The sequence below is a fragment of the Populus trichocarpa genome, chromosome 1 (genome assembly GCF_000002775.5).
Source record: "Populus trichocarpa isolate Nisqually-1 chromosome 1, P.trichocarpa_v4.1, whole genome shotgun sequence".
NCBI lineage: Eukaryota > Viridiplantae > Streptophyta > Magnoliopsida > Malpighiales > Salicaceae > Populus > Populus trichocarpa.
In genome coordinates, this window is record NC_037285.2 from 25,593,876 (window position 1) to 25,719,637 (window position 125,762).

The 125,762-nt window shown below is 32.9% G+C and overlaps 11 protein-coding genes across 15 annotated transcripts; 5 read left to right on the forward strand and 6 right to left on the reverse strand.

Moving 5' to 3' along the window:
* The first annotated feature begins 2,763 nt into the window (after positions 1 to 2,763).
* On the forward strand, positions 2,764 to 4,509 carry LOC7465119 (uncharacterized). The gene is made up of 2 exons (XM_002299844.4): positions 2,764 to 2,986; positions 3,369 to 4,509. Exon 2 carries the CDS (start codon positions 3,436 to 3,438, stop codon positions 4,375 to 4,377), a length of 942 nt encoding a protein of 313 aa, XP_002299880.1. The 5' UTR covers positions 2,764 to 2,986; positions 3,369 to 3,435; the 3' UTR covers positions 4,378 to 4,509.
* Positions 4,510 to 16,843: 12,334 nt separating this feature from the next.
* On the forward strand, positions 16,844 to 17,979 carry LOC18094531 (uncharacterized). Its single transcript, XM_052455932.1, has 3 exons — positions 16,844 to 17,073; positions 17,209 to 17,299; positions 17,380 to 17,979. Exons 1-3 carry the CDS (start codon positions 16,844 to 16,846, stop codon positions 17,977 to 17,979), a joined length of 921 nt encoding a protein of 306 aa, XP_052311892.1.
* A 7,847-nt stretch (positions 17,980 to 25,826) lies between these two features.
* LOC7485712 (dof zinc finger protein DOF2.2) lies at positions 25,827 to 27,609 on the forward strand. 3 transcript variants are annotated; one of them, XM_052450911.1, is made up of 2 exons: positions 25,827 to 26,155; positions 26,316 to 27,609. In XM_052450911.1, exons 1-2 carry the CDS (start codon positions 26,105 to 26,107, stop codon positions 27,264 to 27,266), a joined length of 1,002 nt encoding a protein of 333 aa, XP_052306871.1. In that variant the 5' UTR covers positions 25,827 to 26,104; the 3' UTR covers positions 27,267 to 27,609. The 3 variants fall into 3 exon arrangements, with proteins under 3 accessions (XP_052306871.1, XP_024460176.2, XP_024460173.2); XM_024604408.2 differs by having other exon boundaries at positions 25,831 to 26,155; positions 26,346 to 27,609; XM_024604405.2 differs by having other exon boundaries at positions 25,832 to 26,155; positions 26,343 to 27,609.
* Positions 27,610 to 36,550: 8,941 nt separating this feature from the next.
* LOC7485711 (U-box domain-containing protein 13) lies at positions 36,551 to 41,004 on the reverse strand. Its single transcript, XM_002298327.4, has 4 exons — positions 40,327 to 41,004; positions 39,414 to 39,530; positions 38,588 to 39,037; positions 36,551 to 38,065 (listed from the first exon to the last, which is right to left on the reverse strand). The coding sequence occupies exons 1-4, from the start codon at positions 40,606 to 40,608 to the stop codon at positions 36,923 to 36,925; spliced, it is 1,992 nt and encodes a 663-aa protein (XP_002298363.2). The 5' UTR covers positions 40,609 to 41,004; the 3' UTR covers positions 36,551 to 36,922.
* Positions 41,005 to 49,304: 8,300 nt separating this feature from the next.
* On the reverse strand, positions 49,305 to 50,004 carry LOC7465118 (16.9 kDa class I heat shock protein 2). Its single transcript, XM_002298326.4, has one exon. The coding sequence runs from the start codon at positions 49,929 to 49,931 to the stop codon at positions 49,452 to 49,454; it is 480 nt and encodes a 159-aa protein (XP_002298362.1). The 5' UTR covers positions 49,932 to 50,004; the 3' UTR covers positions 49,305 to 49,451.
* A 9,781-nt stretch (positions 50,005 to 59,785) lies between these two features.
* LOC7485710 (putative E3 ubiquitin-protein ligase XBAT31) lies at positions 59,786 to 63,109 on the forward strand. Its single transcript, XM_002299842.3, has 8 exons — positions 59,786 to 60,198; positions 60,377 to 60,436; positions 60,547 to 60,618; positions 60,734 to 60,855; positions 60,972 to 61,112; positions 61,197 to 61,304; positions 61,523 to 61,781; positions 62,420 to 63,109. The coding sequence occupies exons 1-8, from the start codon at positions 60,022 to 60,024 to the stop codon at positions 62,807 to 62,809; spliced, it is 1,329 nt and encodes a 442-aa protein (XP_002299878.1). The 5' UTR covers positions 59,786 to 60,021; the 3' UTR covers positions 62,810 to 63,109.
* A 2,997-nt stretch (positions 63,110 to 66,106) lies between these two features.
* Positions 66,107 to 68,565, reverse strand: LOC7485709 (uncharacterized protein At3g17950). 2 transcript variants are annotated; one of them, XM_002298325.4, is made up of 3 exons: positions 68,166 to 68,565; positions 67,763 to 67,912; positions 66,107 to 66,860 (listed from the first exon to the last, which is right to left on the reverse strand). In XM_002298325.4, the coding sequence occupies exons 1-3, from the start codon at positions 68,175 to 68,177 to the stop codon at positions 66,381 to 66,383; spliced, it is 642 nt and encodes a 213-aa protein (XP_002298361.4). In that variant the 5' UTR covers positions 68,178 to 68,565; the 3' UTR covers positions 66,107 to 66,380. The 2 variants fall into 2 exon arrangements, with proteins under 2 accessions (XP_002298361.4, XP_024464345.2); XM_024608577.2 differs by lacking the exon at positions 68,166 to 68,565 and adding an exon at positions 67,998 to 68,129.
* A 6,953-nt stretch (positions 68,566 to 75,518) lies between these two features.
* On the reverse strand, positions 75,519 to 76,709 carry LOC7465117 (cyclin-dependent protein kinase inhibitor SMR3). The gene has a single exon (XM_024581464.2). It carries the CDS (start codon positions 76,209 to 76,211, stop codon positions 75,708 to 75,710), a length of 504 nt encoding a protein of 167 aa, XP_024437232.2. The 5' UTR covers positions 76,212 to 76,709; the 3' UTR covers positions 75,519 to 75,707.
* Positions 76,710 to 88,676: 11,967 nt separating this feature from the next.
* Positions 88,677 to 93,851, forward strand: LOC7485708 (U-box domain-containing protein 33). The gene is made up of 7 exons (XM_002299841.4): positions 88,677 to 89,227; positions 89,532 to 89,650; positions 89,970 to 90,079; positions 90,506 to 90,860; positions 91,540 to 92,091; positions 92,405 to 93,115; positions 93,405 to 93,851. The coding sequence occupies exons 1-7, from the start codon at positions 89,047 to 89,049 to the stop codon at positions 93,585 to 93,587; spliced, it is 2,211 nt and encodes a 736-aa protein (XP_002299877.4). The 5' UTR covers positions 88,677 to 89,046; the 3' UTR covers positions 93,588 to 93,851.
* A 157-nt stretch (positions 93,852 to 94,008) lies between these two features.
* On the reverse strand, positions 94,009 to 95,862 carry LOC7485707 (uncharacterized). Of its 2 annotated transcripts, XM_006369459.3 has the most exons (5): positions 95,698 to 95,862; positions 95,410 to 95,569; positions 95,130 to 95,252; positions 94,874 to 95,035; positions 94,009 to 94,750 (listed from the first exon to the last, which is right to left on the reverse strand). In XM_006369459.3, exons 2-5 carry the CDS (start codon positions 95,550 to 95,552, stop codon positions 94,213 to 94,215), a joined length of 966 nt encoding a protein of 321 aa, XP_006369521.3. In that variant the 5' UTR covers positions 95,553 to 95,569; positions 95,698 to 95,862; the 3' UTR covers positions 94,009 to 94,212. The 2 variants fall into 2 exon arrangements, with proteins under 2 accessions (XP_006369521.3, XP_024436753.2); XM_024580985.2 differs by lacking the exon at positions 95,698 to 95,862 and having other exon boundaries at positions 95,410 to 95,691.
* A 13,763-nt stretch (positions 95,863 to 109,625) lies between these two features.
* On the reverse strand, positions 109,626 to 113,076 carry LOC7465116 (probable protein phosphatase 2C 23). Its single transcript, XM_002298322.4, has 4 exons — positions 111,204 to 113,076; positions 110,966 to 111,079; positions 110,124 to 110,388; positions 109,626 to 110,024 (listed from the first exon to the last, which is right to left on the reverse strand). The coding sequence occupies exons 1-4, from the start codon at positions 112,899 to 112,901 to the stop codon at positions 109,909 to 109,911; spliced, it is 2,193 nt and encodes a 730-aa protein (XP_002298358.4). The 5' UTR covers positions 112,902 to 113,076; the 3' UTR covers positions 109,626 to 109,908.
* Between the last annotated feature and the right edge of the window lie 12,686 nt (positions 113,077 to 125,762).

Genomic DNA, 125,762 nt, shown 5'->3' on the forward strand with positions numbered 1-125,762 from the left:
TAGAAAACACTACCAAGAGTAAATAGAAAAAATAAAATAGAAAAATTATTATAGAAAAAAGCTAGAAAAAAATAAAAATTATAAACTAAAAAAAAACAATTTTTTCCCCAAAAACCTTCCCCATCACTTCCTGAGCGTTGATGAAAGTAAATTGCTATTCTGAGTTGAGTTTCCAAATTACACCATCCGCATTCTGCTCATTGGAGTAAATTAAGCCATAGATGTGTTCTTGAATTTCTACAAATTCATGAGACCTAGATCCATGCCAGGAGTTGATTAATTACAGTAAATGGTTTTAGATTTTATATATATATATATATATATATATATATATATATATATATATATATATATTCGTTAAATCTAATAATCATATGTTAAATCTAAATTGAATGGATGTCATCTATTATGAAAATAGGAATAACTCGAATTAATCTCTATTATTTTTTTTTATCATTTAATTCAAATAATTAACTTAAAAGTGAATTATTTTTTCACATTACTTTGAATTTGACCTTTCCTATCCTCATTTCATCTTCATTTAATATTGTCATTTCTTCTTCATCGTAACTATAATTAGATGAAGTTTAGTTTTTCCTTGACTTTCAATTCAAATAAGCATCCTTCTATGTTGAGTTTTCATGTTCTTCAAGTACTCATGCTTGCAACATAATTTCTCGAGCTCTCATTTTAGCAACGATAAGATTTTTTTTTCCTTTCAGTTTACTAATTTCTCCATTCCGGTAAAGCCTTCCAAGTGTCTTTCAGCTTCTCTAAAAGTTTTTCCATCTATGATCACGAAGTTTGAGTTCTTATTCGTTTCTCTTCCATCTTGCTATCTGAACCAAGAATTCTCGTTCTTCAATTCGTAGACACCATGATGAACGGAAATACTCATTCGTTTCTTATGCTTTAGAGTTTAATTAGTTATATGTTTTATTAACTACTAATATCAATATTAAAAAATTGATAAATACAAATAAAAATATCAATGGAATTTTTTTATCAGCGTATTGCGGTAACATTTACCAACTGAATTTTTCATTGTTAAATCCGTTGGTAAACACTGATAGAAATATTCCCATGATACACACCGAGAGAATCGCAGTGTGAAAAGAATGAATAAAAAAAGTCAAACAGTTTGATAATGTGTAAGTTTTACAGACGATGTTATCAATGAAATTAACCTAACAGTAAAATTCATCCATGAATATGCCGACGGAAAACTTTCATCGTTATGTATCAACGACATTATAAAGGGTATTATAGTGAGATTTAAGAAGATAAATTGTATAGTGATGTGACATTTCTACTAATAAAATTATTGACGGAGTTACCATCTGAATAATTTCTTAGGTTAATCCATTGATAATATTTAATTTATGATATAGCAATCAATCCTTTTTTATTTCTATTTCTTTCTTGTGTATTTTTTCCTGTAATAAAAAGCCATCCTTTCCTTTTCAATCTCAACACAATTTAATATTTTATAATAAATTTAACCATCATAATATTTAATTTATTAGTATTTGTTTTCTTATTTAAATTTTATTGAGGATTTTCTGATTAAATGAGTAAATTTACTGTTTTTTTTTGTTTTGTTTTTAGAAAAACATAATCTATCATCGTCCGTGTTCCAAGGTGTTGATATCAATTAATGGTTTTGTTGTTTTTAACGGAATTATTGACGGAATGAGAATTTCAACGTGCTGGCCATTAATGCACTCACTGACAGTTGACTGTATACTCTGTTACCGACTTGTATACAAGACATAACATATATAATCCTTAATAAGTTAAAGGGCTGAGATTGAATTTGCAATAACACAGACAAAAAGACACGTACTTCATTTATTATATTTTTAAGTTTTAAGTTTGACAATACTTATCTAATAGAGATTAAAGTTCACGGACTCGATTGTGATACTGTAGAGGTGTTCCTCCCATTTGTTTATTGGACGGATGTGCAATAAACTTTGTCTAAAAGCTGGATTAAGCTTTGATTATTACCTTAATTAAGTGACACCCAGCTAAGAAGTACATGGTCGCCGAGTGTTTTCTTTGGCAGCATCTTCCAATCCAGTCAGGGTACGTGTATCTCCTTGGTTGGCTGACTGAGAGCACTTTTGTTTTAACAATTTTGAAAAAAAAAATTTATTTTTTATTTCAAATTATTTTTTTATATTTTCAATCATGTTAATATCAAAAATAAATTAAAAAAACAAAACAAAAAATTATTATTTCTATATATTTTTTATGTTTTCATTGTGTTAATATCAAAAATAAATTAAAAAAATAAAATAAAAAATTATTATTTCTATATATTTTTAAAATAAAAAATACTTTACCAAACAGCACTTGAGTAAATTATTCTTTAGTTTTTTATTTTTTAAGTTATTACAACCCAGTCCTTATTCTTTAAATATCTATAACATAATCCCTGGACTCTCCTTGTTTTTTTTTTTTTTTTTTTAATTCTATCACTTAATCCCTTCCCATGACTCTTGTTGATCGTTATGTTGTAAAAATATTTGGAATTGTTCTCTAAACCCCCACCTTCTTGATTTTTACACAAGAGCTTAAATTTTATAACAATTTAAATGGGATTTAGAGAAAAAGCTGACAAATGTTTTGATAAATATATACTAGTTTATGAGTTGTATATTAAAGGTTTTATATGCAACAAGAATACAAGAAGGACTAAGTTACAAATAGTTTCAGATTATAGGAACTAAAGAATTATATATACTCCGATATTTTTATTCACTTTCCTCGTTCCATCTCCCTTACCTGACTGCTGTCTATGTTTGATGGCTGCACTTTATCTTATGCCTGAATAAATGGGACAAGCTTTCGCAACCCTGGTGGTTTGCCTCTCCAAATAAATCCCACACACATTTTACAACATTTGCCCATACCATCAATCCTACTAATGTTTTCTCGTATCCTTAGTTTTGGGTTTGTTATTAGTTATTGTGCTTGCAAGGTAAGTCTTTCTCTGCCCTGAATTTCCACTATTGACTCACAGGATTCCTTTGTAGAATGTATTTTAGAGAAGATACCTGTAGTTCTTGTTTTAGTCCATGAGTAGAACTCTCAGGCCTTGGCTTCTGATTTGAGAACGTCACAGTTCATCAAAGGAGATTTTATTTCACTAATTTGGTAGTTTCCGGGAATTTTCTTTTACTTTCAAGTACTTTTTTTGGGGTGTTTTCCAACAAATGTAGTTGTGGATTTTTCCTTTGTTTTATTGGCTCCATCTTGGTTTTGGTTATTTGTGAATTCCTTAATCACAAAGTAGCTCTGCTGATAGAATAGGAAAGGATTTACATTTATTTGATGTTCTGATATTTTACATTGAATATCAGCTGAGAAAAACTTGAGCAAAATTCAACAAAGATCAGCTGTTCTGGATATGTGAATTTGCAGACCAAGATGGTATCTTTCAGTGGGTTAGGTCTTGGTTTAAGCCTGGTCTTCGGTTGCTTTCTTTTAGCCCTTGTTGCAGAGCTATTCTACTTGCTATGGTGGAAGAAAAGAGTCACCAACAGAAAAGTTGAAGAAGAGGATGATTATAGCAGCAGCTATGCTAAGGAGTTCTTTCATCTTATTTGCTGGAAGAAAGCCTCCTCTTTAAGAAGCAACATTACTCAAGATGGTGTGAGAGAGCCAGAAGGCCCTCGCCAAGAACCAGACCTGGAACTAGGCACAAACAAAGATTTGCTTATAAAAACACTTGGTGAAGAAAGTGTGGAATCTGAGATCATGAGGCTGCACAATCTCTGTGGTCCACCACGATTTCTCTTCACCATAAAAGAGGAAACGAAGGAGGATTTGGAGTCGGATGATGGGAAGACTAGAGGTGGTAGGAGCAGAGAAGGATCGAGGACAAGAAGCTTGAGTGATATTATGGTGACTATTGACACCCCATCATTCCATACTCCTTTGGCTTCTCCACGTTTTAAATCCCCTCCCTTCAATGTTTTTGATTCTTATCATCACCATGGATTCAATCCACTCTTTGAATCATCAGTGGAAGCAGAGCTTAGCCGGTTGAGATCTTCCCCGCCTCCAAAATTCAAGTTCTTGAGGGACGCAGAGGAAAAACTGTTTAGAAGGTTAATAGAAGAGGCTGAAAGAAGGGCATCTAAGAATTGTGTTCCTGTTCAAGATTTATCAGAGATTAAAGGACCCGATTCAACCATGATAACAGAAGAGAGAGAAGGGTCTTTTTTAGGCTTTAATGTTGACAAGAACAAAGAAAGTGAACTTCTATATCATCTACCACAGAATCATTCAAGCTCTTCTCAGGTACTCCCACTGGCTTCTTCCCCTACAACATTCAGACCCCTAGACAAGATGCCCATTATGCATTAATTTAATTTCTTTAAATTGACATGAAATGAGGCTTAGTTATTGTTTTTTTAGTACTTGCCAGTTTTCTTTTCAAAGTGCATATCTGTGTACAAATATTTTTTGTGTTCATATTTCATTTGGATTGTCCACAAATTGTCACTGCCAATCTGCAACATATTTGTTAGGCATGGAACCTTGAGTATTCCAAGGCAAACTGACAACTTCTGCTAACTTCTGTTAAGAGTTCGGTTAAGTCAAGTGGCGGTCTTGTGGGGTAATCTGTTTTCTGTCATTGTTTGTCTCCAGTCATCCAAGCTTACTGATTAAAGTAGTAATCATTAATACGGCGGATTAGGCCACTAATTCTCATTATCAAAGGGGCACTGTAATTCTTTCTTCAAGACGGTGCTCTAATCACCACTCTGGCTTCTTTTCACGCCCACTTTCAATCTTTGCACATGGCTTACGAATTAGCTTAGTTGGTAAAATTGGTTTAAGTTCCGGCAAGTGCTGTTTAGGCCGGAAATTAGAGTTAAAAGAAGGACTTTTTCCTCCACTGAGCTACCAATTGAAAAGAAAAATGGATTACTGATTTTCATAATGACTTGAACGTGTGACATAAAGATTAATGTGCACCGAAGATCAATGTGAATATGCTCAAGTTCTTAGGCGTCTTTTGCGTAAGAAATTCAAACAAAATGCTACATTTTCTACATTTTGTCAAGTATGAAAGAAAGTAAAATGCGCACTCTTACGCGTCAAAACACACAATGGTGTCCAGCTAATTGCTGTTAATTAGACATTGTGTTGGAATTTCGGGTTTTGAAGGCAAGAGGGGTTGAAAGTTGGGTAAAAAACCTTACTGTTTATCAACCTTTTCTTCTTTCCGGCCTCTTTTTTTTTTTTTTTTTTCTTGGGAATGTCCTTTGTAACTTCTTTTATGCTTTTCTTCGCTGGAGAAAAGCATTCGGAATTTTTATCCTCCCTTCCTAGTTTTTTCCTCTCCCTTTCCAGGCTCCCTCTGTCAAGTTCTTGGTTTCAAGAAAGTGAAAAAGAGACATGATAATAAATGCTGGGTAATCAAGCACAAAACTTAACGAAGGAAACATTAGGATGCTTTAGTACATAAGAAAGATGATGATGATGATGATGATGATGATGATGGTAGTCGGCGTAGTGCCAACAAAATCATGCGTGTCTTGCAGGTAATTACCAATCTTTTTAAGGGCATAGAAAACAAGACAGGCTCTTAAAAGAAGCCATTAAAATTTTCCTTTAGACAAGTCTTCAACGAAAAGTGACAAAGTAGAGAGGAAGTTAAGGAAGGGCTACGAGCTTTTACCTCAACAACAAGAAATGTCATTGTTATCACGCGATTCGACCAAAAGTTGCCTCCAGAAAGAGGCATCAAATGACAAATCCTTTCTCCATCCTTAGCAAGAAGATTTTAAATTTTGAATTCGTAGAGACCCCATCGCTTCAATTAGAGGATAGATAGAGAGCTCCAACGTACAGAATTTAAATTGGAAAAATGGCATGTCGAGCTTTACTTGTGCAAATGAAGATAGAGATTGCAACGTGACCAAACCCACTAGTGGTCCTTTGAGGACCCGTTCTATGAAGAACATCGAATAACTAATGGTTCCCGGCTTCTTTTCTTTATTATTTCTGTCTCTATTTGAGTATTTTCTCTCTTTGCAAGTTCCCACTTGCCGGTCTTATCTTATTTGTTTGAGAAAATAGTCTTATTATATAGATGTGTTGTAACTTTTTGTCATCTCTTCAACACGCCATTGATTATTTTTGGCCTTATCAGATATTCTGAAGGCTGTTGCTTAAAATTACACACGCATATGCACATTGGTACACTCAAAAGGGCAAAAGATAGTCAAGTAATTCTCATTGTCGCTTTTCAAAATAAATGAAAAAATTAGTTGTTTCGAAAAGAAGAGGGGAAAATGAAACGTAGAGCGGGGGGAACAAACAAAGGTGAAGTTTGTTTGTAAATTGCTAGGCCGAAACCTACCATTACAAGGGCGGGCCTGCTAAGGGGAGGAAAGCGTTAAAAAAAATATTTTTTATTTTTTTAAAATTATTTTTTTATATATTTTCAAATTATTTTTATGTGTTAATACAAAAAATGATTTTAAAAAATAAAAAAATAATATTTTGATGCATTTATAAATAAAAAATATTTTTAAAAACAATCACTACTACATTCCCAAACATTCTCCGAAACCAACAAGAAAACCTAGGTTCAAAAACATAATATCGTCCGTGTGGGATCCTAAATTCAGCATTTTAACCCTTTGTTAGTAATTTTGCTTATTTCAGCTTATGTTTTTTACTAGTTGCAATCAATTTGAGTCCAACATGCAACTTCCATCTCACATGTTGGGCTTTTTATATATATATATATATATATATATATATATATATATATATATTATATTATGTGGGCTCAACTTGAACCCAAACAAGCCACCTCAGCTCAGTTTAAGGATTAATTAAGGCCAGTTTAAGACTGGTTCAAATCGGATTCAATTAACCGTGGTACAAAAAAAAAAGGTGTTCAATTGATCAAGTCAGTTATACAAGGTCTGAACTGATGGACTGAGCAAAACACGCAGGTGACAATACGAGTTTGCCCAAAAGGCCAAAAACCTTGGCTGGCTTACAGCACAACATAAATCAATATTTAATTAAACAAAAAACTAAATCTCTTCACGAAACGAAATTAAATTAGTGTGCTCAAGACTTGGAATACTGTAATAGTGTAATTACATCATTATCCTTGAATACAAAAAACTTTGAACTAGACATTGGAGCCAAGATGATCTTTTTACCATGACATAAATTTTTGTACAAATTATATGAGGTTAGATTAGTAATTTTATATTTTTATAGTCCAATTACTAATTTAATCCTATAATAAAATAATATAATGCCCACTATATCTTTATATTTTTAATTTTTTAGAATAATATAATTACTTTTATCCTTGACAAAACCAATATAACACTTATCCAAGGATTTTTTTTTTCATTTTACACTGATTTTATTATAAATTTCAAGGATATTCAAAGATATTATTGTAAATTATATTTGTTAAATATAATTAAATAAGGCTACTGGCACATGCTACACACATCTCAGCATGTCAACGACCCCCTTGCCATTTGGGCAGCTAGAGCAATTCCGTCTGGCTACCAAACGCTACTTTTTAAGGTGGTGCATGCCCTTAACATGTATCGAGTTTGACATCGATAAACGTTTTTTTTCTCTCTCTCTCCTCACCTCGAATTTCACATCAACCCTATGGAAAAATCAAATTAGCCCTTGCAATTTATTTTCCCTTCATATTTGATCATTATTCTTTTGATTGCTATTTTTTTTTTAATTTTGAATAAGCCATTAAATTACAAAAACATTTCATTTTCATCTCCTTTTTATTTTTTATCTTTTAGATTTGATCCTTATTCTTTTAATCAAACTAACCTGAGTTAGTTTCAGGTTCATAACTAGAGTCACTGGTTTCAAATGTTAACGATGATGAACTTTTTTTGGTTTTTTTTTTTTCTGAAATTGAATTATTTTAATTTTATCATTTAATATTTAATTTATTGAAAATTGATCTTCATACTTTTTTTATCATTTCCTTTCTATTTGTTTGTCTCAATCATTTGTTTCACAATTTCATCTTCAATGGGTTTTTTAATCAAATTTGTTTCTAATTCTTTTTATTGCTATCTCTTTTCCTTTGACAAGTGTTTTGAATTTATATTTTTTTCATAATCTCATTCTTAAAAATAAATTGGTTGGAAATTAAGCTTTTTGAGTGATCTCAATTTAAGGATTTCATGATTTCCATGGTTACAGGATCTGCAATTTAACCTGGGTTGAGTCATATTTCTTTCAATTGCTTTTGTAAATTTTTTTTTCATTTCCATCTTTTAACATTAAGTTGTTCGATAATTAAATTTCATAATTTTATTCAATTTGTTTTTCAAATGCGGTCACCCTAGTATTGCGACTAGGTCAAAGATTTTGTATCTTGAACCAAGCGGGTTAAAATCAAGTTTTTTAGATCTCTTTTTAATTATTTTTTTCATCCTTTAACATTTTATTTATTAAAAATTAAGCTTCACTTTTTTCATATTTTTTTTGTGGAGTTATCATTTTCTCATTTGATTTATTAGAGAAATTGGTTTTAAAACCTTTTTTTCTATATTTTTTTTTCTATGAGATTATCTCAATCTTATATCCATGATCTTGAAGTTTGAGAGTTAACCCGAATTAACTAAGTTTTTTGTTGTTTTTCTTAATTTTTTCAGTTTCACCCTTCAACATTGAGTTGTTTCATAATCTGGGCTGGCTTAGAACGATTTCTTTTATCTTTTTTTTAATTATAATTTTTTATTATTTATTTTTTATTGTTATATTGTTTTAATCATAATATTTAAATTACCAATTAAATTAATAACTTGGTCTCAAATTATTTTTCTTAGTATTTTTTTTTAAGTTGAAAAAAATCTTACAAAGCTGGCGACAGATGGTGGGCCACAAATCTAGTAGATGCTAAAAGAAGAGGCCGAAGGTGAAAACATAGAAACCGACATACGAGGCTTGGCTGGACTTTCTATGTCTGCATAAAATAAATGGGTAATTTTTAATTTGCCGCCCGAAGTTTAAGAGTTGTGTAAATTTTATTTCAAAAGTTCGGTTCGTATCAATCAACTCCCATAACTTTCATTATAATTTCATTTTTCCCTCATTAATTTCAAACAATAATAATAATACTAATGAAAATATTGTAAATTCTAATTTTCTCTCTGAGATTTATGAGATATCTCAGATAAAATAAATAAAATGAAATTAACAAAAAAGGAAATAAAAATGAGTCTTTTATATGATAAAATTGGTATGAATAGTTTCCCACAAAATCTGGAAATCATATCAACCTCAATTCTTATTTATTAACAAAATTATCACATTTTTCATTGTTAGTATTATAATTAAATGAAAATCATGATTCAAACAATTACTCTCTTAATTTTTTTCCTTTGTTGGGTGGACGCCCAACTGAAAGTAGGGGTGATCATTTTCGGTTCGGTTCAGTTTTTATCTAAAAAAAATAAGCAAACTGAATTTTTTTTTTAAAAAAACCGAAACCAAATCAAAATTAGTTCAAACCGACCGGTTTCGGTTCGATTTTTTAGGATAAAAACCGGTTCAAACCGGTTTGTCTCATTTTTTCGGTTTGGCTCGGCTTTTTCTTATTTGGCTTTGTTTTTCGGTTTGACTCGGTTTTTTCGGTTTGGCTCGGTTTTTTTAGGTTTTTTCGGTTCGGGTTCGATTCGATTTTTTCAAAATTTTAATCGGTTTAATCGGTTTTTTATCACGGTTTGATTTTTTTGATTATTTTTTTACTCACCTTTAGCTGAGAGTGAAATGAAGACCTTGCTAGGTATGCTACTAAGTTGGTGCTGGGTGTGCACCCCAGCACTCCTGTGCGACTTGTGCTATTATGCTTGAGTTCAATTTTAGTTTTCCCTTATTAATTTCAAACAACAATAATAGTAATGGAAATGATGTAAATTTTTATTTTCTCTTTTAAATTTATGAGATAACTCACACAAAATGAATGAATTGAAATTACCAAAAACAACAATAAAAATCAATAAAATGATTTTTTTGTATGATAAAACTTGATAGGGGTAGTTTCTCACAAAATGAGTAAATCATATCAACTTGAATTCTTATTCATTAACAAAATTATCACATTTTGCTTTGTTAGTATTATAATTAAACAAAAACAAGATTTATTATTTATTAATTTTTCCCACTATTTTACGGATGCCCAGCATGCTAGCTGTGTTGTTCAGCACCCATGGTGCTGGGAGTGAAAAGTCTAACATCCTTTATTTTTAACATTTTTAGCATATATATTTCTAGAGTTTATCTCTCTAAAATATCATTTTACTTTCTCTTTCTATAAAATTATTAACGTAAGTATTAGAGGGTGCTCACATCCATCAAATAAGATCTTTTTTAAAGACTAACTACTGGTCACCTTAATTTACCGGACACCACCTGCTACTAGTTACTAACTATCCGAGCTTTCCATATCAAGCCATCAAACACTTTTACTAAAAAGAATAAATAAGATTGCTTAAATCAAGTGGTTAATCAATTATCTAACAAGTTAGACTTATTTCTAAACATCTTAAATTTTAATACTCATCAATTTCATATCACTTGGGTAAATACTATCTATCATTTGAAGAAAACTCAGAGGTGATAAGTCAAAGGTTGCCTAGCTAATTACATCCCATCAGAAACCAAAATGAAATGTATGTGCCACGGGATTTCTTCATGTTTGAGACTTAGATGAAGCATTGATTAGTAGTATAAAAGATTGAGGAACTTAAAAAAAAAAAAAGCTTTAGTGTTAATTTGTTACACAGGAATATAAAACCATTTTAAATTTTTTTTATAAAAGTTTTAGTACATTTTAAATTAAATTAGTTTTTTTTACATAATATTAAAGTGTTAAAGATCAAACAATGAGTTTAAATTTCATCAATCTCATTTTTTTATTTTATAGTTTTAAGTTTAAAAAACATTTAATTAATAATTTTTAATAAAAAATAATATAAAATTATTCATAAATCTTTATTTAATAACTTAAGTTTTCAGTGATAATAATTTTTTGATTATGTTGGATTATGTAATATTGTGAAGTCACCAATTCTTCTCCTCGTATTTGTGGCAAATAGTCAATTTTGTTTCAAAATGCGATCAATCGACAACAAATCAATAAAATGGTTGTCAATTCATCCTGATCAATAATTTCCGTTAAATAGGCTATCAATATTGTGAAGGAGAAATTCGCATGTTTTCAAAATATAATTAAGTATTTGATTTAACTAGTTTGAAAAATTCCTCCCACATTGGTGTTGTTCACCGATCAGTTGTTGTTGCCAAGGAATTCACATGCCAAAGTTTACAGTTCGAGCGGAAAAATCTTACGGAAGATTTGAATTTTAAATTTGTATGACTAGAAATATTGTAGCTTAATCTTTTATGATGCAGAACATAGCCTCTACGGCTATACCATAAAAGTCCAACAAACAGGCCTATGAAAAGAAAGATTAAGAGCCTGTTTTCAAATTCAAAAACGATGTGGACAGATCAGCTCCTGGCCACCTTGTCCGCCCTATCCAAGTGCAGTTCCGGCCAGAATCAATAACCGAAACATCATGGCTGAAACCACCACCGGCGACAGCCAGCCCCGTAATCCCACCTCATCCACTATCAATTCCAAAACCCAGCACAAAAAGACAGCTTCTCCAGCCCTCTTATCTGCCACGTTCCAAAACTTTGCTCACACCGCAAACTGCAAATTATAATATACAAACGTTTCTTACTGATAACACACTAGTCTTTAGGACCGTTGGTTTTTCCTTTTTGTGAACTTTAGACCCCATTAGCTTTTCGGGAAGGGTAGAAAACACTATTCTAACCTTCCTGTGCCTGAAGCAACTTTTGAAAACTAGGGAAAAAAAGAAGGAAACAGTAAAAATTATGATGCTATATCTCTCCATTATTCTTTCATGGCTTGTCCCTAACTATACACAAAAGAATAAATTTGTTAAAAACTTTTGATTAAATATTATATTTATATTCTTAATACAATAATATATATACGTATTCTATAAAATATTATATTAATTTCTAAACAAAAGATAAAAATTATTATTCATACTTAATTAATAACTGAAAGTATAAGATTTTGTGTGATTAATCCAAGTAAAGGAGCGAATATATATATATCCAAGTAAAGTACAAGATTTTTAACTAAAACTCAGTCGATAATTTGGTCATTCCCAAATCATATGGTTTCTTGAGACACCTATAGGCTGTATATAAAGGCTGCAGTAGCTGGCTTTTTAATTTATGTCAGATTGCATGTGCAATAATGAACTAAAGCTTCCTGTTTACATTATCTGTTTTGTGATTCTTCCAAGAATTAACGCGCAGGCGCCACTTCTATTACAGCCCATGCCAAACATGGCACGATCTCTTTCGCGAAGCGGGAACCATATGTTTATGATGCAGGCGACCCGTTCTTAATAAGTTTCGTACTTCAGAGCAAGTTCCATGATTCCATACAAGACTAACAAACAGTTAACTGGGACCATTGATTTTTTTTCTTTGGCTGATGATAATAACAGTTCTTTACTAGGATGCATCAACTGCTGTAAATTTCGCCAATTAGCCTGTCAATGAGACGGAGAGGGAGCTGGGGGAAGAAGACAAGCGAATGTGTTAAGGCTGCAAATATTTTACTTTCCTTTAAGGCAAGAAATTTCTAGATATTATTAGGGATAGCATTTCACATGAAAGAAAGCAAAAAAGCCGTACCCTGTTAAACGTTTTGATAAGGAATTAGATTCCCGCACCACTTAGCTGCGTTCTTTATGAGGTTTCACCTCTAATCAAAAGCAATCTTCCAGATTTGAGATAAAATCAACTGCTGGTTTCACGATGCATGCAAATTAATTAATTTATAAAGTCAAAACTAGAAAGTTTTATGAGCTTAATTCCATGCACGTGAAATGTTGCAGTTTATCGCAATTTTTAAAGAGAGCTACAAGTTTTAGTTGGAATATCAAATCCAACACACCCTTTAAAGCTTAATTATAGAAATAAAAACAATAAAAAAATTAAGAATGAGAAAAGGAACAATATATAGTGATAAATATTTTTACATGATTTAGCTATAAGACTCCTGATCAATAAAGACCAGAGTGACTCTACCAACTTCTTCTTTATTTACAAAATAAACAATTCTATTAGAATGATTGAAAAAAAAAAAGGTGAAATCGAGACAAACACGTGGTGAGAAAATTGAAATTTACCATGAATGTATTGGCGGTGGAGTCGTTCTTTATAACCGCGTCCATGGACATGGTCCAGATTTCCAGGGCCGTATGTAGATTCCGTAGGACATGGGTTAGGAAAGTGGCTCTTGTATTAGGACCTACCTTCTGCTGACATGCTGTCTTTAATTCCCGACCATGAGCATCATGATAATGATTCTTGATTCGTTGTCGCTATACATATGCATGTATCACCACCATCTACTTCTTTTCTATCCGCCCATCAAGAGTCTCTGCGTGCTTTTGACATACTATGTGATAGCTTTTTTCTACTCTCAGATCTCACCCCCATTTTTCCTAAACTTATAATAATGTAAATTTCAAAATTAATCTCTGAAATGTTACTGATCATTTGTTTTCATGGATAGACCTCCAACCCTGCTATGCTATGCCAGTGCAAGTGTGTGACAGAGAGAAATGAAACTCTGTGATCTGATTTTCTTGGCTTTCACTGACCAGTCCCAAAATTTAAGCAAAAAATAAGTCAAACCAAATACGATGAATGTGTACGGGGATCGTAGTGTAGATTACAGATCATAGTCTAGACTATTGTTAGTGAAATCATTAATTATAGCACCTATTTTTTATTATTTTTTCATGATTTCATATATGTGCTACGAGATAGTTAGATTCAAACTAATATCACTGACGATATCATCATCAAACAAAAGATTTTATTATCACGAGTTCATTCATATCAGTGAGGCTTGAAAATCTTTTTGTCTAAAAAACTAAAAACCAAACTTTTGTGTTTATTTGAGTGTGACAGTGATTTTGATATTGGGATATTATTTTTGAGATTGAAAGTGTTGTTTTGGTTATCTTTTGAGGAGATTTGGTACTAAAAAATGGTGGAGCTTTGCCAATGAACAATGATACAGGGGATTCCAATCCAAAATATGCTCAATATATAATTCATATATTAAAATAAAATAAAATAAATTACAAATTAAGGATGCTGATAAAAATGGTAAATAGTTTTGAGATTTTTGGTATATTTTAACCAGATTATTGAAGATTATTGAGAGGTAATTGAATAATGAAGTAAACACAATTTATCATCAAGACCTGAACATTCAATGACCAGATCATGGCTTGTCAATGAACTATCTCAACCCAAAAACTTAAGCTATTAGGTAAGGTTTCAGGATATGATTAATATTATTATCTAACACACCCCCTCAAGTGAAAGCCCTTTGAGCTTGAAACTTGCACAGACTCACACTACATTATGCTTAATTTTTATTAAATAAATAGGGATGGTGAGATTCGAACTCGTGACCACTTGGTCATCAAGGCTCTGATACCATGTCAAGGAACCATCTCAACCCAAAAGCTTAATTTGTTAGGTAAGGTCTCAATATATGATTTATATTATTCTTTAACATGGTTGCACTGAAAATCCTTGGAAGGACATGCAGTGTCAGAATTTGACGAAAAGAAGAGATGGAAGAATTTGAACCAGTCCACCACTGGTTAAAAGCTTTCCCTTTTTCACTCTTACATTATTGTTACTCTATACATGTTTCTTAAGTTACTTTAATATGGAATACACTCCCTTGAACTTCAATTTTAACAATGCTGATAGTATAATTTCTTTGTAAAGTTGAAATGAGGACCCTGACAGCATCAAACTTCTGATGATGTAGCAGTATCCATAGTAATGTATCTCCCTCATGACAAACAAAAGGATCGAAAAAATTCAATACCCCAAATCTGAAGATGGATGCCTTCAATCCTAAGCCAGACAAATCTTTCTTTGGCAATCAATTCAGGTTCCCATGGCCTCATACTTCCAAGCCATTCACTAAACCAATCACCACTACACCCAATAGCCTCCAACACGCTTTCTCTATAGTCAAAGGTCACAAGCATCCACCCAATAATTAATTTAACATTGGTACACACAGCGGCGGAACCAAAGGGAGGCCAGCAGGGGCTCGGGCCCCTGCAAAACTTTTTTTTTTAAATATAATAAATAATAGGCTTTTGAATATTAAATTATTATTTTATTAGTTATGTTTGACTTTAATAGGCTAAATATCCGTGTATCTCTATGCAAGTGGAAAACAAAAGCTTTTCAATTTTTAATTCCTTTCCTTTACTGTCTCCCTCTCATTCTTCTCTACAAAGTGCAAACCTAGCCGAAAAAATTAACAATACAAAGCATAAAAGTTAAAGCAAAGCTGCTGCCAATTAATTCATCGAAACAACAAGGTAATTAGTAATTTAATTTTTTTTAATGTTTGTTAAGAATTTAATGAATACATATATATAATTCTGCATTTTTTTTTTCAGATCTACTAGTTTTACTATTTTTTATTTCTTGTTATAGTGAATGTTGTTTTTTCTAATTAATTGGATATATTTTATGGGTTTGTTTGTTTCGATTATGTTTGGATTTTTTTATGTTTTGTTTTTAGCAGAGCCACCAAAATTATCAATTTTTTCTCACGTGTACCTTACAATCATCAGGTCCAAAATACAATTAGACACGGTCTTTCTAGCCAAATTGAGTTCTTTGAAGAGCGTATACCCAACTTTCATTCAGTGTAAGTTTTCGTTTTTAGGAACCAGTAATCCTATTTTTTATGTTAGATATGCTTTTATATATCAATTTTTTTTTTTTAATATGTTAATTTTGCTTTCATATGTCAGTGTGGTTTACATGTAAAAATTTATTTTTGGTTCTGAATATTGCTTCAACATATCGTTATTTGTATTTATTTTTTAAATAGAAAACAATAAAAATTTATGATGTTTTGATTTTAGGTTGAACCATGAACAAAATAAGAAGAATTGATTCCTTTTTTGAGAAAAAGAGGAAACATATTGATAACTCACAGCCTAGTGAATCAACTCCAATGTGTAATGTTGAAGTTATGGTTGAACAACCCCAATGTGCTTCAGTTTATGAAGAACCTGCATTGATTAATGAGCAACCTCCTACTAGAATCGACATTGCTCATCTGATTAGAGATCCAAGCAATCGTCCTCAAATTTAGGAATACCCGGTTAATCAACAAGATGAAATTAGAAGGGCATACATTAATTTGGGGCCATATCAACCTTTGATGTCTGAATATCCGCTGACTGGTAAAAAACATCCTTGTCGATTTCAGTCTCATTGGTTCAAAAGTTATCCATGACTTGAATATTCAAAGAAAAATACCGCATTTTGTTTCCCTTGCTATCTATTTTCAAGTAAGTCATCTGGAAAGCCAGGATCAGACACATTTACTGTTAAAGGATTCAATTGTTGGAAGAAAGTTAATGATGGGGAACGATGTGCTTTTTTAACTCATATGGGAAAAGGTCCAAATTCAGCTCATAGATTTGCTACCAGGTGCTTGGAAAATTTGAAAAATCAGTCATGTCATATTGAGAAGGTAGTTAAGAGGCAAACTACTCAAGAAATTCTAAATAATCGATTGCGTATTAAAGCTTCAATAGATATTGTTCGTTGGCTCACATTTCAAGCATGTGCTTTTGGAGGACATGATGAACATCCAGAATAAAAAAATCGAGGTAATTTTCTTGAAATGTTGGAACTTTTAACATCATATAATGAACAAGTAGGTGCTCTTGTTTTGGATAATGCTCCACAAAATGCTAAATACACCTCGCATCAAATTCAAAATGAAATTTTGCATGTCTTTGCTAGAAATGTTCAGTCTTCAATTCGTCATGAGATTGGTGATGCAAGATTTTGCTTAATTGTTGATGAAGCTCGAGATGAATCTAGAAGAGAGCAAATGGCCCTTGTTATTAGGTTTGTTGATAGAAGTGGATTTATACGAGAACGATTTTTGGATATAGTTCATGTCAAAGACACAACTGCTTCAACTCTTAAGAAAGAGATTTTCTTTGTTTTATCTCATCACAATCTTGATGTTCAAAATATTAGGGGCCAAGGGTATGACGGTGCTAGTAATATGCGTGGAGAGTGGAATGGATTGCAAGCTTTATTCATTAATGATTGCCCTTATGCATATTATGTACATTGCTTAGCTTATCAATTACAATTGGCTCTTATTGCTGCAGCTAGAGAAATATCTGATGTTCATATTTTTTTCAGAACTTGATTTTTATTATTAACATTGTTAGTGCTTCTTGCAAGCGTAATGATGAATTACGGGCTTTTCAAGCAGCTACAATTGAACATTTAGTTGATATTAGTGAGATTGAAACGGGTAAAGGAGTTAATCAAGTAGGTGATTTGCAACGACCTGGAGATAGCAAATGGAGTTCGCACTTCAAATCCATTTGCAGTTTGATAAAAATGTATGGGGCAACTTGCTTGGTTCTTGAAAACATCGCTTTAGATGGATCTACTTATTCTCAACGTGGTGATGCGGCTTTTTCATTTAAGTTGCTAATGTCATTTGATTTTGCATTCATTTTGCATATAATGAAGAATGTTATGGGAATTACTGATGTGCTTTGCCAAGCTTTGCAACAGAAATCTCAAGACATTTTAAATGCTATGCATTTGGTGACTACCACAAAGACTTTAATTCATAAGTTAAGAGATGATGGCTGGGAAACTCTTTTAGAAGAAGTGACATCATTTTGTAAGCATCAAGACATTGAAGTTCCTGATATGGATGCTTGTTTTTCTAGTGTGGGACGATCTCGCAGTAAAACAAAATCAATAACAGTTGAGCATCACTATTGAGTTGATATATTTACAGCTATCCTTGATCAACAGTTGCAAGAGCTAAATAATAGATTCAATGAGCAGACGATTGAGCTTCTTAAGTTGAGCGCAGCTTTAGATCCTAAAAATAACTATAAATTATTCAGTGTTGAAGATATATGCTTACTTGTTGACAAGTTTTATCCTGAAGACTTTTCTGACCAAGAAAAAACTCATTTGAGATTTCAGTTGCAGCATTATGAGCTTGATGTGCCCAATCATCCAAAGTTAAAGAATATGTCATCGATTACTGATTTATGTCAAAGATTGGATGAAACAGAAAAATCAACAATTTATCCACTCATTGACAGGTTGATTCGGCTTATTTTGACTCTTCCTGTTTCGACAGCAACAACTGAACGAGCTTTTTCAGCGATGAAGATTGTTAAAACAAGACTTCGCAATCGGATGGAGGATGATTTTCTTGCAAATTATTTGATTGTCTATATAGAAAAAGAAATTGCTGAAAGATTCACAATTGATATGATAATCGATGATTTCTACTCCATGAAAGAACGACGAGCACAATTAAATTAAATATGTAAAAATCATTCTTTATTATTTTTTACTTTATTTCAAAGTTTTATCAAACATAAATAATGCATCGCTTTAAATAATGTTTCTTATATATTTTGTATATTTATATTTGATAGGTACAAAGATCAACAAAATTAAAGTGATGAATACATATAAAAATGACATTAACTTCATAGCTTTGACTCAATTTGGTATTGCTTTAAACTTCTTATCTTATACAAAGATCGTCATATGTTTGTAGTTACTTCTTTGAATAAAACTAAATCATGCAGTTTTTTTTTTTTATTTTTACAATTTATGTATAGTAAATTAAAAAAATATATCTTTTTATATTATTTTGGTCCCCCTATTAAATAATCTTATCTCCGCCCCTGGGTACACATATTGTATCCCTCAACAATGTGATAAAAAAAAACTCGGAATAAGTTCAGAATTGTAAGCGTAGACCACAGCACTTTTTATCCATCCAGCTTGCATTAATTATCCTCTAAAGGTTCAAATTGAGGGAATGAATGATTACGGTTCATATTCTTGTTAGTGGCCACCTTCTTCGTCATCTCCCTTTCAAACAATTTCTATTTAGGCTTCAATTCCCAGTACCCTTCTCATCGAATTAGCCTTTACCACATAAGAAAAGGTCCTTCCATCCACCTGACTATAAAGAAAAGAAACTCCCTTCGCCAATTATGCATGGACCTTATATATACTTTCCAATCCAGATATCACCAATATCTTTATACAAACTTTATAGGTTATTCAATCCAAACAAATAGATAAAACCAAATCTTCGTCCCGCCGTCGAGAGTCTTTACGAGATGAAGAGATCGGAAACTTGACCAAGCTCCCCAAAAATTATGCGAATACCATGGTGGAAAGTTCTCAAAATAAAAGGTACGTACAGAGGGTTCAGGATGGTTGGTGGCTTGAGGAGAAGGTTTATATATATATATATATATATATATATATATATATGGTTGGGTGAGGGTTTTTGATGAGGAAAGGATTTGTGATATTAGGGCGATGTCTTTTGGTGGGGAAAAGGAATCCTGGCAGGGAGAGAAGTCATGCCCTAACACCACCTTATATTCTCACTAGCTTTTGTTGAGGGTGTCTCTTTGAAATGCAGTTTTAACCATTAAGAATAGGGGTGAGCAAAAAAACCGGAAAACCGAGAAAACCGAAAAAAAAATAACCGAAAAAACCGAACCGTAAAAAAAAACCGATTAAACCGATTAGAAAATCATAAAATATTTCTGGTTCGGTTCGGTTTCGGTTTTTAAAATCTAAAACCGATTGAACCGAACCGAACCGGCCCAGTTCAACTAAGCTGGCTCTTGAAAAAAAAAGAGAGTATAAATAGCATATTTTCTAACCCTAACCTAAACTTAAATCACTATTCTCACTTTCTCAGCCGTCGCCTCTCCCTTCTCTCTGCCTCTCATCTCTCAAAAGTTTTGTGCATTGTCTTCTTCTCCATGCTCTCTGCTTCTCATCTCTCATCTCTCAAATCTCTCTCCTTCTCCTCCATGTTCTCTGTCTCTCATCTCTCATCTCAGACGGCGCGGGAATATGTAAAGAAAGGTTTAAGAATTCCAGTCTTGAGGCTATCCTATTACAAAATTTTGTAAGTAGTGTTTGAAATCACTTCTTGAGGCTATCCTAAGCTTTCATCTAGTTCCAACGATTCCTACTTCTAACCACTCTTATTTCACACTTTTCAGGAAATTCCAAAACCCAGGAAGAAAGGACACTAAATCAAGATCTATTCTAATTGAAGGGGTGTAACGGCACCCTAAGCTCATTGAGCTTGAAGAACAGGAAAGTGCGGACTAGCTAACCTAACTGCAAAGAAAGCAGTCACAGCCAGGGATATCTTTTTTGTTTTGTTTTGTTTTGTGTATTCTTTTGCTGGGTTTAACTTCTGGGCAAGGATCTATCAAAACAAAAATTGAAGTTGATTTTCTGGAAAATGGAAGCAAGTACAAAACAGAAGTGTTGAAAAATGTTGTCGATAAAAAGCCCAGAAAAAACTCAACCGGAGTAATTTCGGTTTGAACCGGTTTGGAAGGGAAAAAACCCGAACCGAACCGAACCGAAATTAATCGGTTTGAACCGGTTTTCGGTTCGGTTCGGTTCCAAAACTAAAAAAAAAAATCGGTTTGGTTGTTTATTTTGGTCCAAAACCGGACCGAACCGAAAATGCTCAGCCCTAATTAAGAACATGCTACTAATTAAGACTTCCTAATTTAATTTAGTTGAAATATATAGAGTATGTGTGGTTAACAGTGTAATAACACACATAAGGCTTCATACAAATAAAGTGTTAAAAAAATTAAAATTAAAATTAAATCAAATGCTTGCACACAATTGTTAAATAATCTTAGTAGAAAAAGATACGTAAAGAATAATTGTTGTCGCTCAGCCTCCCTTCTTGACCTCATTAATTAGGCTTCTTTATAGAGTTGGTCAACACATGAAATTGCATCTTTAAACAATGAAATGACTCGATATTACCACCTTGCCTAATTAATTAACTAATATACTAAAACGTGTGGGGGATTTACTGTTCCCCCACACACAAATCACTGTGGATTACAACAGTAATCCACAGTGATTCTTCTCCCTCTTTTTTTTTCGTTTTTTTTTTCAACTTTCTTTTTTTTTTCTTTTTTTTTATTTCTTTTTTTCAAAATTTTTTTTTCAATTTTCTTATTTTTTCTTTTTTGTCATTTATTTTTTTTTCAAAATTATTTTTGTTGGTTTTCCCTTTTAAATATTGACCTGGTTAAAATTTTTGCTTAGTAATTTTTTTCTTTAAAATACTGTGAATTGCTGTGATGTTTTCCCACTTAGTTTTTCTATTTTATTTCTTTATTTTTTAAAATTATATTTATCGATTTTTTTTAAATATTGAGCTGATTGAGAATTTGGTTTTGTAATTTTTTTTCTTTAAAACATTGTTAATTGCTACAGTGTTTCTCCGCATGGTTTTTTTTCTCCAAAATTATCTTCTTTTTATTTTATTTTTTAATATTGAGCTGGTTAAAAATTATAGTTATAATATGTGAGGAAAGCACTGTAATTTTTTTAAAAAATTATTGTTCATTCCCACATGGTTTTTTTTTTTAATTTTTTTCAAATTATCCTTTTCAATTTTATTTTTTTAATATTAAGTTGTTTGTGACTTACAATTACAAGTCATTACAAATAAGGCTAAATCATGTGGGGAAGCACTGTAGCTTTTATCACAAAACACTGTGAATTGCTACAGTGTTTCCAACATGATTTTTTTTCCTTTTTTTGGTGTTTGTTTTTTTTTCTAAAATTGTCTCTGTTGATTTTTTTTTAATATTGAGCTGATTAAGAATTTAGCTTTATAATTTTTCTCTTTAAAACACTGTGAATTGTTGCAGTGTTTTTCCAAAATTATCTTTGTCGATTTTTTTTTAATATTGAGTTGGTTAAGAATTATAATTACAATAAAACTAAATCATATAAGGAAAGCGTTATAGTTTTTCTCACAAAACACTGTGGATTGCTACAACATTTTTTCTCATGGGTTTTTTTCCTTCCAAAATTATCTTTGTTGGTTTTTTTTTTAATATTAAGTTGGTAGAGAATTTAGCTTTGTAATTTTTTTTTCTTTTTATTAACTGAAAAGCTAAATCATGTGGCGAAAGCACTGTATCTTTCCTCACAAAACACTGTAAATTACTACAAATCATTTTATTCAGTCTCTAAGTTTTGGATCACCAACACAACTTTTTTTTTTCGTCATGAAATATTTGCTCCATCATACCTTTAATTTCTATTACTTATCTAGCGCTGATTCATAATTATAACACTATCAAATACATTTGTTTTATAAGCCCGCGGCAGCGCGCGGGCATGTTATCTCGTATCTTTTAAAATGTAACTATCTTTAAGGATTTAAAAAATAACATCATTAACCTAGATTTTTTTTTAGCTATGATGATGTTCATCATTTATAAATGAATATATAATTTTGATGTAGTTAGGCTCATAGAAATTAAAAGTTTTGAGTATTTGGATGAGAACCTGACACAATTAAATATGAATTTAATCTAAATGGACAATGTAGGTGACATAATAGATACTTTTATGAATTAGTGGAATATGTCTTGATCTAAGAAAAGTTGCTGGACTGTGTTAGTAACTTAAAACAACGATAATAAGATATTCAACTATTAGATTGGACTTAAATATTTTAAGGTGATTCTACAAGTAGTTTTTCTATGAGAAGTATTATGTTGTTTATTGGATTGTTGAATCTTCCGGGATTAGACCCAAAAGTTATTGTTTGGGTTAATTTTATTATTTTCCTATATTTTTTGGATTTATTATTTTTATCTCATATTTTGTTTTAATTTTCTTAATATTTTCAGATTGTAGGTTCTTTACTGGTAGATGTAAGTTTTCTTGGTCTATTTAGAGGCGTTATAAATCTCTTGATGAGACAACCAATATATACTTAATTTTCAAATAATAAAATTATAAATTTAAGGTTTATATTTGTAATTTTTTTTGTGTATTAAAATTTTCTTGTTTTTTGTGTTATTGTTGCCCTACTTGCTTCCACCTGCATCAAATTTATTTTTTAAAAATTTTATGTAATCATATCTAATCTAGGATGATTCAAAATCTAACATAAATCTCTAATAAATAAATAAAAGTACAATTTTAAATATTATAATGAAAAAAAACTCAAATATAACAATCTGATCTACCTAAAACACATATTTTCGATCGCTTCTATAACCATGTGTAAATATAACAACATGTAAATAAAAAATAAAAATTCAATTATTGAAAAGGGAAATATTAAAAAAAACAAAAAGAAGTGCTTTTGACACAACCTTAAAGTTTGTGTACATTAGTTAACCTAAATAACCCTATTTCTTTCACAGTGTCAAAGAACCATCTCAACTCAATAGCTTAAACTGTTAGGTAAGGTCCCAAGATATGATTTATATTATTATCTAACACACCCCCTCAAGTGAAAGTCATTTGGGTTTGAAACTTGCACATATCCACACTACCTTGTGCTTAATTTTTATCAAATAAATGGGGATGGTAAGATATGAACTCGTAAGTCGTAACTGCTTGGTCATCAAGGTTCTGATACCATGTCAAATAACAAATGCAACCCAAAAGCTTAAACTGTTAAGTGATGTTTCAAAATATAATTTATATTAAGATGTGTTAATATAAAAATAAAAAAAATATTTTAATGTATTTTTAAATGAAAAGATATTTTAAAAAATATTATGCATCACAGTACCAACCAACCCCTGCCCCCACAAAAAAATTTGGAAAAGCTATGCCAACCATATGCTTTCTTAAGAAAAAAATAATAAATAATAACAATTAAATCCTTCATTTTTTCCCTTTCTATTTCAGTTTTTTTCAAACCCATAAATGCATCAAAAGTTACAAACTATGTGTATTGATTCTCTTAAAATTCATAAATCAAACTAAACTAAACTGAATTTTAAACTTTATTATCTTTTGCTTAGATTTTCTCACTTGCAATTATATCTTGACCAAGCAGTGAATAATTCCTTTTCTCTTAAAGCCCCCTTCTCTCTTCTTTTTTTCTCTTCCCGCTTCTTCCAAGATTATAAATTTTATCTCCTTCTCTCTATTCTCTTCCCGCTTCTCCAAAAATTCAAAATCGAAAAACTTTTGAATTCCTTTCTTTGCAGGCTTGACTTCTCAAGGTAATTTCCTCTTTCACATGGATCAGAAAGAAAACCCTAAGAACTTTGCCTCACTTGCCCAAACGCCACACTAATGGCGCAAACAATCAGTCTACGCAAAGGCAACACCCGTCTCGTCTCCTCACTATATATAAAAGCCACACTTTTGACATGTTCATGGATGGAATCATAAGGATCTTACATCAATGGCAGATCAAAAGGCTAGGGCATTTGAATACAAGTTTAACTGATCACTGGCTTTTCTTGATGACAAGCATCGTCTCTTTGCGGATCATGTCAAGAAAACTCGTTCTATAGGCATGGATGAAAAAGGATGGCCTCGATTCCGTTCCCGTGACAGCGCGTAGATAGTTTTTCTTCTTCCCAGCAACTTCTTACACATTTCTGTATAACATGTAGTGAATCTGTTAGGCTTTCTTTCATGTATAATTTAGTACATCACTGCCTCCCCTCACAATCTTTGTTTGGATACCTGGATAGTGCTAGCTAGTCAAAGTAATGTATAATTCATTTCAGACTGAGAGATGTAATGGAAAGCATGTTGAAATGTTTTGCATGTTAATCTGCCTCTATAGAATCTGAATCAATCCCTTATTTTAGTGCTAGGGTATCAGTCAATTTCAAAAGATCTTGTCTTTCAAGATATGAGAATAGTCAATGGATGTTCCGTTGCTAGTCACAAAACTCAGCATCGAATTTTTCATTTTCATTGCTAATAGATCAATAATGAGTAGTCGGTCAGCAATGAATATAAATTAAAAAATAAAATTTTTATTGTTCATAAATCAACAATTACAAATTTGCTAATTTATTATATTTTAATTTTATCTGCAACATCGAATTCTATTTTAGTAGTCATGTCCACTTAGGATACGTTCAGAGTAAAGACTATGATCAGCATGCATGTTTGTCTTCTTGATTAAGGAATCTGATACTGTCAGTACAAGTTGTCCAAATTAGACTAATAATTACTATTTGCTTTGTATATTGTCGATTCTCAACATGGGAAAAGCAAGCGTTAATATGCCTATATATCTCGGCCGACGATCCATGTGCCATTGCTGATGATCAAGAAATGAGCCCTAAAGAACACAAGACTAGTGCTTCATGCTTAAGCAATACACTGATATATATACTTTTGTTAATTAAAGCTGAAGCTCAAAGCCTCAAACAATTACAAAAAAAACCAACAAGTAATTAACATAGTAATATTCTAGGCTTAATTTTATGAACAATATTTAAGATTGCGAGAGAAACATTGAGAATCACTTACCTTAAAATTAATTAGCTGATAAGAACACTAATAATGCGCTAATATATAGTAGTTTAATTTCATCACTTGGGCCAACGCACCAGGCATGATCATAGTAAATGTGCAGCTGCAGAATTAGAAATTTAATTACGTGGTGGGGCACCGATCCCACCACAATGGACAGACACTGATAATCTGCTTTGTTATGCTCAGCTTTCCCTCTCCCTATTCCATGCATGAGTCACAGCCCTCTTTTTGAGCACTACAATCACAAAGCCAGTCCACAGCATCACAAATTTAAAGAAAGCTTACAGTCGAAGAAACTTTTTCCACTAGCTCAAACCCTAAAATCATAAAAAAGAAAAGCAAAAAAGGACGGGAACGAGAGAATAAAGCTGGAAAAAAAAATAATTAAGGAAAAGCCTCAACTATCTTTCCTTCAAACCTTCCCTTTAATTCTCTTTGCTTTTCCTTTCTTTGCTCTGGTACTCTGTTAGTGTGATTCTCCACCTTATTTTCCTTCCTAAATACCCATCAACCTTTATAAAAGAAAAAAAAGAAGAAGATCAAAACCATGGTGTTCTCTTCAGTTCCATTCTATTTAGATCCTCCCAACTGGCAGCAGGTAATGTTTTCTTCAATTTCCATCCACATAGCTTCTTGAAAACTCCCCACTCCCATCCCAAAAGAAAAAAGAACCATATCAAAAAGAAAATTGTTCATATTCCTTTGTGATCTTTTATTGAATATACTAGATTTAATTTCTTTCCCTTTAATAATATTAGCAACCCCTGAATTTTTCAATCTTGCAGCAGCAACCAAGTCAACAACGTCCTGGAGCAAGCAATGAAAGCCCCCAGCTTCCACCTCTTCCTCCACCAACTCATGTTGGTGGTAGTGGCACCGCTGGCACAATCAGACCTGGTTCGATGGCTGATCGAGCTCGGTTGGCCAAGATACCTCAGCCTGAGGTAGCTCTAAAGTGCCCAAGGTGTGAATCTACCAACACCAAGTTTTGTTACTTCAATAACTATAACCTCTCTCAGCCCCGCCACTTTTGCAAAACCTGTCGGCGATACTGGACTAGAGGGGGTGCCCTTAGAAGTGTTCCTGTGGGTGGTGGATGCCGTAGAAACAAGAAAAGAAAAGTCCAAAGTAGCTCAAAGTCTCCAGTTTCGAGTGAAAGGCAAGTGGGTTCAACTTCCAGTTCCACAAGTGCACTTCCATCACAGGTTATTGGTCATTTGCCTCAACAACAATCTCAATTACCATACATGACCTCACTGCATAACCTGGCTCAATTCGGCGAGGGAAACATTGGGTTAAACTTTGGTGGAATTCAGGGACAGTTGGGATCAACAAGTGGTGCTAGTGGACAGACTGACATGGGCTTTCAGATAGGAAGCAACTCAGGAATGAATAGCAGTGCTATTTTATCAGCTGGAGGAGTGCATCAATTTCCTTTCTTTGAGTTTTCACCCGCAGGTTTATATCCACTTCAAAGTGAGGGTGCTGAAACTCCGATTAGTGTTCATGGGGACAACCAGCTTCAATCTATGACTTCGAGCTCTAGGGTTTCTCAGTTGGCTCCAGTGAAGACAGAAGGAAACCAAGGGTTAAATTTATCGAAGCCATATTTGGGTGCCCCACAAAATAATCAGTACTATTGGGGTGGAAATACCTGGGCAGATTTATCAGGTCTCAATTCTTCTTCCACTAGCCATCTCTTAAGATAGATATTGACCTCTTGATTGAAAGGAAACGATTATCAGCACCATGAAGCATATTTCTAAACCATCAGTCAGTAATTTACACAAAGTTGCATGCATCTTCGACTGAAGTACTGCCTTGACTTGCAAGTTCCTTCCCAATGGAGAACCTATCTGATGATCAGTATTATGGTGGTCAGATTGAGAACCAATAATTGGTAGAACAATTTGTTATAAATTGTATTTTCTATTTACCTTTGTTTGGGGATCTGTATTGTATGGCTTGTTTACAAGTTAAGCGTGTGAGGTCTTGGGGTTTAATTTGTGATAAGACATGCTGAGTTATTATAACAATAACTTGTTTTCCTTTTATTGTTCTTCATGCATTAATTCAGCATCATCGAAATGAAAATTGTATGATTTATGCAAAACTTCCTAATTAGGGTTAATCTTAAGATTAAGAAGAACTAAAACAAACTTGTACAATTTGACGTGGTTCTAAATCCTAAGAACAAATAAGCCTTCACATTATGGGCGAGATGGCTAAAGACCTCACTAGAAAGTGATGTTGTTGGAGCCGAACACCTACAAAACAAATTAATCTCTTCGAAAGGTTTCAGCAAACCTCCAATACTTAATTAATTAAGTCCAAACGGGAGTGATATATGTAAGTTAAAGGATTTTGTGAGTGCGTGTATATTATAGAGAAAATGATGAGAGGTTGAAGAAGGAGATGAGTGCAAGACCTAAAAGAATTAATGGAACCCCTTGTCTGTGGGTTCATAGCTCACCATCTTGTGTGAGAACATGCAAAAATATTTGCTCGCTTGAATCTTATTATTTGAGGTGATAGCCTCTAATGATTAGTGAATTACAGTTAACGTCATAGACATTGCCCATATGTGACATGAGCGCCCGCCCTAGCTCTAACATCATCTCGTGAGCCCCTAAATAACAAGAAGATAGATCGATGTGCATTTAGTGCTCGGAACAAACTATGTTTAGTATGTGGAGTAACACGAGTGATGTCTGGCGAGCACACACCCTCGTAGATACATGTGTTATCTGACTGAGTTGGATGGGTTTGATAGGTGTTCCGAGCCAATTAATTGTTACACATGGCAATGATGTGGGTTCAAGGACTGAATCCCCTCCTCGGATACATTGTAACTCGGCTATATCACAACTGGTCATGATGTGCCTTGAGCGTTCTACCTTTACATAAATATTATTCAAGCTTGAATCTCTTTTCTATTTCTTGTGTTTAACTGATCTTCTTGATCATGATAAAACTCTTAAAACTAGCTATTGTATATATGATCATCTGGTCACTTCGTTTATGAGTGTGGCAGATCTCCAAATATAGGCGAAGGTAGAATTACTACTAGCTATAGTTTATTAAAGAATTGATCACCTCAATCCATATACTTAAACTGTTAAAAAAGGCTTCATAAATGATTTTATATAATCTTTAATATACATAGTCCCATCACTATACTATGTTTAGTTTCTAATTTATTAAGGAGAATGAAGCCTGTTAGATTCAAACTTGTCACCTAGCAGTAATTAAGATTATGATATATATCATATTGAAGAACATTTCATTTCAAGAATTTAGTCCATTGGATGAAGCTCTAAAAAGATTTTATATTAACTCTAACACAGACTATCATACAAGTATGCTAAAAACGTTGAAGTTGCAGGAACTTTTGGAACCATCTAAGTACGTCTGTTTTGCTCAGCGCAGGTCTCTCTCTCTATATATATATATATGTGATATGTCTCGCGTTTATGAAAGCTTCAAATCGTCCATTCGTTCCAAAGGCTTGATGCACCATATGTCGTCCTTAATAAAATGAGCTACTCGATGTTCTCTGCTCCAGAATTTATGCTGCTTTGTGACAGACACTTCCCATTTTGAATTCTTTCTATATCCGTGGCTATGTTTTAAGACTTGATTTCCAAGAAAGCTCCTTGCTGTCTCACATTTTTAGGCGATGTATCTACGGGTTCGTACGTACTACTTTTCAGCCTTCACTTCCCTAAAAAACTGTTTTTACATTAATTGTATCTGCGAGGTTTGTACTTCTTTTCAGTCTTCACTTCCCTGAAACATTGTTTTTTACTAGATTAATACTCCATGCCATCTAAGATACGGTGTGCATGGAGAGAGAGAGGATTATCATCGCATAACCGTTTTAATGATTTCATAATTATGTTGAAAGGACGTGATACTTGTTTTCTTTTACTTGGTGGTGACTCCTTTCCTTGTGCTTTTTTGCTGTGGTGAAGTGATCAATAACAACAAACAGGCTAAGAAAACGCCAAGAACCCCCCACTCAAAACCATGCAATTCCATTTCCAACTGTGGGAGGAGTGTCCTTGAGTTCCATCAACAACGAAAGTTGAAACCTACACGGTCAAAAGAATTAAAGAAGTCATAACACCTTTGAACCTTTGGCCTCTCTCTCTCTCTCTCTCTCTCCAAACCAAACCAATCGTTACATAAAAACAAAGTTATCATCATAACTACGCATATCTTCCACACTGATGCTTACATAGTATATAGAAGTGTATTGTATTATAATCCAACTGGGGTTTCTGTGGTCTCGTATAAAAAGAGCAGAATCGATAGGATTTTTTCTAGCTTTTGCAAGGACCAAGACTATTGCCTTGCTAAACGAATAAAGCAAAACCAATAGTCTTGCTAAAACGAATAAAGCAAAGCAATCAAAACCAGCTGCATAGACACAAGCCAAAAAGCGCACAACCCCCCCCCCCCCCCCCCTCTCTCTCTATCTCTCTCTCTTAATTATAAGTCAATTGGACATGAGACGTAAGAAAGTGAAAACAGTAAAATTTTGATACCAAAACTATGAGGATATATATGGTTCTGGAGTTCAAAAGATATATAAAGCAAGTAAGAGAAAAAGAGGAGTGGTTGCCGTCGATGTGATGGTAAGGTGTGGAGTGTTAAAGTACAAGGAGAGCAATCACAGGCCGGCACGGAAATCCACGATTTTAATGTTCGTGTAGACGTCGTTATGACCACATAGATTTACGTCTATTAAATTTAATATTTAAGTTTCGATTATATTAACAAAAAAAAACAAAAAAAACCTTAAAAATTCATGATGGCTGGTAGGTATATTATCAATCGATAGTATTACTTTGAATTTTCATATTTAAAAGATGTGAAACAGTTTTTAAAATATTTTTTCTTATTTATATTCTTAAGAAATTTTATTATTTTATTTTCTAAATTTTATATATATATATTTGATTGATGTTGTCTCTTATTAATCAAGTTTTAGCACTATCTTTGGAGTTAATTGGCTCAAAGGTATCTTCTGCACTGTTGATTTTGTCTTCGTAATGGTATCCTCTATCTTTAAAATTTCTTAATCTAATTCTGATACGCTTTTTTCTAGAAAGGTGTTTATTTCCTTTTTTATGATTATTGTTTTCAAATGTAAAAGAACATACTCCAAAGAATATTCTAAAGTACTTCACAATCAAATAACATCGTCGTCAGAACCACCAATCACATATGAAATAAATAAATAAATAATATAAGGGTAATACATAAAGTTGAGAATGGATCAATCACCTGTCATAGGGTTAAGTCTTAAAATAAAATTCAAACTTAACTATTATAGCTGCGGAGCCATTAAAATTCAAGGATCCAATAAAGATCTTTGAGCTCAATCCACTTAACAACCCTTATAAAATAGGTTCTAAATGAGAGGGATTGTAATAACAACCAATCTAGAATAAACTATTTAATTAGCTCGTGTTACGCTACGAGTTAAATTGTTTTTTAGCATAAAAATATTAAAAATAATAAATATTTTATTTAAATATAATATTAAGGTAATTGGCTTGAATAAATTTAATAAACTCGGTTAATTTAATAATATCATTAGAAAATAATGATATCGACAACAAGTAACGCAAAAAAAAAAATTAATACAAAAGATAAACGTTTGTCAATATTATGTAAATCTATCTTCACAATATTCTCAAAATATCTCAACAATTTCATTTATTAACAATGTAAAAATTAAATAAGAATAGGATTATTGCATAGAAAAAAATATGATTATAAAAAAATAAGACAAAAAAATTCAATTACCGTTAACTCTTTAAACCGTGACTCGATTTATAAGACTGAAAAATATACTATAAATGAAAAAATTATGAGGGGTAAAATTATAAAAAACAACACAAAAAAAATCCAAAATAAAAAAATACAATAACAATAATTAGTGTTAAAATTGCAATAAAACAAATCAAAAAGCAACAATAAATTTTAAATTTGAGAGTTAAATTGACAAGAATAAAAACATTAACAAAATGATAAAAATCAAAAGAACAAAAAATAAACAATACACTATAACTTTGGATTGAAAGGTGAAATTAAAACAATGAAACTTTCAAAAAAGATTCACGAAAAAAAATAAAAAAATCATAAGAATAAGTATCAAATCTTAAACATCAAAACATGATAAAAAAATGAAAATACAGAATTATTCAACGTGTTTTTTTACACTAAAAAAAACTATTAGATGTAAATTGAAAAACTTATGCACTCATCTAATTAAACAAATTAATAACCATTGTGTAAAGCAATGAAAAAAAATTAAAAAAAAAAACTGAAATTGAGAAAACCAAGCGAAAAATAAAGATCAAAATATCTATCATCGCAATGCGTATAATTTATCTTATTATGTTTAATGAATTCTTCTATCAAAATAAATTTGTATTAGAAAAACACATAAAATTTATAATAGAAACCGACACACACAGAAAATTTGTTGAATAATAATTAAAAAACAAATGCAAGGATGTACATATGAAACATTTATAAGAAAATCAATAGTTATAAAAAAAATATTAATCTGTATAAAATTAAAAAAAAAATCACAGGTGAATCATACTTACCTCTTTAAAATTAAACACACCCAATATTATTTAAAAATAACCACAATATAATTAAAACATAAACCCAAAATTTATTTGAAAACATATACAAAAATAATGCATTATTTTTTTAAAATATAAAAATTAAAAAAAAAAAGGAATTAGGCTAGGCGTTGATGGGCCCAGTAAGCCAAGCCCAGAGCCTGGCCCAATAAAGCAACGGCCCGCGCGCTAGCCTACAAGGCCAAATTCAAGCACGAGCCTTTATTTTTTTTTATTTTAATGAAGCAGACGACGTGCCCCAAATATATCCAAAAACAAATATGATGCATCGTTTGCGCAACCTAGAATCTGGTCATTGTGGTGGCTGGAAAAACGGGATCATTTGTTTTTTCACCCAAAAACTTATTTCAACCAATTTTTGACCCAAAACACCTAGTTAACACCATAAAGACTTTCTTAAGCCAATCCATGACAACCAAAAACCCAATAAACTGTGTTAAAACCCAAAATTCATCCGAAACAAAAATTATTCTTGAGCTCAGATATGTTTTTTTAGATAAAAAAAAAACACATAAACATAACCCCCCTCATCATATAGAACCTTTGGACATAAAAAACAATTGTTTTGGTGGCCGGAATCTTCCCCTACGACCACTTTCTCTCTCTAAATTGAAATCCGACGACTTCCTCTCTCTTCTTTCAACAAAAAAGGACTAAAAAAAAGGAAAATGAAATTATGTACCAAAATGTGTTGTCTTAAAATTCAAGGGACTAGTCACCTAATATCTAAAAAAATATGAGGGATTAAAATTAATTTTTAACAAAACTTTCAACCCACCCCATGTTATCCTAGATTTTCACTTTAGTCCCTTAGCTTTCAATTCAACCCTCCCTTCTAAAAAAAATGCAATCGGGAGCTAATTTGGGCTCAAAAGGGACAAATCATGCAAAATAAAAGTTCGAGGATCAAAGTAAAAATTACAAAAAAAATCACAATTATTCAAAAAACTGACTTATCAATAGTGGAGATGGGGAAATCAGCATTTCATTGTGGATTCGCAAGTGAAATGATGATCTCTTTTATTATAGAGTATAATAAGCAATAGAAAAATAACGCATAAAATTAAAAATAAGTTATTAAGTATGTCGCATGTATACGGCGTCGCGGTGATCATCCTTCCAAATCAGGATAGTCGAGAATGATATGGGTGGAAAAGACAAAGAATTATTGTCCTTTATTAGTAGAAAAAAGGAATGAAAGTCGCTACTTGCTATTTTGATCACTAAAAACCCTAACTAATCTCAGCGTCTGGGAAAAGGGGACTGATTGCGTAAAGAAAAGTATTAGCTCCTCTAATACGTCTTACATGAGGTAAGTTGCATTGTTTACTTCTTTGATATAAACTAAGAAAAACTTGTGTTTTCTAACCGCTGGTCTATCTAAGATTTAAGAAAAATCCTCATTGGTAAAGAGATTCTTATCTTATCATATTAAAAACATAATTATTCTAATGCCAACAAAAAACTAAATTGTCCTTTTATTTAATATCAAAAATATATTTTACGTGTAAGTTCATAACCAAATCGTTTTTTGCATGATAGTTACATTGTTAAGGCTGACTGAATTGTCCATTTTCGAGGCTTCGTCAGAGCAATTCTGACATCATCGTCGCCTTAGACCACCTAAAGTTGGTAGAGGAGGCGCACACCTTTTATTTGGACTCAACCTTACTCAATTTGGAGGTATGTACAATATTCATGCGTTTTAATTTTCCAACTCGATCAACCAAAATTATCAAAAACAAAGATGTAATCTGACGAACAATGTGTCATTCACCATCTCTTCATTAAGCTTGAATGATACGTCGTTTAGGGTTTTTAATTTAGGATTTGGCAAAATTCAATTCAGTCTATGTTCTTCCAATTGTTTTTAATTGTACCCGTAATTTCCTTTATACTTGTAATTTTATGCAATCTCACCCTTGTCAAACTCAATTGTAAACCTCAAAGTTGACTGCTATTTTCATTTTAGTCCTTAGTACTGAATTTGTGCATTTTAACCCTCAATTGACCAATAAACTTTCAATTTCTTCAATTTGGCCCTTGATTTGGTCCATTTCAACCCCTACATTTATGCGCCTTCTTCAGTTTAAGCCTTCCTTTGGATTTTTTCAATCAAGTCCCTAATTATTCATCAAACTTTAATATTTATGCAATTAAACCCCTGATTTGACCAAATTAACTCTTGAAAATTGCAATTCAACCCCTAGATTTTAATTTCTTCCCATTAAAGCCTAAATTGACTTTAAAAATCAATTTATTTTGCAATTAAGCTCTCAATAAATTTAATTAAACCTTGAAAAATTTCAATCGAGTCCTTAAACATCTAATTTTGAATTGTCCTCCTTAAAATGAGTTTTCATTTGTCAACGAGGTCTTCATCGGTTAAAAATACACTATCAAATTTTCAATCTTGTATATTTTGATCTTCCTCAGCAGTTTTCGACAATTTCTTGGGCGTTTTAGTATATTCTTCTCACTGATATTTTTTTTATTTTCTTCCATCAATTTTTTAATTTTTTTTTGTTTTTTTTTTCTCTTTTTTTTTTCTTTTCAAGGGGGTAAAAAATGGATAACAACAAAGTACAAGATTTAAGTTTCTTAATGTGACCTTACTCAATTATTAAATTCAATAATGATAAAGGGACCGACGACATGGATGGAGCAATAACACAAAAGTTAGATTAAGAAATTTAAAAGAGTATGAATGTCATTAAGACAATATCATTAGGATAGCTGAGTACCCTCGAACACATTAGCATTCCATAAATCACGTAATAGTGTCCAAACATGCATGTATCGCGCTTAGAATCGAAAATCTCATTGGAATTAAAATTTATAAAATAAAAAATCCAGATTAAACTCAAAATTTAAGGAAAAGTTAAGAGAAATCGGATCCTATTTAAATTCAGATCTTCGGACTATAAATAAAGAAGAATATTAAACTTAGAATTAACGTTTCTTAATCAATTTTGTTTCATTTGTTTATTTTTATCCCCACCTAACATAAATTAGCATGTATCGTGCTGCCATTACTACGACGTCGTACACAATTAATCCCTATATGGTAAAAGAAGTGTTAACAAATTAATTAAGAGATTTTTAGAAGTAGTAGAACGATAAATGAGTTACAGAAAATAAAATGAGAGATCAGAAATCATTCTCTTGATGACAAATATATATGTGCAATTTCCAAAACTTTGACACTGGATCATGATTTTTCTTAATTACATGAAATTTTCTTTACATGTCATTAGGTGTCTGTTCTTCAGTTTAGTCATAAAGAATGTAGATATGGATTGGCTCATTTCATGAGTGTAACAGCCCGGCCCAACCTATCATATATTGTCCGTTTTAAATCTTATCACTCTCACAATTTTATTTCTAGTGACGCGAACTCATTTTTAAGCCTAATACTCTAAAACACGTATGATAAGTTGACTACTAGCACTCTTAATAAGACCAACTACCACTTTCTTTTTGGCTACGTGATATATTACATAAAGTCTCTCTCAATTTTAATATTATTGGAAATTCTATCTTAAAAGGAAAAGGAGAGAAAGCGGGCATGATTTTCCATGTCTTTTAATGCTTATAGAACTCTGAAGCCTTCGACTAACACCTTAATTTCTATGGACTCACAAGAGCGACTCAGCGATAAAAGGGTTGGATAAGACGTTCTCACCCTTTTTTGGGGGGCCACCAACCAAGCCCACGGGTCTCATTTATTTTGCAGTCGTGCTAAAATGGCTATGACCATATCCAAGATTTATGTAACCTGCATTGAAAGAGTATGGGCTTAAGTTACTTGTCCGAAGAAAGACATGCAAGCAAGCAAATTTTTTTTTTTTTTACCTTGAATCGCTAGGTTGATGTATTTTTTTAATATAATTATCATAGATTTATTCAATATTAATTATAAAGTAGGTTAAGAAAACAACTACAAGTCTATATAATTATTATAATACTTTTTTATTCCATCTTATGGAATTTTATATAACTGCCCTTGAAACAGGACAGATGCCCATATTGTAAGGTTTGTTGGAAAGATATTACCATATATATACATGGTGCTGCAATAAATGCCTTTCTCGCTCTCTCTGTCCCCATACCAGTGCTTCGTAGCAGAGCCAAATTGTTTCGCTAGAAAAACAAATGCATATTCCCAGTGAAGCTCCACAAGTATTGAGAACCAGTTTCTTCTTCCAAGGGCCTGGATCACAACAAATTGTTGGCCATGTTCCTTGGGTTAGCACATCTTGTTCACGCTTGAGGAGCAGCTAAACGAAATTAGAAATATAGTTCCGTTGCAGCAAAGGAGCAACTAATAAAAGCATTTACATAGACTGATATCATTTCATTCTTTCCTCTCTGTAAGTTGAACCGTGGTATCTTATTCTTATACATGACTTGATGCGAGTAAAGAAGACATCTCTTCAATAAAAACCGAGGATGATTGCATGTTGCAATGGTACAATTTCACGTACAAGTAGGATTCATTTTGGAGTTTTCTCTTCATTCTCCTATTTCTGTTGGATCTTGAGTAGTCCCCTGACAGAGCAGCAGTCCTCACCCCACACAAACAAATGAATGACTTAAGAGGAAGGCATCTTCCACCTTCCTCTTCCAAAGCAAGGATGCCTCTTGGAATCTTGAAAAGGAACAAAAACCAAACAAACAGACAGTACACCAAAATGTCAGCTATCACCAAAATTAGCCATGGAGGATGGCTGAGGCTGCTGGATATGAGCCTCAGTTTGTGCCTGAGAGTGATTTTGTTGCTCAACAAATCTGCTTATACGCTCAAGCAACTGTTGAGCCTTCCTCTTTCCCCGGTCTGTGCCATTTTGTGCCAAATCCACCAGCGGTCCCATAACTCCATGTTCTTGTGCCTCTACCATATGTTTCTGGTCTCCAGAACAAAGATGCACCAACACTGCTGCTGCATTCTCTCTGTTCCTGGGTGACCCATTCCTGATAACTTCCACCAAAACTGGCACTGCCTCTGCAGCTCCAATGGTTGCCTTCCCTTCAGGGTGGCTAGCCAGTATTGCTAGTATAGCCAGTGCCTCATCCACCATTCCACCTCCGGTTTCTGTTAATAGACACATCAATGTGGGCACAACTCCGGCCCTCACTGCCTTTCCCTTGTTCCCCTGGTAGATGCACAAGTTGAAAAGTGCAGTCGCTGCATCCTTCTTCCCCCTTTGTGTACCTTCACTTAGAAGTGTCACCAGAGGTGGGATAGCCCCCAGAAAACCAATTGTAACCTTATTTTCATCCACAACTGAAAGGCTGAAAAGGGTGGCTGCAGCATTTTCTCGAGCTTCCATGCTGCCCTTCTTGAGCACATGCACAATACCAGGAACTGCCCCAGCTGATACAATGCTTCCTTTGTTATCTTCGCATATGGAGAGGTTAAGAAGTGCTGTAATTGCATGCTCTTGGATGCGAGGGTCAGGTGTAGAGAGGAGGCCAACAAGGAGAGGGATTGCACCAGCTTGAGCAATAGCCACACGATTATCAGCGTTGTGCTTGGCAAGAAGACGGATCTCCCCAGCAGCAGACCGCTGGTCTTCTAGGCAGCCAGATGTAAGCTTGTGGAGGAGAATTTCAATCTTTGTACGCTCAGCAAGTGAGCAAGTAGATACAGTTTTACTTGTCCCAGAACTGCTGGGCCTTTTTGGTGGCTCAATGCCATTGGCTTCACACCACTGCGCTATGAGGCTTCGTAGAACGTAGTTGGGTGTCGGAGCAGTACTAGTGAGTTTCTGTTGCGTCTTTGGACAAGTGTCATGTCCTGCTCCCAGCCATTTCTCAATGCAGGAACGTTCATAGGTCTATAATCGATAGAGAAGATGTGTTAAAAAGGACAGCCATAGAAAAATGTATAAGCAAGTCCCTCAGTTTATACAGGGCGAGGACCAAGCAAGAAATCTAGTAAAAGATCAATCAGCTATCAACCCCCCAGAAGTTTGTTGCCCTCCTACCCGAGAAGCAGCAAACCATCAGATTTGTTTTTGCAAGTTTCCCGTCTTTTTGAAGCAACTTAAAAGTGATTATTGGAGGACAAGAATCCTCCTCTGATAACTCTACACCTTCAAATCTCAAATAAAGGTCTCATCAAAGGGAAGATCTTAATTACTTGATGCCCTGTGACCTAACTGTTTCAATGCACATAACAAGTTTTATCTAAGCATATGGCACTTTCTGTAGACATTCTATAATTGTGATTGAAAAATGGAAGATGGAGGCAAGGGCTGAAACTTCACATCATCAAATCACAGACAAAAACACATGAAAAACAGAGGTTCAACCATTGTTTAGGACATCATAGGATAGAAGATTCGGGATCCATATACCTGCCCTGTTGAAACAATTACAGGATCCTTCATCAATTCCAGGGATATTGGACAGCGGAAATCATCTGGTATAACTGGCATCTGGTGACTTCCATCAACAAGTCCACTGCCACTTGGGGGAAGATTCTTTTCTCTTTCAGGTGCATCCAGGTTTGGGTTTTCTGTTTGCACAAAATCTTTAATTTTCTTCAAAAGCATCGACATCTTCTCAATGCTCTCCCCAGGATCTCCTCCAGTAGCAGCAACCATCTCATGCAAAGCTAGAGACTCTTGTGTAAGGTCAACTATTCCCATCAATTGTAATTTTTCAGATATTCTTCTTATGACAGCAAGATCTGATGCTGAATCATTGGTCTTGTTGTAAAGGGACAAGAGATCTTCATACAGCTCAACATCGGTAGCATCGACCCTTCCTTTGGCTCTTCTAAATTGAGCAAGGACAAGCTCAACCTGAAATCAGAGTTTACTTTTAAAAAAGAAAAAGAACAAAAAAAGATGTATAATATAACAAATACAATAACACGGACAAATTGATGCAAGGAGCTGAAAGGACCACTCATATTCTAGTTAAAAAGAAGCAGGTGTAGTTTTAAAATGTGACAGGATCATCTTAGGATCTTCGAACCATAAATTTTTTGAAAATGTCAAGAAGAAAAACAGTGAAGTCTCACTAAGCTCCTTTGACGGTTATGATTCCCAAGAAATCACCTCAACATTATGCAATGCATATGACATAAAATCTCAAATATCACAGGGCAGAATATTAACTTGTTGGTTCTGGGCTATCTACATCCCCAAATATATACATAAACAAATAATTTTCAACCTGTTCCTTAACTTCATCAGATATGTCCAGGCCTTCATAGGAAATTCCACTTAGAGCTTGCTCCAATTTAGCTGTCACCTCATGGTATTTATTCATAATTTGTTCCCTCTCTAGGACCTGAAAGCAAAATAAACCCGGTGATTTTGGAAGAAAAAAGAACAAAGAAAACTAGGTAGCTTGCAGGAACCATGACAGACCAAACCATAACCTAAATAGCATTTTGAAAATATTACCGAATTTTGCCTCTACTCTTTTGCAATAAGAATAACGGAGGACTTGTCTAATAACACCAGGGCATGGTAATATTTAACAATAAATATTGCAACATTACAAACAATATAGAATATACATTATATACATAGGATTGAGGAAGTTGACATTGATATAAAGATAAACAAAATGTTCCAATGCTTAAAGCCATTCCATCAATGAATCGGCATCAGCTGAAAATCTTTAGACAAGTCTCTGCGCAGTATTTGTATACAATGCAGTGGTTAAAGGAAAAAGAAACAAACAAAAGCATAAATATTCCAATTCTGAAATGCCACAGCATTTTCTTTCACGGTAGGCAATTTTATGGCTCCCCTTCTCTATTATTTTATTTTTCCTGTATGACATATTGCCTATGAACCCATACCGAAGTACCAGCAGTGACTGATTAGCGAAATGCTGTGGCATGACATAAAATTGCAATCCAAAGACCTCGACAAGAAAGGTTTTGACAACAACTAGCTCAAAAAAAGTCAATCCAGAACATTCACTGGGTTGTATTCAGTACTATGCATGATCAAAATCCAAAAGCCCACGAACCAGCTCCATACAAAGAAATCAATGTCCCGTCAACAGAGTCTCTACAATCAGATAAGGAACTAAAATAGAAAATGAGAAAAAAATTATAGAAAAAAACACAAACCAAGTAAATCTTGCTTCCTTCGCAACCAAATATAAGCAAATCTTTAGCGGAATCCAAAGCTTGTTTGAGCAAAACAAGAGCTTTGAGAGTTTGTTGAGGGATGATGGAGTCTTTGCTGTCTCTAATCTCTTCCAACATTGGTATCAACAACTTCAACCTCCTGGCTAGATTGCAATACTGTTTCTTGACCGTACATCTGTAATCTGAGATCGAAGCAATCTTGTTCACTGTCTCAATCAAAATATCTACTACCTCACCTCCTCCATTCTCTTCTTCCTCCATTGCTATAACCCAAAGAATACAAAACCAATCAGTCAGATCTATCACTGCACTAGCAGATACTCGTTTGCTGAACCGGATTAGTGAAATCCTAGCAGGCCAATTGCCATAGTCGTCTCTTTGTCTCTGTCTACACGGGAGACTTTTAGAGAGAGCGAGCCAGCCCTTTTTCTTGTGGCGCGGCTAGATTGAGCTAACCGGGTAAACGTAGCGGTTGATTGATTCGGTTAAAAAAAAAACCGTTCACAGAGACAGCGAGTGCTGTTTCACACGATGGGTGAGATCAGAAACAGTTCCGCAGTAATTTAATGCGATTGACAAAAAAGAATCAAGGTGGAGCGGGCTGGCTGGAGGTGGGGAAACTCCAGCGCAAGGTCACTACAATCTTAAGCGATCCATATCTGTGTTGTAAAGATAATGTACATAAAGTTTTTCTAATTTGATTTTTAAACTTTTTTATTTTTGATGATTTAGTTATAATTTAACTTTTGATTTTTTATAAAAAAATAAAATAAAAAAATATAAACTTAAATGAAAAAGTAGGTGGTATGCCATAAGTTTCGCAAAAGATGTAATTTGTTTTTTAAACTTTAAAAATTATGCAAATTATATAATTTCAATTTCTTAATATTTTTTCAATTTAATTTTGATATAAAAGTTCTTTTTTATTATTTTTTTAGTCCCTGATTGAAAGAGCAGAGAGAGAGGTTGTCGGATTCCAGTGGTAGAGAGAGAGAAATGTTGTTGACGTCGATTTAGGCAACCAACGATATTTGTGTCAAATAGTTTCATTTGATTAGGGAAGTTCATATTAGGTGTTTTTTTTACCTTTAAAGTTCGTGAAAAAACATATATGAGTTCGGGTTGATTTTGGTTTTTGGGATGGTTTTTTTGGGTTTTTTGAGGCCATAGATAAGTTTATCACGGTTTCTATGATGTTTTAGGTCAAAATAGGTTGAAAACTGATTTTTAGGTAAAAAAAAAACTTATGTCCTGATTTTCTAGCCACTGTGCAAATCATACGACTCGTCGTCTGATTTTTGTTTTCAAAATAATTTGGGGCAGATGACATGTCATCCACCATAGTTGCAAAAAAAAAAGGGTCAAACGCACTTAGGCTAGGCTCACTGCCAAGCCCAATCGTGGTTGGGTCTGGCATTGGCCATACCCAATGCACCAAGATCTTGACACACTGTCAAGCCCAATTATAGCTGGGTTTGGCTAGCGTCAGACCCAACGCACCTTCATTAGGGTGTGTTTGTGTTCTGAAAAATTTATACCCATAAGTTTTTCTTAATCCGGTGTTTTTTGGTAAAGATATACTGATAAAATATTGGTTTATCATTAGTCACCTAATCTTTGCAATATAATAATAAGCGAAGACTTTAATTAATTTCCTAGTTCGGGTAGAGAAATGAGTTTTGCTCGTATAAAAAAGGGGAATAAGCTAGAAAAAATGCGAGAAAATATGCATATGGACCAGAAGAAATTCTTTCAGACATAAAATATGAAGAATCTATACTTAGAAAAATTATAAGAGATCACAGATACCATGCCTATCATCTATACAAATTCCTAAGTGATTATGTGGAACTCGGAAAGGATGAAACTAAGAAATTTCTAAGTGATTATAGGTTTTTTGAAAAGTGAGTATCTGTAGCTTTCCCAACATTGTTATAAGGTTTAAGAGCCCTCCACTAAAGAGTGGTTATCATGATCTTTTTTTTTTAATTTTTTGACGAGGCATGAGAGCCCCTCACTGAAGAGTAGTGATTAGATGATGTTGCTATCTGTACTAGAGAGACCAAGTCCATCCATTGAAGAGTGATACATATAACATTAAGGAGATTAAGTCCATACCTTGGAGATTGGTGTATTTAGCATTAGGGAGATCACATACATCCCTCAGAGATTGGTGCATATAGCATTGGGGAGACTACGTCTATCCCTTGGAGATTGGTACATATAATATTGGGGAGATCACATCCATCCCTGAGAGATTGATGCATATAGCACTGGGGAGACTGCGTATATTTCTTGGAGATTGGTGCATACAACAATGGGGAGACTGTTTCTATCCCTTAAAGCTTTATGAATATAGCATTGGAGAGATCATATTCATCCCTTAGATATTTGTGCATATAGTACTTGAGAGACTACACCTATTCCTTAGAGATTAGTGTATATAACACTAGGAAGATCACATTCATTCTTTGAAGATTGATGCATATAACACTAGGGAGATCACATTTATCCCTTTGAGATTAATGCATATAGCACTGGGAAGGCTACATCTATCCCTTAGAGATCGGTGTATATAGCACTGAAGAGATCACTTTCATCCCCTGGAGATTGGTGCGTATAGCACTGGGAAGATTACAGCTATCCCCTAAAGATCGGTGCATAAAGCACTAAGGAGATCACTTTCATCCCCTGAAGATTGGTGTATATAGCATTGAGGAGATTACATCTATCCCTTTCTAAGAGAATTGCACCTTCTTAGGATAAGTGTTGAGAGGCCTTCAGTCATCACCTGGAGAAAATAAAAGGTCATTTTGAATAAGTCATTCATATTCAAGAAACTTACATTTTTATCAAGGATTATACATCCTGAAATGATATAAGTGATAGGTATGGAGGAGGTTCTTAGAAGGAAACATGTCTTGGAGGTGACATTAAGACATATGCTTAGAATACTCTGATTACTTCACTTGGAAGGTCAATCACGCTGGTTGTCCTTGTAAAAACAAGGAGGTCCATCTCGTAGTAAACTGGTTTTTTCAATCTGTATGTGATTTTTCATGAATTGCTTCATTCTGGACAAGCTTTTATTTGGTAAGTTATAAAGTTTTCTCTAGAGAGCATGTTCACTTACTCTTCTTATTAAGGCTTGTATGGTCATTGGCTCAATCAATTCTTTTACCTTGAACATCTTCTCGTTGAATCTCTTTAAATATGCCCGTGTAAACCCTTCCTCTTGTTGGGCAACACAAAAAAGGTCTGTGGAGTTTTTTTTTAGCATGTATGCTGATGCTAAAACATGCCACTAGCTTAACGCATAGGTCACTGAATCCTTCAATAGAGTTTAGTTCCAAGTTGTTATACCAAGCACATGTAGATCCTCTAAAGGTTGTAAGGAGTATCTTTTATATTGAGTCACGATCTTGGATGATCAATTCCAAGCTACTGCGCATATTTTGTACATGTTCTTTTGGGGCAGCCAAGCCATCACAGTTGTCCAAACTCGTTTTCATAGAAATATAGTCTTTAGGGAGTCAAATGCTCAATATGCGTTTGGACAAGGGAGAAACTCTTCATTGATGGGGGTTATAAACATTCCCCTAGGTATGCTTATGCATAAATTGTCTCTTAGTTTTTCGTCTGTTGGGCTCTTAGGAGCCCAGAGAGCTTGGCATAAAATGATAGTTATAGTAACCATTATCCATCCTATAGTAGCTAGGGGGAGTACATTCGGAGTATTTATTATGTACATGGGTGTGGCAATGATCCCTTGAGAGACTTCTATAATTATCATTCTTATAGGCTCCTTGTGCAACCGATGGTCGTGGCGCTAAAGCATTGTGTGTTATTGAGGGTGTTAAAACTTGTTGGGGTGGCAAGGTCTGATTTTTCCATCGAGTTGCCAACACGGTCTAGGTGAGGAGTTACACCTGACTAGTGAGTTGTTGAAGCTCTTGCTGGGTAGGAGTGTTCATAGCAACGAGTTGATTTGTCCCACGTCCTAACCCATGTGGGCATTGGCTGTGTGCCATGAAATGCCCTGAAAATATTAAAAACAAGTTTTAGGAAGAAACCGATGACTTTTTTATCATCCTTCTTATAGATGACACCATTAATGAAATCCTAAAAATCCAAGTAACCTAGGAATAAGGCTTCCGGGTTGAATAATCAATTAATCAATTAGCCCTAGCAATCTCATCCATTCTCTCTAGCTAAGGTGGTTGATAGCTTGTATTTGATGCTTGGTAACCAAGGTGGCTTGTGGCTAATATCTGCAAAAGATCCCCTTTGATGGAGGTGGGGATTTTTCGATGCTTAAATAAGTATCTTTTTAAAGAGAAAAAATACAATAATATTCTAGAAAGAGATGCTCTAAAAATATATATGTAATAGAGAATGAAGATTGTGAACTTCTGTTCTGAAGTTCTCATTATATATTTATAGCTCATGAGTCTTGTCCTTTTGTGGAGAGGAGGGATTGAAATGTAATTTTATTTTTGTGATATTTTAAGTTGTATTGTGAGTTGTATTCCACTTATTTTATCCAACTAAAAGATGGTGACATGGCTAGCCATAAAAGACTTTAATACATCTAATGGTCTTGGTAGGGTATTGACTTGTTTAATTAAGCCTATTTATTGAGAAATAATTCCTCTATGATTTTATTTAAAAATCTATAGAATTGATGGTGTTTGATCCAATCAACTCTTAGATCTGGCCAACGCCAGACCCAACACGCCTGGGTTAGACACACTGCCAATCCCATATATGGTTGGGTCTAGCTAATGTTAGACACAGCACGCTTAGGCTAGGCACAGTATTGAGCCCATTTGTGATAGGGTCTGGCTAGCACCAGACCTATCATGTCCAGGGCTTGGCACACTACCAAGCTCAATCGTGGTTGGGTCTGGCATTGGTCATATCCAATGTGTCTGGGTCTTGGTATACTATCAAACTTAATTGGGACTGGGTCTAACTAGCGTCAGACACAACGTGTCTGGGGCTTAGCACACTTCCAAACCCAATTATGGGTGGGTCTGACGCTATTTGGCTAGCGCCAGACCCAACATATTTTTACTAGAACGTGTTTGTATTTTAAAAAATTTATACCCATAAGTTTTTTTTAATTTAATATTTTTTTAATAAAAATATATTGATAAAATTTTAATTCATCAGTGTTAATAAACATGAACTTGAATGAGCATGGTTCATGTCTGACTCCGTCCGACTTTGGAATCTCCTTGTCTATATGCATATGATGATGACGATAGATAAATATTTTTTTCATGAGTCTTCCTTCTGTATTAAATTGGCGATAAAAGACAAGGAAAATAAGTTTTACTCAATTTCGAAACAACCAGCAGTCGTGAAGGGCAACTAAATAAAATGATTATTGTACTGGAAGACTGGACTTGAAAATCAAAGTGTATATGGCTGCTAATCTGAGCAAGAGAAATCATCAAACATCGGTCTTTTTCCATTCAAACAACCATTCTCGCTTTCGTAAGATCATGGCATGGTTTGGTATTCGGGAAAGAGTAATGCTGCCGAGAAGGTCGATCGACTTGATAAACCAATTGATTGCTGTTAATTATGAAGCTTTGTCTTTGTAGGAGCTTCATATACATCCAATTCGAGATAGCATTTGTTTTGGGTAAAATCTTTTATTGATAAACATTTTTCATTTTTTTTCTGTATTCATTTTGTATAAAATACTTTTAACAAAAAACTGGTCGAGGTTCTGTTAATGTCAAACTTTTAAAACTTTTAAAACTTATTTTAAACTTATAAGATTATATAAAATATATTAATGAGAATAACTGACTCAAAATTTTAAATTAATAAATAATATAGCTACTTAGAAGTTAGAACCACTCTCAACCATTCATCTCTCAATCCATGAAAGTGATTATATCTCACAATTGGCCTTTCATAATATAATGTTAGAGTTTTAATAACTAAAAAAACACAAGTCTAGTTCATAATACCTTTATAGTTTTAATTAAATTAAAAACTTTATAATAAGATATTGGAGAGTCAATGCAATTGTTAAACTTTTTTTAAGTTTAAAGAATTTTCATTTTAACAAATGTGTTAGTAAATGAATATAAAATCATTTTTAAAATCTTATTTAGTAGTATATTGACAAACCTCATAATATATAGAAGCTATTTAGATCAGTACGGGTCAATCAAAATTTCTTAAGTATGCAAAAAGATGTTTAGACGATAATAATATTTTTAAAGAAGTAAGAAAAATTCAATACTCAAGTCACTAACTTGACTAGATTCGATAAGACTGGGTAGTTTAATAATTTGATTTAAACTATAGGCAACGATATCAGACAAACCGTAAAAAAATATCTAGCAACAATCAACCAAAACAACTAAGCCACCAATATTATACCCAGAAGGAAAAGAAAAGAAAAGAAAAAGATCGTTGGAAACCTATCGTCACTCCATTGTGAACATCGCCTACCATAAAAGAGCTTGTTGAGATGGTTCAAACCTGATTGCAATATTCTAGATAGCGACATAAAAAGAAGTCACATTGGTCGCTAGAGTAACGTTCCAGAAAAGCAAATCGAACAAAATAAAATGAAATGAGCATCCACCTATATTCAATAAATCAATTCTATTTAATTCAAGAATAAAATGTATTGTAAAAAAATAAATTTAACAAAGAATAACAAATAAAAAGACATGAGGTAACCTAATAAATAAAAAATGATAAAACCAAGGTCATAGAAAGCATGAAAAAAAAATCAGAGCTCAATCTTCAATTAAATTAATATTGAATGATGAAATCGAAAAAACATCAATTTAGAAAAATGATAAAAAAAAAAAAAAACCAAAGCAATCTTAGGCAAACCTCATGAAGCCAAGTTCATTTCCAAAGCTTGTAGCTCATGAAATCTTAGACACGGGTTTAACCAAGAATATCAAATTCAAACCAATTTAATGTCAAAGAATTAAATCGGGTAAAAAAGTTACTAGTTTTGAAAGTTTTCCAAAGCAAAAAAAAAAAAAACAAACAAAAACAACAACAACAACAGTCAAAAGAATAAGGATGAAATCTATTAGGAAAAAAAATTACGGAGGGTGGAATAAAAAAAATACAACTCCAAAAATTATCTTAGATTACAAAAAAAAAATAGCAATTAAAAGAATGAGGATCAAATTTGACAAAGCAAAAAAAAATTGAACGATGATGAAATAAAAAAATTTCATTCAATGAATTATTTAAAAAAAATCATAACCAAAAGAACATGGATTAAATAAAAAAGAAATAAAAGTTTAGGGGCTAACTTGAAAAATCAAGTTGTGGGGCATAAAGACCGAGGTTGAGAGCGAGAAGAAAAGAAAAAGAAATGGTTGTCGGTGACAAACTAGAGTTTTTATCGGTGCATGCACCACATATCCATGAAGAAAATACTAAGATGAAGCTGAGGCAACCCTGAAATGACCTTTTTGGCTGTTGAAATCATATTGGTGAATATTATGGGCAAACATATACTAAAAAGGTATATTGACATTTAACTAGAAAATGTCAAGAATTTTTTTTTTGTTCTTAAAATTTTTTAGAATTTATTTTTTTAATTTCATTCTTCAACATTGGATTTATTGGATTTTATAATTTGATTTGATTTGATTTATATGAAGTTATCATGATCTCATAACCCGAGTCGTGAGTTTTATGAATTAACCGTGTTATTTAGATTATTTGTTTGGTTATTTTTTTAATTATTTTTATTTCAACTTCATCCTTCAACTTTTGGTTGATTGAAAATTGAGCTTCATAATTCTTTTTTTATTTACTTTTTATGGGGTTATCATGGTCTCATGACTTGGGTCGTGAGTTTTAAGGGTTGGCCAAGTTGTCTCGGGTTTTTTTTAATTGATTTTTTTTCCAGTTTCATCATTCGACATTAAGTTTGTTGAGAATTGAATTTTATATTTTTTTTTATAGAGTTATCCTGGTCTTCTAACCTAAGTTTAGTAGGTTAACTTGGATTAACTCGGGTAATTTTTTTTTGTCATTTTTCTTATTTTATTTTTTCTTAATTTAATCCTTTAACATTGGGTTGATTGAGAATTGAGTTTCATATTTTATTTTTTTTATTTTCTTTCTATGAGGTTATCATGGTTTTATAACTCAGGTCGCGGGCTAGGCTAGTTGGCTCGAGTTTTTTTGTTTCTTTTTTAGTTATTTTCTTTTTAATTTTATCCATCAATATTAGGTTGTTGGAGGAATTAATCTTTATAATTTATTTTGGTTTGCGTTCTATGAAGTTATCTCAATCTCATGACCTAGGTTACAAGTTTGATTGGTTGACTCGGGTGGGTTTTTGTGTTATTTTTTAATGGATTTTTTTTTTAATTTCATCCATCAATATTAAGTTAATTAAGAATTGAGCTTCATAACTTGTTTCAATTTACTTTCATGGGGTTATTCCGATCTCAAGACCCAAGTTTAACAGATTAACCCGGGTTGATTCAATTCATTTTTTTAGTTAAATTTTGTTTTCAATTTCATCATTCGATATTGGATTAGTTGAGAATTGAGTTTAATATTTTTTTTTTATCTATTTTCTATAGAGTTATCAAGGTCTCATAACCTGGGTAACAAATTTGACAAGTTAACCTGAGTTGATTCAAGTCGATCTCATATATCGTTGTTTCAATTTTTTAAAAAAGATGTCTTGATTTATTTTTTTTATAGTCAAATTATATTTTTGTCGATCAACTAATTTATCTTTGAATGTGTCAAGTTAACCAATTACATCAAATCAAATCATCTTATAATTAAAAAAAAAATCTAAAAAAACATATTAACAACATTAAATATATTTTTATATAAAAAATCTCACCCAGTAGCACGAGTAATGATCTAATTGTTATTTTAAACTATCTTGCAAAGAAATTAAATAATAGTTAAGAATGATGGATCAATTAGAATTTTGGACCAAAAACTTATTAATCTTTTATTAATAACACGTTTTTCTTCCTTTTTACATCATAACAAACACAATCATATTCTCACACTTTTTTTATCCATTTTTATTGCTTCTCACACTCGGGTTTAGACATATTATAAAATATGATTTAGCCTGAAATCTCAATGGCCTTGACCTCGGCCTTCTTTTCCTCTGCCTTGGGAATAGTCACAGTAAGCACTCCATTCTCCATGCTGGCTTTCACTTGATCCATCTTTGCGTTCCCAGGCAACCTGAACCTGCGTAAAAACTTGCCGCTGCTCCTCTCAATTCGATGCCACTTATCATTTTTTCCCTCCTGTTCTTTGCTCCTCTCTCCACTGATTTGCAGGATTCTACCCTCTTCCACCTCCACTTTGACCTCCTCTTTCTTTAGCCCCGGAAGGTCAGCTTTGAAAACGTGAGCTTCTGGAGTCTCTTTCCAATCGATTCTTGCATTGACAAAAGCTGATGTTTCGCCAGTTGAGGCAGGAACATTGGCCAGTGTAGAAGAGAAGAGGTCCTCGAAAGGATCCCAAATGTCGAGAGAAAATGGATCGAACACGTTGGTCTTTCGGCTGCCGAAGAAGCTAGGAATGAGGGATGCCATGGTTGGAAGTAACTAGATAGAAACAAACAAATTTTATAGAAAATCAGAGGACTGCTGAGAATTTTTACTTCGATTAGTTCACGACGAAATGAAACAAGCTATATATAGGGGTGGGAAGAGGCTTCTAGCTTTAAAAAATCAAGAAAAAGAAAGAGCATTCTAGCACTTTGTTGCTCCATCCCTTGAATCATCACATTAGCTCTAAATATTATTTTATTATCCATATCAATAATAATCGATGGAACCTTCCTTTTCTTCTCCACTCTTCTACTTCCTTCGGAGGAACGATCCTTTTCCGAAGAAGCTACTGGAACTACATTGGCATACAAGTAGGTCAAGATTGTATATGTATATATATAAAAAGAAAATAAATTTCTCGCAGCCAAAACAAAGCTTTTATCGAGTATATAAATTTTCTTTCTTTCGAATTTATGTTGCTACGATGCTGTCACTTGCATATAAGTGAAGTGATATCACATATAGAATTTTCTTGTATGCTTTTGTTTTTTTTATCTAGCCTTATGATATAATTATGCATATGACCTTTGATTGTATAATACTTTATTTTTTCTTCCAGAATCACTCTTCAAGAAAAGAGATTATTAGGAATTTAGAATTATTCTGTTCGCTTAGTAAAATAGAATTACTGGAGAAGAATCATTTTGTGTTCGTTGCTTCCCTGAGGAATCTAAATATATTATTATTATTATTATTATTATTATTATTATTATTATTATTTTTAGTTTAACGTAGGTGTCCGGGCCAGCTTGCGCGCACCTCGACTAATCCCACAGGCCCTGAAGTTAATGACTATATAAGCCTCCAATGGTCATCATATGAGCAACCACAAGGTTCGAACCTGAAACCACAAAGTTAACGACTAAATATATTATTATTGTTAATATTGTTGGTTGTCACATAGAATAAACTAGCTTTTTTGCTCGTTCTGAATTACGATTTGGTGATTTTTTCAGCCTAAAAAAATGTTAAGATGTTAGAATATAAAAAAATTTATATATTATAACCAAAATATTTTTAAAATACTTAAATGATAATATGTTGAATGGCATATTTTTAAAAAAAATTAAAAAGACAGAATATTCTATCGACATAATCCAATAATTGTTAACGTATGAAACATGTGATTTGGGATGTGAGATCATAATAAAATCATGAACTTACATCAAAATAAATTAAAAAAACTCAATTATAATAAATTAAATAATAAAAGCTAAAAGTGAAAAAAAATTAAATTTAAAAAAAAATGATCAAATTAGTAAACATATATAAGTGGCTAGCACAACACTACATATGGGCTAGGCCAAATTTTCTCAAACGTACAAGAAGAACAAAGTTAAGCTACGTTAGGGTTAGGATTTCTAAGAAAGTAAAATAAATTCAAGATTCAGGTTGAATTGACTAGGTTTAATAAGTTCAACTAGTTTAATAACATAAAAAAAAAGACAATTCTAATTTAATAACATTAAAAATTAAGTAAACCCGAGTCAATCTTCTAAACCTGAGTTAATCTTTCAAAATTATAACCCGTGAAATCTCAAACTCAGACTCAATCAAGAAGTTCAATTCTCAACAAAAATAAAGCCTAAAAAAATATTGATAACCTGTGTTAACCTATTAAGTCTATGACCTGAGTCATTTGACAAGAATCACCAAATTTAAAAAATCTCGAAATCTGATTTTTCAACTAATTAAATGTTGAAAGATAAAATTAAGAAAAAATCAATTATACAAAAGGATAAAAAAAACTATTGTAAGCAAAAAAAATGACTCGAGTCCATCCAAGTTAACCCGTCAAACTCACAGGTAAGGTTATGAAATTAGGTAACCTGATAGAAAGGAAAGCAAAATGAATCATGAAACCCAATTATTAAAAAACCACTGATAGCTTACAAAACCCGTGACTTGGGTTATTTAACCGGAAACACCAAATATAGAAAAACCACGAAACTCAATTCTCAACAAACCAAATATTGAAGAACTAATTTTTTAAAAACAAATTCAACCACACAAAAGGAACTAAAAGAAGAAAGAGTAATTAAAACAAAAAAAAAAGTGTGACCCACCCTAGTTAACCTACAAAACCCACGGGTTAAGTTATGAGACTGAGATAACCTGATAGAAGAAAAAACAAAGAAAACCATGAAGCCTATTTTATATAAAAAAAATCAATGTCGAGTAATGAGATCAGAAAAGAAAATAAGTCCAAAAAAACCAATGCCGACTCATGTTGGCTTATAAAACCCATAACCCAGGCTATTTGATCAGAAGCACCAAACTTGAAAAAACATGAGGCTCAATTTTTAATAAATCAAATTCAAATAATGAAATTAAAAAAAATTAATTATACAAAAGGATTCAAAGAAAAAATAACAATTAAAACAATGAGGATCAAATTTAAAAAAAAAAATCAAATTAAAGGATGAATAATTTTGAATTGAAGGGTTAAGTTGAAAAGAAAAATTAATTTCACAAAATAATTAAAAGAAGAAACCACAAAAAATGAGGACTAAACTAAAAAAAAAATATAAATTTTTTTTATCAAAGGATTAAATTGAAAACAAATGAAAGTTTACAAAGGGGGCAAGAAACAAAATTAAGAAATAAAAATAATCAAGACCAAAATCGAAAAAACAAAAGAAAATTAAATTGAAAGATGAAATTGAAAAAAATTGAAAAACTATAAAATGACCAAGGACAAGAATTACAAATAAAAAATTATAAAGACCGACACCCAAATATGCATAATTAAAGGAACTATCCTGAAATTTTAAATGGCTATGAATTTTAAAGGAGAAGAGGGAAAGGAAAAAAAAAACATTGACAACAAAAATCCACCGAGAAACAACCATCATGTGTCGCCTCTTGAAGAAGAGGGCACTACAAGGAATTCAATGACACTACAAAACGAAGTTTTATTGCTCATGCTTCTTTAAAGTAGCGGAATGGTTGACATGTGCAACATTTTTTATTTTTTTTATTTTATTTATTAAATTATCATATTATTCCTTGAACCAAATAATTACTTAAAAAAAACATTTATGAAACTACAAAAAAGTTCTTGAGAACATGCTTGTGAGAATTTTGATTCTAAAAACAATTGAGTTATCATATCGTGCTTAAAAAAATAAAAATTGAAAATGCTTCTATATCATAGTTAAGTGTTTTTTTTTAAGAGTATTCAAGTGATTTTATTATATAGAAAAATTGAGAAAATCTTAACAATTATAAAATAACAAAAAAACAATGAAAAGAGAACAAATGAGTAAATCACGCCTTTGGTATAGTATTTTTGACACACCATCTGGATTTTTTTTTTTAGTTCTTGTTAATGCGTAAGGAGGTATGGTAGTGAAAATTTTCAAAGAAAAAAATGTACGAAAGGGATTAAAAAAAATTATAATTAAAAACTTGTGTGATATGAATTTGTGGTGTATCATCTAACAATTACAATATCTTCATCATAATATTAGGTTATATTCGCTGTGCTTCTGTAAAATATTTTCCTCATTTTCTATGTTTAGTTTATTTTAATATACTTGGTCAATCTCTAATTTTTAAGCTGAAAAATAAACTTTAAACAATGAAAAACAACTTATAACTATCAATAAATAAAAAATATTTACAAGACTAATTTCGTTGACAAAACACGAGCTCTACCATCAGATAATTCATGTCATTTACTTTCCAACACATATTTTTTATATAGATGGATAAACATGTTTTATATATATTTTTGTTTGTCTAAAATTTATGTTCAAAGCAAGGAATCAAATGTACGGTGATAATCCAGTATTCTCGAGCTCAGTCAAGTGCTAAGTCTAAATATATATTGGTTAGGCAAACTACGAGGCACGGTATACTCAGACTCAGCCAAACATTGAACCCTAATATATATGGGTCTAACAAACTATCATACCTAGCATTCTCGAGCTCAGTCAAGCGTTGAACCCTAATATATATAAGTCTGATGAACTATTAAGCCTAGTATCCTCGGGCTCAACCAAGTGTTGAGTTCAAATATGTATGTACCTGGTGAGATCTTAAACTCATCACCCTCAGATTCAGTCAAGCATTGATCCCAAATATATATGACTCTGATAATCTTATTAAGCTCCATATTGAACCACAAGATTATGATGAATGAAAGATATTTTTTCTTTATTAAATAATACATAGATATCTTCCCTTTTTAAACTCTTAAGAGATGTTTTAATACTAGAAAAAAAATAAAAGAAAGGAGTTTAGAGTGTCCTCTTCGATTATAGGATAAGAATCATGAGTTATAAAAACCTGTTGGATTCTTAAAAAAAGAGAGGATGATCTCTTCAAGATGAGGGATTTTTAGCATACATATTCACATAGCTTATCTCTAAAAATATATCTTTGTATTTTCTCTAAAAAAATATATGTACTTAAGTATCAAAAAGTTCTCAAATCTATGAAATGAGATCTTATATAGGTATCAACTACCAGCTACTTTGGCTAATCAAACATCAAATATCAGTTATCATCCATTTTGGTTAAAGAGAATAAATCAGATTGCTAGAATAAAAAATTTAACCGATTATCTAATATATAAGTTTTGCTCCCAAGATATATGGATTTCTTGGAACTTCATCGTATACATACTAAATACCAAACAATTACTTTTTTTCAGGTGCTTTTCATTAACATAATCAAACATAAAAAAATAAAGTAATTTTTGAGAAAATATTTCTCATGTATAACATTTTTTTCAATACAAGTTAATTTACATGAAACAAAGCTTTAAACATCATTTTCCAAATTCAAAAAAAGTTAATTCCTCAAATTAAATTAAGGAATCATTTTAGAGAGAGGTAATGAGGGTTTTGGAAAGTAAAAGATTTATAGAGAAAATGAATTTCTCAAATAAAAAATAATAATGTTTGGAGTTTACTTTCTTATCGTAATTTTCATTCCTAATTCGTGAATTATACGACCTATAAATGAGCATCCTATAAAGTTAAGATAGTTATGTGTCATTTCATCATTAAAAATAATATTTTTTTAGATTTTTATATTAATGTATCAAACTTATCAAGAAAAATTTAAACATATATTAATTTAAAGCATTAAACATTTAAAAAAAACAGAAGCTGGTTTTGATTTTATGCAATCTTTAAGTTCTTACATATCTTTCCTCAAGTATTACTATTTCGCTTCAATTTAAATTTATATTTTATCGGGAAACTTCACATAAAATTTCTAATATTAGCATCATATATCTCTTTTCTTCTTCTTGTTTTTTTGTTTTTTTTTAAAAAATCATTTCCATACCCTCACCTTTTCTAATTTGATGACGAGATCAATTTTCAAAATATTGCTAACAAGTGGCAGATCGACTGCAGAGTCAACAGAGCCCAGAATGGGAGGGGTTTTGACTTTGGGCCTGCCAAACAATCATGGGCAACTCGTTAACCTTGGGACACTAATTTTTCTTGGCCCGTTGCATCTTGGAAAACTTTATTAGGCCTACTTAATTACCCATTTCAAAACTATTCCATGCTCTTTCCTTTTTCGTTCAAGAAATCTTTTTTTCCCAACAGCATAATAGTAAAAATTAGGTAGCTCTTCATGATTAAAGAAGAAAAGAAATAAGTAGCTCTTAGTTTGCTTATCTAATTCATATTAACAGAAAAGGACACGTAAATAATAATAATAATAATAATAATAAAGAACACATTATGTCGCTTTAATCCTCGCCCGCAGAAGGCAAAACCTTCAAGTAAAGATTGATCACTCAAAGAACACATTATGGGAATGGACCCATGCATATCAGCATATATGCCAATCTTGTCGATTTCTTCATTAAAGTAAGCATGATGGTAAACAAGAAGCAATCCGCAGTTAACTAGACAAATCAGGCAATTGGTCACTTTAAATGTAATAATTAAATCTATCGCCACTCATCAGATTCCAGGAATCATTAATCTATGGGTCCATTTAGCATGGCGTACAAGCCATGAGTTCTACAAATTTACTTATTGAATTCTTGAAATTGGATTAGTCTCATCACAACTTTATGTTCCTGTGAAAGCTAAAGCATAAATATATATATATTTTTATTAATATAGATGTAGAGATCAATTTGCGTTATCTCGATTAATTTCACTAATTCTAAAATTAATAATCATGTAAATTTCTAATGATCATAAAAAAACTCAAATTTATAACTATTAAAAAACAAACTTAAAATCTAAGTAGTTTAACTCAATTAAAGTTGTCTACCAGTAAATTGTTGCTGTGTCGCGTTATTAGCCAGAGAAGCTGCAGTATGTCGACTCTTGAGGGGATCCATGTTAGAATCTCCAAAGCTGATGAAGAACAGCGTGCAAGTTACACCCACCCTTGCTTTCCATTGTTCCATGTTTATCTTCTCCTCGTATATAATATAAGTTTAGCATATCTCTTTCGTTAGTATCTTGATTTATGTCAGTACCTTTCTTTCATAAGCAAATATCGATGCTTGAATACTAAGTATACTTACTTTATTAATGGTTTTTTACTTGATTAATTCTTTTAATGAAGTGAAGTTCGAGTCTTAATTACTGTAGTTTTATATAATTTAAATCTGTTATATAACTTAAAATTGGTTAATTGGATTTGTAGTTTTTTTTTTATATATATAAAAATTCATATTCCAACAAACTACGAATTCTTACCTTAAACACTTTATATTTAATTAATTAATTTACATCTTCCAGAATATATACATCATGTGTTTTTAATCCTAAGTGATTCTAACTTGTGTAAATCCAAAAGTATTAATTAAGTAATCATTTAGGTGGTGGCCCAGTGGTAAAAGCTTGGGATTAAGAGGTTTGCTCCCTCTGTGATCTCAGGTTCGAGCCCTATGGTTGCTTATATGATGGCCACTGGAGACTTACATGGTCGTTAACTTCCGGGCCCGTGGGATTAGTCGAGGTGCGCGCAAGCTGGTCCGGACACCCACGTTAAACTAAAAAAAAATATATTAATTAAGTGGCCAACTAAACTTAATCCTAAATTAACGACAAGACAAATACTTAACTTGAGCGACTAATATAAACTTTGTATTCCAAAATAGTTGAAAATTAACAATTAACACTATGATCTTTTATTCTTGTGTCCCATGCACAAGTAGAACGAGATGAAGCTTTATAATAAGCATGGTATCATCTTCTTCGCTTTTCAGTGCAGGGCAAAATCACAGTGATGGTTATTTCTTTTTATGGTCAATTATTTGTGTTTCTTTACCTTAAAAATAAAGCTACCAAGTGCTCTTGAAACACGTGTTAAGTATTATTTGATTATATTTATTGTTGAAAATAATATAAATTATATTTTGAGTTCTCATTTAATAGCTTAAATTTTTTGGGTTGAATTGGTTTTTTAATATGGTATCAGAGCCTTATGACCAAACAGTTACGAGTTCAAATCTTATTATCCTTATTTATTTGATAAAAATTAAACACAAAATAGTAAGAGTTTATACAAGTTTTTCAAATAATAGCTTAAATTTTTGGATTGAATTGGTTGTTTGACATTCATTACACTTTATTTATTATTGATTTTTAAAAAAAATAATAAAAATCAAATATTAAAATAAAAACCAGCATATGGTATTAATTAAATAATTTTTATTTGAGAAAGTAATGTTCTTAAGTACTGCTTACAATAAATTATAAACAAAAAAGAAAAACATAGATTGATTAGAAGCATTGAACAACTATTAACAAGTGTTCTAAAAGCAGTCGTTAGTCGAATCCTTTTTGTTTATTGATCAAAGGCAAAACCTAGTTTTATGGTATTTTTTTCTAGGATTGGAAGTCATTTGAATGCTTTTCGGAAAACCCATTTGCTATGCCATTTCCAAAACTCAACGCTTGGAAACTCCATTTGTCTTGCATTTCATTTCTACGACCAATGACTCATTCCATCTCTTCTTCTGTTTTAATAAAAGATCGCGTGCAAATTTTAAATTATACCCATCTCAGTTTAATATGCTTTTCTCGTAGTATAAGTTAGGCGAGAGGATTTCCTAACGTTTGAGAATCCATTATCACATTCACATTCTAATATATAGACGTGTTTTGCACTAGTTTATTCAAACACAATTTCTGAGAAGCTATCTACAGTGCATTATACATGGAAGACCTTAAGATACAGATGATTTGCTGGTTAGTAAGCGAAGTTTCCTTGACCACGAGGAGCGGTGCAATGCTTCTTCAGAGATTATATAAAAATGGCAGAGCAGCACTGTTCCAAATTCTACTTTGCTTCGGTATGGGAACCACAGCTTTAAGCACTTCTTCATTTTAAAGGAGGTTCCAAATGTTTGTTGAATGGAGTCAAGGTCTCAGTGAAGTAAACTGCGATCTTGCCTAGGATCTGATTTGCTCTCGTACAAATCAATTATGGGAGCTGCTTTCAAGATTCATATGAACTGCTGCTTTCCATGAGCACTTTCTTTACGGGTTACAGCAATAAAATTCAAAATTTGACACCCCCTTTTGTTGACAATTTCCCCTCAAATAACTAGCCTTTGCTTTCGGTGAAAAGGGGAGGAATAAAATTCATTCAAATGGGTATAAACTTATGCCTAGTAGCTAGTTATCTAATCAAAGAGGATACCAACACTTTAGGATCTTATATATATGCAGGTTTATTTTCATTAAAATGTGTAAACAATCGACACTTTAGGATCTTATATGCAGGTTTATTTTCATTAAAATGTGTATACAATCACGTATAAACAATATGCATTGTAATTTGAAAAGAAATCCTTACATTTTGACTGCCTTTGGAAAGTATTTGGCAAGAAAAATGACACCATTAAAGATAACTCCACTAATCAGATTTTGAGTTTGTTTCTTAATAATTACGAGTTTGAATTCTTTCAAGAACATTAAAAACTTACATGATTGTTAATTTCATGGCCCATAAAATTAGTCAAGATACATGTAAGTTAGCTCGAATACCCACGTTAATAAAAAAATATATCTTATATACATATCTAGCTAAAAGATTACTTTAACAGGACACCAAATTTGTTTTTTTAGCAACCTCATACCACACAATATAGGTCCATGTAAGATTATTATTGATTCAAATCATATTAAATTAAATAAATAAAATATCTATTTGGATAGAAATTAAATTCAATCTGTTCATAACCCGGATTTGAACAAGTTATCTAAAATAAATCTATTTTAATCTAGGATCAATTTGTTGCGCAAAACCAAGTTTTATAATATATTAATCAATATGTGATGTGAATGAAAATTGCTTCACATAAAAAAGAATTACTATCATCCTTTCTAAGATAATGTCTTTGACATGTCTTGCCATGCCAATCGATAAAGGAGGGGCTTCATTGTCAATTTGTCACACTTAGAAATCACCATTACCATAAAACTGTTCCACTGTCAGTGTCTTTGGTAAAGAATAACATAAGACGAAGCTTATCTATTACCATAAAACTAATCACAATTTTACTACAGTTACTTTTACTCCCTGCTGCCCAAAAACTCCAAAACTGGCTGGTAACAATCCAACGGACAATAGGAAACCACCGCGGAATTTTGAATGGCTGAGATGAGTCCAAGACTAAGATTTTAAGACGAGATGACGACTCTTTCAAAGGGGATAGAGAAGGCCCAGTTTAGTTTAGCCAAAAATGCACTGTTTTACGGAATCTACCTCTAAATCTGCCCGTACAAATATCTGACTGCTGCCCTAACTCCCACTCTCATACCGACACGGTCAGCTCCCGGGCAGCTCCAAACTCCAATACTATTTCTTCTCTCTCTATAAAAAAAAATAATACGATTTGTACAACAACACTTCTCTCTCTCTCTCTCTCTAGACTTATTAAAGATACGAACCTTTGTTTCCCAATGACTATCCAGCAAAGCTGAGTTAGGGAAGAGAGAGAGAGAGAGAGCCACCTCTCGTCGGAGAAGGTGGTGGTGCAGCGCCTCTCCGGTGAGCGGAGGGTGAAGTGCGCGCCGTTTTACACATAGAAAGTGAGCCAGTCTTTGCAATATTTTTATTTTATCTATATATCATGGGCCAGGGACTGAGTTGTGCAGCGAGTCAAGATCATAGGTTCTTCTCTGCTGTGCATTTCGGTGACTTGGACACTGTAAATGCTATGCTTGAGAGAGACCCATCTCTGCTTTATCAAACTACTTATGATCGCCAGTATCCGCTTCATATTGCTGCTGCCAATGGCCAGATCGAGGTCCCTTTTCTTGCTTTTCTTCTTAAGCGTTGATTTTCGTGTTTTTCTGTACTGGTTAATAACTACTCTTTTGGGTTGTTGATTTTGGGGTCTAAACTTCTTACCCTTTCTTTTTGGCGTGAGATTCTTTCTGTTTTGGTGAATGCTGATGGAAAATGGATTTTTTCATCTGTTGCAGATTTTATCAATGCTTCTGGAGCGATCTGTGGATCCTGATATGGTGAATCGTCAGAAGCAGGTAATATCATTGTAATCTTCTTTGAATGTGAATTCTCTCTTGGTTTGATCTTGTGGTATAGCTCTTTTTACTTCTTGTGATTTTGATTTGTTGATTGTGAATGGTAATAGACTCCGCTTATGTTGGCTGCAATGCATGGCAAAATCTCATGTGTGAAGAAGCTCGTCGAAGCAGGAGCAAATGTATGTCGTAGTTCAAGACGTCATATTATTCTTATTTTTATTTTAGAGGTTAACTTGTTCTTATTTTAATTGTGAATTAGAATACTGATGACGTTAGTTGTTTTATTTTTTTCAGATGTTGAAGTTTGATTCACTTAATGGAAGAACTTGCTTGCACTTTGCTGCTTACTATGGCCATTCTGATTGCCTTCAAGCTATTCTTTCTGCTGTTCAATCCAGCCCTGTTGCTGTTTCTTGGTAACCATATCTTTCATTCTGAAGATTGGCTTCGTTTTCCTTTTCATTCTTCTTCTTCTTGATGATTTTGACTTTTAGTTTTTATGGTAATAACTTGTGTGGGAATTGTAATCTAGGGGATATACGCGGTTTGTCAATATTAGAGACGGTAGAGGAGCAACACCATTGCATTTAGCAGCCCGTCAAAGGCGGCCTGAATGTGTACATATCTTGTTAGACAATGGTGCTCTTGTTTGTTCTTCAACAGGCGGATATGGGTATAGTGATATTTCATCTAACTTATTTATTTACCTTTGATATGATTTCTTGTTTTAATTTTTGTTGATGTATTGCTACTACAGCTCCCCGGGGACCACTCCTCTTCATTTGGCTGCCAGAGGAGGATCTCTTGATTGTATTCGTGAATTGCTGGCATGGGGTGCAGATCGTATGCAAAGAGATGCATCTGGGTATTATTTGATTTCATCTTTCATTAATTTAGCACCTTTAACACCTTCTTTATGCAATGATATTGGCTAACAAAGCATATAGTTTCCTTGTTCTTTTATGTATTCTGGAAAATGTTTTGCAAGTAAAATAGGCAGAAAGCATTGGGTTCCGTAATGTTATAACAGTAGTTGCTTTATAGCTTGAATGTTTTCTTATTTACATGGTCATCCAAATGCAGGAGAATACCTTATGTAGTTGCTTTGAAGTACAGAAATGGAACATGTGCAGCTCTTCTCAATCCTTCGTCAGCAGAGCCTCTTGTCTGGCCGTCACCGTTGAAGTTCATCAGTGAGCTGAATCAAGAGGCAAAAGCTCTGCTAGAGTGTGCCTTGATGGAGGCCAACAGGGAGAGGGAAAAGAACATCTTGAAGGGAACGGGGTACTCTCTTCCATCTCCATCACATTCTGATGATGGGACAGATGACAATATATCTGAGGTGATTTTCCATGCTTATCTGTAAGGGATCATTTAAAAAAAAAAAAAATCAACGGGAAACAAATGTAAACAAATGGGAGGCCAGAGTTACGAATTTGTTGAGAGCTGGAAAACTTTACGCAGAAAATGGATGAGCTTGGCGAGTGTTTCAAAACTAAAACTAGTTTTAAAAGCTTTTTACTTCAAAAGTCTCAAGTTTTCATGTGAACTCGTGTTTTAGTTTCTGAACCATTGAAGACCCACGAATAACTTTTACTTCTTCAACATTTGATAATCAGTGATGTGCTCAAAACTGAATAATAGAAGTGACAGCTTCTGCCATAGATCATGATATACAATTGATGTTTAAGCATAGATATCAATAGGATCCTCGTAGTTGATTCTTCAGCTGAAATTGGAGTTTCAGATTCTTAAGCAAATATTAGATGAAAGCTAAACACGTCTTGCTGCGCTTAAAACTTGGCTCTTGTTTCCTGTTTTACCTGGCGAATTCCTTTTATTTTTTTTATTATTAGTATCGTCATTATATTTTGCAAATTTCTTTCTTAGGGCCAATGCTGGCTGAGCTACTTTGAAGCGGGTAGCAGACAGTTTGACGTTATGGGACTAATTAGTCTATTTTGTAAATATACAATGCAGGCAAGCGATACAGAGTTGTGCTGCATATGCTTTGAGCAGGTTTGTACAATTGAAGTCGAAGACTGTGGCCATCAGATGTGTGCACAATGCACACTGGCCCTCTGCTGCCATAACAAACCCAACCCTACAACCGCATGCCTTACCCCTCCAGTTTGCCCATTCTGTCGTAGCACCATTGCCCGCCTAGTGGTTGCTAAGATGAAGGATTGCAATGATGCTGATCAGGACATTGGGGACGTTGGTTCCCCAAAGCTGAGAAAGTCCAGGAGGTCACTGAACTTCAGTGAGGGAAGCAGCAGCTTCAAGGGCTTATCAGCAACATTTGGAAAAATGGGTGGCCGTGGCTCAGGAAGGATTGCTGCAGAAAATGAGTGGGTGGATAAGCCTTGATGATACTTGATAGCGTTTGATTATCAAATATTCTCCATTCGGCAATCAAGGATTCCTTGAGTTCCAAAGCGAGGGCAAAAATATGAAGGACACGATGTCGGTGCTGGACCCAATTGGGTTTCTATATAGATAGATAGATAGCCGGCTCAAGTAGCCATGTAGATGTGAAAAATAAGAAAGCTTGGATTGGTAAGTTTGGAAATATGGTCGCGCTGCTGCGGTTCATCTTGTTGTAATCTTTGGGGGCGTTTGGCGGCGAAAAAGCCGATTGCCTAAGATTAAATTTTTTTTTTTTGAAAATTATATGTCTCCAGTGTTTTTAGATTATTAAATTTAATATGCAAATATTAAAAATAAAATTTAAAAAATAATAAAATATTATTTTAATATATTTTCAAATAAAAAATATTTTTAAATAAAATATATCTGAAGTTATGATAGATATCCGAAATGGTAAAAGAGTGATTTTTTTCATCTTGGAAAGTAACAGCTGAATCACTGCTGCTACCTCAGACTACATGATATATTACGATTTATAATAATAAGAAGTTGAAGGAAGTCAGGGTGGTAGGGCCAAAGGGCAGGGGCCCAATGAACATGATCTGAGACGATTATAGACACGTGGATGGGCCATTGAGCGTCACAGGCACACCTAACTTGAATTAGGAGGCCTATAATTGGCTGGCCTCTGTTCAGTTATCGTTTTTAATTAGTATACTCTACTTCATTTTACATAATGACTTCTCAGATAAGTACGCTACAAGCTCTTCCTCTCGTGGAAGCATTTATTTTCAGGTGACGATAATCCGATGGCCTGCCCAACATATCCCCTTCCCTGACGTCAACACGGTATTGACTTTCTCCGCCTGGGTCCGAAGACTCTTGGGTTGCCTGAAGTGGTAAACGCCGTAAGAGGCGTTTTGTTTCTACTCGTTTTGCTCACAACTCTCACATTAACATGTATGATCTGTCTCCGAGTAATTTCTGAGTGGATAAGGCCGATCTGCAAGGAGAAAGCATGCCTCATTTATTTGAATGCAGAAATAGAGAGAATAATAATATTATCTTGAATTTTATTTAATAGTTTAAGTTATTAAGTTGAGATGATTCTTTGATATGGTATCAGAGTTTTGATGACCAAACGGTTATGAGTTCGAATCAGAATCATCTCTATTTATTTGATAAAAAATTAAGCATAAGGTAATGTGAGTGTGCAAGTTTCAAGTCCAAAAGACTTTCACTTGAGGGAGTGTGTTAAAGAATAATATAAATCATATATTGAGATCTCACTTAACAGTTTAAATTATTGGATTAAATTGATTTTTTGACGAGTAAATATTAGGTTATTTTCTATTATTCTCACCCAACACGCAATTTAATCGTTGGTTCTTTATACGTGTAGTGGCATTTATATTTATATATGACAGGGTTTTCTTCTTTAAACAAAGGATTTGCTATAAAGCAGTCAAGAATATCCACCAACACGTCTTTTCGCTAACAAATATTAGATTATGAGTCTATGACCTTAGAGAGAGATGGGGCATTTTTCAGGGCCCTATTTGACTAATAAAAATAAATAAAGAGTAAATATTATAGACCTGAATTTCCGATCAAGCTAGCTCGAGGATATAATATTCACATGGATATGGGAACGTGTTATTTCCGGACAATAAAAAATAATTAGCCGTCAATTACTGGTGGAATTCACATCGAGCAGAAATATCAGCGGTTAGAAAAGTCGCTGGCAGGCAGCCATCAAGAATTGAAAAAATTGGGATATTCCAACACAAATGGAGAATTAAGCATAGAGTTCCGTTCCGGTGAAATAACATGTTTTTTTTATATCACGGTTCTTAACTATAATATTTTATTAAATTTTGCAATTTTTTAACTGCATCAAAATCTTAATTGACGGTGGTTGACAGCTGTGATATTATTAATTAAATTCAAGATTAATTAATAGATTGATTTATAATGGTTAGTTAAATTGATCGATCAATTTTTAAAATAAAAAAAAAATTATAAAATTATCAAAATCAAGATCTCATAATGATTATTTTTTATATCTAAAAATTCGATGGTTGGAGTAGCGATTCAATGATAACATTTAAGCGTGATCTAACAATCGGATCAAAAGTTATAGTCTTTTTGAATCATCATTTTGTCTAGCATGACCAGACCTGCCTAGACTTGTTCCATTAATTAATAAATGCATCTGTTAGGTCATCCGTATAATCTGTTTAAAGCAAATCCTCATCTAGATATGACAGACTTACACCCGATTGCATATAATCACTTATTATCATAAGCTTGACTACATCATCGACACTCATAAGATATATTTGAAAAAAAATTATAAAATTATAATTTTTATATGAAACAGTCAATTGATTCATACAACTAGATCAACTAGCAGATCAGTTAAGCAAAGAGATTATCAATGAAACAACATATTAAATTGTCACTCTTTAAAAGTACGATATATTTAAATGTCATGCTTTAAAAATATAACAAAGTAAAAATATATTATTTTGTTAAATTATTTTCAAATAATATTATTCTGCTAATACTTTTAACCAACAATGCTAATTTTAAAAAAAAAATCCTCAAGAATTATACCAAGTAATCGTCATTTTCCAAATATTTCAAAAAATAAAAAAAATATTTTGTACCGTCATAGAAAGAAAGCATGGCGTATTCTTCAGCAGGCTGCAGGCATTCAAGCCGTGAAACATATATATATATATATATATATATATATATATATATATATATATATATATATATATATATATATAATGCCTGATTTTGATTTCCAACATAAAAATTTAAGTGCTTTTTGACCATGATTTGGATTCTTGATTCAATTCTTTTGGGTCAACAATGGAATATTATACCCTTAGAATTAGTTATTGATTGATTTCTTTAAGAAAAAGTAGCTAGCCAAACTTTTGTTTTATCTTCTAATTATTTAACTTCTATATATATATATATATATATATATATATATATATATATTTGTTCTTGAATTTAAAAAAAAAGAAATATTATTCAGCATTAAAAAAATATTTGCACGGGCATAATAAACATGCTCGAAAAACTATGAAAAGATCAACGAATTTCCCTCCACTCCAGGATCAACTTGTTCATTTTGTAAAAACAAATTATTTTTAAGTTTAGGTTAAGATATATTTATAATTTTTTATAGATTAAATGTAATTTCTTTTTCATGTTCGTATTTATCTTCTTTTTTTAAAAGTAAACTGATAAAATAACTATAAGTACTTATTTCTGAAATAATATAAAATTTATAGCTAGTATTATTTACGGGAAGAAATCATTAAATCAAGCTAAATTACAATGGAATTAACCTTGACCAAAACAAAAAAGGAAAACCCTCTGCACTAGGATTTGACTAGAAGAGATCGAGTGCAGAGGCATGATTCATGAAATAGATTCCTTTTTCTCCTGATACCAATAAAAATTATTCACTCTTAGTTTTCTACACAGGACTTGAAAAATTCAATCATCAATAGAAGACAACAGGATTTTTTTGTGAGGAGAAGGTGATTCAAAGAGAGGGTTGTCCACACATGCATGAAAATAGAACTGGTACTCCATAACCACTACAGTGCTCCAATTCTTCATTTCCGCTCCTTTCAGCTCCGGCACCGCAGCTTTGATTTAGTGTAGGAGGAGCAACATGGCCATTAACAAATAGAGAGTTGGGTTCTGTAACAGGCTGAGCAAGTTCAAGCTCGTCATGAGTTCCATGAATAAAAGGGCCGTGATTCCTTCTAAATTCATCAGCTGCTCTTCTCTCCACAGCAAGAAAATGGCCGAGAGACGGAGTATTATTCACAATTCTGGCATCAGTGGTGTCTCTTGAACATAAAGAGAAAATCCATGTTTTGGATTTGCAACTCTTCTTCTCCTCTACTACTTCAACTTTCCTTGTCCTTGTTGATTTTCTTGAGAGCTCTAGTATGTTAGAAACACCTATAAGGCTCCCCAGCGTAATGCTCTTGTCATGGAAGAAAGACCCTGTAGACTGAAATCATTCATATAGATGATCAGCCATAATGATTCTAAATTGACAAGACATTCAGTTTTTCTATTTACAAAGCCAAGTCAAAAGATTAAAAAATCTCAAACCAAGCAGTTGCTTCTACAGAAGAGGCTCATTAAAGACAGTAAAGCTAGGCAGCTGGGTTCTGGTTCAGCCGAAGAAAGTGTACAAGATGAATCCAGTCTTTTCTTTAGAGTTTCTTGTTAGTTATAGATTTTCTATATTTAAATCATATTTTCTGCACTTCATTTCTCCTATCAACAAAAATTTCAAGCTTTGATCCAAAACTATAAGTAGATAGGATCTGAGATTGATGGCGATATGTGAAAAATATGTTACACAAGGACCACAGAATTCAATCTGCAGACATCAATTTGTGCCCTGTTCTGTAATATCACGAGGAATGGCTGGTATAGCAATTATGAAGTGCTGGTGCATTGAACTGACAACTGATTATGAACGGCACCTAATTGCTTAAGTAACAGCACTCTGAAAAGTACATAAAAGGCGCTTTGAGAGTGAATTAACAAAAAAGATTGATAAACAAGCTCGAAAACAATCATGCTTTACTATATGAGGAAAGGAGATTCTCGATGTTGCGTTAATACTCGTTTCAAAGAAAATGTCAAGGGAAGCACTGCTAGTCTTCATTCAAATTAATGTACATTGTTCATTGGGCACACCCTCTATATTCCAAAATGGGGAAGACAAAATCAGGAACCAAAAAAAATCTCTCGTTAAATCCCATAATTATTAAGCAAATTCAGGTATGTGAACGAAACAAACTGAAAAGAAACAAAAACAAGTTACATTATAGTTGAAAAGACTACTGAAAAAACGCAATAAAGTGGACGTTCACTGTAAAATCTTGTCATTTTACTGACCTCGGTGTCTAGATCTGACGAAGAATCTGTTGAAGAAGTTGGAGAACCAGTGATTAAAGTGTTAAATGATCTTGATCCAGAGAAATCACCATTTCTAGCTATCCCAACTCTTGCATTCAGGGGCTGCAAACCCAGAGGCCAACCTTCTTCCTGCAATCAAATCAGTCAGCAGTATTATTCGAAACCCTGCAACCTCAAAATAATGCACATAAAAAGACAAGGAAGATAATTGTACTTTCATCAGATACAAGAACAACGAGACAAAGAAATGGTAGACCCTCTACTCTGGCAAATGATAGGAAAAGAACACACACCCACATTCGAAAACTCAGAGAAACATAAAAATCTAAGTGACAATCCATGAGGAATTATCCAAGAAGTGAACAAGAAGACAAAGATATACCTGCCGAGCCATATCTGCCAAGAGACTACTTCTTGTGATAATTGTATGGTTGTGGTGATTGAACTATATGTAAAAGGAAGTCACTGTAGGGAGTTCATTCGGGCACTATTTTAGAAGAAAGAAGGGTCATTTCCTTTGTGTTTTCTACTCTCCAAGACAAGACAGGTGGGTGTGATAGATTCTGAGAAGACGAGAAAGTGAGGTCCAAAGCAGGAGCCCTTCACTAGTGCAATAGCCATTGATTACATGTGGGATAGTAAAAACAAGCAGAAGAGGGTCAAAAGGAAAAATGACTTATCATTTGCATTCAATCTTTTCTTCGCTTTACTAAAATTTTGTTGACTAGAAACTCAAAAGAGGGAACAATATCATATTGTACCAATAGAAAATTTTAAAGTGAACCCAACATTTGGCTGGTGTCCATGGCAAGATCAGGAACTGTGCTCGAGAAAACTATAGAACTACCCTATATTGGAAGCTGTCAAATCCAGTAAAGGGTCCACGGAGAATTTTCTTTCTTCCATGGAATGCCGGTATTCCGTCCCTATTTTTTAAATGTAATACTAATTAATTATAAAACTTTTTCTTTAAAATATTTTAAGTCTGTTTATGATTTATTCTTTCAATTAGTTTTTTTTTTTTTACAATTCAATTGTTGTTTTCTCGAAGTATTTTATTTCTAGTCATTTTTTTTAATTTCACCTACTGTAAGCAAAATCAAAACAATATTTAAAAAAAAACATTTTGCATTTTTTTTTAAATACTAGTCAATTCTGATTAACATATTTTTTATTTCCAAAGCCAAAACAATTTATTCATAAAATTATAAAAAAAATAGAAACTAAATATCGTTTTTATCTTTCATCCTTCTTATACACTTAAAAATAGTCAACATACACACGGGGCTTGTAGCTCAGTGGCCTTGGCAGGCTTTGCCCTGCCTGAGTGCCCTGGTTCGAGCTCTCGTGTGTACCCAGCACATAGAGGGTCTAGCTGCTGTGGTCCATCGTGGACTTGTTCCGCCCCCCCTCCCGGGTTCGACCCTCTATGTGCACGCCTGTCACCCCCGCGGTGCCTTACCTGCTCCTGGGCTTGCAGGATGTCCAGTGGGCCGTGGGGAATAGTCGTGGTGCGCGTAAGCTGGCCCGGACACCCCACGTGAATCAAAAAAAAAAAAAAAATAGTCAACATAAAAAATGATGATATGATATTGATGTTGGGCTTTCTGAAATACATATACACGGTGAAAAAAATAAATCTAAAATTTTTTGGGAGTTTTAAGATCTTATTAGATAAATCTAGAGTTATTTAAGGTTTATACAAAGATCATTACTTGAAAATTATATGTTTTTTTCGGCTTTGAATCATTGTTTCAAAGTTGGGTTATCACAAATCAAAAGTCATCCAAGTATCTAGTCTCTAACAGTAATCCACACAAATTACCAGTGAAAAATCTCCTAAACACTTTTTGAAAAGAGAAATTGTTATGCATTTGAGTACCAGCTCTTTTCTTTTATGTTTTTCAAGTGTTTTGTGTACGGTAAAAAAAAAAAAAGCATGACATTCTATTTATAAGCAAACTAAAAACCTTATAAATGAGAAAATATCAATTTGACAATGAATAATAACATATATATTATTTCAGGATAATTTTATAAATTTATTCAATCAAGTCCTTACTTGATTTTTCTAGTTTTAAAATTGTAATTCCATGTATAAATTACATTCCAGTCTCCAATTTTTAAAACTTATTTGCAATTAAGTCACATTTGATTAATCATTTTATTTTAATTTCTAACCAATAATTCTTATTAAAATCCCCATTAACATCCTAAAATATTTTAGAATCTATTAAATAAAACTTTTTGGCTTATAAACTCTCTTCATTTAGAAAACTATTTTTCTAAAATAGTTTTAATTAAATCCTAATCCTATTAGGTTATTACAAAACTCAAAAACTTTAAATTAAACATAATGTGGTTATAATGCATTTATTTATTTATTTTTCCTGCAACTGCAGTGAGGAGAAAGAATGAGATTTTATATATTTGAACAAGTAAAATAAAATAATTTAGTCCTTTTAAATTAAAAAAATACTTAAAAGTGTGTAATTAGACTTTTTAATATGTCACTGTGGTATGCATGCAAGGTTTTTAGTTTTTGTATAAGTATAAAAATATAAAATACTACGTGTACCTGTTTTGTCCTGTTTACTCTAGCGGGAAAACATTTTTTTTTTACCAACTGTATTGGTAAAAGTTTTTTATAATTGTTGTTTTATTTTTTGCAAAAAGAGAAATAGATAATTACTTTTTCGAAACTGTTGTCAGTGGCCCATAGATATCACCCAGAATTCAGGGCAGCCCACTAGGCTACAACCTTAACACAACTTGATCTTAACTCGTCCACAAGGGAAGAAGAGGAGCCTCCTGTGAGAACTGCCCCAACACCGTGAGTGGGCTTATTGGAGTGAGAATTTCCAAAGCCAGCCCAACAATCAGCCCACTAGTAATTGCAAGTGGCTTAGCCCAATTATGATGGGCCAGAGTTGGTCTGTATGGTTGAAAACTTCAAATAATCGTCATCCTAATATGTAACAATAAATAATAGACTTAATGCTACACCTTGGATTAAGAAAAATTAAGAAGATGGAGTTTGTTATTTAAAAGTGTTTTTTTTCCTTGCATTTAATTGAAGAAATAGAAGTGGGTATAATATGAATCGTGTTTTTTTTTTTTTTTTTAAAAAGAAAAGCTTCTACGTTTTGAAACACAATATTGCCAAAAATTTCCATTTTTAATTTATCGTATAAATCACAAATATTATTTAATTACTTTTTTTCTTTTAAAAGTTAAATAATTGTTTTCATGATAAAATCATTATAATTTGAAATCTTCTTTCTCTTCATTCCCTTAAATCTTAAATTTTGTTTTCCTCAGTCATTAACTCATTCCTGACTAGTCGTTTCTTTCATTTCTTTTTTTAGGAAATGTGATAATATATTTGGTATAATGAAATTAAAAATCTATTAAAACGGTGATTCATTATCACCTTTTGTCTGGTTGCAATTTTTTTATTTTCATATTCCATGAAGTTTTATTTTAATCTTTGTAATGTTTGAGAATTTTATTTTAATCCTATATCTTATCTTTATTTATAATTTGGTTCTTATTTGAATCATGATTTATCACTTTTAGGATATCTGATTTTAACACCTCATCAATTAGAAATATACTGAACTTTGTAGACATGTTCCCGCAAAAGCAATAATCAATCTCTATGTGTTTAGTTTGAGGTTTAAAGACTGGATTAGATAAGCTGTATCGACATTATCACACCATATGAACACAGGTTGTTGAAGATCTTGACCCAATTCTTTTTCAAAGTGATCTTAACCAAATCAACTCAGCTGTTGCCTTTGTCTATGATCAAGAAATAAGGGTCTTTCCCAAGTAAATGGCAAAGCCACCTGTAGAACTGCTATATATCTTTTTGCGTGTCTGCCCGATCTGCATCAGCAAAGGCCTGCAACTGATTGGCAGCTGAAGGTGTAACCAGTAGTCCATGATCAATGGTGTCACGAATGTATCGCAACACTTTCTTGCAAGCTTTTTAATGTAAATCGGCAGGCGAGCCGGATGAAATGGCAGAGCTTGTTGATTCAGCAAGCAAGATCAGGTCTGTTTAAACAAGCATGATAGAAAGAATCAACCATTATGGACCGTGCATGGGGTCACCTATTAGATAGTCATAGGGGTCTTGACTGATTTCGAAGCATCCATGTATATGTGCTCGTCACAAGATTAGGGGAGGTATTTCTTCTGAGAAAGAAGAAATCCATTATTGTGTGCAATAATCTCGATTCCTAATATGTGATGCAGATTCCTTAAATTACTCTGAAGAGAGCTTGCGAATAATCCAATAAAGTAGGGTTAAGCTATACGTACCCAGTTAAGAAAATTAAGCTAAAGGTTCGGAGAAACTACTGTTCATCCATACCTACTGTCCACCGTAATTATATTGGATTCCAACAGTAATTCATAGTTTATTGTTTTTTTTTTGTTATTTCTTTTCAAAATTATTTTTATCTATTTTATTTATTAATATCAGAGTGATTAAAAATTAAATTTTATAATTTATTTATTTTTATTTTGTTTTCTTATATGGTTAAAGTGGTTTACGAGTTTGTTAGGATAATCCAAGTTGCCCTGGTTTACGGGTTTGTCAAGGTGTCTTTTTTTCTTGTTCTTTTTAATTGAAATTAACTTTCTTGTCATTTATTTTTTTCTCATATAATTAAAAAATAGTTTTGAAAAAAAAACATGTTATTAAACTTTATAAAGTCCATAGATTTGTTCACAGGTTTGGCTAGTTGATATGGTTTGTGGGTCTGACAAGTTTAACTTTTTTTTCGATTTAATCTATAAATATTATGTTAATTGGAAATTCAATTTCATAATTGGTTTCAATTCGTTTTTTATAAAGTTATCTCGGTCTAAAAAAATATCTTGGTAATGGGTTGGTATTTAATTTTGCGATCGTATATTTTTATTATCATATAGTTAAATAAAAAATAGCCTAAAAAACAAATTATAATCCTAGAGGAGTTCATAACCCGGTTCACGGGTGACATGCTAGCCTAGGTTACATGATTTATAGGCTTGATGGGTTTACTTACCGACCAGATATTTTTTTTTGTTTTTGGTCTTTTATTTTTTTAATTTTTAATTTTTTCCTTCAATATTTGATTGGCTAGGAAATAAATTGTATGATTTATTTTTGTTTGTTTTCTATTGGGTTATCACAGTTTCAAATAAATATTTATTTTAGAGTTGGTGTTTAATTTTACGAGTATCTATTTTTATTATATAATTAAAAAAAGTTTATAAAAAAAGTTATTAAACCTAATATAATCCATGACTTGGGTCGCAAGGAGACCAGGGTTGATTTAATTTGTTGTTGTCTTGATATTTTTTTTAAAAATTATTATCTTGAATTTTTTTTTAAGTTAAGCCATATTTTTACCGGTTATTCATCAGGTCTCTTTTGAATTCATAAAATTAATTAATTTAAATCAGATTAGCTCCTACATATATAGTTTAATTAAAATTTTAAGTTAAATAAAAAATTAAAATATTAAAATTAACACGATTTGATAACACTATAAAAAAAACACTCTTCATGTATTTAATATTATTTTTAATATATTTAAAAAGTTAATCTGATCGCAGCATAACACAAAGCTAATAGAGTATCACCATCTATGTATACAAGTAGATAAATAACGTCATGACTCATGACATCATTGAAAATAAATAAAGAAGAATAAGTATGTCAACCTTGAAAGCCAATACTGAGCAAGAAATTACATAGTCTATGTTTGGTAACGAGGTTGTGTTTGTGTTTTGTTTAAAATGCAAAGATAATCTGTTTGATAAAAAAAAAAAAACACAGTTACTGTATATGGATTCTACATGTTTTTGCGTCTGAAACACAGGAAAAGGAAAAGCAGTAAAATGCTGCTTCTTGCTTACTGTGCATGCTAATTGCACTTTCACTGAACAGTGCAATTAGCATGAACAGTGTACATTGATACATTGTTCACTTAAAAAACAATGAACAGTGCAATTCACTTGCACTGTTCACTTAATTAACAATGCAATTCACGTGAACAATTTTTTTTTTTTCAGTGTGTTAATTTTTTCAACAGTTTTTTTTATTAAAAAAACTAGTTTAGAGTGAATTAAATTCACTCGCACTGTGATGTGAACAATATTTTTTTCCCGAAAAACTAGTATAGAGTGAATTAAATTCACTCGCATTGTAATATCAATTTTATACCTGATAATATTTTATCTAATTTTATTACACGCTCAAAAAATTATGTAGTTCTTATCGGATGAATTTTGTACCTAATGGAATTATAAATAGTTTAATGGAATAATAAAAAATATTTTATATAAAGTATTATTTATTTCATGATGTAATAGGAGTAATTAATTCTACAATATTTAAATTTAAAACCATCAATATTAATATATATATATTTTTAAATTATTTATAACCTCAATTTCAAAATCATTCTTAACCAAACACATTAAACTATTTTTTCTTCAACCTCAATTTCAATCACAGTTTTAACCAAACACCTATTTTTTCAAATCAACCTCAACTAAAAGTACTTTTATAAAACAACTTTTTTCAAATCACAATCACAACAGCTATCGCAATACCAAACACACTCTTAAGTCCATGAAACCACGCCCTTAGTGCTTGTTTCAACTTATAAATAGACTTGTTAAGCTTGAAAATATAATTTGGACAGTGCTAACCAATGAAGCCCTGGAATTGCCTCATATAGGCATATTAAAAGGTATATTATGATTTCAGGGCCACTAAAAACTTATATGATTATTAATTTAAGTACTTGTGAGATTAGTCGAGATGCATATAAGTTGATCCGGATACCCACGTTAATAATAATAAAAAGCTATGACGTATCATAAATTTCAAAATTACTGAAGATTTATACGATTGTTAATTTTAGAGAGCTTGTAAGTTTAGTCAAGTTGTGTGCAAGCTAACTTAAACACTCACGTTAATAAAAAAAAAATTAAATTATAGATATAAAAGAATTAATTATTAATAAAAAATGGTATTTAAAATACAACATTTTATAAAAATTTCTTTCATGTTTACGAACAATTTTGAGAATGGTTGTAAAATTAGTTTAGATGGAACCATCTTAAGGATCATAATAGTTTAATTTTATCATCAGACAAAAATAACCTAATAATCTACTTGTTTTATAAAAAAAATTAAAAAATTATTTATTTAAAATTATTGTTTTATGTTTTTAAAAGCAACCAAATATTCCTGCGGATTCAGATGTTTTCTGTCACACGAGGGAATATCCCACTTGGGTTAGCTTCGCACTGCTGTCATGCATCCAATACGGAGGATATTTGTTCCCCCCGGGAGAGTCAACGCATAAAACTTTCACTCAGAAACAGAGTCAACGCAATTATATCCATGCTCCAGAGAAATTTAGAGATCCATTCGTTTTCCCGTTAGATTAAGTCCTGCATAAAAAATCCATCTTCTTCTTTATCTTTATTTTTTAAACAGGAACAACCCATATTCAAGAAACAGCATTTACTATTAACATCCTGATGGGTTTGTTCAAAAATAAAATAAAATTACTTGAGGGGACCAGTAAATTAGTAGAATCCTATGAGTAAGTCTATCATAATCCAGACGAGTAATCCATCATAAGCTATAATTTGGTATCAATCTTTTTTGCACATAACAAGCTGCAGATTCAGAATCTGCGTGCAGAAAGAAGGGCCAAAAAAGAAGAAACGTGAACCTGCCTTAATTGTAAAGAAAGAAATGACATGAATCTGTGATATATATAGCACTATTGATAATATTAGCATCCTGGATATGATTTTGCTTGTCATGAAGATTATGGCAAATGAAAGAAAATTAAGAAAAATGTAAATTTAACTTCACATAATTATAAGTAGCTAGCTAGCACCTTTATTTGGTGTCGTTGCCTTGCCTAACTTTCTTAATCTTGCCACCAAGATTTGCAGCAAGAGCTGGGGGAAACAAAGTTTCAACCTCGTTGGACAGATCAAGTAAGACTCTCCGTCGAGGCGATTTTCGTTTGGTTGATGGAAGTGATTTAGGTTTTCTAGGTGCAGGCGGACATTGAAAAATGACAGGGATTTTGCAATCCGAAGAAGTTGGAGTCTTCGAACCATCACCATGATCACTATCTTCAATTTGGAAAGCTCCTAAAGATGGGAATTTTATCTTCAAAGTAGGTACCGAGATCTCGCATTTATCTTCTTGCTTTCCTTCTTCTTCAACTTCTTTTTCCTGATGAAGCTCTTGAGGTACAGTTTCACCGTCATCTCCAAGTTCTAACGTGGGTCTCACAAGGAAATTGAATTCCTTAGGATTCGGATCTTTCTCAGAGAAAAAAATCTGAGAGTTAGGCAACCCCGTTAACGAAAATGGTTTCGATTCCGAGAACATGGCAGAAAAACCTCTCTTGATCAAATTAATAAAGCAAACAAAGGACAAAACCCAGTCGAAATCTAAAGCTAGATCTTGAGAATATATACTAGCTAGGGTACTCAGGAAGATAGTGATCTAACTAGTAGGGAAAAGGGAAAGATAAAACAAAAACAAGCAAGCAAATACTGAAAATAGCTTTAGATTGCTAAGAGTAGGCTGGAGCCATGGAAGGAGAAATGCTTGGTATTATAGAATACAGTGGTGGTGGCTGAGAATCAAATCATAAAAATGGCCACCTTTTCGGTTTCTTTAGTGAATGTTTCTTAGCTTGTTTGGGTTTCTAGCTATAGAAATGTTCTTGAAGGGAGGGAGAGAACGTAGGAAACTTAGAAAAACACTTCGGCGAAGGATCCAATGCAACATTTATTGAGCACTGACATAAACTCACTCTTCTTTATCAACAAGAAAAAGAAAATAATAATAATTAAAAAAAAAAGTCCCTCGCTTACTCGCTTTGAGAATGAGGTTCACTCTTTATTGGGTCAGCCATTAACTAACTATTATAACCCCTGTGGCTTAAGCATCGCAATCGCTTTTTCTCTGATTTCTACGAATTTTGATGCACGTGGTTTGCTACAGCAAAAAACCCATCTCGTGCTAACCGCTATTTTATGTGACTCTTCTCGCAATCCTCCTCTCGTTTCTCGCCATATTTTATGACTATATATATAACTTCTCGTCTCGTAGTCGATGTTTTTTTTTGTTTTTGTCATGGCAGCCTCCAATTTATGCCCTGTTTTGCATGTTTTTCAAAAAAATTAAAAATTTAAAAATCAATTTCTTTGTAAGCGTACTGTTGCGACACTTGGCAACTTAATATTTTGCTTTCTTTGTTTTTACTATTTGTTTTATTTTATCTTTTTTATAAGGTTGTGCAGTAGGAGGAGCGTATGAGATGCCGTTACTTTCGAGGGAGGAGGAAAAGAACTACGAACCGTTATATTTTAAATCTTAATTTTATAAAAGTTAAAATAATTTATTTATAAAAATATACTTTTCATTTATTTTTCATATAAATATCTTTCTCAATACAATAGTTTTAACAAATCAGATATTTTTAAGAAAAACTACGATTAAAAATATTTTTTAAAATATTTTTTTTTAAAATCTCAACAATAAAAGCTACTATAATATTAAACAAACACCACTAAAGAAGACAACTTTTTCCTCTAGAATTAAACTCTTTCATTGTAATTATAATTGTCAACTCAATTTGAAGATTGATTCAAATAAAAATATAATTATTGAGTTAATTATTTTTATTAAAATAATATTATTTTGTTATTTAAAAAAATCTTAAGATTTGGATCAGTTTGTCTGGGTCATTAAAAAATTTAACAGGTTAAGTAGATTTTATTAGATTAATATATCATCTAGTTTAATTAAAAACCTAACTTAGATTAAGTTTTTAATCTTATATTTCTTGAATTAATCTATCAAATTAAATTGAGTTTAATAATTATAATTACAAAAATAGTTGTTAATTACACCGGTATGGAAGTTTCATCAAATATTTATATTCACTTTATTTTGTCCATATTTTCACCTCATGTGTAAAACTATTAGAAAAAAAATAAAAAAAACTAGTTATTGCATTTTTTTTTTAATTACATGAAAAGCCTTTTTTCTTTTCTTTTTAATTTCACCAGCTAAGCAAGAATTCTGGGTGCTTATATTGTCTCATAAATTGGGTGCGAAACGACAAATTGTCCGGTGGTTGATGGGGTCCGAGTTAAGCATGTTGGATCTGATCTTTTGGTGAAGCAACAGAGCCACCTGTGAAGAAAATTCTTTGACAACATTGATAAAAACTCTTGATTGCCTTTTAAATTTGATATCTGTACAATATTGATAAATCAAAGATACACTAAGAGGCCTTTTTCTTCCGCAAAATATTCTGTCCAAAAATATGTTTTGAATTCCAAGTAAATTTTATGTCCGAGGCATGTGTTCTGTTTAAAAATTACAAGGCATTTAAACAAAGGAACAATATCGTTAGAAAATAACGAATTAAATTATTACGGATGAAGTATGATAAGAAATTATTTAAAAATATAATGCTAAATAAAAAAAATAACGGTGAATTTTGATATGCCATTATTTTAATGTCAAATTACTTAGATTTTGTCGGACTCAATAGTTTTATCTTTTATTTTTCATATTTATATCAAAAAAAATTAATTACATTGAATGTGAGAGCGGATTTACTTCGGCCAAAGTCCCTTTGACTAATTATTTATTGATAATGTTCAAAAAAATCCAAGTATTTTGAGGATAAGATTTATGTCTTGAATAATTAATTAACCTTTTAATTCTGATAATCTGATTCATTCTCCTCAACCAAGATGGTCAAGTGCTAATACTTGTAAAAGGTTCCCTTTGGTGAATTTAAGGACTCTCTGATGCTTGAGTAAGTATATTTTTTAGAGAAAAACTATGATATTTTAGAGATAAACTCTAAAAATTAATATGCAATAGAGAATAGAGATTGAGAACCTAGTGTTTGAAAGATTCATAGTGCATTTATAGCCCATAAGTCTTGTCTCTTTATGGAGAGGATGAGCTAATGTGTAATTTTACTCTGATAGTTTTATGAGGGAAAATATCAGACATATGCATTAATAAGGGATAAATATCCCTTAAATAAAAATTAAAGTTGATGGAAATATGAAGGGCTCTTAAAAGACTTGTATACAATATCTTTTACACAACATTAATGTCGATGGAAATATGAAGGGCTCTTAAAAGACTTGTATACAATATCTCTTAAAATATGGTACCCTTAAAAGAATTTTATACGCCTAAGGGTGTGTAGGGAGAGTAAGATACAAAATATAGCTGAGCCCATGAACGCTAAGCTTTTCCCCAAGGTTGAGCCTATTAGTACTGGGCTTTTTTCTTAAGTTAAGCCAATTAGAGTTGAGCCCGGGCATGTTGTCTGAGACAGTAGATTTTTTTGGTTTTTAGAGAGTTTTTTAAGCCTATTAAATTTGAGTTTAGTAGTATCCCTCCAAGTCTTTGTGATATTTTATGTGTAAATACTTTGTAAAATTTCTCAGAATAAGAAGTTTGTTGAATCTTCTCCGTATGAGAAGAGAGATGAAAACCCCGACTAATATAACAAAGAGCTCGTGTGTGTAGGGGCATATACCATGGTTGAAGAAGAATTTATAAGCATGTAAAGGGAAACCATAGAGGAACTTATACTGGAAATAAATTTCTAACAAGTGAAAAAACTTATGGAGAAGGATCTTGTATTTAGAAAAAATTTTAAAAGGTGAAAGGGACGAATCCATGTCGACTCCCATACTTAAATTTTTTTTCTAAGAGATGAAATGAGACTCAAGGAAGGTCGGTCTATACTTAGAAAATTTTCTAAGAGACCAAGGGGAACCCGATAAGAGTGCCTTATACTTAGAAAAATTTCTAAAACGCCGAGGGAAACCCAATAAGGGTGAGCCTTATACTTAAAAAAATTAAATAAAAGATTGAGGCGAACTATATCGACGCTTATACTTAGATAAATTTCTAAGAGGAGACAGTGAAGACGAACTCATGTCCACTACTATACTTAGAAAATTTTTTAAAAGGTTGAAGGAAACCTATGTTGATGCCTATACTTGGAAAGAATTTTAAGGGGCGGAGAGGATAGACTCATGTTTACACCTATACTTAGAAAAATTTCTAAAATGTCAAGGGGAACGCTAGGAGGATGAGCCTTATACTTGGAAAATATTTTAAGAGGCTGAGGGAAACCTATGTCAATGTCCATACTTAGAAAAACTTTTAAGGGTTGAAGGGGAATGAATCCTTTAATGGTCGTAGATGGAGGCTCGTGGCCTTTAATAAATGGTGTAGGGCTTGGAAGTCCATACTAAAGAGAGATCACACTATAGGGGAAGCTTATAGCATTCTTAGTGAAGGTGTGGGGCTTAAAAGCTTGCCATTGGAGAAAGATCTTGCTAAAAAGTGAGAGGCATATGACCTCCCTGGTAATGGTGTGAGGGCTTGAGAGCCCTCCACTAGAGAGTGGTTTCATTGGATTGAGATATATATATATATATATATATGACATTTCTAGCATTGTTATAGGGGGTAAGAGCCCCTTATTTAAGAGTTATTGCATTTTTTTGCCCTATGACCTCCCTAGCCATAACATGGCCATGAGACCCCCTACTAGAGAGATGTCATGCCTGAGAGTGGGATATTCGAGATCATCTCTGGAGATAACATAAGGTTTGGGAACCTATTTGAATAGTTATGTTAGTTCTCTAAGTTCTAATTAGCCTTGATGATATATATTTGGCCATAGGATGGAAGTCTTATTGCTTTGTTGAGATTGGTCATCTCAAACTATCATGAAGGGTGAAGCTATCATACTAGAGAGAACCCCTTCCAAGAAGAATGTGTAATCGTACTAGATATAACCCCTTCAAATGAAATTGTGCAGTCATATTAGAAAGAACCTCTTTCAAGGAAATCGTGCAGGAGTTCAAAAACCACCACTAAAGATTTGTAGATAAAAATGTATGTTAGAGAAACAATTATTATAATTTAAAAATAAAACAATCATTATAATTTAAAAATAAACTTATTTTTTTATTAAGGATAATATATCATAATGTGATTTGTTGAGCTCTAGGAAGCCTTATGACCCGTCCTTTTAGAGAGTGATGTTATTGCAATAGAGAGACCCCTGGTCAATCCATCTTAAGGGTAGGGCTATCACGAGTGCCAAGACTTGTTGAGATGACAAAGCTTATTTTTGCTTCAACAGCTAACACAGTCTAGGTGAGGGATTGCACTTAGTTGATGAGCTGTTGAAAGTCCGAAAGGGCAGAAGTGCTCGTAGTAACATGTAGATCCATCAAGCGTTCTAGCCTAGATGTGTCATGGTTGTGTGCCATAAAATAACTTAGAAATGTAATTAGAAAGAAACTAATGATTTTTTGATCAATTTCCACAGACGGCACCAATTGATGATATCCAAAAAAACTCAAATAGTTTAGAGGCAAGAATTATGTCTTGGATAATTAGTTCATCTCATAATTCTAACAATCTGATCTATTCTTCCTAACTAAGGTGGCTAGGGGTTGGTACCTACAAAAGGTTCCCTTTAGTGATTTTGAGGACTTTCTAATGTTTAAATGAGTATATTTTTAGAGAAAAAACTATAATATTTTAGAGAAAGACTCTAAAAATTAACATGCAGTAGAGAATGAAGATTGAGATTCTGGTGTTTAAATGATTCATGGTATATTTATAACCTATGAGTCTTGTCCCTTTATAGAGAGGAATGACTAAAGTGTAATTTTCCCCTGATAATTTTAACAAGAGAAAATATCATTGACATGTATTAATAATGGATAAATATCTCTTACACAAACATTAATGTTAATGAAATTATGATGGGCTTTTAGATGATTTTATACAATATCTCTTACACGGATAAAGTTTGCTACAATTTAAGGCCTTAGAAAATATCAAGATATTAAATAACAAAATAAATTAATATCGGTGAAGTTCACCTCTATATTATTTAAAAATATAATACTAAATAAAACAACTAACAGTGAATTTTGATTTGCAATTATTTTAATGTTATATTACTTAAATTTTGTCAAACTCAATAGTTTTATCTTTTATATATATATATATATATATATATTAAATGTGGAGTGGAGTTACTTGGGCCAAAGTCCTTTGATTAATTTTTTAATAAGGGTGTTATTTTATTTTTATTTTTTCTTTTTTACATTCCCAATTAAATGTCTAATTCAAAAGTCAAACTATAATAAATACTCCACTTTACTTTTTATCCTTTATCATACTCTAAATTTACTAAAACAAATCGAGATAAAAATGAAAAAAAAACATAAATAAGGATAGAAATAAAAATTAATTATTGGTAAAAGAAAATTAATATATCTTAGTAATTTCTTTTAAAAATTGGGTGTTTTTCTTCAAGAAATTAATCGATGAATAAAGAAATAGCAATTTTCGAGTAAAACACTAAATTGTACCGCTCCAAAATAACATAGTATTAAAGGACCTCCTACTTCACCTAAACTTTAATTCTCTTCAAGAATATGAAACTCAAATATCTAATAAGAAAATTTGAGTAGAAATAAAATCATTTTAACATCATTCACTTAATTTCAATATTTTAAAAAGCTTTGAATAATATAAATGAATTAGATTGGAGATTTTTATAGATTTATTTACGAATCACGCTGAAAGAAAAGTGACTTGCTTTGAAATAATTTTTCTTAAAAAAAGGGGGTAAATTGGATAAATGATATACTTTCACCGACTCAAGTCAAATAAATTCTCTAACTTTAAAATCTATTTTAAATAAAAACAATAATTAATAAGTCAAACCAACTCAATTCAATCTATCTGAATATTTAAAATCAATCATGACATAAAATTGATTCCAAATAAGCTCCTAGGATTCCTTCATGCCGTTATAGATAGCAAGATTTGGTAAGTTTATTGTAATTTTAAATGTTTTTTTTGTTAAAAAAAATGAAATCTAAGATCATAAAAAGACCAATGAGAGCATGATTGTGATTGTTACAATTAAAATTATTTTTTATTTTAAAAATATATTAAAATAATATTTTTATTTTATAAAATTTATTTTAAATATTAATCGAAATAATAAAAAACAAAAACAAATTCAAAAAAATTTCAAAATATAGTTAAACCACGATGTGAAACATACAAGTGAGTCTCGTAGGCCTTCAAATGATAAATTGACGATATGATCCCTTGAATTGTCTCTCTCTCTCTCTCTCTCTCTCCAGCGGAAAGTGGGGGGCCAATTGGATTGCATGGATTTCATCGCATCATAGACGTGAAAAAAGGTCTGCTTAATTTCACGCGGCTCCCTCATGCCTGCCTTTTGTTTTCTCTTTCTGCCCCAAATCTTATGTGATTTGGATTTCACCCCTAATCGTTTAACTTCAAAAGTTTCTTGTGGAATCCAAATCCACCTAATATACTCATCTCAAGAATTCTTATACCAAATAAAATCCACCTAAACTGTCATTTTAGCTATTATCTTTAATTTTAACAGATTTAATGGGATAATTATTTGAATAACTAAAATATATTTTCTTCTACTAAAATTATATTTTTATATATCTATGTAGAAAAGCCAAAAGTAAGGAGAAAATATATATATACTCGTTGCCCAACGTCTCTTTATCTACAGTTGGCCTATGTTTTCCTCTTTAAAAACAGAACAAGAAGAAGAAAAGAAGCCTGCAAATAGGGGTGGAGCAAGAAAAAATAGTTAGGGGGGCCAAATTATAAATTAGAAGGGGCAAAGAAAAAAATTTAGTTATTTTTATTAAAATTATAAATATTTACAAGGGAGGGGCATTTTCTTGCAGGGCCCCAGCCCCTGCCAGCCCCCCTCCCTCCGCCACTGCCTGCAAACCTCAAAGCCTGATAATTTTAACAATATCATGTGAAATTGGGAATTGAAAATATTCATATAAATACATTTTGATTTTAAAATTTTAAAATTTAAACTTAAAATTATATCTTTTAACTTTCATATTACTTCATTAATTTTATAAATTATCCATCTTAATTGTATAATCAATATCATGATTATATTATATAAAAAATAATTAAATTAGTTATATAATTATAATATTAAAATTAGTTTAATATAAAATATATTAAAATATAATTGATTCTTCTAAATTATATTTTTTACCATTGGAATACACTTAAACAAAAGTAAAACTATATTTACACTATAAAAATTATTTTATTAATTAATTTAGCTCTTGAAAATAGCATTTCCCATTAGAGTCGAGACTTTCATACCTTTACAATTAATGGCTATAATTTTTTATAACACACTGTATTATTATTATTATAGAAGAATAACTGGTATTGCATCCATGGTCCTATGGACTTCGTTTTGATGCTTTTCTACAGTATAACGTACCCTAAAACCTCCAATATATAAAGACTTCACGAGTCAGGGGTGGCTAGGAAATTAATTAGTATAACATGATAGCTTGGAGATCAAATAGCAGCAAAGATGAAGGATGGAGAAAGAATGAAAACACACGAAAATACAGGGCTACAGTGACGAAACCTCCTCGAAGCCTAGCCTAGCTGCCTTGGTTTCACCACTGCTTGCATGCTAATTAAATAATGTTGTGATTAGGAGTGAAAATGGTTATGATAACGTGGGGCAAGACACTTAAAACGAAAAGCGAACACACACTCTCATGGCACATAATTGCATCTCAGGCTCATGCTTAATGATTTTGCTTCCCATCAACGATCATCATGCCCCATCTCTAACAATCATCCCTTCCCATTTTCATTTTCTATCCTTGGTGTTCCTCCTTTCCGGGTATCTTCCCATCATTTCCCTCCATTTTCCCGCCATTTTCTGCTCTCTAAACCGATCGACTAGCAGTAGGGTTGCAGTTCGAGTATTTCACCAGTCGTTAATGTATCATTATATTGGGTTATTGTGATGCACACCAGCAGTGTTTTTTGATCATGGCTACGTGAGTGATAATATAACTGCACAAAAAAGCGTTTGATTAGTCTCACTTACAGTAAGTTTGACAGTTCATTAATTAATCTGATCAAATAAACCATATAATTCCCCAGTTGACACCTATGTCTCTAGCTAGGTAGAAAATAATCTTGTGGAGGATGCTGATAGACGCAGCTGATTCATGTAGAAATTTGCAGATTCCTGTGTCTCGAGGTAGAAAATGAAATCTGGTCGCATGTTGGCTACACGCAAAGCAAAACTAGCTACTAGCTAGGAATGGACATACTGTGTTTGTATTGACGATTGGACTAAAGAATCACCTCAACACGTTACCCGGGAGTTTTTTTATTCAGATTTTCCGTGGAGTCTGTAATATTATTTGATTTTTAAAGTATTTTTGGTGAAAATAAATTGAAATAATATTTTTTTATTTTTTAAAATTTATTTTTAATATTAGCACTTTAAAATGATGTAAAAATATAAAAAAATTAAATTAAAATAAAAAAATATTTTTTTTTAAAACCCAAAATTAAACATACTCTTGGTAACGAAAGATCCTCTTGCAGTACTTGAAACAAATAAAAATATATATATTTATAGGTTTGGTCAAGCAAGGGGCCGGCGTGTCATGGTCATTTTATGTTGGTTTCCACCTAGAATGAATGATCGTACGAGCTAAAATGATCATGGCCGGCCGGCCGGCCCCTTTGTTTGACCACAAGAACCCAAGAGGAAAACGTTTATATATTCTTTTTATCTGGAGAGGAACTCTATAGGAGTACTTGCCTACTTGATCAAGTAAGAATTTGGATCAATCTCTTCTAATCATATTATTCCATATTGTGTTCATGGATGACCCATAGACGACGACGTATATATGAAGTCGAGAAATTTTTGAACGGTTTTAGTTTTGCGAACAGAATCGATTTTAATTGATAATTCTTGTGTCGACGTAGACAATTTGTGTCTATATAAGTACAAATATGAAACATTTTGACCTGTATGCATATTTTAATCACAATTTTGTATTTCTAGTTAGATGTTCAGGTGCAATTATTTTTTGTTCGGAAATATATTTAAATAATTTTTTTTTAATTTTTTAAAAATTATTTTTAACTTAACACATTAAAATAATCTGAAAATATAAAAAAATTAAAATAAAAAAAATAAAAAGATTTAATTTTTTTTAAAATATTTTTAAAATACAAGAAAAATAATCATATCAACATAAATCAATCGTTAATTCAATTTTTGTTTTCTTTTGGTGTGGATTCCTGAAAACCAAATGAAAAATACCGAGTAGTAAGAACCTTCGACTCATGCTTAGATGATTCGCAGGGAATCATAACAATCAATTCCTATCTCAAAACCAAGAAACTAATATAAAAAAAGAGAAGGGGAAACAGGGGATCATTTTTCAAAATAAATAAATAAATTTGGAGTGACTTTTTTCTTTTCTTTTTTTCACACAATTAGATTTCAGTCTCTTAAGTATAAATATATTCATATTGGTCAGTGGCTGCTGCACCCAGCGTAACTAGCTCAGCCCAGACCCATAGGCCTAGCATAGCAGGCAAACCTCGCAGGCCTGCTTCGTTTTAAACTTTTTTATTATTTATTATTATTTGGGTTATAAGGAGGGGATAAAGCCCCAACGACGAAATGATGTCAATTCCACATCAAAGAAAGACAAAGCAAAGTAAAACGCCACCTCTATCTCCAAACAAAAATCGAATTTTGTTGACCACTCAACAACCCTAATAGCCTCTGTCTACTCTGCTATATTTTGGAAAAAAAAAAAAAACTTATTTAATTTATTTATCCTTAAGTTTTGTTTGTTTTCATTCAAGAACTAACATCAAAGAAAGATAAATGGTGTTGTTTAAGGAAAGAGCAAGGCTATATTCAACTAGATTATATTTATATATTATTTGCAATATATAGAATACCATGCTTTCTAGAAGCTAGCCATTAGACAGGGTGGTTGACTGGTATCTAGGCGGTTTTAATTAAGACATCCCTGTTTTTAAGCTGGTGGTTCGATCACTTTCCAATCATAATATGTGGTTTTTGACGAGTATTAGAGCTGGAAATGAGTTGACAATACGGGGGAGGCAGCGCCGTGGCACCTAGCTGGCTCCATATTCGTTGTTTTAAGACGCTAAAACTCCCTGATAAAGACCAGGGCCTTAAGTTTGGATAAGCCATTAGAACAAGAATGATAAAGACAAATGTAAGTGAACTATGACATGATTAAAACTTAGCTAGTAATTATTTTAAAATCACTTAGTGGTCTTGTCCCAATGCGCAAGCCACCAAATAATCTCGGATGCAATGTTTGGACTGTTAAAACTCTATCCATTCCCCCGGAGCATCTGGTCCCCTTGCTTATTTGGCGAGATAATGTTCGAAGCACTGGTGTTGAGTTAGGTCTAGAGCACCATGGGTCTGTCGAGGATTAATCTCAAATAGGTCTAAAGTGCCTAGATATCGGCCGTGGTTCGGATCCGTTAATTGAAAAACATGAGATCCGATGCCTCAAGCATGTCTAGGGTGCTTAGGTGTTAGCTCAAACTAGGCCAAGTTCAATGCATGTTGAACCTATGAGGCTAGGTTTTGTTATGTTTGGTTTGTAACACAGGAGGTAAGAGCAAGACAAGGGTTCAAGGGTTGGTTCAGGTTAGGTCCTGGACTCCACCAAGAGTTATGTGGTGCTGACTTGAGGACTTTAAGTGGTCGAAGGGAGGCTACACCATGTCTAAGGCACTACTCAAGGTTCAAGCTAGTTCTTTGATTCTAGATGTCGAGTTTGTATTTGATCTGAAGGATCGAGAGTTGGGATAAACCTTGATATTAATTAGAAAGTATTTCATGTCTAAGGTGCAGGGATCTAAGCTAGGCTAGTTTAGCCTTGATAAATTTAACACAGCATTAAGTAAAAGATTTAATCGGGGTTTCTCAAGTTCTTGATTATACTTCTAAATCATAAAGAAAATTTGTTTAACATCTTATATTGAACCTTTAATTGTAGAGAAAATCAATTTAATCTATCTAAAATTCAATAATTCATAAAAATTGTTATGAAAATAACACACAATAATGATTAAATAGCAGCCGAACTAACATAAATTAAAAAGAAGAAAAAAAATCAAAAGAACTAGAAAAGTAAAAATATAAAAAAAATTCAAAATAACATTTTCTTGGTTTAACCTTTGCTAGTTATAATACCCAATCCTCTTCGGATCTAGGCAGGGAGAATATTGTGGCAAAATTCAAACCTAATTTTAAGATTACATCAAGAGTTTTAGTTAGATAAAAGATTTGATACATTTAAACTTTTTTAAATTTCAATTTGTTTATATAGTATATAAACATATTCATTAGACTTTACAAGTTAAAATTTAATATATATCGAGATTTGATACATCTTAATCATTTTAAAATGAAATTGCATCGACTAATTTACTTATTTGTAATAATAAATACATTATATTTTATAAATCTAGAATATTTGAAGATCGAGTTTGGAATGCTAAATTCAAGATAATTTTGAAGGCATCAAACTAACAACTAAAAAGATTGAATTTTTTTAGGCATGCAAAATTTTTGGGTCTTCCATAACATGGGGCACATGTATAAACTAGTGTTGATCTAAAGTTACTAGGTTCAGATATATCTTGACTTGATTCCTAAGTAACTTTTCCTTAATTTTAATTTCATTGCATTACTATATAATTATACAGCCAGAAAAACTAATAGAATGGACGATTCAATTGCATTAAATCATATTTCTTGTATTACAAATACATCGTTCTACACATGTTTATGGCAATGACCAAAACGTAAGACTTTTTACTCCGAGATCGCTCGCTCGCTCGCTTCCGTTCATTCCATAAGGATTCTGCTCGTACGATCCTTTCTTAAACAAAGATAAAAAAAAACCTCCGTCAATCCTGCCATTGTCTCTTTCCTCCTACTTACGTGCCCTTTGCTTTGCATCTCCATTCAGTCAACACAAAATTCCAATGGTCTCCACCGTCGTTCATTTCTGCGAAACCGACAGATACTGAAAAAAATCTCACTTATGACTTGCCCTCTCTTACCAAATCCTGTGACTCACACGAAGAAACACCAAATTCTCTCTCTCTCTCTACCCTCTCCAGCAAAATAGAGCTCCTAAATCCTGCCCACCCGCCCCACCACAACCCGAACCCGAATTCCCATTCTGTGGGGTTCGGTTTCGGGTCTAACGGGATGTTGAGCTCTCAGTTGCCGGACATTGCGGAAGCAAGTAGCAGCGAAAGAGTTTATGTGGCTTTAGGGAATTCTATAGAGAAAGCTGTGAGCTTGCTCAACTGGGTTTTCGAAAGCTTGGGAACCAGACAAATTTGTTTACTTCACGTTCACCGTCCTTCTCCTCTGATACCTACTCTCTGTAAACTCTATCTCTCTTGCTTCCTTTCTTTTTTTGTTTTTGGTCTATGTACTGTACTCGAATCTTGAAATGTTTGCTGAATTCAATTTATTTCTTGTTTTGTTTTCAAATCTTGTTGTTTATTCACTTGTTGGTTTATTTTTAGAAAGTTTCTTGGATCCAAGATGGGATTTTTCTTCATTCTTTAATTTACTGTTAATTTTTGTTAGGATTTGTTTTTTAATTTGCTTTACGACTAAGATATGTACTTTGATTTCCAGTTATATAGGAGTATATAATCACATCTTTGAGATTTTTATTGTAGTGGGGAAGCTTCCAGCTAGTCAAGCAAATGCTGAAGTAGTGTCCGCATTTAGAAGGGAGGAGAATGAACGGACGAAGAAACTTTTTGATTATTACTTGATCATTTGTCGTAGAGCAAAGGTGTGTTATCTCCCAGATCAGATCTCTGTACATGTAGGAGAGTGATATTTTAATTTTGCATGGAAAGTGATTTTGATGTCACTGAACTGTAAGCGAGGACACTACACTTCCTGATCTACTTCTGCTGTTAAGAAATGCAGCTTTGCCTTTGACCCTGCTGTCAAGCTTTTTTTAAGGATTTTTTTTTTAATTTAATAGCAACTTGATTTAGCTGTCTTACTTTTATGAATCTGCATGTAGAGTAACTAGTTGAATGATTCTTCATTTCAGAAATTTGTTTTCTTTGCTAATCATCTCAGGGAAAATGTTCATTGTGCAGGTTGAAGCAACTATTGTTACACTTGAAAGTGACCAAGTTCACAAGGGAATTGTAGAATTGGTGAACAGACATGGTGTCAGGAAGCTTGTTATGGGGGCTGTAAAAGAAAAGTAAGCAGACAACCAGTATTATCACAATCACTTATTCCAGTATTTCGGTGATCTCCATTAAGTGTTTCTTTCGTGAAATACTTTTGTTGATTCTAGCGGTGCAACAACTGTCTTTGTGCGTAGTTTCATGTTTGTTAAATCTGTAAGCCATGCACCGATAGATTTGAAAGTAAAACTATAACGCATCATCATCTCTTAAGACAAATATACATTCTCTGTCAAAGACCACTCATTTTTTGAATGTTACTTCAGAACAGGAGAGTAATACCTTACTTATCATCTTGCCTCTGTAGCAAATTTCATCAGCAGTCTTGTATTTCTTGGCACAAACTTTCTTTTACTATCTGTTTTACATGCTGGAGCATTATGCTCTACTGGGAGCTTTAGATGTTCCTTTCTATATTCAATCCTATTGGTTTGATACAGTTGTATGAAGGTCAAAAAGAGCTCCTGCAAAGAAAACTATGCTGCGAAACATGCTCCCTTGTTCTGTGAGATATGGTTTATCAACAAAGGGAAATGTATATGGACAAGAGAAGCTTCTGAAAATTCAAATCTTCTTCAGGGTTCATTTAGTTCAACAAGTAGCAGCTGTGCTTCAGGATGCACTTCCACTGCAATGAGAGTGTCTTCAGGTTCTGATCCAAAAGTGGAGGAAGAAAGCTCATATTCTCACATTGAAGAAGTGAGTTTAGAAGCAGAAGCTTTGGGCAATGAAGCATTTGAAGAGTTGTTGAAGTGCAAAACGTTGGAACTGGAAGCAATGGAAGCTTTCAGCAAGGTAACCGCACTTCAGCATTCCCGGTTCATTTCTAGATTCGGTTTGTAGATCATGTGGCTGTTTTCTGACTCCTCAGAGTGTAAACTCTGGAGGAGACTGTAAATTAGTGGTCAACTCACTTTGTGCCCAGCATGTTCTGAATCTTCTGGGTAGAAACTTCATCATTCTTGTGCACCTCACACCAGAGGTCTGAATCAATTGTAAGGAAATAAGGTCAATTAGTCAACAAGCAAAGAAAATTTGGGATGCCCTCCACACATTTTTCACTTTTATTTGTTGTGAAGTTTCAATTTTTTTTTTTAATCAGGCGAACAGATGAAAAATTGCTTAAGAAATAGACAGTAATGTTTCATGTTCTTTTTTAATGTGTTTCTATAGCTTTCCTTTTCAAATTACTTGCTGTAATTTTATACAAATTCACATCATGGAATCTGGCAAGTTTTCCCAAATATATTTTCTCGCCCTATCATTGAAAAATCTTAGAGTGCCCACATTTTTTTTTCTCCGAGATGTTTATTTGGACTTCCAAGTTAGGGGAGTGTGCTAGCTATTTGAAGATTTAAGCAACATGTGATTGCAATAAAAAATAGGTACTCCTAGTCATTTCCCTGTGGCTAACTTTGGTACATGCTGTATTGGTTCTTCATTGGAGAGAATCTAATTACTCTCTTCTTATCAGGTCAAAATCTATGAATCTACCCTTGTACATGAAGTTAAACTTAGAAAAGAAGCTGAAGATGCACTCAATAATACAATACAGGATCAAGAAAAGCTATTGAAAGAGAAAGATGAAGTAGCTAGAAAGCTAGAGAGAACCATGAGAAATGTTGCTCTTCTAGACATTCGTGCACAGGAAGCAAATCACAGGTGTGAGGAAGCTTCTGGAGAATTAAAACTCATTCAAACATCCATTTTGTCTCTGCGGCAGGAAGAGCAGAGGATCCGACGGCAGAAAATGGAAGCTGTGCATTGGCTTGAGCGGTGGAGAAGCCCTGGGCAAGCAGGAACTGCAAACTGCAATGGTTTTCTTGGAATCACTGAAGAGTTGCCTGAATTAGCAGAATTTTCTTTGTCTGATTTGCAAACTGCTACGTGCAACTTCTCTGAGAGCTTCAAGCTTGGTCAGGGAGGTTGTGGTCAAGTTTACAAGGGTGAAATGTTGGGTAGAACTGTTGCTATAAAGAGGCTGCATCCAAATAACATGCAAGGGCAATCAGAGTTTCAAAAGGAGGTTAGAGCTCTTTGTAACTCTCTCTCTTTCTGTCTATGCAAAGAGAGATATCCCATATAGTTATTTGGATGTATCACTACTAATCCTTTCAATGCCATACTCATGCCTTGAGTGTCCGTTGGTATTTGACAATTATTTGGACGATTCACTATTCGATATGATCTTCATACTTTGATGTTTGGGATGATCGGCAAACAATATGCAGTATTTAACGAGACACATATAAAACCATCTGATTTGGAATCTAGAATTTCCCAGCACCATTTATCTCACACAATATCTCTGAAATAACCTTTAGTATTGATTTAAGCAGGTCCAAGTTCTTGGCAAACTACAGCATCCTCATCTGGTGACTCTGCTTGGTGCGTGTCCAGAAGCATGGTCTCTTGTGTATGAGTACTTGCCCAATGGGAGCCTCCAAGACCGCCTTTTCCAGAAAAACAACATTGCCCCCTTGACATGGAAGATTCGAACACGTATTATTGCTGAAATCTCAAGTGCCCTTTGCTTCTTGCACTCTTCCAAACCTGAAAAGATTGTCCATGGTGATCTGAAACCACAAAACATCCTGCTAAATTCTGAACTTAGCTGCAAGATATGTGAGTTTGGAATTTGCAGGTTGGTAACAGAGGATAGTCTTTATCAGCCAAGTTTTCATTGGAGCACTATTCCAAAGGGTTCCTTTCCATATACAGATCCAGAGTTCCAAAGAATTGGAGTCTTGACACCGAAGTCTGACATCTATGCCTTTGGAGTAATCATTCTACAGCTACTCACCGGTAAGCCTCCTGCTGGATTGGTAGGTGAGGTGCGTAGAACAAGGAAATTAACCTCAATTTTGGATCCATCAGCTGAATGGCCAATGATTGTGGCAAGGCGATTAGTGGATTTGGCCTTGCAGTTCTGTGAATTGAGCAGTAGGGGTAGACCAGACCTAACACCTACACTGGTAAGGGAATTGGAACATCTGCATGTTTCAGAGGAGAGGCCGGTGCCATCTTTCTTCTTGTGCCCTATTCTTCAGGTAAGATGGCACGCATTTATAATGAAACTGAGAATAACATGATTGTACACCACGTTTTACACTACAGAGACACACCCTTTCTCCCGCTTCCCCGTATTCTTTTTCCAGCAATTATTTCATTTTCTAGATATTCACATGCAGTGGCTTGGTTTAATCAGCGCTTACAAGCTCTGTCATTTTGAAGTTGAAAACCAGTCCTCCAAAGTGCAGTTTTTAGCAAGCATTCTGATTACCACAGAGCAGGGTATTTTGCTCAATTTGTCTTACATATCAAATGGTTTTCTTTCAGGAAATAATGCACGACCCTCAGGTGGCAGCTGATGGGTTCACGTATGAAGGAGAAGCCTTGCGTGGATGGCTGGCAAATGGCCGTGAAACATCTCCAATGACCAATCTGAGATTAGATCACTTGCATCTCACTCCCAACCATGCATTGCGTCTTGCCATTCAAGACTGGCTTTGTAAATATTAGAATCCCATGCATTCAGTTATATTGCGTGTTAATCATGTTTGTATAGATTGCATTCTAGGCTATCCTTGCTTCACCGTGTATAGATGATAGAAATAGCTGCATGAAAGATAGCGGGTAGTGTTTTAGATGCTGCATTGGTTGAGTTAAATTCGGCTGTGTTTGATTATTTGTACAAAATTGTTTCAGCCAAGTGAATGAAACCTGAAAACCATGTGTCCTTCGAGATGGATATGTATCGAAGTCTGAGAAATTTGAAGCTTCTAACTAGTCTTTTTGAGGCAAAACATATCTAGCCATTGTGCTAGGAGACTGTCAAAATTAATACATCTCTAACAAGTATCGAAGTCAAAATTAATACATCTCTAACAAGTATCGAAGTCTTGATCAAAAGCAAAACCGTTCATAAGCGTTCACAAAGTGCTAAAGAACCTCATCTTATCTCAGTATATATTAGCATAATAGAAATTCAATGCTCGCTGTGTTTTCCGTGGGTTACAGAATTGTACAACCGGCAACACGTATAACAGGAACAAACCTTGGCCACTGACTAATGCACAAAGAAATTTGCAGACGCTATGTCTACAAGATTGAAATCCTAAAATCCTTGCAGGATTTCATCTCTTGCTCAAAGGAGGGAAGCAGTGGTTTGGTTCTCGGCGTCACTAAAGGGGTGGTTTTCCTCTATAATCCTTGGTTCATCTCTCCTGCCAACCAAAAGGGGATTTCCCTCTCCTGTGCCGTTCCATCGATGTAATTCTTCCTTCTTAGGAACCAAGTTTTCTTTGAGACTTGTTCCAGGTTTCTCGGGCATTTGGCAAACGTTGACGGTACTTTCCCAAGAATCCAGATTCGCCCTTTTCTTGGCAGACTCGGAATTTGTGTCCTTGTGTTGCACTGTTTGGATCAAAATTTCTTCTTTCGGGGATAAGAATTGATTTTCCCAGGAATCGTTGAACTGAGAATTACTTCTTGCAAATGTTCCGTTAGATGATTCCTGTAGAATGCCTTGCGCTGATGAAAACCTGTGGCATAAGCTCCCAAATCCCTGAATCTCTCTAGTCACCTTTCTAGCTCGCTCTCTCTCTTCTTTGAGAAGAGGTCCTTCTTCAAGCAGCTTCAAGATACTCTCTGATTTCTTTCGAACAGCGAGACCCCAGTTGAATCTGCACATATTTTTTGTTACTAGTGACGACGAAGACAAAAAAAAATGCTGGTAGCTTATATATACATGTCAAGTCCATGAGAAGAAGATAAATATGAATACAAGCATAAATAGAATCACAGACCCTTTTTCATCTATACACTGAAAGCTTTCCATCTCCCTAAGAACATCTTGGTCAATCTGAAACTCCCCTGCCACACTCTCTGGTCCATGAGTCAACAAGTGTTCAAGTACAATAAGGGAATTGTAAGAGGACCTCCAGTTCTTTCTCTCAAATCTCGAGAATCTGACTTGGCCGAAAGGTTCAAACATACAAAAGTATCCAAGTCAGGAAAGAGATAACAAGAGGGAAAATAAATCATGAAACCAGAAATGAAAACCTCTTGTGTAGAATCTCCACAATTCTCCAAAAATCATCGACTTCAAAAGCAGCCCTTGAAATGGATCCAAGGGCAGGGTTGTCTGGTGCCCATGGATTCCCACTTGTAACTTCTTCAGTCAACCTTCCAAATATTATTCAAGCACCACCAGGAAACGCATATAACCCAGATCAAAAAGACATACATGCTATGTCATATCAAGCCCTTGTTGAAATAAATCACTACTAGACTACTAGCTGTTTAAAAGTTCAATCTATAAAATAACTAACAAGAGCCTTACAGTTCTGCCGGTGTGACATCAGTGAGAGCTAGTCTAGCACTCTTAATCTTTTCCTTGAAGAAGAAAGAAGCTTGCTTCTTAAGTTCATGGAATGATGGTGTACCCACGTTGCTGCTGGTATTGCCTTTGCTTAAGATAAACATGATTCAGAATCGAGGGTCTGATGAGTTGAAGGGGGAAAAAAAATCAGAGCAGCTAAGAAGAGGAAAATTGGAAGCTATTTTTACATCAGGCTATCCTTCCTATAATATTAATTACTTGATGAAAGAAAAAAACACTTGTGCTTACCAATACAACCCTTCAATACTAATCCAAAAAGGTAAATAATGTGGGACTTGCACTTGTTATCAAGAACAAGAAGTCAGAAAATGGGACACAAAAACTTAGATTTTTGGAGTGGACAAATTCAACATGACATCTGAAGTAAGGGAAGAAAATTAGGCCTCGCATTGTTAACAGCGATGTTTTCAAAGTAAAGATATAAGGGTGAAAAGGATGTCTAGGTTTTGGATACAAAATAGATTTTTTTCTGTCTGCTATGCACCGCGGGTAAAGTCAAAGTTTTTTAATATAAAAAAAGATATTTATGTGATGGGATGATAACTCGGGTTAATTTGACAAACACGTGAGATATTAGATCAAGATATTTTATAGAATAAAATGTGAAAAAAATAACAAAGCTCAAGGTTCAAAAATCTAACCTTAAAAGATAAAATTAAAAAAAAATCAATTTTAAAAAAAAGACTTCAAAGAAGAAAACATGAGTCAACTCGGGTTCACTCTACTAACCTATCACCCGCGACATGAGATCAGGATTAATTTTTTTTAAAAAAATGAGCAAGAAAAAGGATCGAAGTTAAATAAATAAATAAAAAACATTGAAAAAAACCGAGTCACCTTTGGTTAATCTGACTAACCCGCAACTCGGGATAACTTCGTAGAAAGAAAACACATAAAAAATCAGAAAGCTCAAGATCTAATACTCTAATGTTAAAGGATGAAATTGAAAAAATAAATAAATTAAAAAAAAACATTAAAAAAAATCCAAAACTACCTGGGTTAACTTTGACTAAATCGCAAACCGGGATAACCTATAAACTAAGAAAATGATATATATATAAAAAAAAAATTTAAAGAATGAGGACCAAAATTGGATAAAAAATGAAATAAAATGTCGATGGAATTTATTTTTAAAATAAGATAAGGATAAAAAAAGAACAATTAAAATAATAAGAACAAAACTTGATAATAAATAAATACAATAAAATGTTGGGTGATAAAATTAAAAAAAAAGTTAATAAAAAGATTAAAAATGAATAATTAAAAGAATGAAGACCAAAATTAAGAATAAATAAATGAAATAAAATGTTGAGGGACAAAATTGAAAAAAAAACAACAATAAAAAGAATGAGTACCATATTTGATATAAAAATTAAATAAAACTAAATGGAAAGAGATGAAATTAAAAAGAAAACAATAATAAAAAAAGGACCACAATTGAAATAAAAATATATAGGAGGACAACTTTGAATTTTGGCTGACCCAACGCTGATTTCAAGGAGAGGAAAGAGAAAAGAGGAGGGAGAAAAAAATCACATCGCCGCAGAACAACCATGAATTGCATTATACGCACAACCCCATTCGTTGTGCCTCCACTAGACACTTCAAAAGACACAATAATCTTTTTATTTTTATTTTATTTGTTAAAAGATTGATTTGCCCCTAATTCAAATAGATTATAACAGAGAAATCATGAGGAAAATACCAAAACACCCCTTAACCCCTCTTTTATTTTTTTTACTTGAAGCGAAATGAAGTAATTGTTTTCTTTTAAAAAAATGAAATGACACAAAAGCACGTATTATCCTTTACTTTTTATTTTTATTTTTATTTTTAAGGGTATTTATGATATTTAACTGCGAAGAAAAAGTTGATAGACCATTATGCCCCTGATTAATTTCATAAAATTAAATAAATCCCCTGAAAAAAATCATCTTACCCTGTATATAGAGCATTTGTTTTGTGTAATGAATGAATAAAATATTATTATATTGTAGCATTCCACGTTGCAATGTGTCTTCCTTTACGATAAAACACTGACGAGGTTTAGTGTTTTAATTTTAATTTTAATTTTAATAATGAATGTCAAGTGAACATCTCTACAGTAAACACTATGGACTGCAGGTTTCCAGTTTGAATTTCAAATTTTGAGCAAAATATTATTGTCCATGTTTTACAGAGATTGCAGAAATTGCTTGGAAGAAGCGGGGGGTGATTTTGACAGTTTGGAGGAGGTTAGAGGTTATGTTTTGAGTTAATTATCAGTCCCTTTATTAATAAAACTAATTGATTGATTATTCCAGTTTTAAAAAGAAAAACTGGCCTGCGCCAGTAGTTTCTTAATATATTATTAAGGGGATGTTTGATTATGTGATATAGGTAGTTTTATAAAGTGTTTTTAGTTTGAAAATATATTAAAAACATAATTTTTGATATTAATATATTAAAACAATTCAAAAATTATAATTTTTTTTAAATATTCATGAAATGTTGTCTGGAATGTAATTGCAAACTGCATCTAAGTTTTTTAATTAGTACATCAATCAACATCTAAATTAATTTTCTAAAATAAATGACATTTAATAGAAAATTACACTGATTAATACCGAGCATTCTCTCAATAAGCACGCCACACAAATCCCTTAAAGCATTCTTTTTCATGTTCTAAAACTATAAAAATATTTAATGGATATCTAACGTTTATTTTTTTAAAAAAAATTACAGCTCTAAATACAAAGAGCTTGTCAACCCTCAGGACATCTCACAAGCATATCGCACGAATGCCTTATAGCATGATTTTTCACATTATAAAACTACGAAAATATTTAATTGGCATCTAATATTTTTTTTTTATTAATGTGGGTGTCCGGACCAACTTGCGCGCACTTTGACTAATTCCACGGGTCCTGAAGTTAATGATCATGTAAGGTTCTAGTGACCCTGAGATTTATAACACTTGAACTGGTAATCTCTAAAAAGTAAACTCATGACCTAACTAGCATCTAATATTTATTTTGTTATTTGATTGCAGTTCTAATACAAATAATCTACCAACCCTCGTGTTAATTTGGTACATTAATACAGGATTAAAAAAACTCTTGGTGTTTTAATACTAATAATTTCATCAATTGTCAACTATTATTTTACTCGGAAACATAATTAGTAATCTTAAACAAGCGGTTGCACAAAACGAAGTTAGTTGGAAAAATAGTAAATCCTTTGCATTTCTTTGTCTTCTATTTTTATTACATTAAGTGATGAGTTAGTGTCTTGACCAGTATTGCCGTGAATTTTTTCCTAAAAGTCTGCGTGTTTAAAACACCGAAAGTGCCCTTTTATTTTATTGGAACACGATCTTTCTCATTCCTGTCTCTTTGTATGACTTCCTTGCAATTTATTATCTCTTTATCCATGCTTGTCATTTTATTTTATTTTATTTTATTTTATTTTATTTTATTTATAACCTATATACAACATCACGATAATCATTCTCCTGCATCAAAATTTATAGGGTGAATGTAAAAGACAAATAACTTTTATTTTTTTATCAGTTAAAAAATTTGAAGTTGCCACGTAGTATCTTTATTATTGGAAACTTTAACTGATCTTCAGTATTTAGATAAAAAAACTAATCATATATAAAAAGAATAATATTATTCCTAATATATCATACCTAAAGTAAATTGTATTGCTTATTTGTTTGAATAATACCAAGGCACTTTTATTTTAAATCGTGGGTCTGTCTATTATTTAAAGCAGATTTACTAGGGGTGAGCAAAAAAATCAGAAAACCGAGAAAACAAGAAAAAATAACTGAAAAAACAGAACCGTGAAAAAAAACCGATTAAAATTTTGAAAAAACCGACCGGTTCAGTTCGGTTTCGGTTTTATAAGCCTAAAACTGAAAAAACCGAACCGAATCGAACCCAAACCGAAAAAACCAGAAAAAAAACCGAGCCAAACTGGTATGAACAGGTTTTTGTCCTAAAAAAACTTAACCGAACCGAAACCGGCCGGTTTGAACCGGTTTTGGTTTTTTTTTAAAAAAAATTTGGTTTGGTTACTTTTTTTTATAAAAACCGAACCGAACCGAAAATGATCACCCCTAAAATTTACCCTAATAGAGTGGACCATAACTTTATAGGTTTAGTCTAGTCATTCTAGAGCCAAAACATATTTTTTTGTATTTTTTTCTTTTAATACAGGGAATACATATTATGTATAAGTTCTTCATCATTGATATTTAAAATGAATAAATTGTTTTTTTGATATTTTTAAAATTTAGACAAGTTCTCATGATTTTAATAAATTTGTTATGTTCATGATGTATACAAAATATAAAAACTAGTTTTCTTATGCTAAATTATACAATATATTTTCTCTTTTGTATTTTTCTTAAAAAAAGCAAACATGGATTTTTTTTTTTTTTGAAAAACTTGGCCATATACAATTAAAACATTTGGCTAATTAATTTTTTTAAAATCTTTTTTAACACATGAATAAGCTAAAAAAAAAAAAGCTAAGACACCCACACATTTTTTTTCCACTATTTTACTCATACACATTCCAATCATATTTTTACAGATGATAGTAATTAAAAAATACTTTAAACATCATTCAGATCTTAAAATGGACCTTCTAGTGTGTACCTCTTCTTTAGAAGAGTAAGGTCATGAGGTTTTGAGATTATTTTTTTTGGAGAGTATCTTGTTGTGTATAAGTTGTTGATATGTGTGGGGAAGGACGATGAATAGTGTTTCTAGTGTGTATAGGATGTTGGTGTGTGTGAGGAAGGACAAAGAAGAGTGTTTCTTGTGCGAAGGTTTTTTTTTTAATGTTCTCATTAATTTTTTATGTGCGTATAACCACTTATTTATACTACTCAAAAATATCTTTTCACATTTAATCTCTAAAATCTTCCACAATCATTTAATATTTTCTTGATTTCTCTAAAAACTTCTACAATCTTCTTGCTTTTAATTTTTTTTTAAATCCCTCTCTTTTAAAAAACATTGTGCAATTCAAAACTTTTTCTAAAACTGGTCCGTATTATTATTAATTACATTTTAATCACTAAAAAAAATCATTTTTGTTTGATTGATTTTTGTCTTCTCTTTCTTCTCTTTTTATTTTTCTTTCTTGTTTTTTTTTTAAAAAATCTATCAATACGAGAACAATAAGAGAAATGGTTGAAAATTACAAAATGACCAAAAATTGGCCAAATCACGTTGAAAATATATTTTTTAATAATTTTGGTATTTTTTGTATTTCTTTTTGAAAAGTTTTGAAAAGAGAGTAAAAAACTGGGTTATGACAATTACCCCTCTTATACAATACTTATTGTATAAATTATTATAAGGGACTTTAGAACATAAATTTATATAAAAAAAATATGTTAAAAGTCTTCTTGTGTTGGGAGAAAACTCCCCTGGGTTTTGATATTAACAAATCAAGAGGTGATTATTATCCTTGTAGATTTTTCAAAACCCAATTATTTTGAAAACCAAGAGTTTCCTCTTTGTTTTCAAAAATGGTATTGGTATCCAGGCGACTTGCCCGTTGTGAAAAAATATATAGGATTTTTCCATAAATAATTTGTAATCGGGTGACCTGCTCGTGATGATTTATTTTCTTAGCACTTCCTAATGGTAGGATTGACACTTGTCTTTCTTGATGGCAGGGTTGGACTTCCTGATTTTAGGTTTGAATTTTTCTTTTTTAATGGTAGGGTTGGACTTCCCAATAACATGGTTGATTTTATTTAGTTGTTTTTTATTGTAGTGTTAACATATGTCCTTTTTTGTAATAGGGAATTGTAGGGTTAATTTTCTTTGGCGGTTCTTGATTATAGGGTTGATTTTTATTCCCTTCCTGATTGTCGATTTGATTATTTTTTTTTTATGTTCTTGATTAAGGGGTTAACACATGTCCTTCATAATGACAAGGTTGGACCTCCTGATTGCAGGGTTGATTTTATTTTTTTTACGCTTCTTGATTGAAGGGTTGAATCATTTCATTCCTAATGACAAGGTTGGATTTCCTGATTGCAGGATTAAATTTTGCTTTCCTAATGATAGAGTTGGACTTCTTGATTTCAAGGTTGATTTTCTTTGGCACTTCCTGATTGCAGGGTTGATACATGTCCTTCCTAATGATAGTGTTGAACTTCCTGATTGTAGGATTGAATTTTCCTTTCCTAATGGTAGGGTTGAACTTTTTGATGGCAGGGTTGAAGTTGAGAATTCTTGATAACAGAGTTAAAATTAGATATTCTTGATGACAAGGTTAAATTTAGAGATTCCTAATAACAAAGTTAAATTGGATTGCAGGGTTGAACTGGAGATTCCTAATGACAAGGTTAAATTTTCTTTGATAGGATAACTTCTTTGATGACTTTGATTCATTTGAGCTTTTTTGAAATTTATTGAGGATTTTTCCTGGAAAATTTCTACAATAACATTATGTAGTGATTTGGGATTGAAATATACCTCCCGTTTCTTAATCATTTTTCTACTGCTTAAAGGATGAGGTTTATAATTTATGATAAAAGTTTTCTTGGTCATTTAACTCTTCAGCCCCTTCAGATTTTTCCCATGTGATTAATATGTTTAATTTCTTCTTTATCATGTAGGCTAAACTTTATACAGTAGATATAAAGCTCTGCTGAGTTGATCATTCCTTAGAAAGTGATAAACTCTCTTAGCCATAATGTTGCCCTTTAGTTGGACGGTGCCCTCTAGTTATGATATTCTTGCACTATTGCTCACTTACTATTTATTTTGATGGAGACGAAGTGCTCTATTACCCTTACTTTTTTAGAGAGTTTATCAAATCATTTATTATCGATGACCATTTCAAATTCCTCTTAGTTGATCTGATTTTGTGTGTCATTTCAGCATCAATCAAAATGCACTCATCTGATGACATCTTTATCATGTATCATAGTCATCTTTCAAATGGTACACCAACTCTTAGCCATGAAGGTGCCCCCCAAGTGTGGTGTTACTCTCAACTATTGATGGAGTTCACCAAGTCTCCACTATCATAAAATATTTTAAAGCAATATTGCCCTCAACTTATCTAGATATGCTCATTCTTTTTACTATCACTAAGAGGCAATTGTCATTGTCAATTGCCTTTCATGGCTTTGATGGATTTCACTAAGTCATCATTTGACTATTGTTATTGCAATGGTCTTCTTCTAACTAACCCATAATTGTTTGTGTTTCTTGAGACCGTGAATACATGCATAATTTTTTTTGTCAAAAACTTTGCAAAATTAGTCAATGAATATTTTTTAAGAAAATATTTTTTCTTGTTTTAGGACCATTTCACAAATTTTAATTATTGCCTTTATATGTCTTATGGTTGGTTTGAAATCACTAAGATGTAAATTTGAAAGTATTTCTTTGGTCGAGGCCCTAAGACATGTCTTTCATTAATAAGATGTGATTTTACTAGTATTTTGTTGATGATTGACAAGGTAAAAGCCGAGAAAGAAGTGTTAGTTAAAAGTTTGGCTATTCATGGATCAAATCGATGTCTTGCGTTTTAAAAATAGAAATTTACTCGATGTAAGCTTAAAACAATTTTGTTTTCAATTTCTTATAATTTTCAGGGGGTTTAATCTTTATATAGGAAAATAATGATTTAGTTTTGTGAAGGTACATGATGAGATGATCTTCTACCTTTCTGGTTTAAATGCAAGAGACTCAAGTGAAAACTCCAGGTTTTGTTTGAGAGAGATTTCTCTTTTTTTTTAGTACTCATTTTATTAGCATGAATAATAACTAGTTGTTTATTCGCGATATCATGATTCTTGTGAAAAAAATCCTTTGTATTTTGAGAGTACTATTTACTACTCCAAATTGTTTGCTTGTTTGATCATAAATGACTTTTAAAAACACGTAATGCATGTTATGACTTTTGGCTATGAAAGAAGGGATTTGTAGGCCCAAAGAGTGTTTCAAGGTTTTAAAGATTTAGGATCACTACCATTTACTTGACTCATTGTGTCTTTCAATCTTCTTTCCTTTCATCGTATTTCTTTTATTTTCCTTTTTTTTATTGCTTTGGTGGGGCATTCTTATTTTATTTTGACCTTGACTTGATCATTTTTGTTTTTTTTTATTTAGGCATGCCTCCCAGCATTTTGAGTTTTTCAAGCTTTCTTGCCTTTTGTCTTTAAATTCTTGTTTGCCCCCCCAGTACGAGGTGTGATCCTAATCAAGATTGACCTTTGATTTTTGTAATTTCAATTTGCTCTCAGTATGGAGTGTGATCCTAGTCAAGATCGACCTTTGATTTTTATAAATATGGGGTATGATCCTAGTAAAGGTTTTTATGAAAAAAGAACTTATTCATGCTTAAATAGAAACCACGAGGGATATATTTTTAGAATGCGAATGGATAATAAAGATGACATTTCATCATTTCAAGCACAAGTGGTTAGCACTAATAAATTTTGTTTTTGTCCAGTATAATAGTTTGAGACTTTTACATAAGACTATGTTTCTATGAATAAATAACTAGTGAATCCAACTACATGCAATTATGCATATAACTAAAATATGACTAAATAGATATGAGATGTGAGTTTTTACTTATTTTTCATTTTTTTTCATGTCTTGGGTTCAATTTTGCTTGGTCACCTCTGAGAATGGGAATTGCTTGCTTGATTTGTTTTCCACCTTATAAAAAGGGTGTCTAAATGTTGTTTTAAGCAAATATATAATTATTTTTGAAAAAAAAAGGCAAACTCAATTTTTCAAGATTATTTTGGCAAAGAGGTTTTTTACAAAAAGTAATTGGGTCACAATGTTTTAAGCAGAGCTATGAAATTAGTTATAAGGGTCAATCTTATTAATTTCAAAAAGGTGGGGGGTTGCCCCTTAACATTTTGCATGACACACCTTGAGGTTCAACCATTTTTGTCATTATATTTATCCAATCATTGATAACAATAATATATCAAGTTATTACTTTCACAAAAATATCTCATAATTTCAAAATAATAAAAAGATAAACAAAAAGCATATTTCATTGAAAAGGTGTGATGTGATCCAAGCACACATTAAAAACATACTTAAAGACAAAAATAACAAAGTTCTATAACAAAGGATTGACAATGCAACATCCTTTTTAGGTCAACTTCCTCGTCGACATATATGTCTTGTCAGTATTTTTCAATCACTTGTTATACTAAGGATGGTTTGGTGACAATGTGATAGGTATCATTACCTTTTATAAACTCAACTTGTCCTCTTGTAATCCTCAATTGAGTGGTTGAGGATCTCATCATGATATTCACAATTCTCATTTGTATTGTACCACTTAAGGAATGGTGGTTGTATAGAATCTGATAGAGTTGAGATAATATGTCTAGTGTTCAAAAAATACTAGTAAACATCTTTGAATGGTAAAGCTATGTCAATCTTTGACAATGGCACTTCGACAGCCGGTGGCATAGTAAAATCTGATCGAACAAGGCTAAAATTCCTAATCTGAAAGCCATTCTTCAATTTATATTTCATCATGATTGTTATAACCTAATTTTGGCATGTAGGCTTTTAATTTAATCTTATAGAGATTAAAATTTAAAATTAAAAGATCAGAGATTTATTTTGATGAAAAGTGTGATTTGTTAACTTGTGGGGAAACTAGAGACTACAATGTACTTTTGTTATTCTCTCCTTATCATCAAGATAATGATAGTTATCCGTTTTCAAATTTGATTCTTTATCAAATTAAAAAAATTAATAAAAAAAAATGAGTTTGATTGAAATTTTATTTTTTATACGTAATAGGACTCTTGCATTTTAAATATAAATCTCGAAGACATTACAAAAAGTACCGAGTAAATATATTACAAAAAAACACCTAGAAAAAAACTAAGAAAAAGAAGATAAAGAAAACAGAAAACTATTTTCTTCCACGGTGCCGCCACCTAATTCACTGTTTTTTTTTTTTTTTAAATCACCATAACCGGCGAGCATTAGATTCCTCCCCCCTACAAGCTACAACTCCTCTTCATCGGGAGGAAGCAAATAAAGTCCAGAGCCCACATTTATCTCCCCCAGTCACCGGCCAACAGCAGAGAAGAAAAACAGGGACCAGGCCACCCCATTCTCACACAAAAAGCATATATATTTGTATGGTACAATCTAGTCTAGGTTTATATTTTAACCGGAACGCGCATGTTGAAACAAGTGAAGGCATTGAAACTTTCTCCTTTAAACTTTCAATGGTTAAAGATTAATTTGGGATTCTTAGATAAAAGTATTTTTATATTAATTTATGTATACTAAGACTAGGTTCAACTTTCATTCATATTCATACTTTTATAAAAAGAAATTAAAAAAAAATATACCAGCCTCTTTTTAGATTTAAATTTAAATGATAATGTAGGAAGCAATTCATTTATTAATCTGATTAATCTTAAAAATATTATTTTGAAGATAATTTGACATTTTCAATTAGAAAATTGTAATATGATATTCAAATCTCACCATATATACATGCAGTGCCATAATCAAAGCATACTATAATAAGGAAAATCCTGCGATATATTGCTTAACAAACAGAGTGGTGAAAGGCTGAAGAATTCACAAATGAGTTTGAGGTGTTTGCTTCCTGGATATGAAAGAGGTAAAGTGGCCTGCAGGCCCAGCTGCATGCAGAAGAATAAGTGGATCAATTCGCCCAATAGTGAGACAGTCCCGTTCTGCTGATTGCTGGACCAAGACCCAATTTCTTTCTTTCTTCTTCTCAAAATCATTCCCATTTCTTTTATCTATGCCTGCGCGCTGCCGCAAGCTTATAAAACAAATGCACTTGATAGTGTTATAATTGTGAACCAGCGCTAGATAAGTAATAGCAATTAAAGGTATGATGGATCAAATATTTCATGACGAAAAAAAAGTTGTGTTGGCGATCCAAAACTTAGAGACTGAATAAAATGATTTATAGCAATTTACAGTGTTTTGTGATGAAAGATATAGTGCTTTCGCCATATGATTTAGCTTTTCAGTTAATAAAAAGAAAAAAATTACAAAGCTAAATTCTCTACCAACTTAATATTAAAAAAAAACCAACAAAGATAATTTTGGAAGGAAAAAAACCCATGAGAAAAAATATTGTAGCAATTGACAATGTTTTGGGATGAAAACTATAACACTTTTCCCAGTAAAATAAAATAAAAAACATTTAGAGAAACATTGTAACAATCCACAGTGTTTTGTGAGAAAAACTACAACACTTTCCTCATATAATTTAGTTTTATTGTAATTATAATTCTTAACTAACTCAATATTAAAAAAAAAATCGACAAAGATAATTTTGGAAAAAATCATAAAAAAATCACATGGGAAAACACTGCAACAATTCACATTGTTTTAAAGAAGAAAAATTATAAAATTAAATTCTTAATCAGCTCAATATTAAAAAAATAAATCGATAGAGATAATTTTATAAAAAAAAATAACAAAACAAACACAAAAAAAAAAAATCATGTTGGAAACACTGTAGCAATTCACAGTGTTTTGTGATGAAAGCTACAGTGCTTCCCCACATGATTTAGCCTTATTTGTAATGACTTGTAATTGTAATTCACAAACAACTTAATATTAAAAAAATAAAATTAAAAAGGATAATTTGAAAAAAATTATAAAAAAACCATATGGGAAAAAACACTGTAGCAATGGACAGTAATTTTTATAAAAAGTTATAGTGCTTTTCTCACATATTGTAACTGTAATTTTTAACCAGCTCAATATTAAAAAATAAAATAAAATAAAGATAATTTTGGAGGGAAAAAAACCATGCGGAGAAACACTGTAGCAATCAACAATGTTTCAAAGAAAAAAATTACAAAACCAAATTCTCAATCAGCTCAATATTAAAAAAAAATCGACAAATATAATTTTGAAAAATAAATAAATAAAATAGAAAAACTAAGTGGAAAAACATCGCAGCAATCCACAGTATTTAAAAAAAAATTACAAAGCAAAAATTTAACCAGGTCAATATTTAAAAGGTAAAATCAACAAAAATAATTTTGGAAAAAAAATAAAGAAAAAAAAAAGAAAGTTGAAAAAAAATAATTTTGCAAAAAAAAGAAAAAAACAAAAAAAAAGGAAAAGTTAGCCAAAAAAAAAGAGGAAAAACACTGTCGATTACTGTTGTAATCCACAATGTTTTGTGTGTGGGGGAACAGTGAATCCCCCACACGGTTTAGTTATATGTATAATAGTTTTATTTGTAATGACTTGTAATTGTAATTCACAAACAACTTAATATTAAAAAAATAAAATTAAAAAGGATAATTTGAAAAAAATTATACAAAAAAACCATATGGGAAAAAACACTGTAGCAATGGACAGTAATTTTCAAAAAAGTTATAGTGTTTTCCTCACATATTGTAACTGTAATTTTTAACCAGCTCAATATTAAAAAATAAAATAAAATAAAGATAATTTTGGAGGGAAAAAAACCATGTGGAGAAACACTGTAGCAATCAACAATGTTTTAAAAAAAAATTACAAAACCAAATTCTCAATCAGCTCAACATTAAAAAAAAATCAAAAAATATAATTTTGAAAAATAAAGAAATAAAATAGAAAAATTAAGTGGAAAAACATCGCAGCAATCCACAGTATTTAAAAAAAAATTACAAAGTAAAAATTTAAACCAAGTCAATATTTAAAAAGTAAAATCAACAAAAATAATTTTGAAAAAAAATAAATGAAAAAATAAGAAAGTTAAAAAAAAATAATTTTGCAAAAAAAGAAAAAAGAAGGAAAAGTTAGCAAAAAAAAAAAGGAAAAATACTGTGGATTATTGTTGTAATTCACAGTGTTTTGTGTATGGAGAACAGTGAATCCCCCATACGGTTTAGTATATTTGTTAATAAAATTGTCAAGAATGGCACGAAGGTATCGGTATAGCAGATCCCAACTGGTTTGCGACTGAGGCTTGCTAGTTTTTATTGTAGCAGGGTGTTATTTTATTTTGTTGCATAAACCACGCATCAGTAAACACTCCTATTCTGATGTCACATGCAGAAATATTAAAGACTCTCAACTGATTTCCCAAAGTTCATGCATCTCTTCCTATCAAATTAGAAGGAATTGAAAGGGAAAGGCTACAATAGCAGCTTTGTGTCATTACTGAAAATGTTGGTTGGAAATGAATGACACAGTGACAGGTTTTTATGACTGGTGAGGTTTGATACCAACCTCACCATCTCCTAGCCGCAGTGCATTTACTCTCCAGTATGAAAGTAGCTAGCAGCTGGAGAGATTTATGATCAGGTCAGCTAAACAAGGTCTCCCTGTGGCTGTGTGGTTTTCACCTCATCTCACCAGGGCTAGTGTTTTGCTTTGCTGCGTGGCATAAGCAAGAGACATACAAAATGTGGATGGTCAAAGAGAATTTCCTTTTCTGGCTTGGGTTTTAATGCCGGTAGGATGTTGATGTTGAGAAAGAAGAAGCAAAGAGCAATGGGTTTCTTTGACTTTCTAATTGGTCAGCACGGGATGATTTCTGACTAGAATTCAATCACGAAACTACCCATTGCAAATTAAAGAACATTTGATAATGACCGAAAATTCTGTGGAATTGACTGGAAGAAATTGACTGACTGCTATCTGGAAAGTATTAAATTATACACACTTTTATGACAAAATTGAAGATTTTACCCTGCAATTTACGAAGCAAAGAAACTCCAACTACTCCCCATATTACAGGTTCCAAGTCCTAAATTTTTTATCCATGTCTGTAACAATCTTTAGGCGACAAGGGAGTGCATAGCCATGTGCTCAATATTACCAATAGATTAAGATAAGAAATAGCCCAAAAAACCCATCATGTTGGCTTGACCTATCTATTTGTTAAAGAGGGAAAATATCAAAAGCATGTTGCCATTAGAATCTGCTGTGCACCCTTCTAAACTGCTTCTCAGCTTTTAGGTAACCAATGTATCCTTGTTAAACTGAAATGCCCGAAAGATATAATTGTGAGGCCACTGACCACATATTCTCGTGCTAAAATATTTTGTGCAACAAAATATTTATTGCTTTACGAAAAGAAGGGTATCAAAGGCGCAGATGCTCAGGTAGCCAAAATAATCCCATATACCAGTGAAAAAGAACATGGAATGGAACAAAACCCTTTCCAAAAGGAATGCCATTTATTTTTAGAAAATTACATTTTTTTCATGACAGTTTATAATCAAGAAGAACCAGCTTCTACACCTTTACACTCCTCACCACCAAGCACATTACACAACTAAGTTCCCAAGATGCACTCCCCAGAGCTTAATTGCTATGTATGTTACAAAGGTGACCAGGAAAAAGAAAAGAAGAAGAAAGGCAAAAGGGAAATGCCTGAATTTTTCGCAGATGTCTCTATATCTTCTATCTGTACCTTTTATCTACTTTATTATACACACGATCTCCATATCCTTCCCTCTAAAGAAATAACAATGATGGAAACATCATCATGGTAACGCCGTCGATCCCCTTGTGGTATATCAAGCAACTCGTGGAAGTCCATACCTGCAATTCACCATAAGCAAAGTCACTACTAAATTCAGTTTCCATACATATTTTTGATGCAGACAGCACAACTTTATTTAATACTTAAACAATATATACCAGCTTTCTTAGCTGCGCGGAACAGAACTTCCTCGACCAGATGTTGAGCTGGATCTCCTTCAGGTTGCAAGGTGATGAACAGCTCAACTTCATAAACAGCTTCGTCATTTGTTAAGTATTGATAAAGTCCATCAGATGATAATATCAGAAACCTATCTTTTGGGCCAAGTCTATGGTGGTAGAGAGATGGTAAACAAGTTACATAAGGGGAATTGCCAATGTAGTCAATTCTGAACATCTCTAGAAGTGCATTGTTCCATCTAGGCTGCAGAAGGAAAATCAGGAGTGAGAAATGGCACTACATTTCAAAAGCAAAAACTCCCAAGAACTACAATTCCAAAAAATATTATTTCCTCCTCTGGTGGCAATACTTTGTCAGCACAAATGGATAATAGAAGTATCAATTAACACTTTATAGTTCTAAATAATCGAAATGCTCTGAACGCTCCCCTTCCCAGCTCCCCTACTATTTGCTCAAAATGAGAACATGAGGCAGACGCATCATTGTATCCTTTGTGTAACTTATTCAAGTATCACCAAATTGATTTCTTAACGATTATATTATTGGTAGTACTACACGGATGTTTAACTTTTTTTCTCAAATGCATTATTATTATCACTATCATTATATCTTGCTATTCAAAGATGAAATTAAGAGGAACAATTTCAGTGCCATTCCAAGCTTAGCTTATCCATGTCCCAATGGATATATTTCTCAAGCCGTTAGTGATGTAGCCTTCTTAGGCACCAAAAAATGGCGAAGGAATTGAGCTTCTTAACCCAAAAAGGATAAAAGAAAAGGAAAGCGCTTGAATGTTTAAATGGTGAGTTGGTGACCATACCTGCTTGAGAAAACCAGCACCAAATGCCCGAGTAACCTTCAATGAACCTTTCACGCGGTCATTCACCACAGCACAAGCATCATCTGGATGTTCCTTTTTTATTCTTTGCACTTCCTGAAATGCATGCAGCACAACATTCAGATACAGTTCACACCAAGCAAAGAAAACAGAACAGAAGCAAACATGTTGAATTAATCAGAACAAGATTTCTTGACCACAAACTGTAATCTAATTATACCTCTTCCACACTGGTGCTATGATCAACACTCAGCTGTGAGGCAGTCAAAACAGGCATTGAATTTGATCGTTCAGCATCAAAAGCTTCAAGATCATGCAATGTTTCCTCGTTAATCCTTTCTAAGTCCTGCCTGATCTTCCCTAGCCAATAATCAGGCTCTGCCTTTTGTGCTAATACTGCTCTACTATCACCCACATTCATCACATAGACATCTTCTCCCTTCATGAGCATCACAAGAACACAAGAACCCATCAAAGACAGCTCCGGATTCTCCACTAGCATCTTATCGGCAATCTCCAAATATGACTCCTCTGTTTTCTTCAAAGCCTGAGACAAAGCTTTCAACACATCTGCATGGTTTATTGGGCTAGCATCCGATCCAGATCGATTCAGTTGCTCCTTTAATCTCTTATCAAGTTCCATTCTTTCCCTGTCCCATTCACATTTCCATCTCCTCTGATTTTCCTCCCATTTTTTAGCAGCCCCTCTATATTTACCTTTGGAACTCCTACTCCTTTTTCTTCTCAGACTCATATCAAAACCAGCATCACCACTCGGACACGGATGATTATCTTGATCCAAATACTGATAACACTCATAATTTCTACAGTTTCCATTAGTTTCACTGTTATGTATCACATTTTCTAATCTTGAATTAGTACTTTCAACAGAATTACTAGTTTCGGATTGAAAAGGGGAAGATGCATGGGAAGAAATTTGATCAGGCTCAAACTTATCGTCCCACAACAAACCTTTAAGCTCTTTATGCACAGCAGAGTAGAGATTGGACAAAAGATAATCAGGCGCATCTGGACCATTGAATCCATCATAAATCCCAACAAAAACCCAACCATGCTCCTCTGATACAACAACATGGACCCTATCCTCCCCTGCTTTTCCTTGAGCCCATTGAAGATTTTGACTCTCTAAAGAATCATCATCCTCTAAACTACCATCACTACTCAAATTAACACTACTTACTGTCAACTCATTCTGCTTCTCTGAACTCAGTATCCACTCAGGTTCTTTAACAACACCAACCCCTCCTTTTATAGGAGCCACAATTGAGTTGTGTCCACGAGTGATCGTTTTACATATTGCTCTTTGTAAAACCCGAATCAGCGACCTTTTACCCGATCTGGATCTAAAAGCAAAACCACCATGGGAAAAGCTTCTTTGAAACTGATCAGAACTGCCCTTTTCGAGAGGACCCGAGAACAACCCACGATCCAACGGACCTGACATGAATCCTCTCTCAATCGGACCCGACAAGAACCCCCTCTCCATCGGACCTGAACAGGGCATCAGAGCCGAGTTTCCAGTTAAGGGGCCAGAATTAAGGGACCCAAATAGACTTCTGGGGATTGGTTGCAGAGGGATCGAAGCAAAAGAAGTTGAGCTCTCAAAAGAAGCAGCTCGATCGATGGTGTTGTAAACATAAGGGTCTATGAAGGCCGTGGAGAGTGGCGTTGATGTATTGGCGCTGACGGAGGCACCGGATATGGTACGGAAAGTGGTTGTTTCCTCTGAGTGGACTTTGGAGGAGGATAAACGGTTCGGGTCAGGTCTCACATAGCAAAAGGAGTGGCCTAGACCTTCATCTAATGGGTCGGATATTAGTTCCGAGAGTACCTTTCTCCGGCGAGCCTCTCCATCTCCCGTGAAACAGACCGTCAGTTTACCAAAACCGTTTCCCATTTTTTTTTTTTTTGGTATAAACTAAATCACTGTAAGTTGGAGTATTTCATTGGCAAAGAGATGGAGAAAGGGAGAGAAGCTGAAGAGAAGAAGAGGGGAAGCTGAGAGAGAGACAGAGGCGTTGACTTTTAGTTAAGAGAAAAGGGTGTTTGAAATTAGAAATGGTTTGTTTTTTCTTATTGTCTTAAGGTCTGTTTCGTACTGTAGTATATAGTCTTTTTTTTAATATTTCTTTTTATTTTAATGTCAACATAATAAAATTATTAAAAATACATTAAAATATTGATTTAATATTTTTCATATTAAATATATTTTTAAAATATATCTAAATACAATTTTAACCACAAAAATAAACAAAGTTCCAAGAAGAAAACGGGGCCTAACCTTAGTAGCTAAGGGTGTGTCATGTGTTTCTCCTTCTCCGTCAAATGTCAAATCTTATGTGTGCTACAATAGTTATCATGGTTGGTATTCTCAATTTGATTTACCGGTTGACTGGAATTTTTTTTATTTAAAATATAACTTGGATTTTGATAATTTAAATAATATATAATTTATTTAAATACAGTTTCATCTTAACTAGGTCAAAATTATAAAACAAAAAAAAAATTGTTTTAGCAAAAATAATTCATTGACGTGATAATATTATAGATAACATTATAGATTGACTCTTGACCCAATAAATAATCTAGATAGATATTTAATGAAACTTTGATATGATACATTAGAACAATAAATAAATATGTTTTAAATATTATTCAAAAATTTTAATTAAAATAAATTAGTTCGAGAATACTCTCGTATGAAAAAAAAAATATCATGGAGCTTGTGAAAAATAAAATTCATATTTTTTTTAATTCGTGTGCATAAGCTGTTTTAAACATTCCTCACTTGTAAGAAATATAAAAAAGAAAAAGGGTTCGGCTTTTGTTTATCTTCTTCTATTTTTTAGCGCGTGTGGGGCGTTGACTAAAGTTTCGTGTTTAAGTAAACTCCGTAGATTAGTGACATTAATTAATGATCAACTTGATTAGAGAGCGCGGATCACAGACATTGTTTTCCTCGTTGTTTTTTCCCAAGTCGACCGCGTTTGGAGTGGGAGTTTGCTGATTTGAGTTGAATAATGGATGCAGCTTAAGTGTGAATTTAGTTTTATTTGACTTTCTTAGATAGACTTGTAATAAATGATTTTCAATCCAAGTAGATGTTGAATATAGTTGGTCCAAATTACCGATATTATCGAATAGCATTTGAATTATAAATACTTGTTAATCAATGTTTGTGTAGATGAGGGATGGATTGATGTATTTTATATATTTTATTTTTTTCATAAATCCATATTTAAAATGGTTAAAGGTAGAGCAATAACCTAGCAAGCTTAAGCAAGGCAGAAGGTCAAGCTTGGATAATATGGGTTTGACTTGCTTTCAGACCCAACATCTCTGAATTTAGTTATGTGCTGAGACAAATACAAATGGGTCTCGCGAGCTACCAGATCCATCATTTTTTAGTTCAGCCACATGCTGAGCCCAAGTATACATGTGTCTGGTGAGTTACCAGACTCAACATCCTTATGTTGAGCTACATGCTGAGCTCAAATACATATAAGTCTTGCGAGGTGACAGACTTAATGACTTTAGGTTTAGCTACGCACTAAGCCCAAATATATTTAGGTTTGGCAAGCTGACAGACTTAATATTCTTAGAATCAGTTATGCGCTAAGACAAATACATATGGGTCTCGCGAAAATTACTTTTCATGAAACAAACATATAAAAGTTTGGAAAATGATTTCCAAAAAACTACTTTTCATAAAATAAATGAGGCCAATATATATATATATATATATATATATATATATATATATATATATATATATGCATAAAATGGTTCAACAAGCTTTTGGTGCAGTGGTAACTTTTGATTTTTGCTCACGAAAAAAAAATTGTTTGTTTAGCTAAATAGCTTATGTATTTTTGTATTGTATCATATATATAATTATATTTTAAATATTGATTTTGTAAAAGTTAATTTTTTTTTTAATTGAGACTTGATTTTCATTTATTTTACATGTAAAAATTCATCTTACAATATTTTTAATCGAATACATATTTTCCTAAGCCTAATTTTTTAAAACAACAATTAAATTTTTTTTTTTAATTATAACTATAAAAACAACCACAATGCAAAATAAACATTTTTGTTTGTTTGTTTTTCACTTGAAAAAATATTATTTTTATTTTTTAAAATTTATTTTTAATATTAATATATCAAAATAATTTAAAAATATTAAAAAATATTAATTGTTTTAAAAAATAATTTTTTTCAAAAATACTGATAAAACGCGCAAATAAATAGGAAAATGGAATGAAGTGTGTGTCGCACGCGCTTATAGAGGGTGTAGGAATCGTATCTAGCAAAGTGGATGGATTGAAATTGAAAGGGTTCAATAAATTCTGCCGTGTATCGAAAGTCAAAGAGGCACGGCTCTTAAACGCGCTTAGAAAAACGTGCGTTGGATCGGGCGGAAGGATTGACAGAAGCAAAGGGCTGGCTGACACCTGGCATTTTATTACGGCCTGTCTATTTTTCATTTTGTCAACTCGAGGTTTCCTTGGTATGTCCTCGGCAAGCTCCTTTGACCTTCCCTTGCGCAAAAAAATGAATTTTCTTCTAGTCCTATTATTTTTTCGACCGTGTCATTTTTCTTCTTGAAGTCTCAGTATTGAATTGACTACCAAACTTTTTCTTTTAATCTCTAAAATTTTAAAATTTAATAAAATAAAAGCTTTTACAAATAATTTGACAAGATAAAACTTCACTTTTAATTAAAAAATCAAAATATAAATACAAAAATCATAAAAAATAGTGAAACATGTATCAAACAAAAAAGAAATCACATGCAAATAAAAGGTTTAAACTATGGAATTGATTAAGAAAATAAAATATTTTATGTTTTTTCTCTTTGACCAATCAAGTTTTATAGAATATGTTTAGTTTATGATTATATTATTATAACAGTAAAAAAATTTTGAAGTTATTTTTTCTTTGGCAATAGGCCTTTTCATTCTAAGATGTTAATCTTTTATGGTCTTTCTAATTTAATATTTAATATTTTTCAAATTATTTTATGATTTTTTTACCATCAAAGCAAACCATAGTAGAGGGAAAATAAAATTTAAATCATTCTTGTATTTTAAAGATAAAATTATCTTGTGTATTTTTTTTATTATCTATTCCTAAACACAGGGCAAAGGCGAGAGCTTAAGCAAAGTAATACGCTACTTTACTGTAAGATTTATAAATATTAATAGTATGTAAAATTGAAAAAGATAGAAAAGAAATAAACTTATTTAGTTTGTTATAATAAAGGAATGACATGATTTTATTTGAACTTTTATAATTTTACGGCTGAGTATCTCATTTTTTTATTTTGACCAAATAGATATTTGTGAGATTCATATGTTATAAAACACATTTGTTTCACTTTCAAATTTACCAAAAATAATAAGAAAGAAAATTAAACTTGCTCCTTGCCTCATTATGCTTCTCCCTTTTATACATATATAAATCAGATTTGAACAAGAGAAAAAAATAATAATCATGAACTAAGGTCTTCCTCAGCAAACTATAGTCACTAATGAAAAGCGAGAATGACCAAAACTCTCCCAATCCACCACCCTTCCTTGCCCACTAAACCTATCCATATCCACCATTCTCCCCTTACCACCACCGCAAGACCAGACCAACATGCTCACATTCTGTCGCAATCATCTACAACAACTTTATTGTCTTCTAAATATCTAAATCACCCTGTCACCTTTGCTCGAAACTCTGTCGTTACCCCTGTCATACCCTCTGCATCTAACACCAAAAGCCTTGGCTTGTCATCTCATGACACTGCCCCTCCTATCGCACACCCTATTAAGCTGTATTTTGAGAGATTTCCTTTCTGGGTTGATTATTAGGACCTGAAAAAGACTTTCTTTAAGTTTGGTCGGGTTACCAAATTGTTTCTCTCCAAGCGAAAAACTGCTCTCGGACGACGCTTTGGATTTGTGGACATACTATCCCCCATGTCTTTTACTGACCTTTGTGAACACGTCAGCAACCTTTGGTTCGACACCTACAAGCTAAGAGTAAACCCAGCTAAACATCATCCCTTTAATCCTGCCTTGATACCATCAAAACCCCTACCCAAACCTGCTCCACCTCATAAACCCGAGCTTCTGTTCAGAGATACCAGATCTTTTGTTGAGGTACTCACATCCACAAAACCTCAAGTGGTCTATGATGAGAGGAGAATGGTACAATATGACTCCACATATGAGGATAAGGAATGGCTGCATAGGAGCTTAGTGGGAAAGATCTTGCCAAATGCTGATATAACAACCATGAAGGAAATGTTGTTAAAATCAATTGACAAAGATGTGAGCTTTAGATTCCTAGGAGCTAGCCAGGTGATCGTTACTTTTGAGGACCAGTTAGCTTCACTGAAGGAACAATAAAATGCAAGGTCTATACTGTATTCTTTACTCAATAACCTCAGACAGTGGGAAGCAAGGATTTGCGCCTATGACAGGTTTGCTTGGATATCCATATTTGGGCTACCGATGGAAGGTTGGAATAAAAATTGTATTGATACCCTCCTGCAGAGTTGGGGAAACATTATTGGCTATGACACGTCATGTGTTAGCCAGGGATCCATATCTGGTATAAGGGTTCTTATCAGAACCACAAAGCTGGAACCTTTGCAGGGTCAAGTGCTACTCAAACTTGATGGAATTCAGGTTAAGGTCATTTTGACATAAATCAAAGGCAAGTACATCCCCTCCCCCACAACAGTCAAGCATTCCATGGACGTCTTACTTTACACAGCATCGGTGCTCTCTAATGATGATGAGGACGATCAAGGTGATGCTCCAATGAGGGCAACATCGTCTCACAGAACTACAGGACAACGTGTAGAATTTGAATTTGATCCCATCGATGCGTTGGGCAACAATACTCTGATTGACAGTGCGTTCACCGAGCATGTCATGCCACCTATGTACCTCTATCTAGAAATCACGGAGCCATGCAAACAAGCAGCTTTAGCCGAGAAGAGTATGTATGAAGTTGATAATTGTTTAGCCCTAGTACGATATGATTATGCCAAGGTGGTTGTAGTTGACTGTAGGGTTGTAGTTGAGCAGCACGTTGTTTGTCTATCTGAGGGAGAAGAATTGGATCAAGAGAGGGGCTATGCTAGTGGAGAGCCTAAGAAAATGGGTCGAAAGCAAAGGTAGAAACAACCCATCATAAGTCTGGCAACAAAGGCTACCTCAATAAATATTGGGCCATCTTTTACAAACTTCATAAATCTCATTCCTGACCCATTTAAGCTTTGCAATCTTGAATTAAGAAATAAGAAATCTCAAAACATAGAGCAAAGAGGCTCACACGCAGAACACTCTCTTTCGAGAAGGAAATCACGCAAAATGGAAAACCACAGACCCAAGCAATCAGAGATAGTAATTATAGAGTATTCAGTGTCTGACAATGGAATCAAGAGCAAAAATGTAATTATTTGTTCTGGAAAGGAACTGACGGGTGAAGATGAGGCAAGTAGCTCGCTCTATCGATCCTCTTTAATTTCTGGTACCCAAGCTCATGATCCTTTACTGTCTGACTCTTGGGAGGAAGCAAATGCTTGCTGGGAAGTGGGAAAAGCTATTCTTCAAGTGCATGATGATAACTGTCTGATGACACAAACACTGCAGGGATTCATAGAAAAAGAGCAGGAGGAGTGGATACGAAGGAAAAAAGCATAAGTCAATTTTCTTATCCAGTCTGAAGGTATGGTTCTTTCAACCTGTTTTATGGGTAGTGTTGTTGTTTGGAATGTATGTGGCCTAAGGGGTAGAGATAAGAAAAGATGTGTAAGGAATTTGGGTAGGAAATTTAATATTGATGTTCTAGGTATATTAGAAACAAAACTGGAAAATATTAATGATTGTATTATTAGCTCTGTCTGGGGTCGTCCTTCAAGGGATTAGTATGCAGTTCCTTCATTAGGCCTTTCTTGGGGGATTTTATGCATATGGAATCCAGCTTCTTTTTGTGTCTCTAGCTGTTCAGTTAGGTATCTTTACTCGTTACAATTTGAATTGCCTGGTATCCTTTGTTTATGCTTCGATTGATGGTACCCTAAAAAAGGAATTATGAAACTACCTGATTACTTTCAAAGATAGTGTTAGCAAACCATGATGTCTTGCAAGCGATTTTAATGCAACTTTGTCACCTTTAGATAGAAAAGGTGGTTCTAAAGTATTTTCTTCTATGACAAGATTCAAGCACTACATTGATGGCTATGAACTTATTGATCTCCCCTTAAATGGGAAAAGGTTTACCTGGTTCAGAGGTAACGCGGCGAGTCGCATTGACAGAATTCTTATATCGGGTGATTGGATGCAATTTCTTCCAACCTCTACTTTATTCGGCCTCCCAAAGTATTCTTCTGATCATAGACCTTTGCATCTCTTACTAGACTCTACGAATTGGGGCCCAAAACCATTTCGGTTCATGAACTGCTGGTGGCTGGTGTTTGATTTCAGGCAGATGACACAGAGCTTCTGGAATACAATCTTGATTTCAAATTATGGTAGAAGGAATATGGTCCCAGCTTTTAAGTTGTTAAAAGAGAGATGTAAGTAGTGGAGTAAAGATGTTGTGGGTAACATGTATAACCAAATTAAAGAGTTGGAACTAGAAGCTGACTCTCTCGACCATAAAAAAGAATGCAGAGACCTGTCAGCTGTTGAATTGACTAGAAGCAATATCATTTCCTCTAGACTAAGAACTTTGTATAGAATGCAAGAGTCTGTCTGGCATCAGAAGTCAAGGGTCCAGTGGTGCAAGCTTGGGGACAAAAACACGTTTTTTTTCATTTAGCTACAACAACAAGACATAAAAGAAATCAGATTTTATCCCTGGAGGTTGATGGTAAGATCTTGTCTAATCTTGCTGAGGTGAAGGTAGTTGTCTTTAATTTCTTCAGTAACTTATACTCTCATCATGACAAACCGAGGCCCCCATGTTGTCACCTGGACTTTCAAATGCTTCAGCCCTCATCCTCTACTGCTTTGAAATGCCCGTTTTCTGCAGAGGAGATCAAAGCTGCGGTTTGGGACTGTGAAGGAAATAAGGCACCAGGTCCTGATGGTGTTAATTTTGTCTTCATCAAGAAAGCATGGAACATTATAGGCAAGGACATTACCCGAATGGTTGAAGAATTCTATCGATCTAACATCCTTTCTTCATGCATCAACAGCTCCTTTGTTACCCTTATCTCGAAGATAAATTGTGCTACTAAGTTGGCGGATTTCAGGCCTATCAGTTTGGTGGGAAGTTTGTACAAGATTATTTTAAATGCATTGGCAATCAGACTGAAACATGTTATGCCAGAAGTCATTACAGATAATCAAACTGCTTTCATCAAAGGGAGGCAAATATTAGACAGTGTATTGATTGCAAATGAGGCTATTGCTTACATCAAGAAGAAAAAGGGTAAAGTTTATCTCTTCAAATTAGATTTTCATAAAGCATTTGATTCTTTTTTATGGGAATACATTAATGAAGTCATGGCTAGTATGGGTTTTGGAGCTAGATGGCGATGGTGGATTATGTAATGTATTTCCACAACAAAGATGTCTGTACTGGTCAATGGATCTCCCATAGAGGAATTCAACTTGGAAAAAGGATTACGCCAAGGAGATCCTCTCTCTCCTTTTCTTTTTAATATTGCAATCCAGGGTTTGAGTTGTATGCTGCAGTGTGGTTGTGGTATGGGATTGATTGAGGGTCTAAATTTCGGCAAGACTGGTCTTGTATTATCTAACCTTCAATTTACGGATGACACCCTTATATTCAGCTCAGCTTTCTTATCTAGTTTACAGAATGTAAAGCGTATCCTTTTGTGCTTTGAACTTATATCGGGGCTAAAAGTTAACTTCTACAAAAGCAGTATTATTGGAGTGGGTATAAAAGATCATATAGGTAATTACACAGATCAGATTCTTAGATGCAAACAGGAACAACTCCCCATCATATATCTTGGTCTCCCCATCGGTGCAAACTTGAGCAGAATTTTGATGTGGAAGCCTATTATCCGCAACATCAGCTGCAAGTTGGCTTCATGGAAAGGTAGATTCCTATGTATTAGGGGTAGACTGTGTTTAATTAAATATGTCCTAAGTAACCTTCCCATCTACTACTTATCTCTATTCCCCATGCCTGCAGCAGTAGCAACCATAATTGAAAAGAAATTTAGATCCTTTCTGTGGTCAGGAAAAGAGGACAATAAGAAATTATGCAATGTCAGTTAGGCAACAGTTACTCTACCGAAAAGTATTGGGGGTCTTGGGATTGGATCTTTAAGGGATAAAAACAAAGCTCTGCTGTATAAATGGTTATGGAGGTTTGGCTCGGAGGAATCAAGTTTATAGAAGGAAGTGATCAAATTCATACACAACACTAATTGCTCCAGTTTGATTACGCAAGCTCCTCTTACAGGAGCTGGAAGCACATGGACCCATATGGTCAACCATTGTGTTAAAGACAACAGGTTACAGGATATTGTGTCTCATCAATCTATGGTTCTTATTGGAAATGGCAAGAGAACCGTGTTTTGGCTTGATACTTGGATTGACAATTATTGCTTAGTAGATTGCTTCCCTAATCTTTTCCATTTATCCAATGATAAAGATGCCAGCATTGACAAGATGGGAATGTGGGATGGGTTTGAATGGATCTGGTTTTTCTCTTGGATAAGACCTTTGAGGGGTCGAAACATTGGCTTGTTAGATCAAATGTATGACGTCCTCTCAACAGTGCACTTAGACAACGAGGTAGAGGATAGACTAATATGGAAGGATAAAATTAGGAAGATTCTCCGTTAAATCTCTATGTGGGTTGTTAAGTCCCACTCCCTATTCTAACACTGGTTTCTCTTTTGTTGGGATCTGGAAAGGTGTAGTCCCATCTAAAGTGGAGATCTTTTGCTGGATGACTATTATTAATAGACTCAACACCCAAGGTGTGTTGGTTAGAAGAGGTGTTTTGGATAACTCAGATTTTAACTGCCCTATTTGTTTAATTGAGGAAGAGTCGGTTGATCATGTACTTTTACATTGCAAAAAGCATTGGATCATATGGTCCAAAATCATTAAGTGGTGGGGTTTATCATGGTGCTGCCCAAAGAACTTGTCAGGCCTATTCTCTCAATGGACTTTCATTGTTCATGGTAAATTCTAGAAGAAGGCTTGGTTAATGTTGTTTTTCTCAGTGGCATGATCCCTTTGGCTTTTTTCAAAATGATCTGATCTTTCAACAAAAGTCACCAAGCTATGATACAATCTTTTTCCTTATTATCACTCGGTTATGCTTATGGTTGAAAGCAATTCATCCTGACTTCCCCTACTCCCCTTCAGACTTGCTAAGATCGGTAGAAGGTCTGATTTGATGGTCCAATATTCAGATTACCAAGACTGTTGTTATGTGGTCTCCTCAAATAATTAACAGCTTCAAGTGGAACATGGATGGATCCTTTCTTGGAAAGCCTGGACCCTCAGGTATAGGTGGTGTCCTGCAAAACCACCATGGTCATCTCCTAGGTATTTTTTCCTTGCCAGTAGGGATACTAGATTCGAATATAGCTAAACTGAGAGTTGTTGTCAAAGCTATTGAGCTCTCAGCCTCAAATTATCTCCTTCATCATAAACATATTACTATTGAATCTGATTCTACCAATGTAATTAGCTGGATGCATAATCCTCACAACAGGCCATGGATGCACTGGGAGCTCTTCTCCACAGTTCAGAGATTGACTAGATTTTTTGGCTCAATTACTTTTGCTCATGTGTACCGCGAGAGCAATAATATGGCAGATTGTATGGCTAAGCAGGGAGTGCGGAGATCTAATGTCTTTATTGCTTAGTTATGATCCATCATTCAGATTAGGTCTATCAATATGCTATAGGTATTTCTCTTCAGAGGTTCAGATACAGTAACGAGATGAATTAGAGATTCCTGGAAGTCTCCCCTGGATTTTTTGCTGAGATGGTTAACTTGTGTAGACTTCAATGTTGCTTTCTTAAGCTAACTTTGTTGTTTTGTTTTCTTTGTCTGGGCCTCTCTTCTTTTCGATAGTTCCTGTAAAAACTGATATAATGCAGGCTCTGTAATATTTTCCTTCCGCCAGTCTCTGGCGTTTAATGAAATCTTATATCTAAAAAAAAAAAAAAACTATAGTCACTGATGAGTTACTAATTTTTACTCAGTATATCTGATGCTTTGTGAAAAAGCTTAAACCCTTAACATTGTGATAACTTAAATGAACGTGAGTCTTGTTAAACTTAGAATAATTATTAGTTACTAAAATCAAATGATGAATAATATGCTAAACTAAAATAAACGATAGAGAAAATAACATATTGTTATCAGAAGGCCAATAAATTTTGTGAGCCATGAAGTTTATTTCATACTCAAAGTTAATGTAGCCTATTGTATAGGCTCTTCTCGTTCACACTAGCTGAGGGCACTCTCCAAAAGTAGAAGCAGCTCCAAATAGTAATATCGATGAGCTGAGGTCTAGCAACACCAATGAATTTAACTATCATCCACCTTTTCCTCCGCTTCTTTACATAAGTGAATTTATTTTAGAAAGTGCCTTTCATAGACTCTCATATCCCAGGAAAAAAATGTAAAAAACCAAAGGATGGATGGAAACCCCCTTTAAGCATTATTGATCAATGTGTGGCAGTGTTTAAATATTCTAACTTATGGCTCTACCTTAAGGATTCCCATCAACTTATCAAAAGAAAATAAAATGGTTAACCCATTGCGATGAAGTTAAGTCGGACCCAAGTTGAAATAATGAAAAACATCCCTTGCAAAGGAAACAAGTACCTAAACAATACCGTAAAATCCCTTGGTTGCTTGGAGTTAGCCAATGACACCTGCTCATAAGATATTGTACTCTACTCCTCGTATTGTGGAGTTCCAGATAATCTTAGTTGTCCATTGTGGTTTGAAACCTCTCTGAGGAAAATCTTGTCTCCTTTTCTAGTGGAAAAAGGTTGATCGTGATCATGTTCTTAGAGTCTATTCTAATGGCAACCGACCCCTGCCAAGTAATTTTAGTTTTAGGTTTGAAACTGAAATCGTCCTCAGAAGCAATAATCTTTTTGCCCTTTTTAGAAATCATTTTTAAAGAATAAAAAGAAGAATAAGATGAGATGTTTTTTTTGTGTTTACCTAGAAGAAGACTAATTTTCAAAAAATTGACCTTATCGTTTAGAGCTCCTACTGTAGAAAAGTTAGAGAATGTGTTTTTGCAAAAGTAAAAAACGAGATTGAAAGAGAAGAGGGTTTATATAAATCACAACCTCTCACTCTCACTCTCACTCTCACCAATGAATGAGACGCATGTGACTCCATCTCTTAACCATATGAAGGCAAAACACCTATTGCACTGATTACATGCCGCCAATTGGTTTTTTAGAAAAAGATTGTGCAACTCATTTTTACAATCAATATGGGAGATGTTACATTTATAAGGATGACAAGACAAATATGCCTTATTGTCTCCTAAAAAGGGTTTTCAAACTTTTTTGCATGGAATATATAAAAATTTAAGGGCAACTGATGAGTAAATATTTTTGACTTAGTATTTATGATGCTTTGTTAAAAAAGCCTAAACTCTTAACGAGGTGATAATTCAAGTAGATGTAGGTTTGACAAGTTGTTAGATTCAATATACTTGGATTCGGCTACAAACTAAGCCCTAGTAATCATGAGTATGATGATTTTATTAATTCAATTAACTAGATAGCTAGCTATCATTGTTTAATTGATATGGAGTTAAATATTAAAAAATCACATCTTTTTTAATATGTAATGGTTGGATTCCATTAACTTTCTTAAATCTCATAATTGTTTTCGAGACTCAATTACAGTAATGAAAACATTAGGTTTTTATAAAATGATGGTCTGAAATTCTCTTAGACTCGACGAAAACAAGATTACATAATGGGTAATCAAAATAACTAGTGTACACATAATTAATTAAGGTTATGTTCGTCTATGCGGTTAAAAAAACATATTTAGCTTGAAAACACATAATTTTTTTTATCAAATTAAACACAAATTAAAATGCAAAAATAGATAATTGTTCCTGAAATTGAAAATCTGAGATCAATATGATTTAGTTAATCTAGCATGGTCCAACATTTGTGTGTGATGATTGAACCTTTTCTTTTCACCTCTGTTGAAAACTCACCTGCCATCGAGGATAAACCAAATTCCTCGCTGAAATTTTAAATCCTGAAGACATACAGCCTTCAATTACAGTTTACAAGTGGCAAGTTCAAGGCTGGCCGACTGGTAAAATTGTGTGGCATAGGAGCGGAGGTAAAATGGTTTCTAGGTACAGATTACAATGATTGTGCCCAACACAACCAAAAGCAAGGGTGGCAAAGGGCCATCGCATGATGCGTCTGAGAATGTTCATGAACCGAGTCTCGAAAGAACCTGGGATCTATCGTCTATGAAGTTAAACAATATTAAAAAAAGAAGCTTAGTTTCCACTTCGGTGATAATAATAATAATAATAATAATATTCCCATTTGAGATTTCAAAGCCATCATCATTCAATATTGCGAGTGGAGAAATCTTCCTAAGCCACCATCTCCACAAACCTTTTGCTTGACCCACCTACCCTCTCTGCTGCCCATGTCGTCTTCTTTAACAGCTGCGAAACCTTTTCTTGCATGATTTTTTAAGGTACGTTTGGTGATGTGGGATAAATTATTTAAAAATATAT

What these genes read in the sequence shown, in the direction of transcription:
- LOC7485707 (XM_006369459.3), bottom strand. Translation starts at nt 95,552, where the DNA reads ATGTTTATCTTAAGCAAAGGCAATACCAGCAGCAACGTGGGTACACCA. An exon ending in GATGTCACACCGGCAGAACT is followed by an intron (nt 95,253 to 95,409) that starts GTAAGGCTCTTG and finishes AATATTTGGAAG; the next exon opens with GTTGACTGAAGAAGTTACAA. An exon ending in GTGGAGATTCTACACAAGAG is followed by an intron (nt 95,036 to 95,129) that starts GTTTTCATTTCT and finishes CGGCCAAGTCAG; the next exon opens with ATTCTCGAGATTTGAGAGAA.
- LOC7465116 (XM_002298322.4), bottom strand. Translation starts at nt 112,901, where the DNA reads ATGGGAAACGGTTTTGGTAAACTGACGGTCTGTTTCACGGGAGATGGA. An exon ending in GTGCTGGTTTTCTCAAGCAG is followed by an intron (nt 110,389 to 110,965) that starts GTATGGTCACCA and finishes TTCCTTCTGCAG; the next exon opens with CCTAGATGGAACAATGCACT. An exon ending in CCGCGCAGCTAAGAAAGCTG is followed by an intron (nt 110,025 to 110,123) that starts GTATATATTGTT and finishes GGTGAATTGCAG; the next exon opens with GTATGGACTTCCACGAGTTG.
- LOC7485709 (XM_002298325.4), bottom strand. An exon ending in CGTCAGATCTAGACACCGAG is followed by an intron (nt 66,861 to 67,762) that starts GTCAGTAAAATG and finishes GAATGATTTCAG; the next exon opens with TCTACAGGGTCTTTCTTCCA.
- LOC7485710 (XM_002299842.3), top strand. Translation starts at nt 60,022, where the DNA reads ATGGGCCAGGGACTGAGTTGTGCAGCGAGTCAAGATCATAGGTTCTTC. An exon ending in AGCCCTGTTGCTGTTTCTTG is followed by an intron (nt 60,856 to 60,971) that starts GTAACCATATCT and finishes ATTGTAATCTAG; the next exon opens with GGGATATACGCGGTTTGTCA. An exon ending in TCTTCAACAGGCGGATATGG is followed by an intron (nt 61,113 to 61,196) that starts GTATAGTGATAT and finishes TTGCTACTACAG; the next exon opens with CTCCCCGGGGACCACTCCTC.
- LOC18094531 (XM_052455932.1), top strand. Translation starts at nt 16,844, where the DNA reads ATGTTGGAACTTTTAACATCATATAATGAACAAGTAGGTGCTCTTGTT. An exon ending in CAAATGGCCCTTGTTATTAG is followed by an intron (nt 17,074 to 17,208) that starts GTTTGTTGATAG and finishes TCAAAATATTAG; the next exon opens with GGGCCAAGGGTATGACGGTG. An exon ending in ATTGCCCTTATGCATATTAT is followed by an intron (nt 17,300 to 17,379) that starts GTACATTGCTTA and finishes TATTTTTTTCAG; the next exon opens with AACTTGATTTTTATTATTAA.
- LOC7485711 (XM_002298327.4), bottom strand. Translation starts at nt 40,608, where the DNA reads ATGGAGGAAGAAGAGAATGGAGGAGGTGAGGTAGTAGATATTTTGATT. An exon ending in AAGGAAGCAAGATTTACTTG is followed by an intron (nt 39,531 to 40,326) that starts GTTTGTGTTTTT and finishes TTTTGCTTTCAG; the next exon opens with GTCCTAGAGAGGGAACAAAT. An exon ending in CTGATGAAGTTAAGGAACAG is followed by an intron (nt 39,038 to 39,413) that starts GTTGAAAATTAT and finishes CTCTGATTTCAG; the next exon opens with GTTGAGCTTGTCCTTGCTCA.
- LOC7465117 (XM_024581464.2), bottom strand. Translation starts at nt 76,211, where the DNA reads ATGTTCTCGGAATCGAAACCATTTTCGTTAACGGGGTTGCCTAACTCT.
- LOC7465118 (XM_002298326.4), bottom strand. Translation starts at nt 49,931, where the DNA reads ATGGCATCCCTCATTCCTAGCTTCTTCGGCAGCCGAAAGACCAACGTG.
- LOC7465119 (XM_002299844.4), top strand. Translation starts at nt 3,436, where the DNA reads ATGGTATCTTTCAGTGGGTTAGGTCTTGGTTTAAGCCTGGTCTTCGGT.
- LOC7485708 (XM_002299841.4), top strand. Translation starts at nt 89,047, where the DNA reads ATGTTGAGCTCTCAGTTGCCGGACATTGCGGAAGCAAGTAGCAGCGAA. An exon ending in CAATGGAAGCTTTCAGCAAG is followed by an intron (nt 90,861 to 91,539) that starts GTAACCGCACTT and finishes TCTTCTTATCAG; the next exon opens with GTCAAAATCTATGAATCTAC. An exon ending in AATCAGAGTTTCAAAAGGAG is followed by an intron (nt 92,092 to 92,404) that starts GTTAGAGCTCTT and finishes TGATTTAAGCAG; the next exon opens with GTCCAAGTTCTTGGCAAACT.
- LOC7485712 (XM_052450911.1), top strand. Translation starts at nt 26,105, where the DNA reads ATGGTGTTCTCTTCAGTTCCATTCTATTTAGATCCTCCCAACTGGCAG. An exon ending in ATCCTCCCAACTGGCAGCAG is followed by an intron (nt 26,156 to 26,315) that starts GTAATGTTTTCT and finishes TAATAATATTAG; the next exon opens with CAACCCCTGAATTTTTCAAT.